This window comes from Oryctolagus cuniculus, chromosome 6 (genome assembly GCF_964237555.1).
Source record: "Oryctolagus cuniculus chromosome 6, mOryCun1.1, whole genome shotgun sequence".
Classification (NCBI taxonomy): domain Eukaryota; kingdom Metazoa; phylum Chordata; class Mammalia; order Lagomorpha; family Leporidae; genus Oryctolagus; species Oryctolagus cuniculus.
The window spans coordinates 105,312,953-105,457,131 of NC_091437.1; the positions used below are offsets into that span (position 1 = coordinate 105,312,953).

Genomic DNA, 144,179 nt, shown 5'->3' on the forward strand with positions numbered 1-144,179 from the left:
AGGTCACCCAGCCCCACCCTCCTGGATCCCACATCCCCAGGGGAAGTCAGACAATGCACAAGTAAAATAGTCACAGATGTGTCCCAGCCTGGGCGCCCCTTTTGATAAGGAAAAACAAGGGGGCAGGGATATTTTATAAGGTGTGGGAAGGCCTTTTCATAGTTTGGGAAGGCACTTGAGATCAAGATGAAGTAGGCGAGGCAGCGCCATTATAACCAGGAAAGAAAGGGAGGAATTAGACCGGGCCCAGCTTCCACCACCTGCTATGCGGAGGGGATGCACCCCTGAAGGCCTTTAAGCCCTGTGTTCCCCAGAATGCACACACACACACACACACACACACACCCCGCAGCCCGAGTGGGGCAGCCCAGCTCTGGCCCTTTGGAAAAGGTGCCTTTTGCCAGCTGCCCGTGAGGAGCTTTGGTTAAAGCTGCTGCTTTTGGTAATTCATCTGTCCTGAGGACGTGCCCATTTTGAGTTCCTTTGCAGGCTCATTTCCTTGCTGGACTGTGCAGCTGGGTGGAGGGGTTTGCATTTCAGCAAGCTGCCTTTCTCTGTGACCTCTTGCAGAAGAGATAGTCCCGATGTAGGAAGTCACTCCCAGGGCAAGCCCGGTGGGGGGCCTCCCCACAGGTGAGCAAGCAGGACTTCCCGGAGGCACAGAGCTCAACCTCAAACCAGGGCTCCAGCGTCTCTCTGTAGAAGAGGTTTTAACAGCGGCCAGTAGGTGGGAAGGGACCCGAATGGTAGCCAGTGGGGGTCCACCTGGGAGGAAGCTGTGCATCTTGAGGTCATCAGAGCTTTGGCCACCATCAGCGCCTTGGTGCCACTGACGATACCTTTCTCTGTCAGTTTGCTGGTGATGCAGGTGAGCGGGCACTGGCAATGGTGCCCAAGAGAGCCGCAGAACGCACCTACAGCTCCAAGAAAGGTTTTCAAAACAACTCTTAGGGGAAGACAACCAGCATTTGAAACCTTCAGAGCTTACTGGTTTACTTATTTACTCAATAAGCTTGTATAAAGCCCCTACTGTGCGTTGGGCACTGAGCGAGGCCTGGAGCGATGAGACTGAAAAGCCACAGTTAATATCAGATGTTCACAAACACTTAACGGCGTGACAGTGGTCAAGGTACTTAACCTCTTCAGGCTTCAGTTCTCTGTATAACGGAGATAGCACTGTTGGGTATCAAGTACTTCACATCGTGCAAGGTCATTAGTGAGCACTCAGTAGTAAGTAGCAACATTCTAATTAGATATTAAAATACCTGCTGTGGGGCCGGCACTGTGGCATAGTGGGTTAAGCCATTGCCTGCAGTGCCAGCATCCTATATGGGCTCCAGTTCTAGTCCCGGCTGCTCCACTTCTGATCCAGCTCTCTGATATTGTCTTGGAGAGCAGTAGAAGATGGCCCAAGTCATTGGGCCCCTGCACCCACATACAAGACCGGGAGGAAGCTCCTGGCTTCGGATCAGCGCAGCTCCGGCCGTTGTGGCCATCTGGGGAGTGAACCAGTGGATGGAAGACCTCTTTTTCTCTCTCTCTCTCTCTGCCTCTCCTTTCTCTGTGTAACTCTGACTTTCAAATAAATAAATAAATAAATACCTGCTGCACCAAGAGTGGATAAACTGTAAGTGCTAGGCTACCCCTCAGTTTTCTTCTGAGGCTGTGTTATGCATCTTAAGAGGTTGACAGGAGGTGTAAGTCTCTAGGCATTGGAAATATCAAATGTCGTGGTCTCTGGGAAGTCTGAGCCTTTTCACTTCATGAGAAGGAATCAGTGCTCCTTGTTAAGAGCACTAATGACTTGGAATCCCAGAAGCATCTGCTCTTCTTTATTAGTGAAAGTTGTACTTTTTGAGTCTCTTATTAAGAAAGATCTCTGTGTGCATGCCTGCTGTTATGCCATGCACTCGCGGAAGTCAGAGATGGCTCCCTTATGAGAACACACCAAATCGGAAATCACCCCACGCTGTCACACTAGAATTCCAACTAAGTGCCCTGTTCCTCACACTCGCTGCTTCTCCAGGTGCCACAGCTTGCTACGCCATGCAAAAGTGCACTTCCCCCACCAACTGTCCTAGTGAGCGCAGGCGTTGGAGCCCTGCGTGGTGTTCACCTTGGAGGCGTGGTCTAACTGGAAAGTCAGCAGGCAGCGGCAGTGTGGTGCAGGAGAGGATTCGAAGTCACCCATCCAACACCACACCTCTCTCCTCTGAGCCTCAGTTGCCTCATTTGCAAAATGAATGATCCGTCCTTGGGCCCCTGCACACACGTGGGAGACCTGGAAGAAGCTCCTGGCTCCTGGCCTCAGATTGGTCCGGTTCCAGCCATTGCAGACATTTGGGGCGTGAACCTGCAGATGGAAGACCTCTCTCTCTCTCTCTCTGCCTCTCTGTAACTCTGCATTTCAAGAATAAATAAATAAATAATAAAATGAATAGCCCTTCAGCATTTTTTAAAAAAAAGGTATTTATTTATTTAATTTATTTGAAAGAGAAAGAGAGACAGAGATAATCTCCATCCACTGGCTCACTCCCCAAATGGCCACAACAGCCAGGGCTGACCAGGCCAAAGCCAGGAGCTCCATCTAGGTCTCCCATGTGGGTGGCAGGGGCCCAAACACTTTGGCCACCTTCTTCTGCCTCCCCAGTGCACCTGGGGACTGTATGCAGCACTTCAATGTGGGATGGCAGTGGCATAAGCAGTGGTTTACCTGCTGTGCCACAGCACTGGCCCCTGCTTTGTTTCATGAAAGGTAAAATGTGACAAAGTATTTTGTAAAGCAGTATACAAATGTTACATGTTGTATCTAAATTACCGGGAGGATGATTTTTTGCTAACTGAAAGGACTTGTGGGAGGTTTTCTTGCTCCTGCCTTCAGGATGGGCTTCTCCTTAAGAATAATTAAATGATCAAAGTGCATTTCACAGACCACTCCTCTTGCAGATGCTCTGTAAGCGTTAAGGAAAAGAGTCTGCTTCCTACATCCATCTGGGAGCCTCCTAGTCTCTTGGCGGTCCCAGGAAGCATTACGCATGGCAGGCTCGGAGTCGGTTTCCTGCGGAAGCCTTATTTATATTCGTCTGACTCAGCACGCCCCAAACTCAGGGAGCACAGTTCTCTGTCTTCACATCACATCTGCTAACGCTCCTTCAAGTGGCGTCCCCAGGAGCACACGTCGGGAAGTAGTGGCGCTGACATACAGGCAGATGCATGTTACCGAGCCACAAAAAAAGCAGAGATGAAAAGGAACTTAACAAAAGTGATCACAAGGTCAAGGGCTGCAAGACAACTTCTATCTTAAACATTCTTAGCTGAGTAATCAGAAAGACCAGTTTCTTGAAAACTAATTTTTTAGTACTTTTTAAACACTTTTTAATAGTGAAGGCTTTTTTTTTAAAGATGTATTTATTTGTTCGAGAGACAGAGTTACAGACAGAGAGAGGGAGAGGCAGGGAGAGAGGTCTTTCCTCTGCTGGTTCACTCCCCAAATGGCTGCAATGGCCAGAGCTGGGCCAATCGGATGCCAGGAGCCAGGAGCTTCTTCCAGGTCTCCCACGTCCGTGCAGGGGGGCAAGCACTTAGGCCATCATCCACTGCTTTCCCAGGCCATTTACAGAGAGCTGGATCAGAAGAGGAGCAGCTGGGACACGAACCAGAGCCCATATGGGATGGTGCGGAGGCTTAACCTACTACACCACAGCACCAGCCCCTAGTGAAAACTTTCATGGTACTTACTGTACACTAGGCACTGTTTTAAGAACTTTACCTACAACTCATTAAACCCTCACAGCAACCCAAGAAAGAGCAGTCGTTCCCCTGGGCTGCAGTATGAATCTTGTGTGTCTGCACCAGAACTTGTGCTGAAGCTCGGTCCCCGGTGTCACCATGGTGCGAGGTGGCGGGGCCTTGCAGAGGGATGAGTGCTTCTCTTGCAGCAGTCACTGCCTCTCTTATGGGACTGGATTGGTTACCATGTGAGTGGCTGCTGGAGAGTGGCCCTGGCACCTTCCTCTCTCCCAATGGGACTTTTCCTTTGTGGGTGCCCACTGGCCCCTCTTGCACACACCCCCACCATCCAGCATGGGACCCTCACTGAAAGCTGAGCAGATGCAGGCTCCATGCTCCTGGCCCACCAGAACTGTCTTTATAGATCACCCAACCTCGGGTATTTTGTTATAGCCACAGAAAACAGATGAAGACATCCGGTTTTAAAAGAGAAAGCTGGGGTGTGTGTGGGTGGGGTATCGTTGTGCATAGTGGGTAAAGCCGCTGCCTGGGATGCTGGCATTCCAAGTGGGTGCCCATTCGTGTCCCAGCTGCTCCATTTCCGATCCAGCTCCCTGATGATGGCCTGGGAAAAGCAGTGGAAGATGGCCCCAGTTCTTGGGCCCCTGCACTCACGTGGGAGACCCAGATAAAGCTCCTGGCTCCTAGTTTTCTCTCTCTCTCTGTAGCTCTTTCAAACAAATAGCAAAAAAGGAAGTTTGGGCAAAGAGATTGACGTGATTTGTCCCAGGTCATATTTGACTTCTTGTCATTGTTCTGATTTCATGACCCTCTGTTTTCCTTGAGGAGTAATTCACAGGGTAGCTTGGATAAAATGGTGCAAATACTGATATACAGCATACTCTTTTCAATCCAAATAATACAAACAGTGATTTTTCAGTGTATCTTCATAACTTAAATGCTTCCACTACTTTTTAGTTTTCCACTTTCAAGAAACTCTGGGTATAAATGGGATAAGCCTTAGGGTGTCACAAAAGCAAGTTTGGAAAGTGTTCTTAGAATGTGGACCCAGTTTGATTCAGCGGCAGTAAAGGCCTATTCTCTTAGGTTGCCTGGAGACACACAATGATACTGCAAGCATTGGCATTTGCAACTTCATTAGACCTGGTTTCCAAATACTTCAGAATTGAGGACTTTTGTGTTCACAGCCATTTACTATAAATAAACCTAAAATTATTTTAAATAGTTCAAGTATAATGGGAGTTTCCAGGTGAGCCCCAGATTGGAATTCACAGAATGTATACGTTTGAAGCTCAAAGTTCTGCTAACCTAAAAAGTCATCTATTTGCCTGAACTGATACTCAGTGAAGCTTTGGTTTTTGGTCTAAAAGGAATTTTTTTAAAAATGTGCAGTGGCAGATGGCCCAAGTGCTTGGGCCCTGCACCCGCATGGGAGACCAGGAGGAAGCACCTGGCTCCTGGCTTCGGATCGGTGCAGCACGCCGACCGCAGCGGCCATTTGGGGGGTGAACTAACAGAAGGAAGACCTCTCTCTCTGTCTGTCTCTCTCTCTCACTAACTCTGCCTGTCAAAAAAAAAAAAAAAAAAAAAAAAAAAAGTTATCTTTTGGTTCAGCAGCCCAGGGCAGAGATGAGGAGAAAAAGAAGTATGAGGAATGAATTTGAGTCTCATTAGAGAAAAGGGCCCGGGGGGGGGGGGGGGGGGGCGCCACTGTGTGTGTGACACTTCCTGCTGGTAAGGCAAGCAGAAAGCAAGGCTGCAGCGGCACTGAGGGCCACTGTGCTGCTGAGAGCTGGGCTGGAATGGCGCACCCCACTCCACACCACGGTGCTCCGAGGGTGTGTGGCCACGGAGCAGGGAAGACTGGGAGGCCTGGCTGCAGAGGCCGCAGCAATGGCCTCCACGAGGCAGGTGTGGGTCACAAATGGCACTGAACTTGGTCCTACCCATCCAGGCACTGCACAGGCAGGGTAGAAAACTTGGAAAGCAGCCCAAGTCCTAGAGTCAGCAGAAAAAAAAGAAGTCAAATGGGTTTGGATATCACTCCTGAATTGTGTTCCCCTAAAATACATATGCTGAAGCCCTGACCCCAGTGTGGTGGTGTTTGGAGGGGTGACCCTTGGGAGAGAATTGGATTTAAATGAGGTCTTGATGGGAAGGCTTCATGATGGCTACAGGAACAGGAAGCAGAGAGCTTGCTCCTGTTCCCCTTCTCTCTCCAACTCCTCCTCCCTCTCCCTCTCTGCCACTCCCACCTCCCTTCTCTCCTCCTCTCCCCCCTCACCACGTGAGACACCTGTCCGAAGGCAGCTGTCTGCAGGCCAGGAAGAATCCTCACCAGAAAGCCACCAGCCTAGGGGCCTCTTCTTGGACTTCTGGCCTCCCGAAGTGGGACAAAATAACTTTCTGTTGTTTTTGACAGTCAGTCTATGATATTTTGTTATGGCAACTGGAGCTAAGACACCTCCTATTTCAAAGCCTTTATAAAATGTTAATGTGTCTTTCTGTAAGAGTTTCTATTATAAATAAGTGTTCTATTTCCCAGCTTTTAAAAATGTATTATATTTTACTTGTCGGTAACTGAAAGAACTGGCAAAAGATACAAATCTTCCCCACTTATTAAACCTTATTTTTAGAGCAAAGAGATTTTTCTATTTCAAATCCCTTAGAGATTATAAGTTAATGAAACAGGACAAGCTTCTTTCTAAATAAATGACAAAGAGCTTAGTATCTCTGGTGAGTGTCATCATTTAACGGGAGCTTGGGCTTTTAGTCTGTAGGTTTCTCTTCTCTGCCTCTGCTTTTGAGCTGCTCATCAAATGACAGCAAGATAAATGGGTGGTTTGTCTCCACTGCGTGTTTCCACAGCTCAGAACTGGCCCTGCTGACCCTCCTGTTGGAACGTGAGACAAATGAAGCCAAAACCTCTCACTTTAGGCTTTCTACCCCATCTACCTGTCATACAAAACCCAGAATTCACTGAAGCTAGGGTTTCCCCTTTGCCAGTGCTGCCACCATGGTGGGGCCTCCACGAACGGTCTCCCCAAGTACATGAGCTGCATCTCACCGTCCCCAAGAGTACACTCTGGAGAATAGCTTGCCTTCTTAGATCTTAATGGAATGTACACCAATGAACCCTTCTTCTACCTTCCAAAAACAGTATTGGGGGGTGGGCATTGGGCCTACCAGCGAAACAGTGGTTAGGACATCGCATCTCCTATTGGACTATGGGTTCAATTGCTAGCTCCCAGCTCTGGCTCTGATTCCAGCTTCCTGCTAATACAGGCCCTGGGAGGCAGCAGTAGTGGCTGCCACACACATGGGCAATCTGGATTGCATTCCTATCTTCTGTCTTTTGGCCTCAGCCCTGGCCCAGCCTCCACCACTACAGGCATTTGGGAAGTGAACCAGCAGATGGGAGCACTATCTCTGTCCGTCTCCCTCTCAAATAAAAAAAAAATTGGAACATCATCAAAATCCTTGGATAACATGGTTGGTTGGGTTTTAATTATATTCAGAAATTATAAAAAACAGTACACAGAATAAAATAAGTGTATCTTTCCACTAGGAATAAAGGTAACACAGAAAGAAAGATGAGCTAGAATAATTTTTTGGTAAGGTGTAAATGTATCTCAAAATTTTTAAAAAGCATAATATATTTGGCTTTGGGACCAGCTCTGTCTGTCATGCTTAAGTGTGCCATCCAACATCACCACCTCAGAGCATACACAATTCCAATAAATATTTCAAGTGCCTTTTAAGATTTTTTTAACAAAAGTACACAATCTCCAAGTGTAGTCTTCTGAGAATCCCTCTGAGTTATTGGCTTCCGTCCTCTATAACATATATGCCTCTTGCTGAATTTTCATACTCAGTTTTAACAGTTCATTTAATATTTTGTTGATGTTAGGGAAAACTGAAAATACTAATAAGTATTCCTTAAATTGGCAGCTTTTGCCAAAATTTCAGTCTGGTATTGGCACATAGTAACTTTTTTTTTTTTTTTTTTTTTTTGACAGGCAGAGTGGACAGTGAGAGAGAGAGACAGAGAGAAAGGTCTTTCTTTTCCATTGGTTCACCCTCCAATGGCCGCCACAGCTGGTGCACCACACTGATCCGAAGGCAGGAGCCAGGTGCTTCTCCTGGTCTCCCATGGGGTGCAGGGCCCAAGCACTTGGGCCATCCTCCACTGCACTCCCGGGCCACAGCAGAGAGCTGGCCTGGAAGAGGGGCAACCAGGACAGAATCCGACTCCCAGACCCGGACTAGAGCCTGGTGTGCTGGCGCTGCAGGTGGAGGATTAGCCTATTGAGCCGGGGCACCAGCCTCATAATAACTTTTTTAATAAAAGATTTATTTGAAAGGCACAGTTACAGAGAGAGAGAGGGAGGGAGAGCAAGAAAGAGAGATTGATCTTTTTTCCTTTGGTTCACTCCCCAGATGGCTGCAACAGCCAGGGCTGGGCCAGGTGGAAGCCAGGAGCTTCATTCAAGTCTCCCATGTGGGTGCAGGGGCTCAAGCACTTGGGCCATCTCTGCTGCTTTTCTTAATCCATTAGCTGGATGGGAAATGGAGCAGCTGGGGACATGAACCGGCACCCATATTGAATGCTGGCATCTCAGGCAGCGGTTTTACCTGCTATACCACAATGCTGGTCCCTCATATTAAATTTTTTAGTACTTACTTAAAATGGCCTTTGTTTCTTCTAAAATTTCTGTTCAAAACCATACAGAATTTTGCCACTGTCATGGTACTACTTACTGCCCATTTGCCACATTTCTTGCACTTTTATCCCCTTGAAACTTAACTAAAAAAATATTTCATAATTTGGCATGCACACACAGACAAGATCTGGCTTTATGATCATTAATGTTTTCTACAGAGGGTGCCATGTTACAGACAATAAATAGCCTTCCTGCTTGAATCAGCCACTGTTAGGTCCACAACACTAAACAGTGCAGTGTAAACATACCAAAAGTTTAAAGATAACCAAAAAAAAACCAAACAAACAAACAAAAAAAGAATACCTCTACTTCGTCAGCATTTTCTGTCTGATTCTCCATACAGCCTCCTGGAAGAAATTTCATGTTGCTACTTCCTCGGGTCTATTGCTGGGATCTGGGGTCCAGGAGTCAAGTATGTTTAGTGGAGACAAGAGAGTAGGAACATGTTGATGGACGGTGAGTGAAGAATGAATTGTGCTGAATTGATGAGATGCTTCAATGCAGGGGCCACCAGTAATTTTCTGCCTCAATTCTCATGACCTTTGTTTGTGGCATTCCTGGAGTTCAGAGAGGAAATGGGAGCGGGTGTGGTGTTCTCTGCCCTGTGGAGAGACAAGGGCCTCAAGTATGAGGAACAGGGTGAGAGTAGATGGCCCAGTGAAAAATGACGACCAGGACCATGAGAATAAACAGTGAAAGGGGATCAAACAAGCTAGATGGGTTTATATTAGGGGGAGATTTCAAGGTTTCATCACACAAAGAACGAAATGAAAGAATACAAGTGTACTTCAAACATCTCACGGGAAAATGGAATTAAAAGAAAAGTTTGTTTTGGTCTAATATTTTTAAATTCATGCTTTTTAAATAATATACATTTTCATGAATTTTTGGAAGACTCCTCATATGCATGGATTTTTAAAAAAAATTTCACATGAAAATGAACATATATGCCTTTTCCATGAATTTTAAAAATTTGCATGCCTTTATTTCCATTTTATTTGAAAGGCAGAGAGACAGAAAGAGATCTTCCATTTGCTTGATTACTCCCTAATTGGCCACAACAGCCAGGGCTGAGCCAGGCTGTAACCAGAAGCCTGGAACTCAATCTAGGTCTCCTGTGTGGGTGGTAGTGACCTAAACTGAGCCATTACCAGCTGCCTCCCAGAGTGTGCATCTGCAGGAAACTGCATTGGAAGTGGAGTAGCTGGAAGTTGAACCAGGTACTTTGATACAAGACGTGAGTGTCCCAATTTTCCATGAACTTTTTGAGTTACCCTAATACACACACAGAAGAAAGAAGTTCCAGAGTTGGGAATCTTCTAGGAATGAACCCGGATGAAGGTTATGGTTTCAAGGATGGAAGGAATAAGGGAAGGGGTTGGCACTGTGGTCTAGTGGGCTAAGTCTCTACCTGGTCACCAGCATCCGATATGGGTGCCGGTTCGTGTCCTGGCTGCTCCTCTTCCAATCCAGCTCCCTTCTAATGGAATGGTGGCCTAAGCACTTGGGCCCCTGAACCCACGTGGGAGACCCAGCAGAGGCTTCTGGCTCCTGGCTTCGCATCAGCCCAGCTCCAGCCATTGCATCCTTTTCGGGAGTGAACCAGCAGATGGAAGACCTTTCTCTCTGTCTCTCCCTCTGTCTGTAACTCTGCCTCTCAAATAAATAAATAAATAAATAAAATTTAAAAAAAAAAAAAAACAGAATAAGGAAGGGAAAATAATTCTGAAAGAATATTGAGCAATACTAGGCATATCAGTGAATGGAGATACTAAGGCTGTGCCACTTACTGGGTCAAAAATCATTCCTAGGGCTGGCATTGTGGCAATGCAGGCATCCAAAATGGGTGCCAGTTCATGTCCTAGCTGCTCCACTTCCTATCAAGCTCCTTACTTGTGGCCTGAAAAAATCAGTGGAAAATGGCCCCAATGTTTGGGCCTCTGCCACCCATGGGGGAGACCTGGAAGAAGCTCCTGGTTCTTGGCTTCAGCCTGGCCCAGAACTGGCTGTTGCAGCCATCTGGTGACTGAAGCAACAGATGAAAGATATCTCTATCTCCCCTCTCTCTCTCTGACCCTCCCTCTCTTTCTGTAACTCTGCATTTCAAATAAATAAAATAAGTCTTTAAAGCAATAATAATATGTATTAATTATATAAACAGAGAAACTGTATTCCTTAAGGACCTGTAGTCCATAGTTTTATAACGAACTGTGATCTATCCAAAGACTATGTATATACACACACACATATATGCAGTTTTAAATTTATTTATTTATTTATTTTTAGTTTATTTGAAAAACAGAGAAAGAAAGAGAGAGAGAAACAGACAGAACTTCTATATGCCAGTTCACTCTGCATATGCCTGCAGCAAACAAAGCTAGGCCAGGCTGAAGGTGGGAGCTAGGAACCCAACCCAAGTCTCCCAGAAGGGTGGTAAGAACTCAAGAGCCATTACCACTGCCTCTCAGGGTACACATTAGCATAAAGCTGGAATGAGGAGTGGAACCAGAGCTCGAATTCAGGCACTCTGATACGGGATGTGGGTGTCCCAACCAGCACCTTAACCACCGGGCCAAATGCCCATCCCTCTATATAGTTTTTATATGTATGTATAGAACTGTACAGGGGCTGAACGCATATTCCCATTTCAGACCTTGGAACTGTGCTGTGTGGACTAGTGAGTCTCGGACTTTAGCAAGCATTAAAATCATGTGGAGGGCTTAGTAGTAAAGCAAGCATTTGCACGCTCTTCCCTCGAAGTGTTGGATTCAGCAGAGCCAGGATGGGCTCAGGAATCCGAGTTTCAAACTGGCTCCCAGATGACGCTGGCACTGTTTGTTTGGTTCCACACTTTAGGAACTGCTGGCTTAGTTCTTTGGTTTGCATCTTGGCCATATAATAGATTCATCTGGGGAGTTTCTATTAAAAAAAAATTTCAAGTTCTCAGGCCACACCTCCAAACAATTAAAATCACAATCCCTGGGGGTGGAACCTAGGCATAGGTATTTTTTTTTTTTGAAGTTCTTGGATGATTCCAATGTTCAGTCATGTGGGAAATTTCCACTAAGATCAATTGTTCTCAAACCTTAGCACACGTCAAGGTCTTCTGGAGAATAAGTTAAAACGTAGATTTCTGGGCAACTGTCTCGGACTTTCTGGGCTGAGCTGGAGACTGCATTTCAGCCAAGCTCCGAGGGGCTGCCATTGGTCCTGGAACCACACCCTGAGAACCGCTCAGATCACCTTCAACAGGGCTGCAGGTTGAAAAATACTGATTATCCCCACCCACGCACCAAACACCACCGCCGCCACAGGAAGTGCAGCTTCATCAGTCTGGGCTGGGAACCAGGGTGTACGCACTTCTAAAGCCCCCCAGGTGATTCAGATGTGCAGCCAAGGCTGGGAATCACTGCTACACCATCAAGATGAGGGGGCAGTGGATGTATCACGAGGTCCCTGCTTCCCAACTGAGCTAAGTAGGAGCCTGTCCAGCCAGAATATATTTTAATCATTACATTCAGTAGATATCTTTGCTGAAGAAAAATACTACATTGAAATAAATGCAAGATTATGATAGTCATTTCTGAATTTGATAAATAACAGGTTAAGCCAGGAGGGGCTTGTCCCCTCCCCTTTCATTGCTATAAATACAACGTGCTGTCTGATTTTTTTGTGTGTGACATGGGATCCCACCCCTTCAGAGATCTGCAGCCAGTCCTGTAAACAGAAACATTATAACTGTTATTATAAAAGCCGTTTCCTTAAATGAGAATTTATGCTTATATCTAAATAAACTTGAAACCTGATCAAACACCCTGGCTCCAGGAAAATAACTTTGGGTTTGGACAACACAACCCAGAGTAACGTTTTGCTGCCACATGATGTGTTTGAATATACAGGCTCATTTTTAATCACATGGTATGGGAATGACGTGTCTGCTATAGACAGTAAATGCTGGGATTTGGCAATGTGGTGGGAATGTAGATGCGGAGCCTAACAGATGGATTCCTCTCTTACCTGGAGTTTTCTTGGCCAGCTTCTCTGTGGTATCAGACAAATGTTTGTAAATAATTGCTTTCTATTCTGAACACACTGATACTATCCTGTTATGGTAGCAGAGTTAGTTGCCATCCGTGACCCTCTGCACTACCCTCTGCGAGGTACAGTTCTTACAGCAGAGAGGCCTCAGCAGTGTAGTACTGGAAAAGCACGCAGTGCTCATCAACTCTCGTAACTGAACACTTGAGGACCCCCTTGACACCCAGCAGAATCTATCAGCAAAAGGAAAATCATTGGCAAATATTGGTGAGGATCTGGAGAAAGTGAAACTCTCGTGTATCACTGGCTGGGAATTTGTAGCCAATTTGGAAGCAGTTTGGCTGTTCCCTTAAAGTCAGACATAGGGGCCAGTGTTGTAACATACTGGGTAAATCTGAGAACAAGTTAGAATATAAATTGCTGGGCAACTATGTGTATGCATCCCATATGGGTGCCGGTTGAGTCCCGGCTGCTCCACTCCCCGTCTAGCTCTTCGCTATGACCTGGGAAAGCAGTAGAAGATGGCCCAAGTCCTTGGGCCCCTGCACCCATGTGAGAGACCTGAAAGAAGCTCCTGGATCCTGGGTTCAGATCAGCCCAGCTCCGGCTGTTGCAGCCATGTGGGGAGTGAACCAGTAGATGGCAGACCCCTCCCCCACCTCTCCTTCTCTGTAACTATGCCTCTCTAATAAATAAATAAATCTTTATAGAAAAAAAAGACACAAATTTGCCACCAACTGAGCAATTCCATCCCTAGGTATCTACCCAAGAGAAATGAAAGCAAGCGTTCACATAGACTTGCGTGGGAATTCCCACAGCAGTATTACTCATAACGGCCAAAAGCTGGAAACAATTCAAATGTCCATCAGCTGATGCGTGAATAAGCAAAATGTGTTCTTATCTATGCAATGGAATACTATTCAGCAACAAAAAGAGAGGAAGTGCTGATTCCTGATACTACTGAGACAAATCTTGAAAACAGACTAAGTCGGGGCCCACACCATGGCGTAGTGAGCTAAGCCTCCTCCTGTGGCGCTAGCATCCCACATGGGCTCCTCTTCCAACCAGCTCTCTGCTGTGACCGGGGAAGGTGGCCCAAGTGCTTGGGCCCCTGCACCCATGTGGGAGACCCAGAAGAAGCTCCTGACTCCCAGCTTCAGATTAGCCAAGTTCCAGCCATTGTGGCCAACAGGGAAGTGAACCAGCAGAAGGAAGACCTCTCTGTCTTTCCCTCTCTCTGTAACGCTCTCAAATAAATAAATAAATAAATAAAATGTCTTGGAATCTACTCGTGGTGATGGCTGCACATAGAGTATGCATGGATTTCAAATCGTTTTCATTATCTATCTTTTTATTCCATTTTCCAAGAACTTTTTTAAGTCCCTCATATCTGTAACGATACTAAAAAGCATGGAATCATACACTTTAAATGAGTGGACTGTGTGGCATGTCATTTTTATCTCAATAAAGCTGTTATTGTTTAAGAATAATGTTGCTGGAATGCCGCCGTGTACTGGGAACTTCAGAGGCAAATTCCCACCAACCTACTCTGATTTAACCTTGGCCAAGGAGACTGCTGGGTGTGTGCACAGGGGGCAGCTTCCTGGTCCTCAAGGTGAGTGAGCCCAGGTTAGAGGCAGCTGGATTAGGGCAGGCTCTGGCCTGCTCATAAATGCTGGACAAGTGTCCTTGGGGGGCCCTGGACCCCACCATGGGCCTGTGTGCGCCTCAGCTATCTGGGCCCCTAGGTTGTGGCAAGGAGGGACTCTGGTGGGCGTCTTTAGTCCCTGCTCTTCCCCCCACAAAGGATAAGCTAGCAAGAGCCGAGGTTCCCAGGGCACGGTGTCGCCCTATTGTGTGCAGACCCGCACAGAAGGCCTCAGCCCGGCTCCCAGGAGAGGCGCGGGACAGGGAGGTGCCCGGCGCGCGCTGAGCGTCGCCGCCCCCCGCGCGGGGCCGGGGAAGGGGGCACTGGGGGAGGGGCGCTGTAATTGCCGCGAAGCCCCGGTTCCCACGCTGCTATTGTTGGCGACTTTGTTTCCAATTCCCATCACGTGTGCTAATTAGTTGGAGCTGCTGGCTGGCTGGGAGGCGTGTGGCCGGCCTAAAAGCAGAAAGATCACTTCCTGTAGGGAGCCAGGCAGGCTGAATTCTGCGGGGGCTTCTTTCTCCTTCTCCTTCGTAGGCGCCACCCAAGAGAGTGGGAAGGCGAAATGCCCCTGAATTGCAATGCAACCGCTAAGCTGGGGGTGGGGAGAGGAAGGGCAGAGGTAGTGGAAGCCCCAGGATTGAAGGAGAAAGTCACCTTAAGTCTCTAACCAGACTCCGACATGCTTTACAAAATTCCTTCCACAATTTTGTTCAGTGACTCTTTCAAGATTAGGATAATGGAGGAAAGGTATTGTAGTCTGCTCATTTAAAAAAAAAAAAAAATCCGTTTCATACCCTGAATTAAATCAGCACTTGCATCACTGAACCATGGAGAAGGACAAAGTGAAATGAGTGAGTCATGACTGTCGCGGCAGTCACTTAGGCTTGGACCCAAGCTTCTGACTTCCACTCGCTTTGGTGCCGAGCCTGTGGAACGGGTGCAGTGAGGTGTTGGAGACCAGCGACAGAACACAGGGCTCAGCATGGGCCCAATTAGGAGAAAACGTGCTGTGTCAATTGGCTTTTCATTGGGTTGCAGGAGTTAGTAATGCTCTGATTCTCCCAGTAGAAGTCACTTCTTTGAAGATACCATATTATCCACACGGTCTTCCCGTAATTAAGAGGAAAGCTGGCCTTTAGAAGGACTTGCTGTAAAATCATGTTGATTCTCTGGGAAGAGCAGAGTGGTAGAGGAATAAAATGGAGGGTAGTCATTCAATATGCAGTTAGTGAGGATGTTTTCAGCATCTACTCTGTTTCAGGCACTGGGCTAGCGTGCAGATGGATAGATGAAGCATCTAGAAGCGGTCCTCAAGTAGCTGACAAATCTCACTGAGGCTAGAGGCAAGGAGGTGAGTTTGGGGACTAACTTAATGGTCCCTCCAATAAGAGATGTAAGAGACTGAAATGAAGGGTGGGTTGAAGGAACTGGGCCAAATTCAAGAGAGAATTACCAGGTGGAGCTGACCTTATGAGCCCAGCCTTTGGCAGTGAGCAACTAGTAGGAATGCAGATAATGAATGATGCGTGAATGACGATGGCATTCGCTCAGAGGACGGTTAGACACTTAAGAGTCTCAAAGCTGAGAGGCTGGGTTTCATTTTGGCCCTGTTGTGTTAAAAGTGAGTGTAGGACATCCAAATAATGACATCTAAGAGGAAGATGGGTCTAAGACTATTGAAGTCGCCTGGGAAAGGATGGGGCTGAGAGAGGAGCCGTAACAGTGAGGGATGGGAAGACAGTGCAGTGTGCCTCTCACTCACCGGGCATCTGTGTGACTGCCCCATTGCAAGTGAACCCTAGATATGCTGCTTCAGAAGCGTCTCAGGATGACTGTATGTTCCCACTCATATGGGGCATCCAGAGTAGTCAAATTCGTGAGATAGAAAGCAGAGTCGTGGTCACCAGGAGTTGGAGGCAGAGAGGAAGGGCGGCTGGTTCAATGAGTACAGTTTCAGATTTGCAAGGTGAAAAATTCTAGAGATTTGTTTCACAGCAGTGTGAATGTACTTAACATTACTGAACTGTACACTTAAGAGTGGTTAAGATGCTAGCTTTTCTATGCTATTTTATATTTAATCACAATAAAGAGGGGGTGGGGAGGGGAGGGAGAGAGCAACCCTACCAGTTTCCTTGGGACAGCGCTAGGATGAAATCTATTTACCTTTTGCTCAGGGCACTGTTGCCCATTCTTGGTGAGGAGCTAAGTTGGAGCAAACACTTTAGGATGGATGATATGAATCAAGAGACTTGAAAACGCTCCCTCCCTTTGACCTACGTATTCTACTGCCTAAAATTGATCTTAAGTAAGAAGCCAAGCTCTGCACAGGGGCAGGGAGCTGGGGGTTGGGGAGAATCACTAAAGAGATTAGATATGATTTTAAAGCTAACTTTTTCAATGATGAAAGATACATAATTAAACATGGTGGAATACAGTATGCCTGAGTACTTTCTGTGTTGCTCTAATAAAATTCCTGAAGCCGGGTAACCAGTGAAGAGGTTTCTTGCTCATGATTCTAGTAGCTGGAGGGTCCAAACAGCACGGCCCCAGCATCCTAGTGCCAGTTCCTGGCTGCACCACAACACGGTGGAGAAATGCAGAGAGGGCAAGGCATACAGAAAAGGCCAAACACGTTGTGTGGCCTCACTTTATAACAACCTGCGCTGGCCAGACAGGCATTAATCCCATTTGAGGCTGATGTTCCCAGGATCTAATGATTTCCCACCAAGCCTCACCTCTTAAAGCTTCCACCACATTCACACTGGTTCACCAGGGACAAGGCTTTGTAGCACATGAACTTGAGAGTGAACCATATGCAAACCACATCACCCTCCAACTATTACAAATGTTTCCAAAGAGTCTATACCAACATGGGAAATACAAAGCATTCAAAATTTTGTTTATACTTTGTCCTAAGTATGTCAAATACAAAATGAAAGAAAAGCCTGAAAGAAAATGTACTAAAATGTTTGTAGCCAGTATTAGGGTCCTACATGATGTTTTCCTGTTTAATTTTCTGTATTTTCCAAATTTCCATATTAAGCATCTATTATCTGATTATATATGCCCTTTAATTTTTTTTACAAAAGAACCATTGTTCTTCTGATTTTAAAGACATGATTTGCATGTAACTCAAAACTACAGCATTGTCCCCCAGTATTATTTATTTGCATTCAATTCAAAGCTACAACATTTCCTGAGTATTATTTGTTACGTAAGTGATTTATAAACATACTAACAGCAAAGAGGAAGGAGAAATTATCTTCCGGTAAAAATTTTAAAAGACTTTGAAAATTCCTCCATTTGAAGATTTATTTCTTTTTGCTTGTGTGAGAAAAAGGAAGTAGGAGATCGTAGCTCCAGGAAATGATGTCAATCACGTTAGCTGATTCTAAGTGCCAAATTAAGAGCGTCTCTTTAATTGGCTACGATGGATTAAACAAGGTGAATAGGCCACCTGTGGCTGCAATGGAGCCCTTGAGACCTGGGCTCTGGCGTTAAGCAGTTCTCAGGGTCAGCACTACCCTCTCTGATGGGCTTTTGATTCCCTATCCAGTTACCTGGACTTTGCTACAAAGAATCTGTCTACTCAAAACCTGAACATATGAGGTGGCCTAGAATGCACTGATGAAAATAAAGGTATTGAATTCTACTTTACGAATTTATTTCTTTAAAAGTACCCAACAGTCAGACAAGTGAAGAGCACTTCCTGTGTGCCAGTGCTTTCTGAAACTTTTCATGTATAATTCATGCAAAGGAGTCTATGAAGCAGATTCTCTTCTCATCATGATCAGCTCCACTTTCCAGATGAGGAAACAGAGGAATGGAGTGATTAAGTAGGTGATTCAAACACACGCATCTGTGGAGCTAGAGCTGGAGTTTGAACACCATTTGACTCCATTTATATTCTCTCTTTTTTAAAAAAGAATTTATTTATTTATTTGAAAAGCAGAGTTACAGAGAGGGAGAGAGAAAAAGAGAGAGAGGTCTTCCATCTGCTGGTTCACACCCCAGTTGGCTGCAACAGCTGGAGCTGAGCTGATCCAAAGCCAGGAGCCAGGAGCTTCATCCAGGTTTCCCACATGGGTGCAGGGGCCCAAGGACTTGGGCCATCTTCTACTGCTTTCCCAGGCCATAGCAGAGAGCTGGATTGGAAGTGGAGCAGCCAAGACTCGAACTGCCGGCACTGCAGACTAGGGCTTTAACCCACCATGCCACAACGCCATCCCCTCCATTTATATTGTTAACCCCTACACTATGCTACTTGTCAAGATTCATCCAAGACCATGTTCATTTTAACTCACTGTAGGTTAAATCTGGTATTTGGAGCAACTGTCTGCAGTGGGCCCCCATCTTCTCATGTTAGCATAATAATTGCAGAAGTAGCATTCAGGAAGTGGGAAAGCCCATTCAAGTTTGAATCAGCAGGGGCCGGCTCAGCAGGATAAGCTGCCATTTGTGATCCCAACTCTGCATCCCTTATTGGAGTCCCCATTCAAGTCCCAGCTGCTGTGCGTCTAATCCAACTTCCTGCTATGTGCCTGGGAAGGAAGCATAAGATGATCCAAGGACTTAGGACACTGCCACCCATGTAGGAGACCAGGATGGAGCTCCTGGCTCCTGGCTTCAGCCTGCCCCAGCCCTGGTAGTTGCGGCCATTTGGGGAGTAAACCAAAAGATACCCATGCCCTCTCTGTCATTCTGCCTTTCAAATAAATAAGTAAATAAATAAATCTTTTTAAAGAAAAATATTGAATCAACAAAGCTAAAATTATTAAGTGACAACAAATGCCACAAGCACTTCACTCATGCATTATTTCAGTGGAGCTTCTAGCATGACACTGAGATGGTTTAGTAAGGCGCAACTGAGCATTCTTTTAGAAGAAGAAAAATGTTCACACATGACTTTGTCACAGAGTATTTGGACCACCATTGCCACAGCTAGGACAGAATTTGAGTTGTCAATGGAATAAGGCCTCTTAAAGGGTGAATAAGCTCTTGGACCTATATTCTCTTAGCTAAGAATGTGTCCTCAGGAATTCTCCAGTGCTTCAAGTAGCCTTTGGATTCTTATGAAAATAAACATCAGCATGCAAATACAAAAATAAGCTCATCACCTTCTCCCCAAATTCTCCCCTACAGAACCCTTGCCCAGTAAGTGGCACTACCATTCCTAGCTGCCGAAGCAGGTGGACAACGTGGTTAGCCCCCCAGCATCTGTTCCCTCGGAAACTCTACCCCCATAGTTGTTAGTCCACCAGGGTGATCTTAGCTCCCTTGCTACTGATTGCTTGGAAGGTGGGCAGGTCTTAGCGAAGCTAACCAATGAAACATGAAAAGAGGATCACTGTAGAATTCTCAGAAAAAAGAAGCCAAATTCTTAGTCTGAGTGAATGAATGACATGTCACTGTGGGTGACCATCAATTGACTTTGTGGAAACCAGCCTTAGAATGAGCTGGTGCTGTGGATGGCAGAGTAGAGCAACAAAAAATATTGAGCTGCTGAACCAATAAACGCTAAAGCTGATCCCAACCCTGATACTTCCATTATTCCTCCAGCAGGTGCAATGGTGTCAAATTGCTTCCAACAGAAAACATCCTCACTGATGTATTTCACAAATCCAAGCATTCCTTAGTCCAGTCTGCTAAAACCTATACACTCTTCTCCGTCTCCACTACCAGGAATCCTGCTCAGGCCACCAAGGAGATAACTCATCTGATTTATGCCAAAGGCTCCTAAATACTTCCCAAATGCCTGGGTATGCTTGAGTATGCCTCAAGACAAAATAAGAACAAGAATGTGGAAGGATGAGGCTATGACAGGTGCGAGAATTTCCTAGTCTTGTCATAGGAAAACTTGGAGGGATGTCATGTTTCAGACCACCCCAAAAGAAAAAAAAAAAAAAAAAAGACACAGTGCTCCCATCTGACTCAGTAATCTACTGAATGGGCTGTGGAAACCAGCCAGCAGCGGTCCTATCTCTTCACGTACACCCTTGCCTATGAGATATGCTTTGTGCTGTTTGTTTGCTGCCTTGGCAGTCATCCCAAACGACAGCAACCTCCGTTGAGTCTCAGTTTGTCTTCTTCGTCAGTCTTTGGACCTGGCCCAACCTTCATGGTCTGGCTTGACTTGGATATACTGGGGCCACCTTGCCAGTGATTCCCATTGGTCCTAATTTCAGTTAGACTCTGCAGACACCTGCTGAGCACCTCCTCTGTCCTGGAAATATGTTACACCTTAAAAAGTACAGACAGTGAGCATGGCTTGTTCTCTGTCCCCCACTGTCTGACCCTTCGTGGTGCTCCCAAAAATATTTGTTGAATGAGTCAAAGAAGGCTGTGGTGGGGAATACGCTTCCGTCAGCACTCCAGCAGCTCAGGATCTTTCCAAGAGATAAACATATTGTAGCCCACAAGACTCGGTGATATATACAATGTAAAAATAAAAACAAAAACAACAGGATGTACTGATGCTAATTAGACTCTAGGCATTGTTTTAAGGGCTTTTGTATATTCATTTGTTTAATCCTTATGACTCTCCTTGACATGCGTACTACTATTTCTTTTTAAAGATTTATTTATTTATGTATTTATTTATTGAAAGGCAGAGTTACAGAGACAGAAGAAGAGACCAAGAGAGATCTTCCATACTCTGGTTCACTCCTCTAGTGGCCTTCGATGGCCAAGGCTGAGCCACGCAGAAGCCAGGAACTTAATCCAGAATCCCATGTGGGTGGCAGGGGCCCAAACACTAGGGCCATCTTCCACTGCTTCTCCCAGGTGTGTTAGCAGGGAGCTGGATTGGAAGTGGAGCAATGGGGACTCAAACCAGAGCCCATTCAGGGGACCAGCATCACAAGCGGCAGCTTTACCCACTACACCACAGTGCCGAAGCCTCAAGCCTCACACCATGAAAAAGGGGACCTAGAGCTAGATCTGCAGGAATGAGAAGGGTTTCAACATACTGCGGAGCAGGCTGGTGTATTCTAGATCACAGAACAGTGAGGGTAAAGTCTTAGAAGCAGATATTCAGAGAACAACAAAGAGTCCCGCGTAAGGAGGTGGGCATGGTGGGAATTGAGGCTGGGCAGATAGTTGGTAGCTCAACAGTGGAGGATCTCCGGTGGCCCACCTGGCTTTCAGTCCTTCCTATGCTCACGTTTATCCTGTTATCACCCATCTTTATTCTAAATACTGCATGCAGGTGATGTTAAGAGTTCTGATTTCCTTGAGCTTCCCACTCCCCTAGCCCCAAGATGGGTCTGTGGGTCGGCCCGCAACCTAAGCCTTTCCAAGCAAGTGATTCTCAGGACTTGCTCAGCGCCCTGGAACAATGCTCTCCCTCTTTCTCTTGTGCTTTGAAAGGGCTCAGAGAAGCGTGCAGTGCTTTAGGCTGCTGGCTCCTTCGTGCAAGCACATAACTAGCAGCCCCAGTAGAGAATGATGCTGGCACCACAGGAGGCACAACAGGGAGACACAGAAACTCAGTCCATGGCCACATAATTGAGCCACTGAACCAAACTCTCCCATCCCCAGATCCTCCCATCCCCAAATCCTCCTGTCCCACGAATCTTCTTTACTTGAGCAATTTGAGTCAAGTTTTCTGTTTTGCATTATGAAGAGAGACAGCTAAAAGTCTTTGGTATTAGATCATGTAGTTCTGAAGTATTATTCTGGGAATTATTTTTTAAAGACCACTCCATGGCCATTGCATGAAAAGGAAATTGGTTAGAGAATCCCAAGGCAGGGGAGAAGGGCTAAAGGCCATTGCAGTAGGGCCAATGAGAGCTAAGGGAAACAAGAATTAAAATATTTATGGGAGATACAGACAGGAAGGCTTGCATAAGAAGTATTTATGTAGAGTTTATTTAAAATGGGCTGCTATATTTACCCAGAATTGCAAGTTTCATTTGCCCTTTATTAATCCCATTGTAATAGAGCATTATTTAAAAAAAAAACAAACAAACTTCTGAGATTGTGTCAGGTACCTGATGTCTATGCCTCTCATCCCCATAGCACTAAGATAAAGTGGAAAAGAATTAATTGGCTATATTTTCTTGTTTTTTTTTTTCCTTTTTTTGCCAGGCAGGGTTAGACAGTGAGAGAGAGAGAGACAGAGAGAGAGTTATAGACAGTGAGAGAGAGACAGAGAGAAAGGTCTTCATTCCATTGGTTCACTCCCCTAATGGCCGCTACAGCCGGTGCTGCACTGATCCAAAGCCAGGAGCTGGGTACTTCCTCCCGATCGCCCATGCGGGTGCAGGAGCCCAAGCACTTGGGCCATCCTCCACTGCTCTCCCAGGCCACAGCAGAGAGCTGGACTGGAAGAGCAGCAACTGGGCAGAATCCGGTGCCCCAACCAGGACTAGAACTCTGGGTGCCAGCGCCGCAGGCAGAGGATTAGCCAAGTGAACCACGGCGCCGGCCAATTGGCTATTTTTTCATTATCCACTTTATGTCTCAATGTCATATTGTTCATTCGTTTCTCACATCCCATATTCCACACTAAATAGTCCCTCTTTCTCAGTATTTCTAACCATCCAGTACTGCTGGCCTGATTCGTAGCCCTCAGGGTCATCAAGTCACCCAGTTTCACCTGTTTTAGCTGCTTTAAGTCTTTCCTCACATATGACTTCCTTTAACTCCTCTGCAAATGAGGGTCCATAACCACTGTTCTCGTGCTCACCTATGAACCCCTCCATCACATTTCACGGCTCCTTGGTGACAGTGGCCCCAAGTGTGCCCATTGTCAGCAACCGTCGGCCCCTTAGACTGTCACTACCCTGTGGGAATGGCATTTAGCCTGTATGGAAGCTCACGTCTACCTTAGAGGCTTCTTTCATCCCCTCCCCTCGGGTCCCTCGGGAGAATGAGGGCTGATATGGATGAGCCAGGGACTTGTCAGTGCGCCAAGTGGTAAGTGGTGAGCTCTCACTCTAAAGAATTGTGATCTCTGAAATGCAAATTGTTCAGGGCAAGTAACTCAGGACAGGTCCTGGGCTTTGCCAGGCTGCTTATTTCACTTTACTGAGGTGAAATAAGCCAAGGGGCTAGCACTGTGACGAAGCAGGTAAAAGCCGCCGCCTGCAGTGCCGGCATCCCATATGGGCCCCGGTTTGAGACCCGGCTGCTCCACTTCCAGTCTAGCTCTCCGCTATGGCCTAGGAGGGCGGTGGAGAATGGCCCAGGTCCTTGGGCCCCTGCACCCGCACGAGAGACCCAGAGGAGGCTCCTGGCCCCTGGCTTCGGATTGGTGCAGCCCCAGCCATGGTGGCTATGTGGGGAGTGAACCAGCAGATGGAGGATCTCTTTCGCTTGCTCTCTCTCTCTCTCTGCCTCTCTGTAATTTTTTCAAATAAAATAAATTAATCTTGAAAGAAAGAAAGAAAGAAAGAAAGAAAGAAAGAAAGAAAGAAAGAAAGAAAGAAAGAAAGAAAGAAGCCAGGCCTCTTCTTTGCTTATCTCACATTCTCATGGGCCAGCCTCTCCTTGGACTCAGTAGGAACTCAGAGGACTGAGAATTAAGCACAGCTTGATGAGGAGCACCAGGAAAGGACCTTGGCCTGCTTCCTGTGCTGTTCCCTGGCCCAGGCATGAGGAGCCCTCTGAGCTCCCAGGCGCTGGTGTTGAGGAACAAGAGTTCTCTGCTTCCAAAGCCTTGGGATTAGCACCTGTGCCTGGGGCTAGAGGCAGGCCTAGAAGCATTAAGCTTCTAGGTTCTCTCTACCTTTTTCTACACAACAGAATTGATACTAATGGCAACATCTTACCGGATCTTAGGCTAATTTAATGAGATGATCTGAGAGGAAACAATCTTAGTCCAGTTTCTGTTGCTATAACAAAATACCTGAGGGTGCATACTTTATACTACTTCATAAAGCAGGAAAATTTATTTTGCTTAGTTTTTTTTTAAGATGTTTATTTGAAAGTCACCATTAGGGGCTGGTGCTGTGGCGCGGTGGGTTAACGCCCTGGCCTGAAGAGCCAGCATTCCCATATGGGCGCCCGTTCTAGTCCCAGCTGCTCTACTTCCAATCCAGCTCTCAGCTATGGCCTGAGAAAACAGTAGAAGATGGCCCACGTCCTTGGGTCCCTGCATCCACATGGGAGACTGGGAAGAAGCTCCTGGCTCCTGGCTTCAGATCGGCACAGCTCCAGTTGTTGCGGCCAATTGGGGAGTGAACCATCGGATGGAAGACCTCTCTCTCTCTCCCTCTCCTCTCTCTGTATAACTCTGACTTTCAAATAAATAAATAAATTTTTTTTAAAGAAAGTCACTGTTATACAGAGAGAGGGAGAGAGACACAGAGAAAGAGACAGAGACAGAGGGAAAGAGATCTTCCATCGGGGCTGGGCCAGGCTGAAGGGCTGGGGCTTCATCCAGGTCTCATGCATGGACAGCAGGAGCCCAAGCACTTGGGCTTTTGTCCTTTGCTTTCTCAGGCTCATTAGCAGGGAGCTGGATCAGAAGTGGAGCAGCTTAGACACAAACCAGTGCATTTATGGGATGCTGGTATTGCAGGCGGAGCTTAACCTGCTACGCCACAATGCTGGCCTCTACTCAGCTCAGCCTTGGAGGCTGACAGTCTGACATCAGACCATCCCATCTGTTCAGTCTCTCCTGAGGGCCTTATCTGACTGCAACAATGTGGCGGATGGCATGGCATCACGGGACAGAAGCGCATGTGAGAGGGAACACGTACAATGGAGAGCAAGAGCACCAGGAGGGGCCAAAACCACTCATTTGTAATAACCCATTCTGGAAGTAACTAATCCACGCCTGAAAAACCAAACCCATTGCATCAGTAGTTCTAACTAGACCAGCATGAAACCATTCTGAGGGAGAGTATGACACACCACCTCCTCTTAGGTCCTACATTTTATTTAATTTTTTTTAAAAATGTATTTATTTATTTATTTGAGGGATTGAGTTGCAGAGAAAGAGAGGCAGAAGCAGAGAGAAAGGTCTTCCATCTGCTGGTTCACTGCCCAAAAGGTGGCAATGGCCGGAGCTGCGCTGATCTGGAGTCAGGAGCCAGGAGCTTCTTCTGGGTCTCCCAGGTGGGTGCAGGGGCTTAGGTGCTTGGACCATCTTTCTCTGCTTTCCCGGGCAATATCAGAGAGCTAGATCAGAAGAGGAGCAGCTGGGACTAGAACCAGCACCCATATGGGATGCCAGCACCACAGGTGGAGGCCTAGCCTACTATGCCACAGCACCAGCCCCAGGTCCTACATTTTAAATGTCCCACCTCCAGGCTGGCATTATTGTATAGTGAGTTACATCACCAGTTCATGTCCTGCTGCTCCACTTCCAATCCAGCTCTCTGCTAAATGGCCTGGGAACAGCAGCAGCAGATGGCCTAGGCGTTTGGGCCCCTGCCACCCACGTGGGACATCTGGTTGGAATTCCAGGCCCTGGTGGTTGTGGTCATCTTTGGAGTGAACCAGTGGATGGAATATTTCTCTCTCTCTCTCTCTGTCTTTCTGTGTGTGAGTGTGTGTTTCTTTCCCCCTCTCTGTAACTCTGACTTTAAAATAAATAAACAAATCTTTAAAAATAAATTAATAAATACAAGTCCCACACCCTTTAAGTGCCATTGTGTTGGTGACCAAGCATTTAGCACATGAACCTTTTAAGTACAAACCACATCTAAACCCTGGCACCCTCCAAAAACATCAAGTTCCAGTATTGAGTTCAAAACTTTCCATTCTAATTTCCTCATTTGTCAGATGTAGTAAAAACAAATCCATAAGCATGTGAATATTCCATTTTAATTTCATTGACAGTTTTAACACTGAAGTTCTCTATAAAAATCATATGCTGCTAAATGCTCTTACAGGCCGTATACCTTGGTCGTGAATTCCTAAATCTACAGAGAACAGGCCCCCTCACTTGCAGCATTCTCCCATTGAGGAGATTTAGTTGTTTTTACCCTAAGATGGCAGAATGATTTCATGTTAGAGTCCTAGTAATTGCTTTATTTCTGGCAGTAAATGAACTTCTGATTGGTGGTGACTTGACCCCATTAGCAGGACGTGTTAGTCTATTCTACCGTTCACATCCCTTTAATTGTGTACAGTTGCTAACCTTGTGTAGTTTACATGCAGTAAGAATGGCCCTGGCCCCTTAGGAACTGAACTCCAGGCAGCTGGCATTGATCTTACAGATACAAACGTGCCAAAACCTCCGCCAATCTCCTACACATGTGCCAGACGTCACGTCTTCCCCAACACAAAGAGCGAGACGTGTTGGAACTTTCAATAAGGTCTAATTTTCTGAAAGCACAGCCAATATTTCAAAGGCGAAGAAACAAAAGCCAAAGCAAAACATCGGCAACAAAAGACTGCAGGACGGGAACTGCAGCAGACTCCAGAAGATTTCGTGTCTTCGTGGCACTAGAGGAAGGCATGCCTGAAGATAATGACAGCGGACCGAAGGGGACGCTCAGTAGACAACATGGAGCTGAGAGCAGGTCTCTTTGAGGTTTCTCCAAAGACCCCTCCTCATAACTCAGGTATTCCTGCACCTGTCTTTCCTTCTCCTAGGGGTGTCCCTGCTGAGCTGACTAGGAAAAGCCCGAGTCTTTCTCCAACCCAAGTTCTACGCCTCTACCTGGAGGACCCCCCGGGGGTTCCATGTCAGTCCACACCAGGGCGTGAGAAGAAAGGGGCGGAGCACACATTCACCCCTCTCTGGCCACCACTCCTGACCAGCACACAGCATGACAAGTGCCCACCCAAAGCTCATTCTGCCGAGGGGAGCCTCCTGGGAGGGTAATTATAGCCCAGGAGGGCAGTGGCTTTCTGGTTCTTATAGCCGCTCTTGTAGCTAAGAAAATCACAGGCCTCCAGGAAGGGGTCTACTCCAACATGTCCAACGTGTCGCTTGTCATTTGTTTGCCCTACACTACTTTTAACTACTTGGTAAGGCACTGATTGTCTATATACTGATAAATAAAAAAAGACCTCACTGTAGTGCAGCTGCTTAAGCTGCCGACTGGTATGCCAGCATCCCATCTGAGTGCCAGTTCTAGACCTAGCTGCTCCACTTCCAATCCAGCTTCCCGCTCATGTGTCTGGGAAGGCAGCAGATGAAGACCCAAGGACTTGGGCCCCATGCAGGAGACCAGGATGGAGTTCCTCGCTCCTGGCTTCAGCCTGGCTCAGCTCCGGCTATTGCAACCATTTGGGGGAGTGAACCAGTGGTGGTGGAAAGATGTTTCTCTCTCTCTCTCTCTCTCTCTCTCTCTGTCTTTCAAATAAATAAGTGAATCTTAAAAAAAAAAAAATCTTCCTCAGTGTGTGTGTGTGTGTGTGACCCAGATCCCAGAGAAAGCTGACAATGAGTCCTTGGCTGGGGTCTAAGCTTCGCACTAGCAAGGGATCCAGACCATCAGCTGCCTCACTAAGGAGCCTTAAGGACACCCCTGATACGACAACACCGACACCAACATCTGACTCTAAACGTTCATTTTCTCAGCATAGCATTGTACATCCCGTACAGGTGGAAGGATGTCTTTCCTGTAAGCAGGACCTGGGCCTGTTCTTCCTGACCTGGGGGCACAATGACTCCTTCCTGCTGCTCTGAGGTCAGGTGCACCTCCCTGACTCAGATCATCCACCAGACAGGCAGAAGGAAGAGCAGCGGTGAGAGCAGAGGACTTTGTTCTCCCAATGCCCTAACCTCACTATTTTACAATTCAGTGGGGGAGATTCTGAAACTCCCTGTATAGGACTCACAATATCATTTGACTAAAGTCACGTTTACGGACACTTCTTTGGGAGGCAGAGAGACAGAGACAGAGAGCTCACGTGTGCTGGTTCGCTCCCCAAAGCCCACAACAGAAGGCCTGCCAGAAGCCAGGACCCAAGCTGGGTCTGGCACACGAGTGGCAGAAGCCCAGTACTTGAACTATCTCCTGCTGCCCCCTGCCCGGGGGGGTGCATTAACAGGAAGCTGGAATCAAGAGAGGAGCTGGGACTTGATCCCAGACACTCCCATGTGGGATGTGGACATCTCAACCAGCAGGCCAAATGCTGTCCCTAAAAGCACATTTCTTAGATAAGCATTCATAACAACCCTTTCTTAAATGATAGCAAATTCCACTCCGTAACGGTCTAAGTCATGAAGTTTTGCTGAACGCCTCCTTTGTAGATGGGAACGTAGAAGGCCTGTTGCAGCTGAGATCCCTGAAGGAGGGGATTCTGCTCACACCACCACTCAACCCCTCACCCAGAATGGCACAGGGTCAGCAGGCTCCCAAGCCCGCCTGGGGCAGTGCAAAGCCAGAACACCCACATTCTCCGCAGGACTCCGGGCCCTGAGGCAGTCCAGACACCCACACTGTAGAGCGCAGTGTCAGCCTTGGTTGGCCCCACAGCTGAAACGTTCTAAAGCCAACTGGGGCAGCATTCTCCAGATGGAGAGACACAGCTCACTGAATTTAACAGGCTCTGCTGATGACTATGAAAAAGAAGAAGAGTACACTGGGATATGCCAGAGTGCACCGCACATAGTGGAGGTGAGTGAGACTTCGTGAAACCAACTTCAGGTAGGCAGGTAAGTTGGTAGGAGAACCATCCTTATCCTTATCGTTGGCTGGGTCATAAAGCAGCGTGCATTTCTACGGAGGCTGTTGGTCAAAACAAACAATGGCCAAGGTGTGCTCCTGCGATTCAATCCCTCCTTCCTGTGCTACCGCCTTTGAAGCTCTGCTTTCCCAGGGATGCCAAGTAAGCAGTGTGCTTCATTCTCATTGCCTGGCGTTCCTATTCCCCAAAGAAATCAAACAGCCTCTTTATACCCAGTCTGGATTTCACTTGTGGGAAAGAAGTGATTTCATGACATACATTGCTGTTTTGGGTATTTATTTGAAAGGTAAAAGACACAGAGAAAGAGACTTGTGGGGAGGTGCAGAGAGAGAAAGAGAGAGAGAGAGAGAGAGAGCACTCCCATCTGCTGCTTCTCTTTCCTAAATACTCACACAGCCAGGGCTTGGCCAGGCTGAAACCAGGAGTCAAGAACTCCATATGAATCTTCATTGGGGGTGGCAGGGATCACCTGCTGCCTCTCAGGGTGTGCAATAGCAGGAAGCTGCAATTGAAAACAGACTCAAACCCAGGCACTCTGACATGGGATATAAGATCCCAAGCACATCGTAACCACTGGGCCCAACAACCACCCCCGTATACTGCTTTTTAATTTGTTAACAGCTGAGTAAAGTAAGTGTCATTCAACATGTTAGAATTCCTAACATGTTTGCAGAGCGTGACAAACTGATCCCCTTTTCTTTTTCTGGTCAAAGTAATCAATGATAGAAGGTTTTCAGGATTTTGCTTGAAATTCGTCCGAGTCCCAGGGATTGTGACCTCCTCCAGGTCTAGGCTCCTCCAGCTCTGTGGCTTTGCAAAGGCCCTCCACCGGCAAGCAGCCAGACCAACCCCGCAGCCCCCAGCATGTGCAGTGGCTGAGATGACCCTATCCCAGCAACCTTGCTGCAGCCCGCGGGTTAATCTTCCCTGAGCCTGAGGCGGGGTCAGCCACAACCTCCCCTTCGCAGCTGTTGTAGCATTTCAGGAGCCTGACACGAAGCCTTTCTGCTTGACCCACTCCTCACCTGCTGTAACGTGACTCACATGATTGGTTCACTCTGTCTCACAGTCACCAGATACTGCGCAAGCCCCGAAGTCAGCTCTCGCCATTGTACACGGCCCTGCAGAGCCTGGGAAGCTGCCACTCAGAAGCCACAGAGGCAACACACTCATAAATCACAATGCCAGGCCACATGCATGGCTAAGGCCACGAGGCTGTAGGTGGATAGGGAGCATACAGAAAGGGCTGAACTTGGAAGGCCTGGCTCACAGGGATGCTGGTTATGGCTTGAAGTTCTAAGAAAAATCAGAGAAGTGTTGGTATCTTCCTCCTAAGAGAACTTTCTCATAAACTTCTCTTCTGATTCTTGATTAAATACTCTCAATTAATTTTTCTTTCTACATCCAACTTTTAGCCCTTTCATCAATTCTTATTTTCTATCTCTCTCTACTATGATCTGAATGTCTGTGTCCCCCCAACATCCGCATGTTGAAATCCTGACCCTCGGGGTGATGGTGGGAGAAGGAGGAGCCACTGGGCAGTGATGAGGTCACTGGGGCAGGGTCCTCAGGCATGGGTTGAGTGCCCTTAGGAAAGAGTCCTCGGAGAGACCGCCACCGCTTCCACCGCGTGAGATCACAGGGAACGACAGCCATCAATGATCCAAGAAGTGGAGCCCCCACCTGAGACCAGATTGCCAGTGTTTTAACCTTGGACTTAACCGGGCTCTGCGATGGAGAGGAAACAAGATTCTATTGTGTTTAAGCAACTCTGCTCTTACTATTTTGTTAGAGCAGCCTGAATGGACCAACACATTCCCTCTAAAATGTAGGCTCTAGGAAAGGAAAGACTGTCCGGTTCCCCGCCCCATCTTCAGCATCTAGTACCTGGCAAAACAAACACAAAAACTTGTTCAGTAAGTGCTCACATAGCCCATTTTCCATGGACTTAGTTGGGCTGGGCTGGACACAGGACTAATGTATAAGTGGGTTCCTATTGCAAACGATGACACACAACTGAAGCTCTCCCTCCTGCCCACTGCTGTGGGACTTCCATCCCTATCTGGTCTCTCTTTATTTCTGAACGTTCCTGGAGATGTCATCAACACACTTAGGAACAAGCTGTTGAAGATGCAGGTACTACACTGGGGACTTCAACACGCTGATGAGATTCTGTGTTCTCTGAGGCCCTTCCTCCATCAACCATAAACAAGGAGGAAAGAACACTTTTCCTCCTCTTATGCAGCTGCTGGCTCAAGACACCAAGAGTAGCATGGCTTTGTGCCTTATATTTGGAGAATTTGTAATGGAAATATGTCTTCCCACAGCTACTCACAGCACCTTATTCCCCCTGAATCCAGACATGAATCCATAAAGAGCCCATCCGGGGGCAAGGACACTCTTCAGTTTCTTCTTTCCACTGATCATTGAGACTTTGGCATTGGGCTGAAATTAATGGCCCAACTCTTCCTTAGGGTGAGGAATTCCCCTGAGGCTATTCTTGCTCCTGCATAAGGACTGCATCTTGGCCACCAGTGATTACCAGGGAGGTCTAGATTCCAGCAGTACCCATGCTCAATCTTGAACTTGAGGGCCACCATGAAATCCCTTCTTTCCAGCAGAGTCTTAGTTAACACAGAAACTTAGCATGTGCCTGACCAGGCCTGTATACACACCACTCAGATTATTTTAGAGCTTGTGCATGGTCAGGAAGTTTGGTGAATTAGAACTTGAATCCAGGCATGGCCAGTAGCTGAATCCTGTGGGAGGACCCTTAGCTTCTGTAGCCCATGGACATTCTGCCCATTGAGCTGTCACAGTGCAACTTGGGGAGAAAGTGCAGGCCTCATAGAAGATGTCATCAACACAACCATGGGGAACAGGACCACATTAGCCCTCATATCTGGAGGGTGACCATCTCAACCTGTCCTGATGGCATGCCAGTCAATTTGCATACAATGCTCACAAGTCAACAAAGTCAGCTTTGATTAGCTAGTGCTGTGTAGGTGGTTTAGAACTCTACTGGCCATGTGGAGGCAAATCTCCTTTTTATTTGCTTATTCAATTATTAACAAATAGGCACTGGCTGCATATTACATGCCAGAGATTCATTTTAGTCACAGCCACAAGTCCCTGAATAGCTAAGCATGAGCATGAGCGTATGAGGACAGTTAAATAAAAAGATAACTGCAAATAATCATAAATTCTATGGGAAAACTGAACAGGGCAATGCATCATGAAAGGTGGCTGGGATTAGCTGCAAGATGAAACACTGATTTCCCCACCTCCCGTACTTACTGCTAGGGGTAGCAGTGTGAAACGAATCCATGCCTCCAGAGAGAGCATCCTGGGGAGGGTTTCCTTGCCTAACAACATGCAGACCAGGTAAGAAAAAAAATATTGAGCCTTTCAGCATTTCCTTCTCCTAGCTGGGAACTCAGACGCCATGCCCAGTGGCCCAGCAGCCATCTTGTAAGCATGAAGTGATGGTCACAAGGAAGAAAGGCAAGCTGTTAAGGATGGCACAGTGGAAAGTGAGAAAGAGCCAGAGTCCCTGATGTCATCACTGCACCTTGCACAGCTTGGATCTAACGTCCTGGATGTCCTCATAGGAGAGATGGGTAAAGCTCTATTAGTTTGGGTTGGGTTTATTTTTCTTCACAGCCAAATACTTTCCTGATATAGAAGGGCTTGGAATTGTGAGTGGGAAACAACTTAAACCAAGGTGTTCATGGAAGTCTTCCCTGAAGAAATGACACTTTAGTTGACACCTGACTGATATGGAGGAGCCATCTGTGTGAAAATATGGAGGAAGAATTCAAGGCAGAGGGCACAGTGAGTGCAAAGGCCCTGAGGCAGACATAAGTCTTCCACGTTCAAGGAAGAGAGTAGAGTCCAGGCTGTCTTAAGCATTATGCATGAGGGGAACTTTGGCCAAACTGGAGGTCCTAATGACAAGCAGAAGCTAAACCGTGGGCAGTCCAGTAAGCCATGTCAAAACCCTGGATTTCATCTTAATTCCAAGGGGAAGGGGAGTTGAGATGCTTGGATTAGAGATATACCTTGGAGATTAAACCTTCAACAGGACTTGTTGGAGATTCAAATGTAGAATGAAAGAAAACAAAGAACAAGGGGAAGCTTTGTGGTACGGTTTGGGATACTTGCATCCCGTGTCAGAGTGCCTGGTTTGATCACAGCTGCTCTGCTTCTTATCCAGCTTCTTGCTACTGCACACTCGGTGAGGTACTTGGGCCCCTGCCATCCATGTAGGAGACCCAGATGGAGCTCCAGGCTCCTGGTTTCAACCTGGCCCAGTCCTGGGTGTTACAGGCATTTGGGGAGTGAACCAGCAGATGGAAGATGCCTCTCTCTCTCTCTCTCTCCCTCCCTCCCTCCCTCTCTTTCTCTCCTTTTCCCTCCTTCCCTCCCTCCCTGTCACGCTGCCTTTCAGATAAATAAATTCACTTTAAAAAAAGTACAGGCAATGCCTAGATTTCTGTCCTGATCAACTGTGGGGAAGTTGGTGCCTTTACCTGAGTGGGGAACAATGGAGAGGGTCTGAGTGGGACTAAAGAAGCAAACACAGAACCACGGGTTGTATTTGATGCTTCGTTTGAGATGTCTGATGCACTACACGCAGGTAGTGATGTCCCACGGAGGTCTGATGTGTGACTCTGGAGCTCTAGGGAGAAATCGGGGCTGGAGACAGCCATCCGGACTGTGCATCTGCACATGACTGCTGAGCTTCCCTGGGCAGAGAATGCAGATCAACCAGCTGAGGCCTGGCACACCGCCACATTTAGACTCAGAATGGAGGTGAGAGAACCAGCCAAGGGGACTGTGGGGAGCAACTGGGAGCAACTCGGACTAGACTAAGTTACTGGAATTAAGACTTATTCTATGCATCTGCTCTCCCACAATATGGCGCTGGGAGAGGAGGAAACAGCTTCTACACAGCTGCCTCCAGTTCAACCAATAAACTGTAGGACCTGCTCCTGATTGGAGGAGAGCAGTGTACTCGGCGTGTGGGTAGCAGAGTTGGGATTGGCGGAAGAGGACTATAAAGGAGGAGAGAGACAACATGCACCAGTAACATCTATCTGAAGGAACACCTGTGCAGCCCCTAAGAGAGCTGGCCGGCGGTGTGCCACTCCCCCGCGGAAGTGGGGAAAGTGGCAGGGGGAACCGCCCTTCCACGGAGGTGGAAGGGACGGTAGCCAACCCGGGAAGAACCAGCAGCAAACCCCGGGAGGGCCGAGCAGACAAAAGAACAGCACAGGGTCCTGTGTCGTTCCTCCACGAAGACGGGGAGCGACAGGGGACACCCAGGGAAGTGAACCCAACATGGAAGGCTTGAGGAGAGAGAAGTGAGAAGGAGGAGAAGGAAGAAGGGGAGCCCTTAGCCCTGCTGGAGGATGCTAGGAGGGGCTGAAGCAGAGGCCAAGCCCAGGCCACTGGATCCAGCCCGCTGGGTGTGTTCGGTTTTGGAAGACTGGAGGGGAGGAGGGGCGCTCATTTCTGTGAGATTTGGGCAAAATGGGAGATGAGGAAATGCAACAGAGGCATCTCTTGAGTACAGGCTGGAAGTGCTCTGAAGAGAAATAGAAAAATGAGGCGAGGCAAGGCCAGAGCTGTGGTTCAGTGGGTAAAGCTGCCACCTGCAACACCGGCATCCCATATGGACACCAGTTCAAGTCCCAGCTGCTCCACTTCCAATCCAGCTCCCTGCTAATGTGCCTGAAGAAAGCAGCCAGGCCGGCGCCGCGGCTCACTAGGCTAATCCTCCGCCTTGCAGAGCTGGCACACTGGGTTCTAGTACCGGTCAGGGCGCCGGATTCTGTCCCGGTTGCCCCTCTTCCAGGTCAGCTCTCTGCTGTGGCCAGGGAATGCAGTGGAGGATGGCCCAAGTGCTTGGGCCCTGCACCCCATGGGAGACCAGGAGAAGCACCTGGCTCCTGCCATCAGATCAGCACAGTGCACCGGCCGCAGCACACTGGCCACGGCGGCCATTGGAGGGTGAACCAACGGCAAAGGAAGACCTTTCTCTCTGTCTCTCTCTCTCTCACTATCCACTCTGCCTGTCAAAAAAAAAAAAAGGCAGCCAAAGATGGCCCAAGTGTTTGGACCCCTGCCTTCCACGTGGGACACCAGATGAAGCTCCTGGCTTCTGGCTTTGGCCCAGCCCCAGCCTTGGCTGTTGTGGTCATTTAGGGAGTGAACCAGTGGATAGAATTTCTCTCTCTGTCTCACCTTCTCTCTCTGTAACTCTTTCAAATAAATACATAAGTCTTTTTTTTTTTTTAATTTCACTAAAGGTTTAAAAGAAAAGAAAACAAAGAAAGAAAAAGGAGGCAGGGGCTCTGCCATTTGTTTTTATTTAACTCCTGGGCCTCAGTTTCCTTATCTGAAACACAAGAACAAAAATAGCACTTCCCACAAATGTTTGATGTGAGCAATGAAATGAAATAATCCATGTCAAACACAGACTACCAGGCCTCACATGTAGTCAGTACTCAATAAACAAGTTCTTTCCAGGGATGAGAAATGAGAGCCTTCGAGGTGAGGGATCTTCATTTATTTTATTTTTTTAAAGACTTACTTTGTTTATTTAAAAGCCAGAGTGACAGAGAGATGCAAGAGCCAGAGCGGGGCCAGGCCAGAGCCAGGGCCCTGGAACTCTGTCCAGGCCTCCCTCGTGGGGAGCAGGGGTCCAGATACTAGGGCCACCTCCTGCTGCTTTCCTAGGCACATCAGCAGGCAGCTGGATCAGAAGCAGATATAGGGCTGTTTCCAGGACTCTGATCAGCGCTCTGCTACGAGATGCCGGCATCGCAGGAGCTATCTTAAGCCACTGCACCCAACGCTGGCCCCTATCTTTATGTATTAACAAAGATGTAGAGGTTTGACTTTCTGCTAACTTCCCTGTGAGGTCAAAGAGCACGGCCATGAGCAAGACAAGAAGCGGCCCTGTCTTCACAGAGCTTAGAGCACACGTGGTCACCACCAGGTTAACCATGAGAAAGCAGTAAAAGCTACCACGCATTTACCATGCACTGGGCCCAGGAAGCTCCATCGCAGGGAGTAACAAAAGAAGAATCTGTCCTGCTCCGCTTTGTCCGTGATGTCACCCTTCCCAGGGGTATCATTTTGCAAGAAGAATGAAACCCAGCTCTAATGAAATAATCCTGTTGTGCGAGGACATGCTATTGAAAGGCGAACATTAGAGCTGGTGACTAACCTTCCTTGCTTTCTCCACTATTTCCCCAAGATCATATCAGACGGGTTTTAAGGCTGTTTTGTTTTTTTTTTTTCTGCTTCCTGCCTTGTTTCCCTTTCCCTAATTCATTGATGACACAGAGGTGCCTGGCACCATGCTAGACCCTGCGCGGTGTCAAAGATGCGTGATTTGAACTGACTCGTGGCTGCCCCCAAATTCACAGGCCCTAACCCCTGGCACCTCAGAACGAGACTGTGCTGGAAGATGGGAGACTTTTAAGAGGCGGTGAAGTTACAGTGAGGTTAGTGGGGTGGGGCCTAATTCAACACAACTGCTGTGTTTTATAGGAGGAGATTAGGACACTCCACATGCACACACAGAGAGACAGAGACAGAGAGAAGGACCATGATGCAAAAGTGCAGGGAGAAGTAAGCCCAGGAGAGAGACCACAAGGATATCAACCCTGCGCACACCTTGATCTTGGGTGTGTATCCCCCGGAACAGTGAGAAAATCAATTCCAGTTGTTTAAGCCACCCAGACTGAAGTACTTTGTCTTGGCCCTAGCAAACTAATCCACTAAATAAAACACACCCTCAGCTTGCATGCGTTCCCAGTGTCATAGAGCAGATTGGACGTGCAGCCAGCTACCCACCAAGCAAGGCAGGGCTGGCCAGAACCACGTGCGCCAAGGACGGAGAAACCATCAGCAGCAGGAAGGGTGGGTGGTCAGGAAAAGATCAGAAGAAGAAATAGACTGTGGACTGGGAGCAGAATGACTCACAGGGACTTACTGGGTGTCACGCGGTAGACAAGGGCACTCTAGGGAAATGGCCCGGCATGAATCATCTCTCTTCTATTAGGTCACTTTCTGTGCCCCTCCCCCCAATGATTATCCTTACAAGACTCTGCAATCAATTGTATTTCCGTTGTTATCACACTCTAATGCTTACCAAGGAGCACAAGCGCAGTTATCCCCATTTTAAAGATGGAAGGGGCTGAGGCCCAGAAAGGGGAAGTAACTTGTGCAAGGCTCTACATCCAGGAGCTGCACAGCTCGCAACATGCACACCAGGAAGCCTCCCCTGTTGGTGCTGGAATGGAGACAGAGCTTGGTTAAGAGGCAGGGGGCTGCAGACTGAGGCCGGGTGGTGGGGATGGGCACAAAGGGAGCATGCATACCCTGGGTAGGAAGGGTCAGGAGGACAGAGCGGAGTGGTGGCTTGAGAAGGGAGTGGAGGTGGGGGTGGGGTGGGGGTGGGGCTAAAGGAGGCGAATGAGACTGCTTTTGTCTCTGAGGAGAGGGAAGATTAGAAACGTCCCTGGCTGAAAAGGGAGGTGGGAGATGTTGCAGCCTGGAAAGGAGAGAGCTGGCAAAGGCGGTTTCTGACATGAGTAGGAGCCTAAGGGAAAGTGTACCGCATGCAGGGCCAGGGAGTTGGGAGGTGAGGGCAGCCTGGGAAAGAAATGGGAGACAGAGTTTCAGACCTGGAAGTGAAAAGCAGGAAGGTAAGAAGCTAGGAGGTGTGGAGGCTGCAGGACTGATGGCTCCCGGCTCTTTTTCTTTGTTTGCTTCTCAGGTTTTAATTTTTTTCTTTTTTTCCTGTCTGTGTGACGCACAAGGTGAGGGGAGGGAACAGGGAGTTGTGAAGTTCAGGTGCAGGCGCTGAAGGGAATTGGAGAAATACTGAGGACAGAAGGAAGTAGAGCAGCCAGCCACCTGCACAGAGCATCCTTCTGTCCCGGGACTTCCCCGGGGTGGACAAAGCAGCTATTGGGAGGACTCAGGGCGGGGTCGGCGTCGGGTGAAGTCAAGGCGATCAGAGAAGCGAGAGTCAGGAGGAGAGCAGTGGAGTGGATGGTGTTGAGCAGGAGGACCAGGCTGGGGAAGTGAGGAGAGTAAGGAAGGAAGTGAAGGCATGAACAAAACAGGAAGGGTTTCTGAGACTAAGCAAACTCCCACTGCAATGTCCACCGTCAATTCCCTACTAGCTGTTTCCTTTGCTTTTTTATACAGATGTAAATGGAGACTTCCAAGCAAAGGATGCATGGAATCTTCTTTAGTGGCCACATTAATGGCTGTGAGAGTACAAGGCGGATGCTGATGGAACAGGTGTGACGTCAGAACTCTGACAGCCAACACGGTCTTCTCAGCGGGCCGCCTGGATCCCAGGGCTACGTTGTTACCCACAGTATTTTTCATCTTTTCTTGAGCCCCTCCTTCCTTTCCTTGGTTGTGCCAGATCATCATCCTTTCCACACTAATTTGATTTTAGTGGATTTGATTTTGGAAAGATTGAACCGTCCTTAAGCATTGTTTGATCAAGAAGGGTGTTGAGCAAACTGAGTCACACACTTTTGGTCAGAAACCAAGTGACAATACAATACTGAGGCCAATTTCTTGAGAGGATCGTCGACTAGTTTGAGAACAAATCCTGGAGTGGTTCTAAAAATAGCTTTGTACAATAGAATGTGCAATAGGAATCTGCTTGCCCAGGGTGAGTTCACAAAGGGGGAACAATTATAGAAATGAAATAATTGAGAGGTTTATATAAAAACTAGCTTCTCTCTGTTAAGAGACACTTAGTATGCTACATCGACAACCTCATGTGTTAGGCAGAGAATCCCTGGCTTTCAGGTAACAAAGATAACAAACAAACACACTCAAAGTATTACACAGGGGCCGGCATTGTGGAGTAACTGGTTAAGCTGCGACTTGCAATGCCAGCATCCCGTATCAGAGTGCCGGTTCAAGTTCCAGCTACTCTGCTTTCAAGACAGCTCACTGCTAACATGCGTGGGAAGGCAGCAAAGATGTCTCAAGTACTTGGGCCCCTGTCATCCGTGTGGAAGGCTCAGATGGAGTTCCTGGCTCCTAGATTCAGCCTGGCCTGAAGAACGGCTGTTAAGGCCATTTGGGGAGTGAATCAGATAATGGAAGATCTGTCTGTCTCTCCCTCCCTCTCTGTCACTCTGCCCTTCAAATAAATAGATAAATCTTTTTAAAAAAAATAAAGTAATACACACATGGAAACATGCACCATGCATCGAAAGTAAATAGAAACATGATCTCAATTCATAAATTTTCTTTACACACACACACACAACAAATATATCTGGCCCAGGGGGAAAAAAGGCCCTAAAAGTCATTTTCAGTATTGGGGTTAGAGGACAAATCAAGTTAAGTTTTCCTTTTTGTGTTCATTCATTTTCACTCAAAATATTGTTCTACTAAGTTGCTGAAGGAGTGAAGATAGAAGGCAATAAATACTGGTAGGTAATAAATGTAAAGTAAATTCACTAGTAATATTTCTCTTCGAAAAAGAAGCTTGGGGCTGGCACTGTGGTGCAGCGGGTAAAGCCGCCGCCTGCAGTGCTGATATCCCATATGGGCACTGGTTCAGGTCCCGGCTGCTCCACTTCCAGTCCAGCTCTCTGCTATCGACTGGGAAAGCAGAAGAAGATGGCCCAAGTCCCTGGGCCCCTGCACCCTCGTGGGAGACCCGGAAGAGCCTCCTAGCTCCTGGCTTCGGATCAACGCAGCTCAGGCCGTTGCGGCCAATTGGGGAGTGAACCAGCGGATGGAAGACCTCTCTCTCTCTCTCTCTCTCTCTCTGCCTCTCCTTCTGTGTAACTCCTACTTTCAAATAAATAAATTAATTTTTAAAAAAGAAAAGAAAAAAGAAAAAGAAGCTGCTCCTCAGTGTAGCATAGAATCCCAGCCAAAGAGTCAGGAATTCTTACAAGTCCAGGATTCTGGTCTTGCCCTGCTGTTAAGTGATCGTGCATTCCCAGACAAATGCCCACAATCAACCCAGTCCCCCAGAGGCCCTTTTTAGCTCTCAACACACACAACATTTGTCTCTCTCTCTCTTGTCTTTGCTGTAAAATCCCTTAAGTTCTTAAGAAGAAATGAGCACCATTGGCCCCTAATGACATGAAAATGCATAATTTCTTTCTATATCAGGACATTTCTTAAAAGTTATGAATTACTTAGTTATTCTCCATGTATTAAATCATGAGAAAAGATAATAAATAATACATTTGGATCATTATCATAAAATAAATGCTCTTCCTAGCTACTTAGTTTATTTGCTCAATTCAAAATTTGGACAATATAATCATGTATATTTTCAGTATTCATATCAAATGAGTACTTTATAAATATGAATCATGCTAATAACTGCATGTATTGTTCAGTTCTGTAACTGCTGTCATTTGCATACTACACAACTCTTAGCTCCAATAGTCACAAGATCTAAGGAAACTTTGGTGAGTATACTGCACATTTCTGTATCCAGGATATAGTGTACTAGAACTGGATCTTTAAACATCTGCAGGAGAGGCTGTCTACTAAGTTAGGTATACATGAAGACATCCCCACCTCAATCTAGCTTACTGAAAGTCCTAAATAAACCAATGGATTAAAAAGATTATGAAACTGCCTTTGCAGGCAAACAAAAACATCTTAAAAGGTCTTCTCATTAATCTGGATTATATTTCTCACTATAAAAATAGGGGGAAGCTATACTGATAACATTTTGTTTAAACATCTAAAAGCCAAAAGATTAGGAATAAGAATTGCAATCTCTGTTTATATAACTCTTGAAAACATTTTTTTAAAATGCCCCAGGAAGTGCATCATTTGGCAATGTACTTTTGGTCAGTGTTTTTTTTTTTTTAAGAATTTATTTCTTTATTGGGTAGAGTTACAGACAGAAAGAGAGGAGACAATGAGAGAGAGAGAGAGAGAGAGAGAGAGAGAGGTCTTCCATCTGCTGGTTCACTCCCCAGATGGCCACGATGGCTGGAGCTGCACCAATCCGAAGCCAGGAGCCAGGAGCTTCTTCCAGGTCTCCAACACGGGTGCAGGGACCCAAGCACTTGAGCCATCTTCCACTGCTTTCCCAGGCCATAAGCAGAGAGCTGGATCATAAGAAGAGCATCAGGGACTCAAACTGGTGGCCATATAGGATGCTGGCACCACAGGTGGAGGCTTAACCTACTAAGCCACAGCACTGGAACCTTGGTCATTGTTTTTAATAGTTGGGTTCTGATGGGTGTTGTGGTTTTTCCATGGTTGCCCCTCAAGGGTGTGGGTGCAGGTACCATATTAGGAGTGGTGGCTCCTCTGCCGGCACCATGATGCAGTAGGTTAATCCTCCACCTGCGTGCGGCACCGGCATCCCATATAGGCGCCGGTTCTAGTCCCTGTTGCTCCTCTTCCAGTCCAGCTCTCTGCTGTGGCCTGGGAAGGCAGAAGAAGATGGCCCAAGTCCTCGGGCCCCTGCACCAGCATGGCAGTCCCGGAAGAAGCTCCTGGCTCCTGGCTTTCGATTGGCGTAGTTTCAGCCGTTGCGGCCATTTGGGGAGTGAATCAACAGAAGGAAGACCTCTCTCACAGTTCCCTCTGTCTCTCTCTCACTGTAACTCTACCTCTCAAATAAAATAAATAAAATCTTTAAATAAAAAAAGGAGTGGTGGCTCCTTTAAGAAGTGGGGTCAGTAGGAGGTAGTTAGGTCATTGAGGGCTCCTCCCGCAGAAGGGATTAATGTGGCTCTGTTGGGATACCAGATTGTTATTTAAAAAAAAAAAAAAAAAAAGCAAGCAGGGCCCCTGTAGCTCTCACACTTCCTTTCTCACCACCTGCTCACTCTATCTGGCAAGTGCCCCCACCTTGAGGCCACTGCCATATTGTGAAACAGCCAGAGGCTCTCTTCAGAGGCTGAGCCAATGGGACCACCTGATCTTGTACTCTCAGACTTAAAGCTCTGTGTCTTTTCCTAACCAAGTACCCAGCTTCCGGTATTTTGTTTTAGCAACAACCAGGGACTAATACAAGGTGGCTGGCTGTGACAGAGGCCATCTGGTGTGTTGCGATCAGTAATGCCAATCCCATAACAGACTACACTTTTTGGTGGATGTAAAGTGAATAAAGAAATATGCTTGTTGCCCAAGGAATGGATGGAAACTTTTTTTTTTTAAAACACAGATTGACTGATTGATCGATTGATTTGAAAGTCAGAGTTACAGAGAGAGAGCGATATCTTCCATCTGCTGGTTCACTCCCCAAATAGCCACAGCTGCTGGAGCTGGGCCAGACCAAAGCCAGGAGTCATGAGCTTCTTCTGGATCTCCTACGTGGGTGCAGGAGCCCAAATACCTAGGCCACCCTCCACTGCTTTCCCAGGCACATTAGCAGGGAGCTGGATCAGAAGTGGAGCAGCCGGGACTTGAACCGGTGCCCATATAAGACATCAGCATTGCAGGTGGTGGTCTCACCCACTATGCCACAGCATCAGCCCTGGAACCTGTCTTTTAAATGATGCCCTTTAACTGCTTTAACCATAGCAGTTTCTCTAAAGTTATATATGTCTATATAATATACAGAGAGACATATATAAAGAAACAAAGAAAAGGGGTTATTTTCTTCTACAATAATTCATTCTAAACCAAGAAGCTATTAGAAACTGAAAACCAAGAAGGTTTGTAGTTCTGTTCAGATGGAGAATCAACAGCAAGGAAAACAAAGAGAGTTAGCACACATCGGTTTTTTTAAAGATTTTATTTATTTGAGAGTTAGAGTTACAGACAATGAGAGGGAGAGACAGAGAGAGAGGCCTTCCCTCCGCTGGTTCACTCCCCAGATGGCCGCAACAGCCGGAGCTGCACCGATCGAAAGCCAGGAGTCAGGAGCTTCTTCCAGATCTCCCATGTGGGTGCAGGGGCCCAAGGACTTGGGCCATCTTCTGCTTTCCCAGGCCATAGCAGAGAGCTGGGTCTGAAGAGGAGCAGCGGGACTCAAACCAGTGTCCACATGAGATGCCGGCCCCACAGGTGGAGGATTGACCTGCACCACAGCACCAGGCCTAGCAGATTGATTTTTAATACTTCTCTGGCGTACTTGCTTGTACAATCAAATTTCCCAGCATTTTCCCTCAGGTAAAAGCGTGCCGACCCGCCCAGGACAGTGGCCCTCAAAATGTGAGTGTGCTGACTAGAACCAGATCTCCAGGGAAAGTTCCCCAAATGCAGCTCATCGCATGGCGCGCCAGACCCACTAAACCCGAAACTCGGGCCGGCCTGGAGATACGCATTTTAACGACTCCCAGCGACTCTGAAATCTGAGCACTGCTGGTCCACAGCACACGGCATGCCTGCGTCTCACGCCGGCCACAGCATGCTGGCCATGGCGGCCATTTAGGGGTTGAACCAATGGAAGGGAGAACCTTTGTCTCTGTCTCTCTCTCACTAACTCTGCCTGTCAAAAAATAAAATTATATATATATATGTATATATACATATACACCGCTAATTTATTTTTTTGTGTGTTTTCTTCCTATTTCTAGTTTATTTTTGCCTGAACAGTTTTTGGTTTATAAGAAAGGGACCTTCCTTCGGCTCTAAACCTCGCGCTAAATCTCACCCCTCCTCCGCTCTGTCCAGCTTACCTCATCCAACTTGACAGCTCTTCTCACGTGAAACCGTATTGCTCCTGACCACCCCAGTCAAACATCCCCGTCTCGGCATTTTGGATTTCAGTGCCGTGTCTTCGGTTACCTTCTCAGTGACTTTTTTATTTAATTTTTTTATTTTTTTTTTATTTTTTGACAGGCAGTGGACAGTGAGAGAGAGAGAGACAGAGAGAAAGGTCTTCCTTTGCAGTTGGTTCACCCCTCAATGGCCGCCGCAGCCAGTGCGCTGCGGCAGGCGCACTGCGCTGATCTGATGGCAGGAGCCAGGTGCTTCTCCTGGTCTCCCATGGGGTGCAGGGCCCAAGCACTTGGGCCATCCTCCACTGCACTCCTGGGCCACAGCAGAGAGCTGGCCTGGAAGAGGGGCAACCGGGACAGAATCCGGCGCCCCGACCGAGACTAGAACCCGGTGTGCCGGCGCCGCAAGGCGGAGGATTAGCCTAGTGAGCCGTGGCGCCGGCCTCAGTGACTTCTTACCTCCATTGGTTGTAACACTTCAGCTGAAATGGAAGCTTCGTGAAGGCAGGAGCTACATCTTACATAGAGTTTGGCGTCCCCCAGCACCGCTCAGTGAAATGCCCACGCTTTTGTTCCGTCTCCTGCTATGCCCTTTCTTCTTCCAACTGACTTCCATGTGTCCAAATTCTACCTGTCTTTCAAGATTCAGCTCAAATGGAACCTTCTCTGCTCTGACTTCTCTCTATATAGGAGTATTTTTCTTATGGGAAACACACACACACACACACACACACACCATACATTTAACAAAAATCGTTTTCTTTTCCTGCTCCATGTTACAGTCACTGTGCATGTATTAGCTCTCTCATCACTGAAAATGCACATAATTGTTCTAAACCACCTTTAAAAAAAAAAAGGAAGAAAATAACTTAGGATCTCTCAGGCTAGGGACGTATAATTAGTTTATTTGCCCCAATATTTATAACTCTGATTTTTGGTAAGCCGACTGTCCACACAGGAAGCGCCTCTCGTGTTTCAGAGACATACAGTCGTTCTCCTCGGCACGTGGGGGTCTGGAAGCGGGGCTGCGTGCTGGAGACGGCTGCTGCAATTTGTGTGGTCTAATGAGCGGTCTCAGAAGATTAGACCTGAAGTCACGGAGATCTGCAGGAAATCAGGCCGTAAGGAAACCAGGGCGACTTCGAGTCACATCAGCAAGGAAGAAAAGCGCCTCACCCCAGGGTAAGGACCAGTAGCAGGAGGCTTAATTGTTACCATGTTGTGGTGTGAACCCACCGCTGCCGCTGTCTGGGCTAATGGGAACCTGATGGAGCGGCTTCCTGAAGCCCACCAGTCCTGACTTCAAACACACAGCCCATCCTCTAGGAGCCAGCGGCTGGAATCCCAGTCCCAGGTCGACTTCCTCTCTGCCACCACCCCCATCAGCTAAAACAGGCTGCAACAGGACCCCGGGACCACCCTTCCAGTTTTCTCCCCTGAACTCTTAATTCCAACCTCCCTCCTCGCTGCATCCTGCAATCTATGAAAATCTTCCAGACGTACCCCAGCAGCCCCCCAAGACCCTCTGGCTCCGACCTTGCAGACCCGGTCATTTCCAACAAATCCCACTTGGCCAACTGGGAGCGCACCCCAGGCCTGCAAGGGAGTGTCGTCAGCTTAGGGCAGGGTTGAGAAGTCATCACGAAGGAGGCCAGGAAAGAGAGAGAGTTCGTGGATGAGCCAACAGCTTCAGGGCTGGCTCACCGACATGCATCTTTAAAGCAAAACAGCAGGCAGAGAATCCCTTGGTTTATGTCACTGGAAATGTGTTTACAGTCCCTGGTGTTTGGGGCCAGACAAGCATGTATTCTCTCCTCTGGGGAATTCGAAGCTTCCTGGGCTCTGGGCTCTTTTTCTTCCTCCAGTCCCCAGAGGCAGCCCCAGTGTTCACTGAGATTTCTGCAGAGCCTCTCCCACCTCTTTTTTTTTTTTTTTTTTTTTTTTTACATCCCTTATCGACATGTAAACTCCACACTCGGGTGAAAAGGTAGGTGTTTAAGATAGACTGCAACAGCTGGGATAAACTGCCTCTTCAAAGGCTGTCTTCATGAAATGCATCTCTGTATATTTGGGGCATTTGGAAGCAGAAAGGGAATGAAACTTGAGAAGATTAAGTGATAACCAGACCATATCCTGTCCAGAGAGGAGCGTTTCTCTAATAGCACAAAGATGAGCTTCTAGATAGCCCACCAGATAACTGTCTTCCGCCCAGCGTCTCCCATCATAAATCTTCCTTCTTACTCAGGTTCTCTGTAGATTTCTGAGGATAAAGCTCATTTCCCTGGAGAGACAGGCCTAAGGAAAGATCTGGAATTCCTCCAGTTAAAAAAAGCCCCCATTCTGCCCAATCAACATGTGCTCCGTCGAATCAGTATCCTGCAGAGAGTGACTTACATTGTTCTAAGGGCTGTTTGCAGGTGGCCCAGCCAAGATACAGTTCCTGATCTGGTGCTTCTGAAAAGGAAAAGAAAATACTCCTCAGAATAGAAAAAGAAAAAAAAAAAGCTGCCTGGACTCTCTTTTTACAAATAAACTTCCTTTCGTGGGATATTCTGCCTGGGTTTGCTCTCTCGAGAAATTTCAGTAACCTGTTGCGTCAAGACCACGTCTCCTCCCAGAGTTACCCAGTGTTTCTCACTGAAACGGCTCAGCCATTTACTAAGGATGTAAAAGTTCCTAGTCCTTTTCGAATCTTAATTTATTTGTTTCTTTTCTTTTTTTTTTTTTCTTTTCTTTTTCTTTTTTTTTTTTTTACAGGCAGAGTGGACAGTGAGAGAGAGAAAGACAGAGAGAAAGGTCTTCCTTTGCCGTTGGTTCACCCTCCAATGGCTGCCGCGGCCGGCGCGCTGCGGCCAGCGCACCGCGCTGATCCGATGGCAGGAGCCAGGTGCTTCTCCTGGTCTCCCATGGGGTGCAGGGCCCAAGCACTTGGGCCATCCTCCACTGCACTCCCGGGCCACAGCAGAGAGCTGGCCTGGAAGAGGGGCAACCGGGACAGAATCCAGTGCCCCGACCAGGACTAGAACCTGGTGTGCCAGCTCCGCAAGGCGGAGGATTAGCCTAGTGAGCCGCGGTGCCGGCCTATTTGTTTCTAATCATAGTTCTTTCTCCACCTTGCAGTCTGTAAACGAGACCATGAGGGTAAAATTCCCTACCCCATGATAGACCTCTATAACCTTTCCGCTGGACAGAAAGTCTGGCTGTAAAAGATGGATAATAAATTTCCTAATTTCTTCAGCTTATCCTTTGAACAGAGAAGAGGAGGATGGGTTTTAGATTCTGAACTGTGTTCAAGTTCTTGCTCCTTGGTACCTTTCTCTGAAGGGAAGAGAGAACTTCCACTTTGACTATGACCTTGTCTAAATAAGATAAGAGTCAGTGAACTCAAAAGGCTTCCATAGCCTTGGAAACTCATGACTGGAGCATGGGGAGATTACTGAGGCCATAAACAGGAGTGTCAATTTGTTAAGTCGACAACAGGAGTCACTGTGCACTTACTCCTCATGTAGGATCTCTGTCCTTAATGTGCTGTACATTGAGATTTAATGCTATAACTAGTACTCAAACAGTATTTTTCACTTTGTGTTTCTATGTGGGTGCAAACTGTTGAAATCTTTACTTAATGTATACTAAACTGATCTCATGTATATAAAGAGAATTGAAAATGAATCTTGATGTGAATGGAAGGGGAGAGAGAGCGGGAAAGGAGAGGGTTGCGGGTGGGAGGGAAGTCATTGGGGGTGGGGGGAAGCCAATGTAACCCATAAGCTGTACTTTGGAAATCTATATTCATTAAATAAAAGTTAAAAAAAAAAGTTCTTGCTCCTTTGTTTTCTTTCCATCACGCGCCTCTAGACAAATCCCTTAGCCTGGTGTCTTCTTTGAGGTCTTCTACCTGCAAGACTAGATAGTGTTAACTCTCCTCATTCCAGAAAGAGAACTTGTAAGAACTCAATGAACAGATATAAGACTTATAACAGACATGCTTGTATCTATAGAGCAGATAAAACATGCTAGTTCTAATGATTAACATTCTTCCTAATGAATACAATGTATCAAATACTCCTGATACCACAAACATACTGCAAAAGAAAAACAAAGAAAAATGTCCACTTCATAGAAAATGCACATAGAAAGTGCATCTTGTTCCGGTTTTGACTGGTTTCCGTAGACTGTTGACTCTTGTGCAGGAAGGGTTTTACAGAGGAGCTTTGCTAACTGAGATAGCTGAGATCCGTGCTCTCGCAGCAGCGAGGAAGAAACCCAGAGAATGAAGGTCTCCCTCTTAAGGTTCAAAATATATGGATGCCCAAATAATTTATGGAACTCTGTGTGAGCAGAAGATTATCTGTGTTCATGGTGCTCATCGGCCTCTCCCTGCTTCCTGAGAGGGATCATGGGCTTTGGGATCCAGCGTAGGTGGAACAGCTGGAGAGCCTCCTGGCCTCCGGATGTCACAGCTTATCAGTGTTGATGGACAGAAGGCACAAGGCCCTCCTGGCCGTGCTGACCAAACAGAAACCACACTTCTCTGTAGCTGCCATGATCTTTGCTTCTCGGACGGGAAAGAGCAATTGTGTTTATGACACTGAAATATATAGGAAGCCATGCATGCATTACTGTCGCTGGGCAAATCCCATCCCTGGACCTAAGGGTGACCTCATTCTCTTACCTACCCAATTCCTGAGAGCACCGAAGCCCAATGCATTCAACTTTGGATCACCAAAGAAGCAATGAGACACTCAGATTTCCACTTTTTGATTTATTTTTATTGGAAGAGTAGGGAACTTGAACCATGTGAGAACTGGAGAAAGCATATACTAATAAAGCAAATACATGTATGGTATATAGAACAAACATGAGCACCATAGTCCATTAGCTGGTAAATATGCAAGAGGCCAATGTTCTGTGAATTTTAGCTTGAGGTTGAATATTTCATAGATTTCCAAACACACGTATTTGGCAAAGTTTTAGAAGAATGCATTGCTTTTAAAATAATTTACATCTCAAAAGGAAAAGCAAGCATAACCTTGAGGAAGTCTGAATCACTTCTTGATAATAAGATTAATAAGTAAACATCAATGGATTACTTTATTGTTTATTTCATAAATATTTAGTGCATACTTACTGTGTACTGGGAGTTATGCTTGGTAATAAATATGCATTGATGAATAAAACCAATATGGTCCCCACCCTCAGCCTTGCCATTTTGATATGAAAACGTTGTGTGCAGCTTCACTCACTTTGGTCTAAGGAAGGAGAGATGGGGCATGAGAAAACCATATCCACGCTCATGGGAACTCTTACTGTATTCTGGTCCCATGGGTAGCAAAGAGTCCACTTTGTCAACTGACAGACAGATGTCAGGCCATCAGCGCATCCTGGGAGAGCCATTAAGAGCTCAGGCTGTGGAGCCCAACTGTCTGGGTTGAATCCTAACTTCTTCACTCTCTAGTTATGTATGCTTGGGCAAGAAACTTGATCGTTTGTGAATCTACAAAATAAGGGTTACATTAATACCCACCTCACAGGATTACTGTAATGAACAACCAAGTCAAAACACATAAAGCTGTTAGAACAGTGGAAAACAGCAGGTGCTCAATAAATGCTTGTGACTGTTCTTCCCAGCTGACCTCATCTCCCAGCATGGTTGCACACACAATGTGGGGCCCAGACAGGATGGCTTCTGCCTCCGCATCTGCCACAGTATCCCTCCCTTGCCCTCTGCCTTCCACGCCCACCCCCACACTTTCACATGTGGTGTGCCATCAGCCTGCAGAGCCTCCTGGGCCCTCCCTCCCCAGCAAACCTGTCCCATCTTCTTCAAGGCTCAGCTTCAGTTCACTTCCTCTGGGATAATCTCATTGTCCCTGACTGCCGTAGAGGGCGGGGTGTCCTTCTGCACGGCTCATCTTCCATCTACATGTAACTCTAACCCTCTAATACACAGTGCCTCCCAGTGCTTACTGCTAGGTTCCATCTCAGCAGATGGGGTGTGCCATGAGGCCATGGGAGAGGCCTTCTCCGCGTTTGTTAAATGAAGGCATGAATGAGGAGGAAAGGCAAGGCACAAGGAAGGAAGAACCCTGGGACAATCTACTTGGGATACTTGCAACATGTGAGACAAGGAGGCAGTGAGATAAGGAGGTAGTGAGGAGCTCTGGGCCTGATGATTATTGCCTCCTGCCGGTTCGACTCTTGAGCGCCCCCCTATTGGCCTGCAGATGTAAGGGCAAGCAGAGAGTTAGCCGAAACAGGGCGTAGCTAATCTTACCATCCGTGAGAGATCTGCAAGCAACCTTAAGACAGCAACTGTACCAACCCTCTGTCTTTAAGCACATGAACACCTGCATTTCTCAAGCGTGGTGTTATGACAGTATTTTAACAAAAGTCCGAACACTCACAGTTTCCCTTTGGCAGCATTGGCTTCAGCATAATTCTCATGAGAAATGACTTTTCTTAAGCTGCAGTTCAAGTCCATGAGTGCTGTCCTCAAAATCAGTTCATTCATTCTTTTGTGTTTTTTTTTTTTTTAGATTTAATTTATGTATTTGAGATGTAGATTCATAGACAGGGAGAGGGAGAGACAGAAAGGTCTTCCATCTGCTGGTTCATTCCCCAAATGGCCGCAATGGCCAAAGTTGGGCTCTTCAGAAGTCAAGAGCCAGGAGCTTCTTCCGGGTCTCCTATGTGGGCGCGGGGATCCAAGCACTTGGGCCATCTTCCACTGCTTTCCCAGGCCATTAGCATGGAGCTGGATGGGAAGAAGAGCAGCTGGGACACGAACCAGCTGGGTTCGTGGAATGCGGAGCCACAGACGGAGGATTAACCTACTGCACCACAGCGCTGGCCCTGGTTCATTCTTTCTAATTTCACCCAAAGCATTACAGTTGGATCAACTATTTGCATTTCCAACCCCTCAAAAATCTAATGCTAACTTCCCAATACTATAGACTCCGGGCAACATCAGCAGTTTGCCAAACACACACAAGCTGAGAGAGAGAAGGAGGAGACGTTATGTTTGACTATCTTCTAGAATGGAGTGCAAAATAAAAACAAGCAAACAAACAAAACTCATGGAAAAGGCAGAGTTGAATCCTAACTTCAATATGCAAGTTTCAACTATCAAGAGTTTCTCACTTCCCCAATTTGCATAGAAACAATTAAACATTAAAAAAACAAAGTATAGTTTTTCAAGTTTCAAAAATGAGATCCTGGAATGGGCACTGCAGCACAGCCAGTTAATCAGTCACTGCGATGTCCACATCCCATACTGGAGCGCGTGGATCAAGTCCTGCCTCCACTTTCTGTCCCCCTTTCTACTAATACACCTGGGAGGCAGCAGATGATGGCTCAAGGGAGATGTGCAGGACCTGGATGGTGTGCCTGGCTCCTGGCTTCAGCCTACCTTAGCTCTGGCTGTTGTAGTCATTTGGGGAATGGACCAATGCTTGGAAGATTCATTCTCTCTTTCTCTCTCTCTCTCCCATTTTCAAATAAATAAGTAAATAATATTTTAAAAGAATAGCCAAGGTTTGTGATTGCAGTCCTCCAAATAGGGTCATTCTGTTACATACTCATTCGGTGATCTGAGGTAGACATTCTACTGGGCAAGGAGAAAAAAAGACTGAGCAACATCACCCCTCTGCCCAGGGACTGCTAGGACTCCTTTGTGACTTCCTGGTGGGAGATGATTTGCATGTGTACTTAACTTTAGTTGAAAATATATTTTGAAAGTATCCCTCAAGAATTAACTTTTTAAAGAAAATCTAATTGTTTTGAAGAAAGTAAACAGCTTTATCACTTATACATAACCAATAACAGGTAAATATGGGGAGAGAGAATAAAGAACAGAAAAGGGTGTATTCCTTGGGAGTGAGATGAACCTGGGAGTACCGAAGGAGGGGGCAGAGCCAACTTCCTAGAGATGCCTATGAGACCTAATTTCAGGATGCGGTACATATATCTCCTGGCATAGCATCTGGATGCAGTAGTCACTCAGCAAACATCCATTCTTTTTTTTCCCTACCTCTGAGCACAAGTCACATTTAAGATAGGCGTGAGTGCTGAGAGTCCTTGCAAAGCATCAATCCTCCTGCACTGAGAAGCCTTCTAGTGGCTGATCTGGCTTTGGTTCTTCCTGACATTCGGTAGAGCAGTAATCTCAATGTTGGCGCTTAAACCCTCGAACCCTTAAATCCCGCATCAGAAAAGTGAGAGAAATGCTACCTATATCTCTGGGTTGCCATAAAGATTACTTGAGATAAAATATGTAAAGTCCTGATTACATGAATCCTGCATCAATAATAGCTACCATTTAATGTAAATAAATATCATCCCCAATTTCTCTGCTTCAGGAGGTCAGCTTACTTATCAAAATTGGATTTTGTTGGAGCAAAACATGCCTGTAATTTGCAACCAGACATCAGCTTCAGAAAGGAGAACGATGGGATTTTGGCATCTTTGTTATTTTTCAAGATGCATTACAACTAGCACCTCTGCCCCAAGAACCCGCCCTATCCTGGCAGAAATGGGTTTGCACCGCTACCAGCTGGTACACACTCTTCCCATGAGATCCAAATATTGGTCCAGATCTGACTTCATTATCCAGTAGGCTTACCGAGCGCTAACCAGACTGCAAGCTCTCCAAGGTTCTCATTTATGATGTTCTCTCTGCGTGCATACGTCCTCTCAGAGCACTATCCTGGGACGACTCACTTTGGGACCAGGGACTCAAGGAACAGACCCCTCAGTGGGCCAGCCATACTGCACCCTCTGCACAACCACGTGGAGCCGTGCCGCTCTGGGCTTTACCCTGCCTGCTTTGGTTTCTCCTCTCCCGGTTGTTGTTTTCCTGGAGTTGCATGAGTCAAACAGCCAGGCTCCACCGTGGCGTAGCAGACAGAAGACAGCGCATTTTCCCTTGCAGAGTCTATGATTGAGGGAAGCCCATGCCACCCCCCCCTTTAAAATTAGCTTTCATTTAAAGCAGTAGTTGTTCAAACTAGGAGAGTTTTAGACTCTGAAAACCCTGCTGGAGAGTTAAGGGCACCCTTCCTGGGGCTGGGAGAAATGCATGATTATTTTTTTACATAATGATCCCATGTCAGATGACTCACAGACTCCCCGCAGGCTCTCCCTGAAGGCTTTTGCACGTCTGTCTCATCTAAGGGAATCCAGTGCAACACCTGAGTTCTTGACAAGATGCTAATTGTCTCTTTTTATGAGTCACCAGAGACATGCAGCCGAGAGGGGCACTCCTAAGAATGTAAACACTGAGTGAGTCAGATGCCGCACAACGAACTCTGCCTTTGCTCTGGGTGTCGCTCACCGCAGAGGGGGTGATCCTGCAGCCCACGGCGGGGGGGGTGGGGGTATCCTGGCAGGTTTCCTTGGGCCCCCGACAAGGCTCAAAACTCCAGAAGTTTCTCGGTCCAAGAGAAGGAGCACTGAGCATGGAGCACACAGTTGTTTTGGGGTCATTTTTTTTCATCATCAGCAGCTGCAGGCTCAAAACTCTTGTGCCAACCGGAAGATCGGGGAGCAAGGCGCAGCCTCGGGGGTTGTTTTCTGCCCGGTTCTGAGGAAGCTGCTGTAGGAATTTTTGCCTCCAGCCTCTTGTTGAGTGACAGGGAAAGAAACAAGGATCACTTGAAGGCTCCCCAATTCAAATGGCCTGTACAGAATGCCGGGCCCTGGCTGCCCTGCAGAAAGCCACTCTGGTGCCAGCTTAGGGAGCGAATGTGTCCTCCCCCACCCCGCCCCCCGCCCCAGTCTCCTGGAAAGGCCTCCTCTCTTCCCCCTGCTGAGGGGCTGGATTTCAAAGCAGCTGACTTCTTGCTCTTTCCAATCCCACTGCAAGTGTTCCCGTTTTAATTCTGAGACTTTTCCCCCCAATTTTCCATTCCTCTGATGCTTGCCCGGGAAAGCTGGCAGCTTGCAGCCCTGCAATGGCATCAGATTATTAAGCAGAGAATGGGAATTCGAGGAAGCTTTCTCAGCAATGGCGGCGGTGGAGGCGGCAGCCGCAGCAGCAGCACAGTTACGGGCTTGAGAGCTCGCGTTGCATGTTAATGAAATGCAATAAAACATCAAACCCTAAAGGTACCGGTGAAAGCCACCCAAATCCCTCCTGGAGTTTGGCTTCTGCAGCTGTGGATCTAACAGTTCCATGTTTGCCCCCTGCTCCCATAGCCACAGGCTTCCTCCTGTACAGACGCACACAGCCTCACTCCCAAACCAGGTGTGTTTGCAGCAGTGACGGCCCCATCTTTCCCTGACACCATGGAGCCTTCCAGTCTAAAACCCCGGAATCTGGAGCCAGGGGGAGAAGTAGACAGTAATTAAGTTAGCTGTGAGCCGCCTGGGGTATTTCATCACAGCTGCCTGCCTCTGTCTCCCCAGCAGCCCTCCCACATCTTCCTACGGAGGACCGGCTGTGTGCGCGCAGGAGGTGCTGTTTCCCACAGCTCTGATCTAATTCCGCTGAAATTCAATCTCCGTGTGACCAACCTCAGCCGGCGCTCTCCCACCCGCCGCCGGCCTCCCTTCTGCAGGCTGTGCGCGCTGCCCATTTACCCCGTCAATCCGGCAGCCTCCGCTCCACCAGCCCCTGGGTATACACTTACGGTGTCAGCGGGCCAGCCTTGGGGGCCTGCCTGCTGCCCGGACGCTCACCCCGTGCTCCGAGGGGAGACACCCTATACCTGCCACTCAGCGGCTTGAATGGGGCTCCTGAGTTACCGCAGGAGAAAAGGCAGCCGAGCCAGCCAAGGCTGAGAAACCGAAACAGATGTAAAAGACATCAGGCTGGGTTTTGCATGGATCTTCAGCGCCCAGAAAGATTTATGGCCCCTTTCAACCCTCTTTTAACATCCGTTGAACCGTGCTCGTTGGATGATGAGGGCACAAGACTGGCAGTCGTACAGACACCAGAGCTGCAGGGCATGCCCTGGGGTCTGTAGACCCTGGCTTCCTCTCCATGTCCATTTGTCCCGCTGTGTTTGGTGGGGGGCATTCCTCAACCCACTCTTCAGAACTCTGCGTCCCCAGAGAGCCCAAAGCTGCCAGTGGCTTTGACCCTAAACAGCCTTCCATTTGCTTATTTTTTTTTTTTTTTTTGACAGGCACAGAGTGGACAGCAAGAGGGAAAGACAGAGAGAAAGGTCTTCCTTTTCCTTTGGTTCACCCAATGGCCGCTTCGGCCAGCGTGTTGTGGCTGGTGCACCGCGCTGATCCGAAGCCAGGAGCCAGGTGCTTCTCCTGGTCTTCCATGCGGGTGCAGGGCCCAAGGACTTGGGCCATCCTCCACTGCACTCCCGGGCCACAGCAGAGAGGAGCCACGGGGACAGAATCCGGCGCCTGGACAGTGACTAGAACCCAGGGTGCCAGCGTCGCAGGTGGAGGATTAGCTTAGTGAGCCATGGTGCCGGCCCTTCGTTTGCTTCTATACCTTCCTACCCAACGAAGAAACAGTAAAGCTCTTATAGAAAGGTAGAGATGCAGGGGGCCAGCACTGGCCAACCATGCAAGGGCCTTGGCATTCTTTTGGTCTAATTGTTACCTAATCATGTTATACAGGATCAGGCGCACTTTCCTCTCCACTGAGAAAGCTTTGAACTTGGCTTAGCATTTCCTGCAAGAGGAGGATTCCTACCTTGGGGCTGGAGGCACAGGAAGGCAAAGGTTTGTGAGAGTCTTTTTACAAGCTCTAGGCAGTGAAAGGCAAGGGGGTTACAAAGGCATCGTAATTAGGAATGATGCGTTGAGGCAGGCCAGCACCTCTGGAACCTGACCCTGCTCGTCTCGGACTGCCGCAGAAACATGGGAAATTCAACCTGACTTCAGCACCTGAGCACCCAGGCTGTTTCCCGAGGGATGAATCCCCGTGGCCTTTCGATCTCTCAGACGCTCTCTGCACCCAGTGGGTAGGTGACAGGCAGAGTCACGCCTTCGGTTTTTATTATGATGATTTTAAAGAGCAATATAATTTGCATGAAAAGATTCCTTGTGTTACCAACCAACCTTGTGTTACCTGGTTCTCTTGACGCACAGATAAGACCAGGCAGGTGAGCTGGAAAGTGTTCCCCTCACCTCCGCCAGCCACCTGGACTCTCAAAGCTCAGTGTCCACGTGGTGGTGGGACCGCTCCGTTTGTTGTTTGCATTCTGTCTGACAGGGCAAGTTTAGAGACTGCCGTATGCCCCCTTCTTTTTTTTTTTTTTTTTCTTTTCTCATTTTGGACAGTGAGTAGTATGACCATCAGTAAGAGAGGAAAGGCCCCAAGATTTAAAAAAAAAAAAAAAAAAGGAAAGTTTTTTTTTAGCTTCTGGTCACGGTTAGGCTGTGTCATGGGGGAGAGGCGCCACAGAACACAGCAACAGGGTTTGGGGGGGAGGAGACCCTCCCCTGCCAGGGGGAAGGGCATATTCCCGCAGCCAAGCTCTGAAGTCGTCCTGAGAAAACTGCCCAAAACGTTAACACATCAGTCTTCAGGAAACAAGCCTGCCTTTTACCGACTTAATTTCATATAATTATTTCAGGGTTTGAGTCTTTACAAGAAAGAGGGAGTGGAGGGAAAAGATCAGAAAATTGAAGGGGATGCACAGAGGAGGAATGCGATTCCCTTTGTTCTGAGGATCCCCGTTTCTCCCCGGGTGCCCAGGGTTCCACTGGCGCTTTCATCTTTCAGAAGCCAAGCAGAGCACACTCTGCAGCCGCGTGCGGAGCGGCTCCCGCTTGCAGACGCTTTAATAAAGCCTCCTCTTGTGTCCCGGATCCCAGAACAGCAAACCTGCAGTGACACGAGGCTGGAAGACCCGCTGTCCGCCCTGACTCCTGACTCCTGAGTCCTGGTGTAGTTGGCACAAATCATTAAGTGTCACGAGCCTCAAATCCGTCTTCAGTGTGGAGTAACGATGGCTCCCCTGCCCAACACAGAGGGTTATGGGTAGGAAAACGCCTGGGAAAGCTGACAAGTGTTATTCTCACTATAATAAAGTTTACTCATTAGGAGGATTCTGCAAGCACAAGGGTACTTTATAAACCCTCTTGGAACATGAAATTCAAAGGTGAGTTTAGGGGAGGAAATGTTTGGTCCAGAGGTTAAGATGCCTGTGTCCCATGGGGCTGGCTCTGTGGCATAGAAGGATAAACATCTGTCTTTGTTGCCGGCATACTATGTAGGTGCCAGTTCGAGTCCCGGCTGCTCCACTTCAACTCCAGTTCCTTGCTGAAGGCCCGGGAAATCAGTAGAAGATGGATCAAGTGCTTGGTCCTCTGCACCAGCGTGGGAGACCCAGAAGAACTCCTGGCTCCTGGCTCCTGGCTTCAGATTGGCCCAGCCTTGGCCACTGCAGCTATTTGGGGAGTAGACCAATGGATGGAAGACTTTCCTCTCTGTCTCTCCCTCTCTCATCTGTAACTATGCCTCTCAAGTAAATAAATAAATATTTTTTTTAAAAAAAGATGCCCCTGTCCCACATCAGATAACCTGGTTCCTATTTCCAGCTCGACTCCAGCTCCCTGCTACTGCAGACCCTGGGAGGCAGGATGGTAGCCAAGTGTTTTGGTGCCTCCCACCCATGTAGGAGACCTGGACTGGGTTCTGGACATCTGACTTTGGCCTTGGCCGTGCCCTGGATGCTGTGGGCATTTGGGAAATGAGTAAGCAGATGGATGGTCTCTCTCTCTCTCTCTCTCTCTCTTTTTTCTCTCTCTCTTTCTCTCTCGCCTTGCAACACAAATAATATTTTTAAAAAATATAAATTCATTTTGGTGCAAAAAAAGCTTTAAATCCGTGCCTACAGGAAGGCTTCACAAAGTTCATGAGGATTGTATATTATGGAGAACTATGTACGGATTTGAAAAAGAAAAAAATTTTTTGCACCAAAATGAACTTATCTGTCACTTCCCTTTTCCATGAACTTTTTGAACTATCCTCATATTTCCTTAAGTTTAACTGTTACTAGTATTCACACAAGAATGAGAGGCATTGAATTTGATAAGTAAACAAAGCATTCGGATGTCACCTGGTCCACTTAAAACTGTGTCCTCCAGAAATGGTGAATGGGTAGACATGGAGTCCAGCCAGGAATCTCGATTTTTAAACATGACCTTAGGTGACTCTGAGGCATACAGTCCTCCAACCTGACTTTGACCAACATTGTTTGCAGAATGAGGACATTCCTGCCCCTCCCCCTCCCTGACCATGCCCACACTCCCAGTGGGGCTGGGATTGAGTATGGAGCACATTACACTCACAGCCCTTCATTAATATTTCAGAACCTACAACACGAAGGCCTGCAAAGAAACAAAGCAGAATGGGGGGTTATATAGATGGGTTTGGTTTCCCTTTAACGACGAGAAAAATGCATGTCTGCCCTGTGTGGATGATAAATTGACCCAGAAAATGTTGCACAAGTGTTCTTTGCTAAGCCACAGGGTCAAAGTCAACAATCTAAGAGAAAATATACCTCCGTCTCGTTGACAAGGACTTACGTTCAAGGCCTTGCACAATGGGACTGGTGTGGGTTACACTCTGTTCATTTATTCAGCTTTCCACAGAACTCTGCCAAAGAGGACAGTGAGGGGGAGAGAGAGAGAGAGAGAGAGAGAGAGAGAGAGAAATTTAGCTCCTATGAGTGAAGTTTGTTTTTGCACCTGTGGGTTCGAAAAAATGATAATAGTTTGAGAGTATTATGATAACATTTTGTAAGACACTGAAATAGTTTGCACGTGAAGTTGGAATGATGAAATAAAGGGCCACTCATAAAAAGAAGCCCCTTTTCATAACCACTGCCTACCCTAGCATGAGGTGACAACACAGAATGAAACTGAGGAAGAACTTTCTAGAAAGATAGATGGCTCCCAGAAATCTGGGAGTAACTTAACAAAATTAAATTCGTTTATCTTTCAACTTTCTGTTTCTCAAATTAGCAAAAAATATAACAAGCAAGATAGAGAACTCATAATATATTCAGTTTACCCATGGAAGGCCCTCGGACCCTTCCTCACAGGTTCTTTACACACAGTTCTAATGGACACGCACATTTGTGCATGTGTGTATATGTGTGTATATATTGGTCTTCTAGGCTCATAGTAAATATTGAAAGTTAGAAAGGGCTGATGCTGTGGCTTAGTAGGATAAGCATCCCATATGGGTGCTAGTTCGAGTCTGGCTTGCTTCACTTCTAATCCAGCTCCCTGAGAATGGCCTGGGAAAGCAGCAGAAGATGAAATCAAGTGTTTCTTTCCCTGTCCCCACGTGGGAGACCTGGAGGAAGCTCCTGGCTCCTGGCTTTGGATGGGCACAGCTCTGGCCATTGCGGCCATGTGGGGAGTGAACCAGTGGGTGGAAGATCTCTATCTCTGTCTCTCCCCTCTCTGTAACTCTGCCTCTCAAATAAATACATCTTTAAAAAAAAAAGAAAGAAAATTAGGGTAGAAGAATTTCTGCAGACAGGTACATGGTAGCCAGAGTAATCAGTAATGGCTTGATAAAAATCAGGAGACACAAAGTCTATTTAAAAGTTTACAAAATAACTTTAGAATTACAGGAATCTAGGACCCTTTATATACCCCCAAAGACCTTCAGGGCCTATTATATCAGAGCAAAGTGACAAAACCTTTGTCAAGGGTAATGATCTCAAGATATCAAGAAAAAGGTAAATACTGTCCTGTTTTCCCTGTTGAAGAAGGCACTAAATGATTTTTGCAAAGATTTCCATCAAAATGGTTAAAATTAAAGAGGTGTCCATGCTGCAAGAAGCAAATCCTTATCTTTCCAAAGCTCTCATTTACTCAGAAATACTTACTCCCCCATGTCCCCCCCTCCCCCACAAAGTTTCTGGATAAGCCAAGTTTGTCTAAGGGGCAAAGGCTGGGGGAGAACAGCTGTTTAGAGTTAAGAAGCCCGTTAATGACAGTACAGGAGTCAGAAGGATGCTTGGGTTAGCCTGCAGGTCCAAGAGGTAATGTATTAAGCTGTTGGATAAAAGCAGTTGACTCAGGCCTGTGGTAATGGACATGAGGACGGAGATCTAGAGGATGGTACTGACAGAGGAGCTCTCTGCAGCATAAAGCCTTCCTCCCCAGCCTCCAGCGCCAGGCTCACATCAGGAGCTAGGGTGCGTGCACTGGGTGGGAACGGCCCCTCGCAACTCACTCACGTGTTGGCTTTGCAGAGAGCCTTTTCTGAGAAGGTGCACACCTGAACGCAGTGGGACCCCAGCAGGGACAAGAGGGGAGAAAAGAGGATGCTTCGATCAGGCATGTTCATTAAAGATGCACACAAAATGGTAAACCCATGATTACTGTGGAAAGTACAGGCACTGCAACACTAAGAACGAAAACCAATAAGCCGTTTTATCTTTACAGTGATTCCTATAAAGAGGTCATCAGGTCATGGCAGAAACTACCTGTTAATTATCTCCGTGAGTCTCCAAGGCAGGGCATGGCTGCAGTGCAAAAAGCTCCAGCCCCTTTGCAAGAAGACCCTGAACTTCCTGATGCCGCCGGGGTGGGGCAGGGACCAAGAACAGTTTCCTAGCCCCCAGCTAACTTCCTGGGCAGAGGGGATAAGCTGCACCAGTCCCTGCCTCCTACCTGCAGGATTTATTAAAAGTCTCCCCAAGCCTCCCCCAGGGAAATGGGCCTGAGACTGCACTGCCTCTATTTTGGAAATGGAGAGGTATACAAGAAACCTGACTGAGAGCTGGCATTTGGTACAGCAGTTAGGACACCACTGGGGACTCCAGCATCCCATACAGGAGTACATGGGTTCAAGTCCTGGCTCCTCCACTTCAGATCCAGTTTCTGATAATGTGCATACTGGGAGGCAGCAGTGATGGCTCAAGTGGTTGGGACCCTGCCATCTTCCTAGGAGACCCCAATTAAGTTCTTTGCTCCCGGAGGTTTCAGCCTGGCCCAGCCCAGGCTGTTACAGACTTCTGGGGAGCGAATCCGTGGATGGTAGATTCTCTGTCTCTGTCTTGCTGCCTTTCAAATACATTTTTATTTTTAAAAAAATCAGAATAAAGCTATGTCTTACCAGAACACTAATCTGTACCTTAATTTCATTAACCCTCTCCCAAGCCACCTGACAAGGAGCTGCCTTGAAAATTTGGATAACATAGAAGGGGCGAGCATAGTGGTACAGCAGGTTAAGCTACTACTTGGGATACCCTCATCCCAAACAGGAGTGCCTGTGTTTAAGTTCTGCTTCTGCTTCCAATCCTGCCTCCTGCTCATCTGCACCCTGGAAGGTTCAAGTACTTGGGTCCCTGCCACCCTTGTGGGAGACTGGGATTGAGTTCTTGGCTTCTGGCTTAGGCCTGGCCCAGCCCTGGCTGTTGTGGGCATTTGAGGAGTAAGCCAAATGCTGGAAGATTCTCACTCACACTCTCTCTTTCAGATAAATAAAACATAAATAAATAAATTTTAAGAAAGAAAGCACATAAATTCTTCAGAATTGTTTTCCAATTCTGGTCGTGTCATCTAATTTTTGCTATAGATATATAATATAAATACACAAATTATTTCATTTTTTAAAAAGATGAGGGTTAAGGGGCTGGCCTTGTGCCATAGCAAATTAAGCCACTACCTGCCAATCTAGCATCTCATATGGGCGCCATTTCAGGTTCCAACTGCACTACGTCCAATCCATCTCCTTGCTAATGCTCCTGGGAAAACAGTGGAAGCTGGCCCAAGTGCTTGGGCCCCTGCATCCACATGGGAGATCTGGAAGAAGCTTCTGACTCCAGACTTCAGCCTGGCCCAGCCCTGGCAATTATGGCTATTTGAGGAATGAAGCAGCAAATGGAGGACATCTTTCTCTCTTACTATCTCTCCCCCCACCTTTAAAACTCAGCCTTTCAAATAAGTAAAATAGACCTTTAAAAAAGAAAGATGGAAAGTGGCAGGATATAAAATCAACATGGATAAATCACTAGCCTTTATATATGTGGACAATGTCATGGCTGAGAAAGAATTTTTAAGATTAGTCCCACTCACAATAGCTCCAAAAATAATTAAATACCTTGGGATAATTTTTTTAAAAGATTTATTTATTTATTTGAAAGTCAGAGTTACAAAGAGAGAGGAGAGGCAGATCTTCCATCTGATGGTTCTCTCCCCAGATGGCCGCAGTGGTCAGAGTTGCGCCGATCCGAAGCCAGGAGCCAGGAGCTTCTTCCAGGTCTCCCACGTGGGTGCAGGGACCCAAGGACTTAGGCCATCCTCCATTGCTACCCTGAGCCATAGCAGAGAGCTAGATTGGAAGTGGAACAGCCAGGTCTCAAACCGGTGCCCACATGGGATGCAGGTGCTTCAGGCCAGGGCGTTACCCCGCTGTGCCACAGCGCCGGTCCCCTTGGGATAAATTTAACCAAGGATATAAAAAACCTCTATGATGAAAATTACAAAACACTAAAGAAAGAAGACATTAAAAAATGGAAAAATTTTCCATGTTTATGGACTGGAAAAATAAACATCATCAAAATATCCAGGGGCTGGTGCTGTGGTAGAGCAGGTAAAGCTGCCTCCTGCAGTGCTGGCATCCCATATGGACACCAGTTCGAGTCCCCACTGCTCCACTTTCAATCCAGCTCTCTACTATGGCCCGGTAAAGCAGTAGAAGATGGCCCAAGTCTTAGGGGCCCCTGCACCCACATGGGAGAACAAGAGAAAGCTCCTGTCTCCTGGATTCGGATTGGTGCAGCTCCGGCCATTGCAGCCAGTTGGGAAGTGAACCAGCAGACGGAAGACCTCTCTCTCTCTCTCTCTCTCTCTCTGCCTCTCCTTCTCTCTGTGTGTAACTCTGCTTTTCAAATAAATAAATGAATCTTTTTTAAAAAAAAGTCCATACTACCAAAAGCAATTTACAGATTCAATGTGATCCCAATCAAAATACCAACGATATTCTTCACAGATCTAGAAAAAAAAATGATGCTAAAATTCATATGAAAACACAAGAGACTCCAAATAGATAAAGCAATCCGATACAATAAAAACAAAGCCAGAGTCTCACAACACCAGATTTCAAGACATACTACAAGGCAGTTATAATCAAAACATCCTGGTACTGGTACAAAAACAGATGGATAAGGGCCAGTGCTGTGGCGCAGCAGGTTAACGCCCTGGCCTGAGGTGCCAGCATCCCATATGGGTGCCAGTTTGAGACCCAGCTGCTCCACTTCCAATGCATCTCTCTGCTATGGTCTGGGAAAGCAGTAGAAGATGGCCCAAGTTCTTGGGCCCTTGCACCCATGTGGGAGACCTAGAAGAAGCTCCTGGCTCCTGGCTTCAGATTGGCGCAGCTCTGATTGTTTTGGCTAGTTGGGGAGTGAATCATAGGATGGAAGACCTCTCTCTCACACGCGTGCTCTCGCTCTCTCTCTCTGCCTCTCCTCTCTCTTTGTAACTCTGACTTTCAAATAAATAAATCTTAAAAAAAAAAAAAAAAAAAAAAAAAAAAAAAAAAAAAAAAAAAAAAAAACCAGGCCGGCGCCATGGCTCACTATGCTAATCCTCCGCCTTGCGGCGCCGGCACACCGGGTTCTAGTCCCGTCGGGGCACCGGATTCTGTCCCAGTTGCCCCTCTTCCAGGACAGCTCTCTGCTGTGGCCAGGGAGTGCAGTGGAGGATGGCCCAAGTACTTGGGCCCTGCACCTGCATGGGAGACCAGGAGAAGTACCTGGCTCCTGCCATCGGATCAGCATGGTGCGCCAGCCGCGGCAGCCATTGGAGGGTGAACCAACAGCAAAGGAAGACCTTTCTTTCTGTCTCTCTCTCTCACTGTCCACTCTACCTGTCAAAACACACACACACACACACACACACACACAGATGGATAGACCAAAGGAACAGAATAGAAACGTCAGAAATCAACCCACGCATCTACAATGAACTTATCTTTGACAAAGGAGCTAAAATTGACCCCCGGAGCAAGAACGGTTTCTTTAACAAATGGTGCTGCAGAAACTGGATCTCCATATGCAGAAGTATGAAACTAGACTCATACCTTACACCTTACACAAAAATCCACTCAAAATACATCAAAGACCTAAATCTATGACCTGATACCATCAAATTACCAGAGAACATTGAGGAAACTCTGCAAGACATTAGTATAGGCAAAGATTTCTTGAAAAAGACCCCAGAAGCACAGATAATCAAAGCTAAAATTAACAAATGGGACAACATCAAGCTAAGAAGCTTTTGTACTGTGAAAGAAACACTCAACAAAGTGAAGAGGCAACCAACAGAATGGGAAAAAATATTTGCAAACTATACAACTGATAAAGGGTTAACACCCAGAATCTATAAAGAGCTAAAGAAATTCAACAACAAAACAACCAAGTTAAAAAATGGGCAAAGGACTTGAACAGGCATTTTTCAAGAGAGGCAATTCAAATGGCCAATAGACAAATGCAAAAATGTTGAGGATCACTAACCATCAGGGAAATGCAAATCAAAACCACAATGAGATGCACCTTTTCTGCTTGGTACATTCTCCTTTTTTAAAGATTTATTTGTTTGAGAGGCAGAGTTACAAAAAGAGAGAGGGAGAGACAGAAAAAGGACAGAGACAGGACTTCCATCCACTAGTTCACTCCCCAGTGGCTGCAATGGCTGGAGCTGAACTGAGCCAGAGCTGAGCCAATCCGAAGCCAAGAGCCAGGAGCTTCTTCTGGCTCTCCCATGTGGAGGCAGGGGCCCAAGCACTTGGGCCATCTTCTGCTGCTTTCCCAGGCCATAGCAGAGAGTTGAATCAGAAGAGGAGCAGCTGGGACAAGAACTGGCACCCCTATGAGATGCTGGTGCTGCAGCCAGAGGCTTAGCCCACTAGACTACAGCACCAGTCCCTTGGTAAATTCTCGAGAGGGGGTAACATGAACAGGCTGGACACTCACAAGCACATCTGTCCCACTTCTCCATAGAGGGATAGACTGACTCTGACTGATTCTTAAGGATATTGAAAGGACATAGAACCAGGGTGGCAATGGAGACCTATTCAGGGATATATGTGCCACAGTGCCACACATCAGTTGAGGTAACAAGACAGCAGGAGCGTAGAACAGATATTAGCAAGGGGTTTATTGCAACTGTGGTCATTTTGGTGTACAGTCCCAGGGTATGCCTTGACAGAAACATAGTTTGGCATTGGGTGCCCCCCTCCTCATCCCTGGCTCTGTGCCCAGAAGCTAAAAGCCTGCTCATTAGATCCCTTTCCCAAAATGCTTTTGGACTCACAGAAATCAGAAGCTGATAGGTGCAATAGGGGTCTTCTGTTTCAGCCCCTTTCTGTATACATGAGGGCACGGGAATCCAAAGAGGGGCTATGCCTGTGGTCATAGAGATCCAGCTGCACAGCTGTAACTAGGAGCAAGGTCATCTACAGTGTTCCCCTTTCCTTTCTGGTTTCTCAGCTGTACTGTGAAGAAGAAAATTAATATCCCAGGGATATTTACATTTAATCAAACTACCCCAATAAGAAGATTGGGAATCAGCTCAAAGCAGAGCAGATGTTTATGTGTTGACTGCCCGCAAGGCTCCCTATTCTAGAATACATCCATTTCACTGAGGTCTGACATTCATACACAACTTCATTGTCTCTGAAGCTCCTTTGAATAGTACTTTCTCAGCTGGAGAGAGAAATACCTGAGGTGACTGCAATGGACTACTTCACAGTCTGCATCCCAAGGTTGGATTCATCACGTATTTTGGGTCTTCCTCTTCTATTTGCAATAATCTGCAGAATCGACCCCAAGAAAACTGAGACTAAAAAGAAATTCTTTTTTTCCTTTTCCAGTTGCTCACGGCATTTTGTTGCCATTTAGTGATTGCTCAGTTACAAACTTGGGCAGAAGGAGGGACTAAACGTTTGGAATGAGATCATGGACATGACCTTAGGCCCCAAAACATGTCTATGTTTACTCATCTCATTGATTGTCAAGCCATCTACCCTTGGTGGCCAAATCTGATGGCGAGAGAGCTAGCCTGCCTCTTCCTATGCCTTGTTTCTACAAGAGGAGCTCACATCCTTCTCACGTGCCCATCCTTGTTTCTTTCAAAACTGAGAATAGCCTTGTGGTTTCCATGTACCCTCCCCTCTATCTTCCCCACCTCCTTCTTGCTTATCTTAGAAAGGTAATGCAAAATAATCTCTATCTGGAAAACATCTCTAACCCATGGGCTAGCATGTCATGGGCAAGCAATAAGCAAACTGAGATCAGCCCCATGATTGGTATCCCTTCTCTGCACCTGTGAAGCCTTGGAGACTACGGCTTGGTATTAAATGAGAAGCATTCATAGAAGTTGCACATGATGACCGAGAACACACAACTGAAGTGAACAATGGTGAGGGTTAGGCTTCTAGGTAGAACTCTTGACATTATTCACTGAGTTTTCCAGGGCTTCCAGTAGGGATGTCGATCTTTTCCGCAGAGAATCCATCTACCTCGAGTTCACGTTCTGTTCCATGTCTTGAAAAATCTTGAGCTGCTTTGCAGTCTACTCCATTGTACACTCATATCTATTGTAATATCTAATATTTAAAAACTATTTCTAAAACTTCTGACAAAATAGATGCTTCAAAAGAAGTACCTCGTCATTCTAGGGCTCCCTATAGGAGTAATACGTCTGCATGCTCCAACCTGAGAAATCAAACTCAGCCACCAAGAGAACCATGGGAACAGCCCTGCTCTTTAAAGGCCAAGCTTGCAATTTTGTTCTAAGGTTTTTCTTCTCTCATCAATTAGAAACGCAGCTGATCCAAGGATATATTTTCCTGAGAATTTAGAATTGGAACCTAGAACTGGTGAAGCCTACTTATGCAATGAACATCCTCAAGCAGACCAAGCCAGGCAAGAGAGAAAAAGGAATTAAGCAAAAAAAAAATTTTAAGAGAAACAAAATAACAAGAAATAAGTTGGCAAAGCATGTTTCTGACTAAAATGAATTAAATTAAAAATCAATAGCAAGAAACTATATAAACACTGAATATTTTGAAACCAAACAACACATTTCTAGACAAGTCACATGTCAAAGAAAAACATCATAGGAGAAATTTAAAAATATTTTGAAGTGAACAAAAAGGAAAGCACAGCATACCAAAACAGTGCTAATAGGAAACGCAAAGCATTAAATACTTACATTAGAAAAAAGAGAAGTCGGCAGCAGAAGCAGGGTACCCTTTCGGGAGCAGGAGGCCAATAAAAGTTCAGAGGTCAAAAAAAAAAAAAAAAGAAAAGAAAAAGGAAAGTCATAGATGATTTAATCTCCTGTGTTAAGAAATTTGAAAATGAACAGTAAGTAAATCCAAATCACACTCAGGACAGAAATAATAAAAATGATAGTAGAACTCAATGAAATAGAAAACACAAAAACAATAGAGAAAAATCAATAAAAATACAAAAGTGGTTCCTTGAAGTGATCAATAAAACTGGAAAAACCTCTGGTGAGATAAACAGAGAAAAAGAAGAAAGACAACAAAAATTAGCTACGTCAGGAATAAAAGTGTGAATAGATCCTATGGTCATTAAAATAGAATATTATGAGCAATGCCATGCCTATAAATTTCCTAACTTGGAGAAAATAGGCAAAGCCCTTGGAAGACAGAACTACCACAATGTACTGAAGAAGCAATACTTCACCTGAAAGCTCTGTAACTATTAAAATAATTGAGTGAATATTTTAAAAATTTTCCCAGGGGACAAGTTTTGGAACAGCAGTTACTACAGCATTTTAGATGCCTGCATCTCAGGTTGGACTGCTTGGGTTCAAGGTCCAGCTGCACTTCTGATCCACGTTCCTGCTAACGTACACTCTGGGCGGCAGTAGATGATGGCTCAAGTCCTTGGCTCCCTACTACTCGTGTGAGAGGCAAAGACGGAGTTCTAGGCTCCTGGCTTGGGCCTGGCCCAGCCCCGGATATTCCTGGCATTTGAGGAGTGAACCAACAGATGCAAAATTGTTCTCTATCTCTCTGTCTTTCAAATTAAATGAAAACAAAAGTAGTTTTTTCAAATTAAAAGGAAAACTTTCCCCCCAAATAAAACTCTAGGTCCAGATGGCTCTTTCTATTGAATTTCACCAAACATCTAAAAGGAGATAGTATTCACTATATATAAATAATGAACCTTTCAGAAAGTAAAAGAGGAGACATTTTACAACTTATTGAGTTCAGAAGTCTCCTGATATCAGGATTAAGCAGACATCACACAAAAAGAGCGACAGACTAATATTCTCATGAACGTAGATACAGAAATCCTTAACATAATCTTAACCACCTGAATCCAGCAATACATAAAAAGGATCATGCATCTTGACCAAGTGTAATTTCTCTTAGAAATGCAAGGTATTTTGATATTTGAAAACCAGTCGAGTGGCTGGCAGAGGAAAAAGTATTGACAGTGAGGATGACGGCTGGGAAGATGGGGTGTCTCCACCAGCCATCTCAGAAACTGAAAGGGACGTTACCCACCCAAAAGAAGAATGAAACATACAAGAAAGCGTTGGGGTCAGTGCTGTGGCACAGCGGTTTAAAGCCCCAGCCTGCAGCATCAGCTTCCTATATGGGCACCAGTTCAAGTCCCAGCTGCTCCACTTCTGATCCAGCTCCCTGCTAATGTGCCTGGGAAAGCAGTGGAAGATGTTCTAAGTCCTTGGGCCCCTGCACCCATGTGGGAGACCTGTAAAAAGCTCCTGGCTCCTGGCTCCTGGCATTGGATCGGCTCAGCTCCAGCCGTTGCAGCCATTTGGGGAGTGAACCAGTGGATGGAAGACTCTCTCTTTCACTTTCACTTTCTCTGTCTGTCTCTACCTCTCTCTGTAACTCTGCCTTTCAAATAAAATAAAAGACAAATCTTAAAAAAAAGAAAGAAAGAAAAGCATTGACCACTGGAGATATTTCTTTTTTTTTTTTTCTTTAAGATTTAGTTTACTTATCTGAAAGGCAGAGTCAGCTGAGAGAGAGAGAGGGAGCTACAGAGAGAGAGTTCTTCCATCCACTGGTTCATCCTCCAAATGGCCAAAACGACCAAGGCTGGGCCAGGCCAAAGCCAGGATCTAGGAGCTTCTTCCAGCTCTCATACACAGAGACAGGGTCCCAAGCATTTGGGTCAACTTCCACTGCTTTCCCAGGCACATTAACAGGAAGCTGGATCAGAAGTGGAGCAGCAGGGATTAGAACCAGCGCCCAAAGGAGACGCCGGCATCAAAGGAGGCAGCTTAACCCACTATGCCAGGGTGCCGTCCCCTGGAGATATTTCTTTGGTGAAGGAGACCTTAGATTCTAGTATTAGTGTAGATTTCAGCATTGCCAAGATAGAGCTGATTGGGCTCCTTTTGAACAGAGGTGTTAATGCAAACTCTGATAAGGATAAAAGAACTGTTTTTGCTGACTGCAAGTTCAGTTTGTGGCTCAGAGGAACATATCTTGGACTGTGTAGAATGATGACTTTCAAGAAATGCTAACCCGATTTTTACTTGAAAGGTAGTTACAGAGTGACAGGGAGAGGCAGAGGGGGTGTGAGAGAAAAAGAACATCTCCATTTTCAATGCTCTTAATAGCTGCACATAAATCTGTATTGTTTTAAATCTGATTCAATGTATGAACTCTATTTTTTAAGATTTATTTTATTTGAACTAGGAGGCAAGATGGCGGAATAGGAAGGGAGCACACTGATAGTCCGGGGAGAGATAGTTTAATAAAAGTGGAGATACTGCAGGTTCAAGGAAGAGTAGGGGAGGAAACAGCAGAAGAAACTCTTCCAGAACGCGTGATTCACAGCGGACCTGTGTGGAGAGCGTGGGAGCCCACAGTTCGGGACACCAGCGGCAGACTCAACACACCAGCGCTGGAACGCAAGGTGAGCCGAACCTCAATAGCCCGAGACACCGGCAGGCAAGCAGAGAGAGGAGACTAGAGGGAACGACCCCCGGGGGGGAAAAGTTCACCAGGCTAACTGGAAGAGAGAGAGAGAGAGAAAAAAAAAAAAAAAAGGTGACTGGTACGGACACGGGTTTCTCTCTCTCTGCTCACCTCTCAAGGGCGAGCAAGACAAAGAGCAGGCGCCATCTTGGACATACGTCATAAGCAGAGCGACCTCAGGTCTGCACCGGCCCTGAGCCTAGCAGAAAACCCTGACTCTGGGCGGGGCGAATTAACAGGAGATTAGGACCTAGTAAATTTGTGGTGCTACTGAACTGAGACTGTGAAAAAAGAGACGGTGGGGGAGAGAACTCACGGAATTCACCTGAGTACTCTCCAGAGACGCTACAATTCCGTAACTTTGGCAACCCAGTGGGAGACTGAAGGAGAATTTGAACCCACTCTGAGGGCCAAACAGATTCCCTGTGTGGTCCTTGGGAAAGAGCTTCCGATCTCTGGCTCCTGTGGGTATATCATTTGCCTGCTAACTACCTCCAACTTCGTTCAGCTGTGCGGAATTACTTCCCTTTTGAATCAAAAAAAGAAAGAGAGAGAAAGAGAGATTTACCACTCCTAACCTGGGAGTGTCACCTTTGGGACACCAAACAGAGCTCTCAGGCCACACCCATCTCAAGCCCTAAGGCTCCATCAAAAACAGATAGTCCACTTAATCTAGAGTCATAGTATAACAAGAAAAAGCACCACAGTGAAGAAACCAAATATCTCCAATATGACAAATAACAAACGCAAAAACCGAGGTAATAAAAACAAGGAAGTCACCATGACGCCCTCAAATGAAAAAGACACCCCAATTCAAGATTATGAAGATGATGACATAGAAGAAATGCAAGAAGCAGATCTCAAAAAATTGTTAAGAACATTAAGAAGTTCTCAAAAACAAATTCTTGAACTACATAAAGCCTTAATGGACAAGATAGAAAATCTCTCTCGTGAAAATGAAATATTAAGGAGGAATCAAAATGAAACGAAACAATTAGTACAACAGGAAACTGTGATAGTGACTGAAGTGAAGAATTCAATAGATCAAATGAAAAACACAATAGAGAGCCTTACAAACAGAATGGGTGAAGCAGAAGAGAGAATATTGGACTTAGAAGAGAGAGAACAGGAAAGGATACAGTCAGATCAAAGAAAAGAAGAGGAAATTAGAAATCTAAAACATATTGTCAGGAATCTTCAGGATACTATTAAAAAAACCAACATTCGGGTTCTAGGAGTTCCTGAAGGCATGGAGAGGGAGAAAGGATTAGAAGGCCTTTTTAGTGAGATATTAGCAGAAAATTTCCCAGGTTTGGAGAAGAACAGAGAAATCCTAGTACAGGAAGCTCACAGAACCCCTAATAAACACGACCAAAAGAGATCCTCACCACGACACGTTGTAATTAAACTCTCCACAGTGAAACATAAAGAAAAAATCCTAAAATGTGCAAGAGAGAAACGTCAGCTTACTTTCAGAGGATCGCCAATCAGACTCACTGCTGACTTCTCATCAGAAACTCTACAAGCTAGAAGGGAATGGCGAGATATAGCCCAGGTACTAAGAGAGAAAAACTGCCAGCCCAGAATATTATATCCTGCAAAGCTATCATTTGTGAATGAAGGTGAAATAAAGACGTTTCATAACAAACAGAAATTGAAAGAATTTGTTGCCACTCGTCCAGCCCTGCAACAGATGCTTAAAGATGTGTTACACACAGAAACACAGAAACACGGTCATCAGTATGAAAGAAGATAAAGGAAGGAAACCTCACAGCAAAAGTTCACAGGGAATTCAAAGCATATATTAGAACTTATCTTTGGCAAATGGCAGGGCAAAGTTACCACTTTTCATTAGTCACATTGAACGTTAATGGCCTGAACTGTCCAGTTAAAAGACACCGATTGGGATTTGCTTTTTAACCTGATGCAATTTTAAATGATGCTTAATTTTGTTTTTAAATTTCAAATCCTAGCTCTCACCCATACATGGAACAACAATTAAATTGTACATGTAATTCGCCACTTTGCTACACTAACATTGTTCCAGGGGTACTTATGATGTACTTTTGAATTTTCTATACATGCAATAATGACATTTGCTAGCAGTTTTATGTCTTCCTTCCCAATATGTATGCATTTTGTATCCTTTCTTTGTGTTACTGCACTGTCTAGTAATTCCACCATAATATTGAAAAGTAGTGGTGAGAAAAAGACACTTCCCCCTTTCCCCAACTTAAGGGAAAACTGTCCAATTTCACTATTAAAGTTGGTTTTGGTAGATATTCTTTATCTAGATGAGGAATTTCTCTTCTGTTTCTTGTTTTGCTCAGTTTTTTTATGCCAAATATCTTTTACAAAAGTTGATGTAACCATTTAACATTTTTGCAGTTTGTGTAGTATGTCCAATTTATTGATTTTTTAAAATGCTGACAGCCTTGCTTACGTGGGATAAATACCACTTGCTTGTACTACATAAAATTGTTGGATTTTACCTATTATTTTAAAAAAAGAGAGATTTCTAAAGGCAACCCAGAGGAATCCTTAATCCAGTTCTTCATTAGAAGAGATGTGCAATTCGGGACATGCTCAAGCTGACTTACCTCAAACGGTAGAGTTAGAAACATACCAGGGGATTCCAATTCAATCCCATCAAGGTGGCATGTACCAATGCCATCTCACTAGTCCCAGTGATCAATTTCTGTGCACAATTGATCATAATGATAGGACTAAGAACCAAAGGGATCACATAAACAAGAATAGTGTCTGCAAATACTAGCTGATAGAATCAAAAAGGGAGAGAATGATCCAACATGGGAAGTGAGATACACAGCAGACCCATAGAATGGCAGATGTCCTAAACAGCACTCTGGCCTCAGAATCAGCCCTTAAGGCATGCGGATCCAGCTGAAAAGCCCATGAGAGTATTTCAGGCATGGAAAGCCAAGACACTCTGGGGAAAAAAAAAAATGAAAGATCTCCACGAGTGAGATCCCAGTGGAAAGAATGGGTCATCAAAGAAGGAGGTACCTTTCTCTGAAGGGAGGAGAGAACTTCCACTTTGACCATGGCCTTGTCTAAATATTATCAGAGTCAGTGAACTCAGGGGGCTTCCATAGCCTTGGAAACTCATGACAAGAGCCTAGGGTGATTACTGATGCCATAAACAAGAGTGTCAATTTGTTAAGTCAACAACAGGAGTCACTGTGTACTTACTCCTCATGTAGGATCTTTGTCCTTAGTGGGCTGTACATTGAGATTTAATGCTATAACTAGTACTCAAATAGTATTTTTCACTTTATGTTTCTGTGTGGGAGCAAACTGTTGAAATCTTTACTTAATGTATGCTAAACTGATCTTCTGTATATAAAGAGAATCGAAAATGAATCTTGATGTGAATGGAAGGGGAAAGGGAGTGGGAAAGGGGAGGGTTGCGGGTGGGAGGGACGTTATGGGGGGCAAGCCATTGTAATCCATAAGCTGTACTTTGGAAATTTATATTCATTAAATAAAAGTTTAAAAAAAAAAAAAAAAAAAAAAAAAAAAAAAAAAAAAGAAATGCTAACCCAAATGTTGCTCACAGGAGACGGATGACTCCGGTCGTGTTTGCTGCATGGATGGTCACCCTCAGGCTTTAACACGGGCAGCACGTCAGGGTCATGTAAAGGTAATTTTGAAGTTCCTTGAACTTGGAGCCAACAAAATGCTACAAACCCAAGATGGAAAGACACCAGGTGAGACTGCACAAAGAAACATCTTGAGATCTTCAGTTTTTGTCTTCGACTTTAAATCCATTGGGGGGAAGTTTCAAAAGCTGACTAGAGAAGAGACTATTTGTAAGCTATTAGCAACATATTCTATTTTTAAAAAAAGGTCATGTATTTAGGCAACACAACATGTTTTAATTCAATGTAATACCTGTAAATCAATGAAAATAGTGTACATTTTTATTACTTGTGGCAAACATGGTAACAGTTAAATTACATGATAGTTTAAACTTTTTAAGTATTTTTAAATGTCACAAATGCCTGGATTTTAAGCACTTTGTTCACCAGAATTCTAGAAAAAAATTTAAATTTATATGTACCAGCACAAATAATGATAACTTTTATTTTAAATGTAGCCTTTAAGTAAAATATCAATAATAAAAATGTATTCTTAAAAACAGAAAATCAATCAATATAATTCACTATATTAGTAAACTAACATTGAAAATAATATGATCTCAAAATATACAGAAAAAGCACTTATTAAAATTCAATGCCTGTTCAATTAGATTTAGAAGAGCAATAGCAACACAAGAAACTATGAATAGAAGAGAATTTTCTCAATCTGAAAAAGGGTATTTACAAAAAAATCTAAAGTTAACATCATGTTTACTGGTGAAAGACTGAATGCTTTAACCCTAAGGATTAGAACTGTGTAAGGATGTTTGCTTTCATTACTTCTACCAGTATTGTCCTGTAGGCTCTATACCAGTGAAAACGTAAGAAAAAAAAAAAAAAAACATTGAAAGATACAGATTGTAAAGGAAGAAGTAAAAATGTCTATTTGCATATGACATAATTGTGTTTGTATGGAATCCTAAGGAATCTGCCCAAAAAAGGTTGGTATTAAGGTAAATAATAAAAGAACTCATAAGGAACGAATCAGCTGGCAGCTTAGTAAGGGACGTTTACTCTCCGGAGCTCTGAGAAAATCGAATTCTGTTTTCACCCAGTCTGTGGAACTTCATTAGGACACTGCGGGATGACTCACACACCAAAACTTCCCTCCCACTGATCCTTTCTCTGGGAGCTACTAGAAAGCATTCTGTAGCAAAACAAGAGAACCAAACCGGAAGGAGGAGAGAGAAAAGAGGGGGTTCCTGGCAAAAGAGATCTCGGGTGAATTGTAGGCACCATCCTGAAGCCACCAGCCCAGATGGTACAGTCAGGCCCAGAGGAAACTTCCTTTTTTGCTTTTAAGATTTATTTTATTTATTTATTTATTTGAATGGCAGAGAGACAGAGAGTGAGAGACAGAAACAGAGAGAGAGAGAGAGAGAGAGAGAGAGAGAGAGAGAGAGAGAATCTATCCACTCCCCAAATTGCCACAAAGACCATGGCTGGGCAGGCTGAAGACAGGAACCAGGAACTCCATCCGGGTTTCCACATGGGTGGCAGGAGCCCAAGTACTTAAGCCATCATCTATTGCCTCCCAAGATGTGCATTAGCAGGAAGATGGATTGGATGGGAAGGTGCCAAGACTGGAACCAGCACTCCAATGTGGGATGTGGGAACCGCGAGTGGAGGCTTAACCCACTATTGCTACCACACCTGCCCCTAAGTGCATTTTCCTTTTAGAAAACTACACGAAAGAGAAAAAACACTTGTTTGTAAGGAAAAACAGTGAGTCGGATAGCAATGTGATCTCAGTGGTCTTAAATGGCTCCACTCTGAACAACACCTGCTCTGATGATATTGCCATATTGCATTTTGAGACATGGGTGAAGAAATATGTCTGGGGGAGTGCGGTGTAAAGAGAGTTAAATTCTCCTATGCCATAGCGAGCAGTTCACGTCTAGTTCCTAAAACAGGAGAAAGAACCAGCGTGCTGCTCTGCCACCATGTTGTTCAGAAGGGGGCCAGCAAGAAAGTCCGCTAGAGGACAGAGGTCGCCCTTGAGGAAGGGGATGGGAGACCAAGATTGTCGTTTCTCTGATATAACTGATAAAAATAAAAGTGTAATATTTGTGCTTTTGAAACCCCAGGGCCCAGCCTTTCAATTCTCCATTGTAAGCGAACGGCTTAGTGCCCTACTTTCTGCAGAGACACAAACCCCTGCCTTGCCCCTGGCCCTCCGGGGTGATTTCATGGCTTGTCACAGTCTTTGTCTCATGCCAGGGTTGCTTCTAGTAAAAGACAGTGCATTGAGAAATCAGGATAAGGACAAGGACACCATAGCGCCAGAATTTTTTTCTTCCTTAGTATATCGAAAAATGCCCTCACTGACTTAAAATAGAAATTATGGAATAAGACAATAGGCATAAATCCAATGGTGTCAGTAATCAGAATAAATCAGGTTACTAATTTCGCAAGTAAAGTCAGAGTTTCTCAGATTGAGTTAAAACCAAACCAAAACAAGCAGTTGTAACAACGCCACAGCCACACACACACACACACATGCACACACACACACACTGAGGTTTCTCTATCAGGGTTGCTATTTTTTTTTTAAGATTTATTTTATTTATTTCAAAGAGTTACAGAGAGAGAGAGAGAGAGGTCTTCCATCTGCTGGTTCACTCCCCAACTGGCTGCAACGGCCAGAGCTGAGGTGATCCGAATCCAGGAGCCAGGAGTTTCCTCTGGGTCTCCCACGCAGGTGCAGGGGCCCAAGGACTTGGACCATCTTCCACTGCTTTCCCAGGCCATAGCAGAGAGCTGGATCAGAAGAGGAGCAGCTGGGACTCGAACCGGAGCCCATATGGGATACCAGCACTGCTGGCAGTGGCCTCACCCGCTGCATCACAGCGCCTGCCCCTTGAGATTTTATTTATTGTTTTGAGAGGTAGAGTTATAGACACAGAGAGGGAAAGACAGAGAGAGGGGTCTTCCATCTGCTGATTCACTCCCCAAATGGCCCCAGTGGCCAGAGCCAGGAGCTTCTTCCAGGTCTCCCACACGAGTGCAGGGGCCCAAGCACTTGGGCCATCCTCCACTGCTTTCCCAGGCCATACTGGTGCCCATAGAGGATGCCGGCACTACTATTGCGCCACGTCCACCTCCACCTCCAGCACTCTGGACCCCATGCAGACAGCCTTCCTCTCATCCCTCAGACCCAGTTACAGCTCATCTGTGCAGCTCTTCCTGAGCTTCCTGGCTGAGTCGGTTGTCCTCCTCTGTGTTCCCATAACCCTCTGTGCTGGTGCCCATAGTCTCCACAATTGCCTTGACCACAGGCCTCCTAATAGGGGCCTGCCCAGGAAGTCCCTGCATGTGAATCGCCCCGTGTGCTCCCCACACAGAACGTGCAGTGCTGAATGCGCACCCCTTGGCTGCAGCAGGCAGGCCCACAGAAGCATTGGATCAAGGAGATTCCATCTATGGGTGGCCTAGAAGTGGGCTGGAACAAAAACTTTGTCCACCACAGAGGAGTTGATTATGTGAGACTAGAGTACCCTCCCTTCTCTGTGGGAGGATCAGATTGGTCACTTGGTATCAGGGGAAGAAGCCAAAAGACCCAAGACAGAGGAGAGCATTCAGATTGCCCGAGGCAGGCAGCAGAAGCCACAAGTAAGCAGGTGCCGTGAAGTCGAGTGAGATCTTGAGGCAGCAGTGGGAGAGGCGGAGCGGACAGTCACCCCAGCAGGTGTGGATGAAGGATGAGCGGTTCCTAAGGCTCCCGTTTTCACGAGGCATCCAACCTCCCAGGGGCCTGCCCATGAAGCTGTTCCTGCAGTCCTTGCAGGAGGTATCTGAGTGGCACTCTCTTTCCTGCTACCCAAGAAAGCCTAACAGACATGGCCTCTCTCATCACTCACTCACAGGATGCATCTCACTCACTCGGGGCTGTCATGCCCCTGCGGACTGGAAGCTCCCTGAGGAGCCCTACTTGCTGTTTTCATTCTGTGTCCCTAGTACCAGGCCCAGCGCCTGCGCCCTAGCGAGGACTGACAATTGCAGTTTGAGCAACGATGGTTGATCAAAAGCTTTGTAAGCAACTGACTTGTGTTAACGCCTGGGACCAAGTGCAAACGGGCGAATGAACCACGCTCATGGGGTGTTGATGAGCCTCCAAAACACCTGCTAAGTACACGGAGGCTTAGGATGGTGGTACCTGCGCTGCCATCTCTCTCTGCCTACTCCCGTCGTGTACCTCTGTGCATAACGAAAGGTTAAAGAAGTGTTGTGTGGGCTTTTATAGAAATCAAAAGTACATGCAATGCTTCTGAGGGCTCGCTGATTACTCTGAGGGCATTGTGTTTCAGTGTTGATCTCTGGAAAATATCAGGAACAAGGAAAGCACTTCCCACCCCCACCCCACCAACCCCCGGCTTCATAGGAAAAACAGTATTGAAATAATACAAATCTCTTGGATCGACCCTCTTTTGAAAGCGAGAAACTCGCCTCACCCTCCCCACAGGCCTGCAGTCTGCACAGTTTGTCCGCCAAGAGAGTGGGATTTGGCAGCCTTCCTTGTAAACTGCAACCACAGGAGGCCTCTGATGGAATTGAATTGTTTCCTCCGGTCTCGGATTCTGTTGGTGGTACAACCCCCCCAGGATGTGAATTCATCAGTGTTTGCTGCGGGGTGAGGTTGGGGCATGTGCGGGTGAACGCGCGTGTGGCGGGGGAGGGGGGGCGGGGTATGTGCTGACACCACCCAGAGAATCCTGGCAGATCTGTCTCTGACTCATCCTCCATGGCTTTTAAGTGGTCAGAACGTCATCAGCAGAAGCCAGGCAGGAACACTGGCAATGGTGGAGTACAAAAGGCAAAACTGGCAGGACATTTTCTGCGAGCCATTTAACCTGGCCTCCTCGGACAGGACACACAGAGTTGGTAACCTTTGAGGAGCCAGCCACTGGCAGGGGGAGGCGGGCCAGGGCCACCAGCTGCTCAGAGGTGAGAGGAGCAGGGAAGGAAAGCAGGTTTGGGCTACAATGCCACCTTGCCTGCGTGGGATCAGTCACGCAGCTTTCTCTCCGAGGGCAGTGCTACCGCCTCAGGCAGGGGTGGGGAATGTCTGGTCTGCAGGCCATAGCAAGCCCCTGAAATCATTTGGTCTGGCCCTCCCATGGCAACTGCAGGTGGGACTCAAAGTTTAATAAATCTAGAGCAGGCTAATTTTTAAGTTGATGATTTTGTATGGCCTGCGGATGATGTTATAAATAGCTAAAATGGCCCTTAGCAAAACAAAACAAAACAAAACAAACAAGCAAGCAAGAACACATAACTTTCTCCAACCCTGAAAGACAGGACAATCTATTTTACATGGGGAGACTGAAGCCCAAATGAAGGGTTGGAGGTAGGAGGGTGAGATTTTGTTCCTGGTCATTAGGTCTAGGACTTGAACTTGTGTATTGAAAACTATTTTGCCTGGGGCCGGCGCTGTGGCGTCCCTTTGTATTCTACAGAGGACCGTGGAGTATGTTTTCTTTTACTTATTTATAGAATTGTGTAAGTGAAGAAAGCTAGAGAACAGCTTTCGTGCTCATCGTCATTTTACTAATGGGGAAACTGAGGCCCCGGAGCCACATTCCCCCGGCGGTGCCTCCAGCCACCAGTCCAAGGACTGAGGCTGCAGCAAGACAATCGCCACGGAAACAGAGGGACCACAAATGTGCTCCTGCTGCAAGTCCCATGTGCTGAGAAAATCAGCTGCTTTTTTCCTCTGCATTTGATTTGCTCTGGCCATCAGCTAGGAAGTTAAGAAAATAGTAACTACATCTGTTCAAACTTTAATCCAGTGCAATACAGTTAAATAACTCATTAAGGTGATACTCAGTCTCTTCGTTTCTGCTTGTCCTCCCGTCTTTTCCAGAACGGTGGCTGGGTGCATCATGTGGCCCGATGACCTCGGGGAAGTAGGGCGACTGGGCCTCCAGACAGACCTGCTGTTCTCCAGACCAGCTGCAGAGCGGCTGTCCTGAGGCCCACTGGGAAATCGTTGGCTTCAGCGGTGCCTGGGCCCCGGGCTGGTGTCTGTTGCTAACATCCGCTGCTGATTCCTCCTCAGCCAGCCAGGCACTGGGACCCTCTCTGTAGCCTCAGCTTCCTCCTGGCTTTCATTGACGCTGACCTCTCTGGGTCTCTGCCTCCCCCTCCCCTCATCTGGTCTCCCAGCCTCATCTAATCTCTTCTATGGGATCACCTCATCCTGCCACAGCGGGCCCTTGGGAACTCACTGACTCCAACATCCATGTCACGTGCAGGTCAAGGGCAGCTCCGGGTGCTGGAGACCCTCCCTGCATCTCACCCCACACTCCACTTTGCCTCAGCAAACTCCAGGTTCTCAGGGACTCATGGAGTGGAGATAAGAATACCCAGCTTAACTCTTCTCCATCCTCTCCCACCCTCTCCCTCTTGCCCCCCCCCCCAAATCTACTGGCTCAAAATAAGCAAAGCTTCTCTGAATTTAACATTTTGGTCTTTTGAGGCAGGAGTTCAAACTATAGGGAAACATTTATAATCTGACAAGTTTGTTCTCGAGGGACCTGGAACAATCCTTTCTTCCTGGTGTTAAAGCCCATGTTGGGGTCTGGCCTTGTGGCACAGCGGGTAAAGCTGCTACCTGTGACACCAGCATCCCGTCTATTTCGTGTCCCGGCTGCTCCACTTCTGATTCAGCTCCCTGCTGATGTGCCTGGGAGAGCAGTGGGAGATGGCCAAAGTACTTGGACCCTTGCATTCAGGTGGGAAACCTAGAGGAAACTCCTTGAGCCTGGCCTAGCCCTGACTCTGTGGCCATGGAGTGAGCCAGCAGATGAAAGATCTCTTTTTTGTCTCTCCCTCTCTCTCTCTCTCTCTAACTCTGTCCTTCAAATAAATAAATGAACATTTTTTTCAAAAATCCTATGACTGATAGTTTGCCCCAATTGGCTCTCCTCTCTTGATTTCTTGATTTTTTAGAAGTTAGAAGCTATCAGATGGTAGGAAGAGCAAAGAGCAACTAAAATGCATCAACATGGGGCCAGCAGTGTGGCACAGTGCATTAAGCCACCATCTGCGACACCAGCATCCCATATGACATTCGAGTGAGTCCTAGTTGCTCCACTTTAGATCCAACTCCCTCCTAAGGTGCCTGGGAAAGCAATGGAAGATGGCCAACTACTCCCGATGGAATTCCAGGCTCCTGGCTTTGGCCTGCTTCAGCCCTGGCTGTTGCAGCCATTTGGAGTGTGAACCAGTGGATGGAGGATCTCTCTCTCTCTTTCTCTCTCTCTCTTTGCATGTGTGTCTGTGACTCTGCCTTTCAAAATAAATAAATAAACATTTTTAAGAAATACATGAACTTAATAAATGCAAAAATATTATCCTTGCTCTTAGGTATGCTTATAGAGTTGAATGACCAAAATGCATATGACCTAGGTAAATATCTAACGTGAAGATTTCTGTTTCCAAGTGCTTCTCAATGATCAAAATTATGGGATGCGGCCTAACTCCTTGCACAACAACACTGACTCCAAGATGTAATTCTATATCTAAAGCGGTATCAGAAGCCCAAGGACCATTAAGAAGTCAGAAATGGGGCCGGCACCGTGGCTTACTAGGCTAATCCTCCGCCTTGCGGCGCCAGCACACTGGGTTCTAGTCCTGGTCAGGGCACCGGATTCTGTCCCTGTTGCCCCTCTTCCAGGCCAGCTCTCTGCTGTGGCCCGGGAGTGCAGTGGAGGATGGCCCAGGTCCTTGGGCCCTGCACCCCATGGGAGACCAGGATAAGTACCTGGCTCCTGCCATCGGATCAGCGCGGTGCGCCGGCCGCGGCGGCCATTGGAGGGTGAACCAACGGCAAAGGAAGACCTTTCTCTCTGTCTCTCTCTCTCACACTGTCCACTCTGCCTGTCAAAAAAAAATAAATAAATAATAAATAAATAAATAAAAAGAGGTCAGAGATGGTTACTTACTACATTCTAGAAAGATCTACACATCCTAGAAGGAGGCCAGGAGTCCTGAGTGGGTGACCTCTACCTTTCCAGGCCATATTTTCATTTCGCTCCACTCTTTCTGTCCTTCTCTCCCCTCTCTCTCTCCCTCCCCCCACCCTCGTTTATCAAACATTTGTGAATATCCTTCTCTGTGCTATATGTCAGTGATGGAAACCGAAGGCAGAGGAGAAAACCTTAGGGTGGGTGGATGCTCTGATAGGTTTGTCAGGACACAGCACACAAGAGCAACCCTCGGCCTGGTCTTACATCTCCATTTTTCAAAATGGGGAGAATGATGTTTTCCCTTCAACAAAATCAGGGAACAAACTTGGTAAATATTCTGAGAACAGAAATGAGATTACTAGATCACATCAAAGAATAGCTAATCGTAACTGATACGAGACTGCTCCAATGCCAGAAATAGGCAGCATGATTTGGTAGCAACTCTTGAAAAGCAAGCATTGACATCGTTTTAAATGTCAGTCACCAGGGATTCAAGATCCCATAGAGGTTAACTCAGGATATTGCACAATGCAACTGTGGTTTCAAACCCTTCATTCTGGGGATTTAGAAGTCTTTGACATTGTCACAGCTGTGGTTTCATAGAAGTCACCTGTTAGCCCTTCCAGTCCCATGTGCCAAATAGCTGAGAGGATTCCTGACTCCCAACTCCCCTCTTTATGCCCCCTACACTCTCCCCAACTCGGCCTTCCTCCGAAGCAAAGTGCAGGGAGCCACTCACCACAAGGGAAAGAAAGAGAAGCTCTCTCGTAGTCACTTTTCTTTAAATACAGGAGGTATGGCCAGGTAGAGCTCAGACTTGTATTTCTTATCCCAATCGTTTCTTTAAAAAAAAAAATATTTAATTATTTATTTGAAAGAGTTACACAGAGAGAGGAGAGGCAGAAAGAGAGAGAGAGAGAGGTCTTCCATCTGCTGGTTCACTCCCCAATTGGCCGCAATAGCCGAAGCTGTGCCAATCTGAAGCCAGGAGCCAGGAGCCTCCTCTGGGTCTCCTACGTGGGTGCAGGGGCCCAAGGACCTGGGCCATCTTCCACTGCTTTCCCAGGCCATAGGAGAAAGCTAGATGGGAAGTGGAGCAGCCAGGTCTCGAACTGGCGCCCATTTGGGATGGCGGCACTTCAGGCCAGGCGTTAACCCGCTGTGCCACAGCGCTGCCTCCCCCAATCATTTCTAAGAGATAGTTCAGACTTCATATCTGAAACTTGCCACTTGCAACATCCACTTTTTTCCTAAATTCCAGACCCATGCTTTGTCCATTTTTATTTAACTTAGAGCTAAGTAATTGTAACCAAAGACTTTTTCTGTTATAAACTAAACTCTCTCCAAGATTCAGAGACATTTTATGGACAAAACAGAGAGAGAGAAAAAAAAAAGAACCCAGTTTGCATGTTAGTTTCCTAAAGGGAAAAAAAAAACAATAACAACAAAAGGGAAATCAATTAATAATTTATTAGGAAAATAATGTCTTAATTCTTTTATAATGTGGCACTAGTTTTTGTATCACTCATTGTATTTTTCTTGTCTTTTTTTAATGCTCTTTGTTTGGAAACTTGAATAGTATGGATCTTTCAAAAACTAAATTTACCTCATATAAACTTTGCTTTTGAATGGTTGGCAATTTTGTTAAAAAAAAAAGAGAGAGATTATTTGCATGAAACATTCACAATTCTATAAAGTGGAATTAAAAAAGATCAAGCAGTTTGCCTGCATTCAAATAATTATTCTTGCTCGAAATTTCAGCTACAGGCAAAAATCATGTTAGATAATTGAAAGCAAAACATCTTTGTGTGCATTTTATTACTGTTGCTAAGCAGAAAACCTCGTGGTTGGGGGTGTCTTGAAATGAACTGCGTACTGCCCAAAGCCCTAAATACCTTGACATTTTGGAAAGGATCCTAAGATCGAGGTGTCACCAGAAGAGGTCCTATCGTGAATTATCTGTGATGATCCCAACGGAACTAAAAGCACCATGCGACAATCTGAACATTTGCACAAGCAACGGTATTTCCGAAGTTTGCTGTTAGATTGTAATGCCACCGTCTCATCTTCACTTTCTTTTCTCCTCTTGGGTGAAGCCCCAGGAGCAAATGAGATCTGGACTTCCTGGTGTGGATACTTATTGGGCAGCAACATTTAGGGCTGAAACAGTAGTTGGCATAGGCACAAGACCTGGAGGGTGCGAGGACAAGCAGAGGTAGGGAAGGCACCCTTGCCAAAAGCTGTCAATAACGTATGGGCTATCAGCGGGTGTCACCGGGCACGGGCCCCTCTCCCCTTCCATAGGCTCCCTTCCCAGTGGACGGTCAGGCCAGCTGTCCAGGCAGCAGGAATAGCCCTGCTTTCCCAAGCCCAGACCTGTGGGAAAATCCTCACTGGCCAGTAATTGATTCCACCCTGCCAGCTCCATTACTCTAGGCTACAGTCAAACTGGCAGCAAGCTGGGGAGGGGAGCCTGCTGGAGGCGGTGAGGGGTGGGAGCAGAGGCCATCAACTAGGGGGCTGCAATTAACGCTAATCTGAAAATTGGCCTCTGACAGCAAAGCCCCGCACCTGACAGCTAATGACTTGTGTCAGACTGATGTGCACTTCGTAAGGAAAGGTTATTTATCACAGACCAGGGTTTCTCCCCTCTATCCGCCCCCCCCCCGCCCTTTTTTTTATTATTCTATTTGTCTTAGTTGAAAACAGTAGGGAATTGTTCCTGGTTGCTTAGCTCTGAGAAACCCTGGAAGTTCTCATACTTCATTGAAGTGCAAGGCTCCTAAAGAACCATAACCCTGATTGGCTGCATAGCTGCTGCTCACCTGTGCTGGAGACCAGAGAAAGATTTGGGATCTCAGAGGGCAGCCCAAGGCATGGAGACAGACTGCATCCAAATCACTAATGTGGAAATAGAAGGGGTTGGACCAGTTCCAGTCATTTTGCTTTCAAAAGGGCAGTGAACTTTGCAGTGGAATTAGAAGTCCAGTTTCTTTAATAATTGTGTCTCATTTTCATATAACTATACAGTTGGCCTATGTTAGGCACATAGGTGTATTGTCTTTGCATTGGTGCTTGGATCGGCCTTGCCAATAATAACAGAGGTTATCCACAGGGGAGAGGGATCTAGATGAGATTTTCCCTTTCTTTTTTCTACTGTCAGTCAACAAAAAATTAAGGGGCACCTAATTTATGCCAGGCACTGTCTGGGTCCTAGGCATATGAGGCACGTCTGTTTCCTGCTCTTGGGAAGCTAAAGGTTTGGAGAGAGACACCGATAAGTAAGGACATTTCAAAGCAGCACAATGTGCTTTATGAATGGTGAGATCCACGTGCACAAGCGCCATGTACACAATCCCCAGCCACTCAGTCTGGACCCATCCTGACTTTGTACGCCACACACAGTGGCCTCTAGGCTGAGAGCTGAAGAATAAACGAGAGTTAGGCAGGCAAAGAACGGAGCACACAGCCATGGAGGACACGGATAAAGGCCATGTGAAGCTACGTGCAGGAAAGCTAGTGTGAAAGAGAATTCAGCAGACTAGAAGAATGCAGAGTAGAATGACTGCAGTGAGCCGAGGTCGATGGCTGGTTTGTCCCAAGGTTTTCCAACTAGAAATGACGTATCATGACTTCTAGTGGCGTGAACTTTTCACCATTCATCCGACCTGACCCCCATGTCAGCTAGCAAAGCTCTGGCTGAGAATGTGCCAGGGAAAGCAGAGCAGGAACCAGAAAACCTGGGCTAGTGGACAGCTACTGTCGCTCCCCCATTCGCGGAGGAACGACACTAGACCCTGTGCTGTTCTTTCTGCCCGGCCCTTCCCGGGTTTGCTGCCGTTCCCTCACTCGCAGAGGAGCGACGCCGTCCCGGGTTAGCTGCCGGCCGGACCCTGTGCTGTTCTCTTTCCCAGCTCTTCCCAGGTTAGCTGCCGACCCCCCCACGGCGGCACCCCCGCCACTTTCCCCGCTTCCGCAGAGGAGTGGCGTACCGCTGGCCAGCTCTCTTAGGGGCTGCTCAGATGTTTCCTCAGATGTTCCTGGTGCATGTTGTCTCTCTTCTCCTTTATAGTCCTCTTCCACCAATCCGTGCTCTGCTGCCCGCATGCCGAGCACGCTGCTCTCCTCCAATCAGGAGCAGGATCAGCTCCTGCAGCTTGTTAGTCAAACTGATGAGGCAGCTGCGTAGAAGTTGTTTGCTCTCTCTCAGCGCCATATTGTGGGAGATCAGATGCATAGAATTAGTCTTAGTTCCAGTAATTTAGTCTAGTCTCAGTTGCTCCCCACAGCTACGATTTTTTTGTCCACCATCTTTCCAGGGGGACTCCCTCTCCTCCAGTGCAGGGAAGTCTAGCTTTTGAAGGACTGATTTATTTCTCCAACAAATGTTTTTGAATATGATCTTTGTGCCAGGTGATAGGAAGCACAAAGAACTCCGAAATGAGCAAGACAGGGTCCCTCAGAGAGCAGGTGTATATGAAGGAGAAGGCAGACAGGAAACAGTGCCACAGAACATAGATTACTGACATTTGTGATAGGTACCAAAAAAAAAAAAATCAGAAGTACATTGTTAGCAATAACCATCTGATTAGATACCAAACCACAGCTGGCTAGAAGGAATAATCTCTAGTGTCCCACAGCGCAGTGGGGTGACGATTGTTCACAATATCCTACTGTACATTTTATGAACAAAATAGGAGAGAGGTGCTCCAGAACGCAAACACAGAGCAATGACTAGGAGAGGGAAACATCAATCACTCTGATTTGATTGGCATATGCTGTACGTGTTCATTGTAATGTCTCACTGTATTCCATAGAGAGAGACAATTATTGTTAATCAAAGATACTTTATAAAAATGTTTAAGGAGAGGTGGGCACTTGGTGTTGCAGTAGGGATGCTGTTTGTAACACCTGCATCCCATATTGGAGTGCTTGGGTTCCTGTTCTACCTTGCTCCCAATTCCAGCTTCCTGCTGATACACACCTTGGAAGGCAGCAGGTGATAACTCAAGTACTTACGTCCCTGCCACACATCTGGTAAACCTGGATTTAGTGCCAGCCTCTTGGTTTCAGCCTGGCTCAGTCACAGCTGTCATGAGCATTTGGGGAACGAACCAGGTGGATAGGAATTCTGTCTGTCTGCCTTGCCCTCTCTCTGGCTCTCTGCCTTTTAAATAAATAAATAAAAATTTTACAATAAATGATAGTCATCAAGATATACTGTCTGTGACTATTTTTAAAAGAGGTTTGGGGCTGGCAATGTGGCACAGTGAGTGAAGCAACCCTCTCAACACCAGCATCCCATACCAGAGTGTCGGTTTGAGTCCCAGCCACTTGGCTTCCAATCCAGCTCCCTGCTAATTGCCTGGGAAGACAGCAGATGATGGCCCAAGTACTTGGGCCCCTGCCACCCTGGAAAACCCAGATGGAGTTCCAGGCTCCTGGCTTTAGCTTGGCCCAGCCTGGATGTTGCAGCCAACTGGGGAGTGAATCAGTGGATGGAATATCTCTTTCTCTGTCTCATCCTCTCTGTAACTCTGCTTCTCAAATAAATAAATCCTTTTAAAAATTTTTAAAGTTTAGGTAGATGGAAATGCTACCTAACCTGATTTACCACCATTGATTACACATATCCAATTGTTGATGTACCCCATAAAAATGTATAGTTAAAATAATTTTTAAAAACATCTGTATGAAACTGTTATAAAACTGTAATAACTAAGAGGAGAGATATTGTCAGTATGATATCTGTAACATAAAATCCTGGGGGAAAAGACAAGAAGGAGAGGCTCACAGATTGAGTTCTTGCTGTGTATCCAGAGCTGATTGGCTCCTCTTAAGAAGCCTACGAGGGTGCTGTGAATCCCCTATTTTGCAAGCCAAGTTCATGAGATGCTAAAGGAGCCAGCATCATGGCGCCATCTGTGACACTGACATCCCTTATGAGCACCAGTTTCACCCTTGCCTGCTCCGCTTTTGATCCGGCTCCCTGCTAATGCACCTGGGAAAGCAGCAGAAAATGGCCCAAGTGCTTGGGCCCCTGCACTCATGTGGGAGATCCAGATGGAGTTCCAGGCTCCAGGATTCATCCTGGCCCAGTTCAGGCTGTTTTGGCCATTCAGGGAGTGAACCAGTGGATGGATGATTCCCTCTCTCTCTCTCCCTTTCTCTCTCTCCTCTTTCTCCTCCCCTCCCCCAGTAACTCTGCTTTTCAAAAAAAAATAAAAAGAGTGAAGGAACTTGCTCAAGGCCACCTGGCTGGGAAAGGAAGGAATGACAGGCTTTGGCCAAGTGTGGCAGCTTCCCTCCATTCCTCCCAACTACAAATGCAACCCCACCAGCACCTCAGTGGGCCTTATTCCCTGGGACTGCAAACATTACTGAATGTTCTGTGACTAGAGAAATTTATCAGCTTGAATCATCTCAGAATGGATATTTATCATTTCTCAGGCATCAAATTTTTTTTTCAAAATTATTTATTTTTATTTGAAAGCCAGAGAGATGGAGAGATCTTCCATCCGCTGATTTGGTTCACTCCCCAAATGCCCACAAAAGCCAAGGCTGGGCAGGCTGAAGCTGGGAACCTGGAACTCCATCCAGATCTCCCATATGTATGATAGGAACTCAAGCACTTGAGTCATCACCTGCCGCCTCCCAGGGTGTGCATTTGCAGAAAGCTAGCATTGGAAGCACAGTCAGGACTTGAACTCAGGCACTCTGATATGGGACGTGGGCTTCCTGAGCGATGTCTTAACTGCTGCACCAAATGCCCGCCACTGCAGGCACCGAATCAACCAATTACAACACAAATGTGATTTCTGTCCCCATCCCAATCTTTCTACTGCATCTACCACCCAGGACGTCAGGCCCTTTAAGTGTGTCATTGAATCTAGGAGAAAATCACCAAGCTTACGGTTTGAAAGGTAGAGGAACTGCTAATGAAGCAGAAAGGTGGGTTATCCATTGCTTTGGAAAACTGGAAACCAGAGGAATAGACCAAAAAGAAAAAAAACGAACTTGCAAACAGATGTTCTATTATAGGAATGCCACAGTCACGCCACACACAGTTTATTTCAGATGGGCCCCAAGTGGCCGAATTGTTACTGTGCTGTACACTCATGGTGCCCGGATATTATTTAGGGAGAATGGCTACTGCCACAGTCATGACCAAGTCTGTGGGCACCAGCACAAAATAACCGCTTTACATCAGGGATGATCGGAGAAGCAGGAGGCCAACTCACACACACACAAAACCCTGCCCTCCCAGCCTGCGCCACGCCAGCGGCCCCCAGTTCTGAAGGTTTCTCAGGGCTCCAGCCCACAGCTCCAACTCAAATGACCCCTGAGCTGAGGCTCTTGTCAAGACGATGTCAGCAGCAGCTCCTGGAAACCGCAGACGCTGTGCTCTAGTCCCTAACAGGTCATTACGTGTGGGGTTCCTAATCACTCACTTTGGAGGACAAAAAGAGAAACCAGAGTGACCAGGCTGAGGCCGGCACTTGGCCTCCGGCTCCGGAGCACACAGGTTTTTTTTAGGCACTCCCATGGAAACAGCCAGCGAGGCTCTTGGCCCCAGGCAAGGTCTCCATTCCACAGCGCCGGCCTCTGCTTAGCACGAACCCCAAGCGTCGGGCACACTCACATCCACTTGTGTTTTCTGAATGCTGTTTCACTCCTTACTAAAAGTGTCCTAATTTTAAAAAAGGTTTGTGAGTCTTTGTCCACTATTCAACATATCTATTTTTTTAGCAAAACAAACATCATGCTGGTGTCAAGAATGAACATGATTTTTTAAAGCTTTGACTCTTACGAAAGTACCTGGTGCTGATTTGCTTTTAAATGCTGAGACGGTATGATTTCTACTTAGATTATGAGTATGGAGTCTATACCATCTGTTTCATAAATAAAGGCTTCCTGCTGGCCTTCTCAGAATGTTTCTTTTTCTTGAGAAGTAGTGCCTAACCCTACTTCCCTCTTGGTGTGGAGTTTACTTGCGCGGCAGCCCAGGGGCTCGCCAAGGGCATGGAATGCCAATATGCCCACCTGGCTCCCACCACCAATTTCCATTCTCCTCCACTTACCATGTATCACAAAACCATATGTGTGCCCAATACCCCAAAATATTTCTGCATGAGGGGTTCCCCATACAGCTCTATGGATTGCTGGAACTCAGCCATCACTCTCAAAGCTTCCGAGGTCCCTGGACAGCAAGAGAGTGCACCCCTGAGCCGAGTGACACCTGCTCTCTGCCTGTCTGGATGGATAGAGCCCTGCTGTGAGATCATTGGCATGGTGGAAGACCCCCGGAGGACTCCCTTAACCAAATGCTAGGCAGGTGGGCACCAAGACCACAGCTCCAGGGGCCCACTTGGAGGACCATATTCAAAATCCTATCATCGAAAAAAATAAATAAAAAAGAGAGAGAGAATTTTAGCAGCCCAAAACATGAACTCTCATCAAGTTTAACAGAATTATTATTATAGCGACAGGCTTTATTTCAACTCTCGTTTGGCCATATTCTGATTTCTTTGGAGCCTTATTTGGCACCCATTAACACCAAGCATATCATGTCACCTGGAATTGCCTTTCTTACACTGGATTAATATAAGAAAATTAGCAACAAGCAGCTAATTTACAGATCAACATTTTCTTAAGCACAAGGATAATTTTGACATAATCATAAAAGTAACCATGGCTTTGGTTTATACCATGTTTATTCCAACAGATAAATGCACATCTTTCATAGTCATAATCTGGCGCTTATCGGATATGCAAATTCTCCCTCTCACCCCTGGAGTGCACAAAGTTGTATGCTGCACAGCTGTGAGGCATCAGACATTAATGTAGACTTAATTTGAACTGGTGCTGGAGGTAGTGGGCACAACTCAAATTAGACATGTGGTGGGCGTTTAACCACAATATTACCAATTCCCATTCTGACATCTGACAGCCCTTAATAATTAACTCCATGTAAATGGTCAAACCTTCCCTCCCTGTTGGACCAGGCTCCAACTATACCAGTCTCCCCGTTGTAATTGCTGGTTGGGGCTGTCAGTTGCACTGGAGACACATCGTAGGCAAAGGATCAGACAGCTTCAGGAGCCCTGAGTTCTCTGATCTATCTGCCTTTTAATTGGACTGGAAGGCCTTCCTAGCAGTTCCCATATGCTGCCTCCTTAGAAAGATAGAATATTCTCTCTGCCTAAGAGGGAAACTGATTGTGCTTTGAGGCTTAATTGGAGGCTTTTGTGAGAGGACTTGAAGTGTTCTTAACACATCAGGCAGGCACATTGCCCCAAGCCCACACCTGACTTCTCTGCTTAATCCTCGGCCTTAGCTGACTTCTCTTCCTTCCCCTTCTAAAATGCCCTATTCGGATTTGAGCCACACACTCACTGGTGGAACATCTTTTGGGTTCCGCACTGAACAATGATGAAGTCTTATAAAAATCAAAGGGAAAATTCACACGGCAGGCAAAGATGATCAAACCCAGAACTACAAACTCATCATCTTGAAAGAACTGATACCATATTCAAACCTAGACGCTCATGAGCAAAAGAGTCTACTTTTTCTGTTCAGACGAGCTAAGGTCCTGGAGCTGTTTCTCTTGCTAGGACAACACAGATTCCAGTTACTATTCAGGAGCCCGTGATTGTCCACAAAGAGATTAGTTCCACCTGTTAGTCAATTAAATCGCAATGGGTCATCGGTGCATCCCACACCCTACAGCCTATATGCCATAGAACTAATGACAAATTTACATCTATAATAAAATTTTATATACTATGGGGAGAAATGGAAATGACTGACTTTTGCATGATGAGTTTTAAAAAAAAACATTAAGCCAATAAATCATATAAAACTGACCATGGAATGTGTAAAATAAGTAAAAATGCTAGTTTTTCCCAGTTGTGAAGTTCTTTGACATGCCATTTAAGTAGAGCTGATATGGTTAATTGCTCTCTTCTGAGCAAAATAGATGAGCTAAGAATTCATCTTAAATAACATTTGGTTATTTAGTTGGCTGCTCATTTGGATTCTGAAGTGCAGGCAGAATGTGCTCAAGTCAGTTTGTAGCAGTGGACTTTATAGTGGCGCTGACAGATCTGTCACTCATTGGCTGGGAAGCATAGCAAGCAAGCTTGAGATTGTGTGTTAAGTACCAAATAAGTAAACAATGAACACAGCGGTCAGGCTCAGTCCTGTATTCACCCACAGACTCTGTAAGCACACTTGAGGTATCAACCCAGTAATACCCCAATGGAATAAAAATGAGCTGAGAGGAACGAGAGTAGGGAACACATGCATTAAAAAGAAAAAAAGAAATGTTTTCTCAACATCAGCTTGTGTATTTGTACACAGAACGCAAGAAGCAAACAGATGTGAGGGCCCTTGAAACTTAAAATATAGCTGTGTCCTGGTCATTTCTCTGTCACAGCAAAAGAATGAGCCCTTTTCAAAGCCCTAGTCTGAAGGAAGAGCTAACATCAAACGGCCCCAGAACAAGCAGGAGATTAAAGCCCGAAGCTATTCAACTTCCTGCCTTGTAACTAACTAATCTCCTTAGAGATGGGAGAAGATGAGGGGCCACTGTCAGAAAAGCTTTCCAGATCAGAAGCAGGGCAGCCCGTGGCCGGGAGCGCAGAGCTAGCGAGGGACGCCCCTGGGACCCGGCGGGGGAACTCGCGGGCCACCTCCCGCACAGCTCGGCACACCTGGCATCAGCCTGGGAGCGCAGGGCTTTCGGGCAGCGGTCAGCGGACGGGACTGGCTCCATTGCAAGGGCTCCTTGTAGCCGGGACCTCTGCACTGTGCTGCTCGCCACCTGCACGGCCAAGGGCACCTCCCCACGCCTGCCCTGCCCCCCGGGCTCCAACTTGAATTGCTGGTTTCTAAGCACTCTCGGGTCCTGCCAGCTCCTGGGTCTGGCGCTCCCTCTGTTCCATTCCCAGCTCAGCCTTGGCAGGCCCAGGCCCTGGCCTCAGCTGCCTGCCATAATTCAGAGTCCTGGCGTGGCAACAGTGTTTAACTAGGAACATAAAAGTATTTTGGAAAATGACTGGGGCAGATATGAGGGTATAAAGCCACTTCCAGAAACCAGCAACACAACCCAGGACCTGGCATGCTGTTACTTGATGAAATTTAGCAGAAACTTAAGAAAAAATTTTAATCTGCTCCTAGCCACCTCTTCCTCCAAAAAAAGTCAGGTGTGTGTATCGGTCAATCTGACATTCATATACACAGCTGACCGGCTTAGGAAACTTGGAATCTTTTTCATACTTAAATTTAAGAAATGAAGTACCTAAAATACTCATGTTGTAGTACCCTCAAATACTCACATCACAAAAATAAATTATCAGAATGAACTCACTTCTACCCAAGAGATACTGAGACAATCTACTTAATAAATATAGTAATGACTTATGCAAGAAAACACAAAGGATCTCAGAGCACACAGAAAGTAGAATGAACAGATAATGCTCATTTCCTGTGAACATTGTGAAACCCTCTCCTGTGTCATCAAAATGTAGCAAATAATACTCCCAGGTAACTTAAAGTTGAAACTGAAGAATAATGTAGTCTCTTTATATATTCTACAGCTAAAAAAATACCGACTCTGTGTCTCTCCTCTGTCCCACAGCTGAATTCCATTCAAAGTCATAATCTTATTTCTGTTTCCCTAAGAATAAGAGGTAAATAACTTTGGGACTACCAAAAAAAAAAAAAAAAAAAACAACACTCACAGGATTTAGCATAAGGCTAAATAAATGCCTCCTGAGGGGCGGGTGTTGTGGCAGAGCTGGTTAAGCTGCTATTTGGAATGCCTGTGCTAATATGCACGGGGCAGGATGCAGGTAATGGCTTTAGTGTTTGGGGGTCCCTGCCACACACATGAGAGGTCCAGGTTGCATTCCTGGCTCCTGGCCTTGGCTTGGCTGCTCATGGGCTGTTGCAAGCATTTCTACCTTTCAAATAAGTAGGTAAGCTAGAAAATAAAAGTGCAGTCTTGATAAATGCCTGTTGAATGATGGATGAATGAAGGATAACTCCTCTGCTGATTGCTGCTGAAAATTCTAAACCCAAATCAGGTTATTTACTTATTTTCACATCTGGTAGCACAGAAGATTTTCCTCAGTCTAAGGTGGTAGTTAAATGTCTGTCCAGTGATATTTTCAAAATGAAAAGACACATAGGATTCAGATTCTTTTCGAAAGTCAAACTAGTCTGATTGGGCTAGTTTCTTCCTCTTGTGCTCTGGCTGCTGGAACTGATTAAGAGGTGTGAACCGCCCTGTGGAGCTGCTGTTTGTAGCCGTGAACCTGAAAGTGGCCAGGCTGTTTCTCTTGGCAACCAAACTTCAAGGGAACTCAAGGAGGCTTCTCTTGAATGTGTCTTTGGGGCTCTGTATATCATTATTACTGTTACAACTTGAGATTCAGTGGCTCCAACTAGAGAGAGAGAAGAGTGGAGATTTCATATCTCCCTCCTCACTAGAGTCTCTATGAAGCCAAGGGAGAGAGACCGACCATGGAGGTAGCTCAGAGCAGTAAATTACTTTATGAGACACACTGGACCACAGGCACAGTGGGAACAGTGCCTGCACCGGGTGGAGTGAAGACACTCACAGGAGCTACCCCAGTGCTCCCGCCGCAGCTGGGCCTGGACAAGGGCAACTATGTCCCACTTTCCATCAATTCCCACTTGCAGCTCTACATAGTTAACAGCTAGTTTTCACATCTAATACGTTTACCCACAAATCCAAAGGTTTATGCCAATATACAATGAAAACAACAGTGAAAGCAACTAGATCAATTAACAGTGAAGATTTTGCCTTAAAAAATACAACTTCTAAATTCTGTAAAAGGAGCACATTTTGGCTAAAGGTACATTGTAATATCTCACTGTGCCCCTAACAGAGGAGAGTGACAAAAGTATTAGAACAAGAGATCAGGTCTGAAATCCAAGCTGTAGGACTGACTTGACTGTGTGGTCTTAGGTAAGATGCTCAACTCTATATCTGAGTTTCTTTACCAATAAAATGAAGATACTGTAAAAGGGCTTCTAAGGATTAAATAGAGAATGTATAGCCAGGGCAGAAAGCAATACTGGCATGCAATAAGCATTTATTTTATTTTTTAAATGATTTTATTGATTGTTTACTTGAAAGGCAGAGTTACAGACAGAGAGGGAGAGACAGGGAGAAAGGTCTTCCATCTGCTGGTGCACTCTCCAAATGGCCACAATCGCTGGAGCTGGGCTGATCTGAAGCCAGGAGCCAGGAGCTTCTCCTGGATCTCCCACGTGGGTGCAGGGTCCCAAGCACTTGGGCCATCTTCTGCTGCTTTCCCAGGCCATAGCAGAGAGCTGGATCAAAAGAGGAGCAGTCAGGACTAGAACTGGTGCCCATATGGAATGCCAGTGCTGCAGGTGGAGGATTAACCTACTGCACCACAGTGCCAGCCACACCATAAGCCTTTCATTACTACTAGCAATACCCTACTGTAAGTAGGATACGGCTGTGGAAAGTGGACACTTGTTTGTCCCAAACAAATGCAGGATACCATTGATGATCATGTGCTTCAGCTGGGGGGCCAGGCAGTGTGGAGAGGTTTTAGTTCTAAATTTAAAAACACACAAGTAATAACATAGGGATAAGCAAACAGAGCCATGAAACAGAACAAGCCACTATATAATATATATGTGGATAAGTAGACTCACATGTATAGTTAATTGATTTCCAGTTCACTTAGTGAGAAGTCAACTCAATGGGGAGAGGAAAATATTTTTAGTAAATGTTGTTGGGACAGTTGAAGAACAACATAGAAAAAATAAGCTTCAATCCCTAGTTTATTCCACATACAAAAATTAATGTAAGATGGATTGTAGGCTTTAAACCTAGAACTGAGAATCATAAAGCATATAGGAGAAAGCAGAATTTTTTTTTTTTTTAAACAGGCAGAGTGGACAGTGAGAGAGAGAGACAGAGAGAAAGGTCTTCCTTTGCCGTTGGTTCACCCTCCAATGGGCGCTGCGGCTGGCACACCGCACTGATCCGATGGCAGGAGCCAGGAGCCAGGTGCTTTTCCTGGTCTCCCATGGGGTGCAGGGCCCAAGCACTTGGGCCATCCTCCACTGCACTCCCTGGCCACAGCAGAGAGCTGGCCTGGAAGAAGGGCAACCGGGACAGAATCCGGCGCCCCAACCGGGACTAGAACCCGGTGTGCCGGCGCCGCTAGGCGGAGGATTAGCCTAGTGAGCCGCGGCACCGGCCCGAAAGCAGAATTTTTTAAAAAGATTTATTTATTTGTTTGAAAGTTAGTTACAGAGAAGGAGAAGCAAGAGGCAGAGAGAAATCCTCTAACCACTGGTTCACACTCCCCAAATGGCCACAATGGCCAGGGCTGGGCCAGGCCAAAGCCAGGAGCTTCATTTGGGTCTCCCATGTGGGTGCAGGGGCCCAAGCACTTGGACCATCTTCCACTGCTTTCCCAGGTGCATTAACAGGGAGCTGAGTCAGAAGTGGAGCAGCCGGGACTTGAACTGTTGCCCATATGGGATGCAGGCACTGCAGGTAGCAGCTTCACCCCCATACACCACAGCACTGGCCTAGAAAGCAGAATATTTTTAAGGCAGAAAAATGTTGGTTAGATTAGATACAAGTAGTATTGACTTCCTCCCCTCAAAATTCATAGGTCAGAATTGAAATGAAAAGTTTTTGTTCATTAAAATGTACCATTAAGGGGAGGCACTTGGCCTAATGGTTAAAACAGCTATTAAAATGCCTACATCCCCCTCCAGAGTACCTGGGTTCGAGTCCCCGCTGCAGTTCTGACTCCAGATTCCTGCTGATGCAGCCCCTGAGAACAGTGATGATAGCGCAAGTGACTGGGCTCCTGTCACTGGCACAGGAGACCTGGGTTGAGATCCTGACTCCAGGCTTCAGCCCCAGCAAGAGGCCAGAGCAGGCAGTGGAGGAGTGAACTAGTAGATAGGAGCTCTTTCTCTCTGAAAAAATAATTTTTTAAAAAAGTTTTAAGTCACTCTTTTTTTTTTTTTTGACTTTTTGACAGGTAGAGTCATAGACAGTGAGAGAGAGAGACAGAGAGAAAGGTCTTCCTTCCGTTGGTTCACTCCCCAAATGGCCACTACCGCTGGCGCTGCGCCGATCTGAAGCCAGGAGCCTCTTCCTGGTCTCCCATACAGGTGCGGGGCCCAAGCACTTGGGCCATCCTCCACTGCACTCCCAGGCCAAGCAGAGAGCTGGACTGGAAGAGGAGCCCATAGGGGATACTGGCGCCGCAGGTGGAGGATCAGCCAAGGTAGCCACGGTGCCGGCTCTTAAGTCACTCTTAAAATGAACAGACAAGTCACAGGACAGGAAAAGTAATTATACACATATAGCTGATAAAGGAATTATATCTAGACTATATATATATATATGTATAAAATAAGCTACAAATTATCAATAAAAAGACAATGATTTTTAAATGGACAAAAAACTGGGAGTTATAAAAAAATAGGGAACAGGGTGGCCAATAGGCTGCGTGACATCAGTAGTCATCATTAAAGACAGAATGAGATACCATTTCATAGCCATTAGAAAGGCTAAACAAAACACTGGTGATGTTACTTGTTGAGGATGTAGAATATTTGAAAGTTTTACCCATTGCAGTGAGAAGGCAAAATGTTACAACCAATTTGGAGAGCAATTTGGAAATTTCTTTTTTTCTTTTTTTTTTTTTTTTTTTTTTTTTGACAGGCAGAGTGGACAGGGAGAGAGAGAGACAGAGAGAAAGGTCTTCCTTTGCCGTTGGTTCACCCTCCAATGGCCGCTGCGGCTGGCGTACCATGCTGATCTGATGGCAGGAGCCAGGTACTTATCCTGGTCTCCCATGGGGTGCAGGGCCCAAGCACCTGGGCCATCCTCCACTGCACTCCCTGGCCACAGCAGAGAGCTGGCCTAGAAGAGGGGCAACCGGGACAGAATCCGGTGCCCTGACCGGGACTAGAATCTGGTGTGCTAGTGCCGCAAGGCAGAGGATTAGCCTAGTGAGCTGCGGCGCCAGCCTGGAAATTTCTTAAGATGCTAAACTTTACATTTACCCTATGAATTAGCAATTTCACGAGACACAAAAACATATGTCCTCCAAAACAGCCTTAGTCATGGAAGGCAAATATCGATGAACCCAAATGTCCATCAACCCAAATGTCTATCATTAGGAGAGTGGATAAAGTGTGATGTATTCAGACAATGGAATACTATAACAACAGAAACAGGTGACACACACAATAATGTGGGTGTGTCTCAAAAACATCATGCTCAGGGCGGGTGTGGCATAGCACATTGAGACTCCACCTGCAGCATTGGCATCCCATATGGGTGCGGGTTCATGTTCCAGCTGCTCCACTTCCAATCCAGTTCTCTGTTAACGTGCCTGGGAAAGCAGAGGAAAGTGGTGCAAGTGCTTTGGCCCCTGCCATCCACGTGGGAGACCTGGATGGAGTTCCAGGTCCGTGGCTTCATTCTGGCCCAGCCGGAGCTATTACAGCCATTTGGAGAGTGAACCTCATGAACGAGCAACTTCATTCTTTTTTTCTCCTTCTTTCTCTGTCACTGTATAAACCTTTGAAGAAAAATCACGCTAAAGGAAAGAAGCAAGATTTATACGAAATCCAAGAACAGGCAGAACTGAGGCTGGCATTGTGACACAACAGGTTAAACCACTGCTTGCAACATTGGCAACCCATATGGGCATGCCAGTTCAAATCCCAGCTGCTGAGCTTCCAATCCAGCTCCCTACGAATATGCCTGGAAAAGCAGTTGATTGAGGTCCCAATACTTGGGCCCCGCCACCCATGTGGGAGACTTGGATGAAGTTCAAGGATCCTGGCTTCAGTTTGGCCCACCCCTGGCTGTTGTGACCATTAGGGGAGCGAACCAGCAGATGGAAGATCTTGCTGGCTTTCCTTCTTTCTCTATCACCTTGAATTTCAAATCAATCAAACATTCAAAAATAAATCTAAAAAAAAAAAAACAGGCAAAACTAATCTATGGTGATAGAATTTCAGAAAGTGGTTTTTTGTTGTTGAGTTTGGAGGCATGGGCAAGGTTGCCATGAGAATTTTCTGGAATAATAGGAATGTTCTATGTCTTATTTTGGCTAGTGGTCACACAAGTGCATACACTCAATAAAACTCATCAGATTGAGCACTGAAGAGCTATGGATGTCAGTCTTTGTTGATTACACCTCATATAGACACACAAGGCCAGGTGGCTCAGTATCTGCCCGCAATAAGCTCGCAACAGAGTTAAGGACAAAAGGTACTACCCCATGTAGATTATTCAAGAAATCAAATGATGTGTCTAATAAAGTATTTGTGCAGTGCAATGCATTCAGACTGTTTCCCGTGAAGCTGGTTGACTGCATGATCTGGGCGTGGCTTGCAGGGCACAAAGAACCTCTTCTGGCCTTGCCTCCCTGAGGCTTCCAGGGGTTGACTGAAAAGGAGCTGGCAGGTGGCTGTGGAGGGAGCCCAGGATTATTCAATTCTTCCTCCTCTGGCCCTGCTGGCCTCCACTGTGATTGTTTTCTCCTGTTTACCTGTGGCTTCCAGCCCAAGGCGGGCCCTTGTCCTCTTAGCACTCCCCACAGGGATTAGGCCTCACTCAACACTCAGCAATGTTTTCATTGCCGACGCTGGAGCTGCACAGGATGACTAATAAAAACAACAACCCTCCCCAGGGCTCTCACTCCTGATTTTGAGACCAGAAAGCAAAAATCCAAATTGTCTTTTCCCTCTCATTTTCTTCTTCTGTTACCTTTCTGGATTTGTACCATGGGGCAACCGTGCTTTTTAATTTGTGATGGTCTAATTGATAGTGACATTGGCTGAAACCTAAAAACCATTCAAGGGAAACCACTGCTGGCTCGCTGGGACAATGAATAGGGGGAAGCGCCCTGACACCGTTCACAAAAATTCAGGGGGTGCAGGGAGGGAGAAGCCAAGAACAAGTTCTTTATTTGGGGTATTGTTTCCGTTTCTAAACCATTCTATCATGTGTCCTCTTTTCCCTCACAAAGAGAATATTGTTCCTTTCTTTCTGCCAACAGACCTAAGCTGATGAGGAGTCGGGCAGAGGGGGGGTGTTTAAGAAATGGAGCAGGGAGAAAGGTGCACAAAATGGTTCATTTTATGAGTTGAACACATGGAAACTAGAGAGGGCAAAGGAGCTGTCGCGTTACGTTGTTCCTCTGTCATTTAGAGCAGATTGAATCACATGGAGCTGACGGAGATAGTTTGCAGGGGAAAAGGCAATGCCTAGAGCTGCCCTCCAACTTGTTGCTTGTGTATACCGCATCCAGGAGAAACACTTAATACATGTGATTAAAGGTAGGAAACAACCCAACTGATAATCCCCTGGACACCCCGCTCAGTGTTTGTACAGGTGCTGTTGTCATTCCACCCTAATTCCAGAAAATCAATGAGCCTTCCCACTTGGAGACGAGATCCCCTTCGTGCGTTCCCTCTTGCAGTCTCTGAGAGATGGATGGGATCCTGCCAGCTTTTTAGCTGTCTGACTTCTAAAGTGTCCATACCCCAACCTTGTTTTCGGGTCCCAGCCGACTACCACCTGGTTCAAGGATCCTCCGAGCACCTCTCTTGTCTGCACTCCCTGCAAGTCCTCCCACCTTCTGCTCGCACTGTACCTGTATGCTACTCCCTGAGAGCACTCGGAATCTTTCTATCTCCTGTAAGCCCTGCAGTTCTCAGCTGAACAACTGACTTCCGAGTGAGGTATCTGGCATCTCCTCCAGGTAGGCTGGCCCATGACTTTATCACACATTGTATGAATTTCCATAAAGCAATTATTCCTTGAGTCGCAGTCGCTTATTAGCCCCTCCGTCTATGGGTTCCAAGAAGGCAGGAATGGTGTCTCCGCCTAACTGTCTATGCAACATGATCTCTATGCATGGTATACAACACACATTCTGTACCTGTGTGTACCAGGAGATCGCTATGGACCTCCTGTGTATTTTGACTGTTGTTATGAAGGTGAAGAAGGCAGATACAATACTGCATGAGACGGTACAAAGAAAGTCACGGTGGTTAAGTGTGGACGATTCTTCTGAGCAATTTGTTTATAAAAAAGGAATAGAGGTGAAATAGTAAGTGGGGGTGGGGGGAGAATCATGATGGAAGAGGGGGAAAAATCATGATGGAAGAGAGTGGGGATTTGGGGGAACTGTGTGCGGGTATGGGCAATGGAGAGGAGCCAGGAGAGAGACACTGGAGACAGAAGGGAGGAGTCACAATAAAGAGATCAGAGTCCTGAGGGAGACGGGAGGGACTGGGATCAAAAGCACAGACAGGGACATTTTGGAAGAGAATAACATGCTGGATAAAGAAACAGGGGAAGGGGTCGGCGCTGTGGCATAGCGGGTAAAGCCGCCGCCTGCAGTGCCAGCATCCCATATGGGCACCAGTTCGAGTCCTGGCTGCTCTATTTCAGATCCAGCTCTCTGCTATGGCCTGGGAAAACAGTAGAGGATGGCCCAAATCCTTGGGCTCCTGCACCTGGGCAGGAAACCCCAAAGAAGCACCTGGCTCCTGGCTTCGGATCAGCGCAGCTGCAACCATTGTGGCCATTTGGGGAGTGAGCCAGAGCATGAAGACCTCTCTCTCTTTCTCTGCCTTTCCTTCTCTCTGTGTGTAACTCTTTCAAATAAATAAATAAATCTTTAAAAAAAAAATAGGGAGAGAGACAAGAGCATTCGTGATAGTACAACCAAGTGGGAATAAGTCCATTAGAGCTTCACCCCGACCTACCTTCTTCATCAAACACTCCCTGCTTGGAATCAAGCAAGTCAGAGGACGTTCCAGAGGGCTGCAGGAGGGAGGAGGTGCAGGAGACTTGCACAGCCGCTAAGTTAACTCGCGTGGTTCTTCCTCATGCCCGCTTTTCAGCTGTCCTCACTGCAAATACTCCTGCAGCCCACATTAACAGGGGCAAGCCACAATAAAGAGTTCACTAAGCAAACCAGACAAGAGTAAGAACTGAACTGAAACCAATAGGTTCCCGTTGAACCTGTCATGGAGGACGGAAAAGTCCACGTGAGGTTTCACTCGCGAAGTTGGAGTGATTACTGCTTTTAGAACCAGGAACCGAAGGACTGAAGATGGGCGAGGGACATTTCTCTGGCCTGTCTGATCCCCCAGTTCTGTACGAGGTCTGGCAGGGAAGGGCCCCTCTGAGCTTGAGAAACAGAGAGACCGGCGCTGGCCCAGTGGGCAATGTCTTCTCATTCATCCAACCATGTCTGCGTGCAGCTTGCCCCGGGAGCCGCAGACAGACACAGAGCATCCTGTATATAGTGTCTCAGAAGACACGCTGTGCAGCAAATGCCAATTATATAGTTATGAACCTCATTAATGCTACAAAGACAACATTTGAATGCTAAGAGCATACAGCAGACGTAGCCAGTCTTTCTGAGAGCTTCATGGGTACAAGGACATTCTCTTTGGCGGGGGGGGGGACCAGCGTTCCAGCAGACGAGAGGATGCCAAAGCCTGATGCAGCGTCAGAGAGAGAGAAGACCCCAGGGTGAGCGGCACACCCCCAACAAGGATACCAGCGCAGCAGGGTGAGCACAGAGAGGTGGGTACAACTGACCTCACAGAGACCTCAGGTTGTCCTGCTGAAGAGTTTGGTTTTCATCTAAGGACAAAAAGCCACTGACAGTTTTTAAAAAATTCAGTTTATCTTGAAAGACAGAGACAGACACAGACACAGGGAGAGCCTTCCCCTGCTGATCTGCTCCCCACATCACAGCCCATAACAGCCCAGGCCAGGCCAAGTCAAAGCCAGCAGTGTGGGACTGGATCTAGGTGTCCCACATGGGTGGCAGGGACCCAACTACATGGGCCATCATCTGCTGCCTCCCAAGGTGTGCGTTAGCAGGAAGCTGGAATAGGGGGTAGAGCTGAGAATCAAACCAATGTCCCCTGTATGGGATGTGGGCATTCCAAGCAGCGTGAAATGCTGGTCGCACCCTGATGGTTTTGTGCAAATGAGATTTATACTTTGAAAACAGCCCTGGTGTGCAGAGTGGAAAATAGATTGGGGTGGGAGCATCAGGCTTGGGTGCTGGGAGACTTGTGGGGAGGTTATTGTCAAGCTTCAGGAAGACAGGTGGATGTGGCTGGGCCCAGGGTGTGGTGCTGGAGACAGGAGCAGCAGATGGACGGGGAGGGAGACGGGCCCAGAAGACTCCCAGGAGCTGGGGGAGGAGGGAGAAAGTCAGTAACGGGCAGGGGAGGACAGGAGGCATGGAAAGGGAGGGAAACACACCAGAGGGCCTCCTCCCCTCCAGCCCTGCACCGGGCAAGGCCAGGGTGGAAGTCTCACGCCCGTAGCCCACTCCCGTCCTGCCGGGCACCGTGAGCCATTGGCTCTCGCAGGCCACTCGCAAGCGGCTTGTTCTGTGGGCGTCAAAAGGCCGCGTGACTTCGGCTCACACGTGTGTACTCGTGTGCTAGCTGACAGCGTCCGAGCCTTTCTTTCCTTCTGGGCTTGCCTGATATCCCACTCTGACAACAGGAACAAACAGAACTCTATGATTTAACTTTTTTTTTTTTTTTTTTTTTTTTAGCTCCCAACAAGTCTTTTTACATAATCTTCAACAATAACGCGCCTTTCAGTGCCTGGGCACAGGCTGTACTCTGTGCCTGGAGACACTTATCTGCCACGCTTAGATGAAAAGATAAGCAGTTCGTCTGTAGATAAAGCAGGAGGCTGCTAACACAGCGCTGGCTCCGGCTGTTCAGCAGGGGAGAGGGCCGGCCTCAGGATTTGCCCCGGGCTGTCTTAATCCCACTTCGCCCACTGTGGCTGTTTACTCTCAGTGATGGGTTTGACACCTTACACAGCACGGCACGGGCACGCTGCCGACTCCGTGCTCTTTTCTTTAAGAAGACAAGGCAGGGATTCAAAATTCAAAAGGAGCAGTAGCTCAGGTTCTAATCCCAAGGAGGAAATCTTCCTGTTGCGTGATGAAATCCGAGCAGCGGCGGACACCTCACCAGCCCCAGCCCCAGGCCCAGCCGAGAAACTGGCACATCCTGGCAGTCGGGCTGGCTCAGTCCTTTGGCTGCCCTGCTCTAACCACTGGCCATAGGATTCCAAGGGCATTAAGGTGAAACAGGAATCTGATGGCCTACGTTCCCGTCCTAGCTCTGGCACTAATTAGCAAAGTCACCTTGAACAGGTTAGCAGCCTCGGTGGCCTCGATTTTCCAAAACGGGGTGGAACGGAGCAGAATATCTCAACATGAAGCTCAGCGCAGCCTTCACTGTCTGGGCACAGGCAAAATTCCATCCGGATCAATATGGCGCTCTGAGGGTCTCGTTTCATGATCATCTCTTCCTTTCTGATGAAACTGCCTCCCTAGAGGAGTCACTGCTCCCTCCGCACTGCAGAGTTCGTGAAGGGTGAGAGGAGAGGGCAGGCTTATTATTTCTCTCTTGACAAGGGCAAGGCGAGGCGGCAGGCTGTCTCGTTCACCCCTGGACAGTGTCTGCCACAAGAATGGGCTCTCAGATGGTGCTTGTGGCGAGGACCAGTGAGTGCTCAGGCACAGACGGCCCTGCAGGGAGAACAGGAGGCTCTCCGCGCATAAAAGGCAAGGTGGGGGCCCTCACGGCAATTTCACCCAAGAGAGAAGAGTCCTTTATGTTCGGAGAGCGTCTAAGCGGCTGGATCTCAAAAGCAACAATTCCGTGTGCAGAACAGGAAGCCGTGTCCTGGAGAGAGCATGCTCGGGCGCTACGTTCTGCAGGTTGGAACATGTGAAACCTTCAAGAGCGCCAGTTTTTCTGGATAGAGTCATAGATAGCACTATGATTTTCATGTTAACACAAAATATGGGGGCTGGTGCTGTGGCACAGTGGATTGAAGCCCTGGCCTGGAGCGCCAGTATCCCATGTGGGCGCCGGTTCTGATTCCGGCTGCTCCTCTTCCAATCCAGCTCTCTGCTGTGGCCTGGGATAGCAGTGGAGGATGGCCCAAGTCCTTGGGCCCCTGCACCCATGTGGGAGACCCAGATGAAGCTCCTGGCCCCTGGCTTCGGATCTGTGCAGCTCCGGCCATTGCGGCCAACTGGGGAGTGAACCAGCAGATGGAAGACCTCTCTTTGTCTCTACCTCTCTGTAACTCTTTCAAATAAATAAAATAAATCTTTAAAAAAAAAAGACAAAATATGTCCATGTTATGAAGTGGAATGCAGAAGCAGCATGACTTGGAGAGATAAGAAGTGAGACGTAGAGGTGGTGTGGAAACAGCAGGAGATGGGGGCCAGGGAGGAGTGCGCTCCGTGCACCTGCCCATCTGACTTTGGGAAACGTACTTCACCAATTCTAAAATGCTCTGACAGTGAGCCACAGGAAAGGGTTGACAAGTCCTCTTATCTCGCTGTATCTTTTGATATGTTTTGTCATTGCTTCGAGCTGCTGTCTGGCCTTAGCCGTGACTTGTACTAGCTACACAGGAAAGTAAGAAATCTCTAAGACCAGACACTCCAACAAGATACTGCTTTTTCCATTTCTACCATCTTCCTCTCCCTCTCTTCTCTTTCTCACTCTCTCTCTCATATGTATGTATATATAAACAATTATATATTACATGAAATATTATTAAAATGTAATTTATATGTAATAGTATTATATGTGTACACACACAAAGGTATTTAAAAAATTAGTGGAAAATGGAGTTAAAAGGTAACCGCGGGGGCCGGCGCTGTGGTGTAGCGAGTGAAGCTGCCACCTGCAGTGCCAGCATCCCATATGGGCGCCGGTTAGTGTCCCAGCGGCTCCACTTCCGATCCAGCTCTCTGCTATGGCCTGGGAAAGCTGTACAAGATGGCTCAGGACTTTGGGCCCCTGCACCTACATGGGAGACCAGAAAGAAGCTCTTGGTTCCTGGCTTCTGATTGGCACAGCTCTGGTCATTGCGGCCATTTGGGGAGTAAACCAGCAGTTGGAAGACCTCTCTCTCTCTCTCTCTCTCTGCCTCTCTATAACTCTGCCTTTCAAACATAATCTTTAAAAAAGGTAACTGCAGGGGCTGGCACTGTGGCATAGTGGGTTAAGCTGGAGCTTGTGACACTGGCATCCCATATGGGTGCCAGTTGGAGTCCTGACTGCTACACTTCAGATCCAGCTCCCTGCTAATGGTCTGGGAAAAGCAGTGAAAGATGGCACAAATGTTTGGGCCCTTGCACCCACGTGGGAGACCTAGAAGAAGCTTCTGTCTCCTGCCTTTAGATTGGTCAAGCTCCGGCCATTGCGGCCACTTGGGGAGTGGACCTGTGGATGGAAGATTTCTCTCTGTTCTCTCTCTCTCTCTCTCTCTCTCTCTCTCTCTGTGTGTGTGTGTGTGTGTAACTCTGCCCTTCAAATAAATAAACCTTTTTTAAAAAGATTTATTTATTTATTTGAAAGTCAGAGTTACAGAAAGAGAGGAGAGGCAGAGAGAGAGAGAGGTCTTCCATCTGCTGGTTCACTCCCCAGTTGGCCGCAATGGCTGGAGCTGTGCCGATCTGAAGCCAGGAACCAGGAGCTTCTATGGGGTCTCCCATGCGGGTGCAGGGCCCAAGGATTTGGGCCATCTTCCACTGCTTTCCCAGGCCACAGCAGGGAGCTGAATCAGAAGTGGAGCAGCCAGGTCTCAAATAGGCGTCCACATGGGATGCAGATGCTTCAGGCCAGGGCGTTAACCTGCTGCACCACAAGCACCGGACCCAATAAACCTTTTTTTAAAATAGATAAATTCAGTCTATTTGGTCACAAAACATTTTTGAAGCCCATGTATAGTTTTATTATGATACACATTTACATGAACTTTTTTTTTTTTTGATAGGCAGAGTGGACAGTGAGAGAGAGACAGAGACAGAGAGAAAGGTCTTCCTTTTGCCGTTGGTTCACCCTCCAATGGCCGCCGCGGCCAGCGCACTGCGGCTGGTGCACTGCGCTGATCCGAAGGCAGGAGCCAGGTGCTTCTCCTGGTCTCCCATGAGGGTGCAGGGCCCAAGCACTTGGGCTATCCTCCACTGCACTACCTGGCCACAGCAGAGAGCTGGCCTGGAAGAGGGCAACCGGGACAGAATCCGGTGCCCCGACCGGGACTAGAACCTGGTGTGCCGGCGCCGCAAGGCGGAGGATTAGCCTATTGAGCGGCGGTGCCGGCTACATGAACTTTTTTAAGTTCATGTGTGTGTGTGTGTCTGTGTGTGTAAATGCGTCCAGTTAATCCTGCTCCCACCTTGCCTTAAGCCTTGTTCTGCCCTCGCCTGCATGTTCTCAGGACATTGTTGGCCTCTTCAAAGCCATTCACTTGCATGATGATTGCTCCCCACCTGTCTTGACCTTCTGCCCAAGTCCTTGGGCCCCTGCATCCATGTGGGAGACCAGGAAAAAGCTCCTGGCTCCTGGCTTTGGATCTGCACAGCTCCGGCTGTTGAGGCCAATCGGGGAGTGAGCCAACGGGTGGAAGACCTCTCTCTCTTTCTCTCCCCCTCTCCCTCTCCCTCTCCTTCCTGCTCTGTGTAACTGACTTTCAAATAAATAAATAAATCGTTAAAAAAAGAGAGAGGCACTGTTTTTTGATTATGGCCCTGTCTAAATAATGTCAGAGTTTGTGGACTCAAGAGGCTTCCATAGCCTTGGCAGCTCATGACAAGAGACTCAGGTGATCACTGATGTCATAAATCAGAGTGTCAATTGTTAAATCAACAACAGGAGTCACTGTGCACTTGCTCCCCATGTAGGACCTCTGTCCTTAATGAATTGTACTATGAGAATTAATTGTAAAACTTGTCTTCAAACAGTACTTTATACTTTGTGTGTCTGTGTGGGTGTAAACTGTTGAAATCTTGACTTAGTATAGAGTTGATCTTCTGTATATAAAGATAATTAAAAATGAATCTTAATTAATGGGATGGGAGAGGGAGTAGGAGGTGGGACGGGAGGGCGGTATTGGCGGGGGGGGGGGGGAGAACTGACATATTCCTAAAGCTGTACCTATGAAATTTATATTTATTAAATAAAAGCTTTCTATAAAAAAGTCGCTAAGTTTTGCAAGGACATCCTAATGGAGTACACATTGAGTAAATGGTTATATGTATGTGTGTGTGGAATTCTAGAAAGGACTCTCAATTTGGGATTAAAACTATGAGACTTGTGTACAGAAGCCTACAGCCTCTGTAATCGGCAGTTCCTCAGCTTCATTTTTCCAGTCAGGCACTACAGAACTGACTACCAAAATTGTCCATGAGGCCATGGGCCCCAGCTTTTTGATCCCACTTTCTCTCTTTTGCTTTTGAGGGCAAAAGTGGAGGAATGGAGAGAGAGCGTTATTTGGTCCCTTCAGTAGCTCCCAGAGTGAAACAGATCTGGAATGCTCAACTGCAAGACGCATATTTGAATGCTGGCAATTAAGACAACTATTCATGTTACTTAGGAAGACACACAGTTAACAGGACCCATGCGTGTACCCTTGGCTGGGTTCTTCACAGAATCCATGGAAACCTTGAGCCCCGAAGCCAGCCAAACCAGAAGTTCTCTTATTTCAAAGGAGGCTCCTTAAGATTTATTTTGTGTGTGTGTTTATGCCTGACTCTTGAGGTTTTAACATCAGAAAAATTTTTAAATATGAAAATTATGTTAAATAAAAGTTTTGAGCTATTGTCTGACTGCCCCCAAGTCCAGCCCCACTGCATACTGGGAAGAGAGGGAGGAAGGAAACACATGGTAGTGCCTTTTATTTTTGAAGTATGAATAGTTAAAATGTTAGCTCATTTGAGCAACACTATTATCTGGAAAGAAATCATGGGGAGTGTAGATTTTCTTTTTTAAAAGGAAGAAATTTGAGACCATGGGTTAAGGGCATCCTAATTTTCTTTTTCACAAACCTAAACTTTATGTCATTACTTTATTGTACCTCTCAGAATTTCTCAATCCTCTAAACAAAAGGGTAGAAAGTACCCGACTACAAAAGACTCTAAATCCTTTCTCTGTGTCAGAATACAATACCAGCCCCTTGTCCAATGGCATAGGACCATGCCTTCTCTGAGTCCCAGCAAGAACACACTCATGTTTCTAAGCTTGCAACATGTTCACCAGGTAGCCTATCCGCACTTTAAGCAATTCAGCAATAGTAAATGAGATTTAGACCTCCGACCCAGTTTCTAGATTGATATAGGTTGATACTTTGCAAAGTATCTTAAATCTTTTTGGAAAAACAGGATTCCAAAGTTCTGACCCTTCACTGGTACTCCGAATCTCGAAACATGTTCCATAAGTTTGTGCATGCCTAAAGATTTCTGAGGATTCAGACCTTGGAAGGAAGACACCAGTTCAAACGAATGGCAGCTTACTCCTCTGGGAAGGCACAGGGGAGGAGTCCAGCTTTAGGAAAACACAGATCTGCTTTTGAAGACTTTTACAACTTATATGTCCAAGGGCAAGTTATCTTATCTTTTTAAGCTTTTAGCTTCCTTGTCTACAAAAAGGAGATAATAAATGCCTTCCTCATTGGATTATTGTGTTATCCAAGATAAGTAAACACCTAGAACAGGGCTGGTGCCCCCACAAAATAGGATACCCCCCAGATAGCAATGCAGAGACATGGACGCAGCCACAGTGACTGGAGAAGAGATATGGTGAGAATGCTTTGAAATAGACATCAGCTAGTAGAAGAAAAGCACTAGATTCTTTTTTCAAATGATTATTTATATGGCTTGTATTATCCTTTTTTCATTCATTAAGTCTCAAGTTTTCAATTCTGTGACTATTTTAACAATATAATTTTACTTCAAAGTTACCCTAAGTGGTATATATTGCTCAATTTAAGTCTTTATGGATATCCTAAGGATAGGACAATGAAACATAATGGATTTGAAACAAAAAACCTTGGCACTACCAAATCTATGAATATAATTCTCTAATTATTACTCCAGGGCAAGATATGATCTTCCATAAAATTTCAAATTAGTTTTCAGAGGACAAATTTTCTAACTTTTTGCCAATTTAAATATTAGAATTGGAGCCAGCGTTGTGACACCATAGGTGAAGCCATGACCCTGGACATTGGCATCCCTTATGAGTACTGTTTCAAGTCCTGGCTCCTCCACTTCCATTCCAGCTCCATGCTAATGTGCCTGGGAAAGCAGCAGAAGATGGTCCAAATGCTTGGGCTCTTGCCACCCACCTGGGAGTTCCAAGCACCTGCCCTTGGCCTGACCCAGCCCTGGCTGTTTGGCCATTTAGGGAGTGTAAGATCTCTTTCTCTCTCTCTTTGTTTCTTTCTGTAACTCTGACTTGCAAATAAATACATCTTTTTTAAAAAATCAGAATTAATCTTGCAAGCATCCATAAGTTATCCTTGCAATTGAGCTATGTCAAATGAAATCTTAATCTTGGAATTTTGCTAATGAAAGTATGTTTCCATTTACAAACATTTCTTTTTCCTCTATGTATGCCTCAGGAACAGTAAAGTTCTTCTGGTCACCTTTCCTTATTTTTGTATCCCCTAGAGAAACCCAACTATTCTTTTGTCACGTTTATTGGCGAATAGCCAGCAGCGGCCTGATGTGCTCCCTGCACCTCTGAAAAAACTTTCCATGCCATCCCTGTGGTCAATTCTTCATTTGCCTTTCTCAGATATTTCTGTCATTTTATCCAGCTGCCTCCCAGCTCTTAATGACATCCACAGATTATTTGGTGGCCCAGAGCTGACATGCCTAGAACTCAGGGGCCTTTGCCAGGCCCTTTTGCATTGGGATCTCACAAACGAAGTAAAACCAGGCCTCGATTCCTCTTGGATGGAAAATCAGAGGGCAAGAGGATGCTGAATTATTTAGAGGATGATACTCTTTCCAGCAATCAGCACTGGACCAGCCACCTCTTGTAGCCCCAGGTTGAACCGGAGGCCACCCACCGGGATATGTAAAAATGAAGTGCTGCTAGCTTCCCCTGTGAAAATGCTTCATCTAGCTGACATTCTGGAGGCCTGAGGAATTCCTGTATTTCAAAACCAACTTAAAGCGCAGTCTCTTTTGTGCTGATTTATTTGATTTTCAGGAAAAGGAAATCATGCCTACGAACCAACAGCTCCTTCAGCCTAGATGTGGACTTTGTCACAAGTGAAGCAGTATCTATTGTTAACAGATTCACCAGGCTGCTTTAGCGTACTTTTTTTTTTTTTTTTTTTTTTTTATGCAACCATGAGCCACACAGACCACTGCTAGGGAGTACACTAGAAGCATTATCAGCCCAGAAGGTTCTCCATCACCTCTGACCACAGTGAGATGGCAACTCTGGGCTGTGGTGGGCGGAAGACACCAGGTTACAGGAGTGGGAGGATGGCTCAAAGCAAGGGAGCTCCTTAAGGGCGACCCCGACTCCCCCCCGGGCCGAGGGACTGAGCAGAGCACTGTCTCACTGTCTGCATGAGAGGGTCTCATTGTACTCAGCCCCACACTCAACTTTCAGCAGGGGACAGAACTAGTTAACTCTTTCTTGTCCACAGGGAATAGTGGTGGCCTCTGGACCGTTAGCCTTCATCCAGTAGGATTTTTTCTCTAGGTAAAGTGTGAAAAGTTTTAAAAGACAGATATTTGGATATGGGCAAGTGTGGAAAAATTGAAAAATAGCTTAAGTTTCTTCCATTTTGCTGCCCTGGTCATGCCTTCTAAAAGTTAACGTAGCACAGAAACACAGCAGGCCAGGCTGAAACCAAGACACGGCTTTAACCTGCTAAGCTATAGGGGCTTCCCAGCCGGGAATCTGCCTGGCCCCCAATCGTAGTTAAGGGGCTGGCTTTTATTCCGGAGCCAGATCCCACCCTCTCGCCCCACCCCCATGCGCGCAGGCGCCCGCACGTACACCTCGGGCCGCAGAGCAATGTCAAGCGTGACAGACAAGGAAGGAAGGGGCGATGACTGGAGGCGCGGAGGGGGTGATTTGGACAAGTGGTATTGACACAGCATTCTGCTTCCAGAACCGCGGAGCGCTCCACGCAGATATTATCTCCCTAATCCCCAGCGGAGCTTTCGCAAAGCGCCTGTGGCTGGGCGAGGGTGAGGCCGGCCGCACGGAGGTGGTGCGGACCGCGGTCCCGGTGGAAACACGACCCCGGGGCCCCTGACGCACGGGCCTTTGTCCCTCTCGCCCGACCTGGCCGCCTTCCCGGCAGGTTAGCTGATCTGCTGGCGACCTGCGTGCCTCCCGCCTACGTGCAGCGGGCGACCGGGGCAAGGCGGCTCTTCCCGGTCAGCACGGGAAGTTCACGTGCACGCCGCCGCCGCCGCCGCGGGCGGCCGGGATGGCGTCTTCCCAGGGAGCACAACACACTGGGCCCCCCCCCCCCCGGTGGGCCTGCAGGCGGGAGCATGTGTCCCCTGAAATGCTACCGGCACAGGCCTCAGAAGGAAGGGGGAGCTGGTCCCGAGGAGGGGCGGCCCTTTGCACTGCCGGCCCCGGCGGAGGCGAGGGGGAGCCCCTGGCGGAGTCGCGGTGGCTTCCACCCAGGAATCCGCTCGCGCCGCCCCGCTGAGACCTGCCGGCTCCCCCGGCCCAGCCGCCGCCGAGCAGACGGCGCGCCGCGGGCCCAGGGCGCAGGGGCCTTGTTCGGAGTCGCTCAGTCGGCAAATGAAGCGCCTGCAGCGTGTGATCCCGCGTGGGGGCGGGGGCGGGGAGGCGCGGGGCTGCCGGCGCCCGCTGCTCTTTCACAGCCCCAAGCCCTGCGCAGCCGCGGGCGGCTGGCGGCCTCCGGCTTCCCCGAGGCGGGCTTTCTGCACGTGCACGCATCCCGCAGGCTCCTGTGGGCGCGGGGCCTGGGGGAACCTGTCTGGAAAGCCCGAGCTAACCAAACCAAATTCGTCCTGCAGGCGGTTGGAGTCTCCCTTTTATTGCCTGGGTACACTAAAGGGGAATTTCCCAAAGGGTCAATTAGATACTCACCCTTTCCCCCAGTGACATCTGAACAGGCCAAGTGGGTGAGCCCAAGTCTACTGGGGCCTAGGGTGCTTCTCCCAGTTCCAGGAATTAGTCGCTTGCCAAGCACATCCCACTTTATCCCCACAGGAGCCACGGAAATATGGCTTCTTTCACTGTCACCTTGATTCCCCCTGAGCTCTTGAAAAAGACAGGAGGTCGTGGCCCCTCTCAGCATCACTCGTTCCTCCTGGCCACCAGGGTCTCGGCTAATTGGCGTGTGATAGCCGGGCTGCCTAACCTGTGTGTTGACCCCAGAAACAGGGCAGCGCCCCGCGGGATCCCGGCACACCCTCCCACCTACCTTCCGTGGCCCCGCCGCCCGCCGGCTTGGCAGTGTGCTTTTCTGGTTACACGAGTTCCTTCTTCCAGCAGTCAATTTTCTGGATGGTCAGGTAAGATTAGAGAGGCTCAGAAACTTGCCCAAAAGGCACGATTCCTAAGTGGCAGGTCTGTGCGATGCCAGGCTTTTAAAGGGTTCTTCAGTCTTGGCCAGAGAAAGTCCCGATCAAAACTGTGTGTAACTAAAAGGACAGAAGGGCAGTGGGAGAGCCGGGAGGTCTTTTTCTTTTGTTAGATATGCGTTCAGAAGCCCCGCTGGCAGAAGCAGCATCCCTGCTTCTCACTGCTCTCACTGGAGGGCCCCTGAGTTAGCTTTTACCGCTGAGAGATTCACTCCCTCCAGGGCTGGAGGTTGCAACAGGCAACAGAGAAAGCCAAGTGCTTTCTGCGGTCACTCTTCACTCCTCAGATGTGGACTCGGACTCAGGGGGAGGTAGTCATCGCGCTCCATTGTTTAGGGAATAATGACAAGGGTGGGGGGAGTCTACATGGTCAGGACATATGTGGTTTCTTTGAACATTTGGGTCCCCGGGTGGTTGTACTGCAGATGCAGAGGCCGAGGATACGGCCAAGACGGTAGTGTGAAGTCAGTCGTTCCTTCTTCAGAATCGGACGCCGGGAGACCATCTCCGAGACAGGATTCTTAGCTCACCGTGAAGCTTCTGAAGCTGCAAAGTTAGGGGTCGTTTATTTACTAGATCCACTTCAGCTTTAGCTACTATGTCTGCAATGCCGTTTGGTAGGGGTTTTCATTTCTTTCAAAAATAAGGCCTAGGGCAGATGCTGGCCTACTGGTTAAGACCCTGCAGTCCTCTGTGGGTTGCTTCTGGGATCTGGCTCCTGACTCCAGCTTCCCGCCAATGCAGACCCTGGGAGGCAGCAGGGATGGCTCAGGTAGCTGGGTGCCTGCCAGCCACGGGAAAGACCTGACTTGAATTCCTCGCTCCCAGCTTTGGCCTGGCTCAGCCCCAGCCATTGCTCAGTGTACCAGCAGTTGGGAACACACACACTCTCTGTGTCTCTCTGCCTGTCAAAATAAGCAAATAAAAATTGTATAGACAAGTCCAGGGAATCCATACTAATCAATGGCTTGACTATATTTCTCTATATATGAAATAAGGATAATCCTATTGAGAAGGCTTATCTTGATCAAGCTTATGGCCAGTGGAAGTAAATTCTAATCACATTTGTGTAGGGTTGGTTATTGTGGTAAAGAGCTAGGATCTGCCAGGTTCTAATAAAATTCCTCTTTGACCTCAGTCTTGCAAAAATAAATAAATAAATAAATAAATAATAAATAAAATGCAGCAAAGACTGGTCAAGTATAACAAAAGAATTGTCTCCTGGAGCTGGTATTGTGGTGCTAGTGGGTTAAGCCACCACCTGCCACATGGGTATCTCATATCAGAGTGAATCCTTGCTGCTCCACTTCTAATCCAGCTCCCTCTAATGCACCTGGGAAGGCAGTGGAAGATGGCCCAAGTCCTTGGGTCCCTGCCACCCATATGGGAGACCAGGATGGAGTTCCTGCCACCTGACCAAAGCCTGGATCAGCCCTGGCTATTGCAGACATTTGAGGATGAACTTGCTAATGGAAGTGCTCACTCTCTCTTTCTCTCTCCCTCTTTGTAACTCTCTCAAGTAAGGTAAATAAATCTTTTGAAAAAAGAGAAATAGGGATTTCTAAATTGCTGTTTTACTGTATAAGTATATGACCAAGACAGCCACTGCTCAGGAATAATTAAGACACTTTAACAATTCAATTTTCTGGGGTTCCTGGTTTCCTGTAGGTTCATACATTTTTGTGTCATTTGATATACTATATTAAATCAATTTACTAGAAAACATGAGTTCTATTTCTTGAACAACTATAGAACAGTTAATTTTAAATGTTTTTATTAGGGGCCTGCATTGTGGCTTAGCTGGTTAAGCTGTGCTGCCTGTGACACCAGCATCTCATATGGACACCAGTTCACGTCCAGGCTGACCCACATCCAACTCAGCTCCCTGCTAATGTGCCTGGGAAGGTAGTGGAAGATGGCCTAAGTGCTTGGGCCCCTGCTCCCCACGTGGGAGACCTAAAAGAAGCTCCTGGCTTTGGCCTGGTTCAGTCCCAGCTGTTGTGACAACTGGGGACTGAACCAGCAGATGGAAAAGCATGCTCGCTCTCTCTCTCTCTCTCTCTCTCTCTGCAACTCTGCCTTTCAAATAAACAGATACATCTCTTAAATATGTTTTTATTGTGCTGAAATATATATCATAACATTTACAATTTTGAGTGTGAGAGGCAGTGGCATTAAGTGCATTCACATTGTTGCACAATCACCACCATCATCCATTTCCAAAATTTTTCATCCTCCCCTGCAGAAACTCCATCCATGACCAATAACTGCTCCACCCTCCCCACAGCCTCTGGCAGCCCCTGTTGAACTCTGTATGTTTGTGTTTGACCATTCCAGCTATCTCATGCAAGTAGAATCATACCATGTTTGTCTGTTTGTATCTGCCTTATTTCACTTGGCATGAGGCCTTCAAGACTCATCCATGTTGTAGCATGTATCAGAATTTATTTCTTTTAAAGGCTGAATCATATTCCAATATGTGTATACCAACCTATGTTCATCCACTCATCCATTGATGGGAGTGATTACTATTTTTTTTTCTTTTTTAAAGATTTAATTTATTTGTTTGAAAGGCAGAGTTACAGAGAGAGGCACAGGCAGAGAGAGAGAAAAGAGAGAGAAGTTTTCCATCCGCTGGTTCACTCCCCAAATGGCCACAATGGCCAAGCCTGGGCCAGGCCAAAGCCAGGAAGCAGGAGCTTCATCTTGGACTCCCACATTATTGCAGGGGCCCGAAGACCTGGGCTATGCTCCGCTGCTTTCCCAGGCACATTAACAGGGAGCTGGACCGGAAGTGGGGCAGCTGGGACTCAAACTGGCACCCATATGGGATTCCGGCACTGCAGAGGTGGCTTGACCCACTGTGCCACAGAGCCAGCCCCATGGAGTGATTACTTTTTAACAAGCACACCAGTACTTACATGTAAATGAAATGCTATGTATCAGAAGACAGTACTGGCCGAATGCTGACTTGTACCATGAACTGAATTGTGTTCCCCAAAACTCAGAGCTTGAATTCCTAGCACTCAGCTCCTCAGAATGTGACTTTATTTGGAGATTGTGCCTTTAAAGAGGTGCTGACGTGAATATGAGGCCATTAGGGTAGACCCTAATGCAAGTGACCAGTGTCCTTATGGGAAGAAGAAATGTGGACACACAAGCAGATGGTCAGGGTGCACACACCCACAGAGAAGGCCATGTGAGGGCACAGGAGGAGGCAGCCACCTGCGAGCCAAGGAGAGGCCGCAGGAGAAGGAAACCTGCCTGCACCCTGACCTTGGACTTTATGCTCCCAAACCATGCAGAAAATACATCTCTGTCGTAATGGCAGCTCTAGCAAACTGATACAACTTACCACAAAAAACATATTTTGGGTACCTTAAAAAAAAAAAAAAAAACTGGGCCCGAGCCGTGGCTCACTTGGCTAATCCTCCGCCTGCAGCTCCAGCACTCCGGGTTCTAGTCCCGGTTGGGGCACCGGATTCTGCCTGGTTGCTCCTCTTCCAGTCTAGCTCTCTGCTGTGGCCCAGGAAGGCAATGGAGGATGGCCCAAGTGCTTGGACCCTGTACCCACATGGGAGACCAGGTAGAAGCACCTGGCTCCTGGCTTCGGATCAGCGCAGTGTGCCAGCCGTAGTGGCCCTTAGGGGGTGAACCAATGGAAGGAAGACCTTTCTCTCTGTCTCTCTCACTGTCTATAACTCTCTCTCTGTTTCTTTCTCTCACTGTCTAACTCTGCCTGTCAAAAAAAAAAAAAAAAAAAAAAGACTGGCCTCAGAATCAGTGTAAGCCCATTTATCAAGATCGACCTCCTGACTTTATCATCACATTGTTCAGCTCCATTACTATCTTTTTCCCCTCCATGATACTTGACTTTAAATGGTGTTTGACTCTTCAACAAAAAATTAAATCATCTCTTAAAGGATAAAGGCTTCTGGGGCTGGCACTGTGGTGTAGCGGGTAAAGCCGCTGCCCCGGCACTGACATCCCAAATGGGTACTGGTTCGAGTCCGAACTGTTCCATTTCCAATCCAGCTCTCTGCTGTGGCCTGGGAAGGCAGTGGAGGATGGCCCAAGTGCTTGGGCCCCTTCACCGGCATGGGAGACCAGGAAGAAGCACCTGGCTCCTGGCTTCGGATCAGCCCAGCTCCAGCCATTGCGGCCATTTGGGGAGTGAACCAGCAGATGGAGGACCTCTCTCTCTCTCTGCCTCTGCCTCTCCGTAACTCTGCCTTTCAAACAAATAAAAAAATCTTAAAAAAAAAAAAAAAGATAAAGCCTTCTATGGAGGATATTAAAAGGAATATTCTGCTAATCTTAAAGGCAATTCCAAAAGGAAAGTGCTTTGAGCAACAGCTCTAAAAAAAGTATTTTGTCTACCATGGTAACTTTCACTGAAGGAGATAACACTTATTAAGATGAATACGCTCTGTTGTATTTGGTAAAGAAGCCGTCTCTATTTTATACTTTTGCCTCTTCTATCTCAATATAAAATAATGTATCCGTGTTTGCAGCTTGCCTCACTCTTTTTCCTCCCCGCCCTCCAAGGGCTCAAGCTGTTCAAAGAGCTCCATGACCTGACTCTTAAACCAAAACTGCGTGGCCTTCTGTTTTCTTAATCCGCAGCTGGATCGCTTTGATACTTTGGTCAAAGGATCGGCACTCAATGGAGCTCAGTTCTCAGACCAGCGCCAGCGCAGCCCTCTCCCCCTGCCCTCAGCTGGAACAAGTAGAGGTCTGGGTCATCATGAAAAGGCGGAGTGACCTGGAGAAGAGAGCAGGTCCCAGGAAAGCAGGCTTTGGTGCCTCGAGGGAAAACACTGAGCTGGAATTGGGGCCATTCAGCCACTGCCTGCGCCGAGCTTGGGGGAGAACTTACATAGGCACTTTCCAAAAAGCTTTCAATTACACTATCTTATAAAGTCCCTTTGGATAGAAAGAAAAGGTTGGAATAGAAATCATGGTCACTGTCTTGATGACATCAATCTCTGGCTTCATCAAGGGTCCTTGTCTGCAAATATGACAAAATTTCAAAAACTGTACCAACTAGGAATCTCATTAATTTTTCTAAAAAAAAATAACAAAGTCCCATTTCTCACTGGGCTGAGCCTGTGCATGCAGCATTTTTTTTTTTTTTTTGACAGGTTGAGTGGACAGTGAGAGAGAGAGACAGAGAGAAAGGTCTTCCTTACATTGGTTCACCCTCCAATGGCCACCGCGGCCGGCGCATTGCGCTGATCCGAAGGCAGGAGCCAGGCTTCCTTCTGGTCTCCCATGCGGGTGCAGGGCCCAAGTACTTGGGCCATCCTCCACTGTACTCCCGGGCCACAGCAGAGAGCTGGACTGGAAGAGGAGCAACCAGGACAGAATCCGGCACCCCAACCGGGACTAGAACACCGGGGTGCCAGCGCCGTAGTTGGAGGATTAGCCTAGTGAGCCGTGGCACCGGCCTGCAGCATTTTTATGATTACAGAGCAGTAGCGGGATGTAGGGAGTAGGACTCCAAATGTGGAGTGAGTGATCCACAGCCCTGCCCTTAATTTTCGGTTGCTGTGATTCCAGTGTCCACTGTCCTCAGTTGTTAGTAATTTTGGTCCCATTCCCACCTAATGTCCTCTCATTCTGTAATCCTCGTATTTAAAACCCATATTTACAATAAAACTTTACTCATGGTCACAATAGCTTTTATCGTCAGCACAGCTCTGAACTTGAACTTGTCAGGTGAGCTGGGGGTTGTAAAAGGTAAATGGATGCTCTATAAGCTTGGGCTTGAGCCACTTGGAAACGGACTGGGATCTGAACTGAAGCTGTCTGCCCTTCTCTGCTCACCACTTCCCAGATAGGTAAAGGATGGTCACAGAGCCAGAGGGAGCCAGTCAGGATCACTCCCTTAATTTTTGAATTCACTTGCCTTCAGGAAGACCTCAAGGTTTCAGATGGCTAATGAAATGGTTTTTGAAAATGAACTAGTATAGTTACGAAGTCTAGCACATGATGACAATTTCCTGCATCAAAAAGAGACAAACGTACCAAAGCATCTACTAAGAAACCTGCCTTTGTCTCCCATTGTCCAGGGACTCTGTGGCTGGTGTGAGACTGAAACAACTTGCTGCACTCTTCTTCAAATGTGCCTTATGCAAAATTATGGGGGACTTCAAAAAGTTCATGTAAAATGAAATTAAGAGATGCTTATTTTGTTGCAAAAAATTTTTGAAACCCATGCATAGTTTTTTCAGAATGCACATTTTCTACGAATATTTTGAAGTATCTGTGGATGTGGGCAGAGACTGAAACGGATACCTCTTGCACAAAGTTTGACTTTCTGATCCTTAGGAAACTACTCATCCAATGAATCCTTGCCATCCCAGCAGATCACAGGCTAGAAGGCAGGGCTCAGACTTTGTGGACCCGGAAGCCCTCAGAACTTCTTAGCTATGCCTGAACTTGGCAATCATGTCTTCTGACAGCAAGCTTTCTTTTCTTGAGAACTGAGGAATGCAAAAGGCACACTTTCCTTTGTTTCCCCTCAGGAGCTACTTCATTCTTCATTAATGCCAAGAGAATGAGTTTATAAGGGTCCTTGACATGTAAATGACTAATTAGGCAATGTTCAAAGCTGACACTATGTATAATGCTCACATTGCATTTAAAGGAGAAGAAAAAGAAACGAAGAATTTATCATGATACTGTTAAAGAAGTCTTCTGATGAACTGAGCTTCTCGTTTGTATATTCCACTTAAGCTAGGCTAAGCCAGATGTTCTCATCCAGGAAGTGAAATGCTCGTGTTCACACTTGGAACTGTCCTTCCCGCAGGCAGCAGGCACGAGGTCTTTAGTCACACTCTGATGGTCTTAGCTTGGGTGTCCCTGAAGCCAAAGGCTGACACCCGCTTGCTTGTGCGCATGCAGATGATGTGGGAAGTGATCTTAGGAAGGAGGAAAGGGAGAACAGGAAACCAAGAGAGCAAAGGGAGAGACACAGTACTGTGGCCAACTGGGGCTTCCAAGGCCCACCTAGTGCCTTTCAGATTTGTCCTCGTGAAAGACGGAAGCAGGGCCATGTATCGTTCTGCTTCCTTCCCAACAATCCAAGGGCATTCTCAGCAGTGGTAACTTCCTGATCTGCACAATTTCCTGTGCCCTGGTGCCGGTGGTGCCCCCCGGGTACAAAACAAAAACATGTGATGTGTTAAGTATCAAGTGCTGCAGAACAAATCACCCTCAGCGCTGGTGCCTTAAAAACCTACCGACAAGCAGGTTTTCATAGTTCCTGTGAGTCAGAAATGCAGGAACAGCTGGGGAGCTCCGGCTCACGGCTGACGTGAAGTGGCAGTCAAGATGTTGACCCAGGATTCCAGCATCTGAAGGTTTAACGGGCTGGAGGATCTGATTCCAAGATAGCTCACACACAGAGCTGATGGTAGACAACCCTGGTGGCTCATGGGCTGTCGGAAGTAGGTCTTATTTACTGTCACATGGGCCTCTCCACAGGACTGCTTGAGTGTCCTTAATGCACTCCCAGAGGCTAGCTTCTCCTGGCACAGATGATCCAAAAGCAAGGCAGAAGCCCCAGTGTCCTTGGTACCCTACCCAATAGTATTTACGCTGTTATTCACAGAGACCAAACCAGATGAAGTGTGACACATGATGGAATCCCAGAAAGTGGTGATAACTGGGAGTTCTCATACAGGCTGCCTACTGCACTGGATATGTGCTTCAGGGGAACTGTCAGCAAAAGTTATACCAAGATCCACATGGAACCATCTACCCCGACATGGCTGAAATAATACAGGTGGCCATGAGGATGTGAGTGTGGTATTTCAGATGCCTGTCTGAGGTAGGCTTCGGTCATGCCTTCTACCACTTATGCCAAGTTCTGGTTCCTCAAGTGGAACCCAAGAGGATGTTTAAAGCAACAGAGATCTCAGAAAATACCAAGGTGCAAAGCGGATCTAGAATTTCACAATTACAATATGTGATCTGAAACTGACATACATCTTGGATTGGTTCTATCATTTAGAAAGTTTATGTCCTGGTTGCCGTCACCTCCAAGCCATAACAGACAGGCTACTGAAGCCAACACTTGACTGTTTGGCTTTTCACAGAGGGTCAGAGTGAATCAGATACTCCAGTTTTAGGGAAAAGGACAAGACACAGTCCCGAAGGAAACACATCTTAAACATAGATGTAATCGAATGCAAGGACACAGGCCAGTGCTGTGGCGGGCGCAGCAGGTTAAAGCCCTCGACTGCATAGCTAGCACCCCATAGGGCGCTGGTTCAAATCCCAGCTGCTCCACTTCCAATCCAGCTCCCTGCTAGTGCACCTGGGAAAACAGTAGAGGATGGCCCAAGTCCTTTGGCCTCTGCACCCATGTGGGAGACCTGGAAGAAGCTCCTGGCTCTTGGCTTCAGATCCGCTCAGCTCTGGCCATTGTGGTCTTTTGGGGAGTGAACCAGCAGATGGAAGACCTTCCTCCCCCACCCCTTTCAAATAAATAAATCTTTAAAAAATATATCACAAGGATTTCAATTTAAGTCCAGTTAACATTGTGACAGACTTGTTCAGACTACTGAGGTCACAGAGTATGATGAACACATGTCCCAAAGTCATGACTTTTTGAATCACATGTAATAAAATGATTTGAGTGGGTTTAGAAAAAATATTTTCATCCATGCACTAGGCTAAAAAACCTTGGATCACAGATAAAGCTAACTGCCACTCCCCCTTGTCCCGCCCCAATTTTAATGCCTAGTTTAAAAGAATCGCCCCACCTTCTCCGGCAACTGGAAAGGCTGCGTGACACTGTTCTGATGAGTAAGATGCATGTGAAGTCTGCTGGTGAGTTGCGGGGGGTTGTTTTCCTGACACACATACTACACTTCCCCTCCCCTTCCTGCCCCTACCTGCCACGTCAGGCTAGTGACTGGCACTGGAACTGGAGCCTAAGCAGTTCCGAGAGGGAAAGGCCAAGAGAATGAAAGAGATCTTTTTTTTTTTTTTAATTTTATTTAATGAATATAAATTTCCAATGTACAGCTTATGGATTACAATGGCTTCCCCCCCATAACATCCCTCCCACTCGCAATCCTCCCCTTTCCCGCTCCCTCTCCCCTTCCATTCACATCAAGATTCATTTTCGATTCTCTTTATATACAGAAGATCAGTTTAGCATACATTAAGTAAAGATTTCAACAGTTTGCTCCCACACAGAAACATAAAGTGAAAAAATACTGTTTGAGTACTAGCTATAGCATTAAATCTCAATGTATAGCACATTAAGGACAGAGATCCTACATGAAGAGTAAGTGCACAGTGACTCCTGTTGTTGACTTAACAAATTGACACTCCTGTTTATGGCATCAGTAATCACCCTAGGCTCTTGTCATGAGTTGCCAAGGCTATGGAAGCCTTTTGAGTTCACCGACTCTGATCATATTTAGACAAGGTCGTAGTCAGAGTAGAAGTTCTTTCTTCCCTTCAGAGAAAGGTACCTCCTTCTTTGATGACCTGTTCAATGAAAGAGATCTTGAGCCCCACATATGCAGCCAGTGGTTAACTCTGCAGCTGAGTGAGGAAAAGAAATGCCTCTTCCTGCTATTGAACTCAATCCCTAAGCGATACAAATGCATGAAAGTATTTTTATGCCATACCTAATCAAATGGCAATTGTGCTGCATTGAGTGCTGTAGTTCCTAACATTTTCATTATCTTCAAAGAAGTGATTTCAATGTTTTGAAATTCGTAAAAATCACTATTGTTGATCTTACTCTAAAAAGCTAATCATTCCATGATGATCCTGATACCTCTGGGCTTTGAGGGCATTCTTGGTGCTTGTGCCTGGCCCAGCTCTCTTTTTCTCAGTTTTTTTTTTTTTTTAAATATTATTTATTTGAAAGGCAGAGTTACAGAGAGGCAGAGGCAGAGAGAGAGCAAGAGCGAGAGTGAGAGAGAAAGAGAGAGAGAGAGAGAGAGAGAGGAAGAAAGAGAGAGAGTCTTCCATCCGATGGTTCATTCCTTAAGTGGCCAAAATGTCCAGAGCTATGCCAATCCGAAGCCAGGAGCCAGGAGCCTCTTCCAGGTCTCCCAAGCGGGTGCAGAGGCCCAAGGACTTGGGTCATCTTCTACTGCTTTCCCAGGTTATAGCAGAGAGCTGGATCATAAGTGAAGCAGCCAGGACTCAAATCCGCGCCCATAAGGGATGCCAGCACTGCAGGTGGTGGCTTTACCCGCTATGCCACAGTGCCAGCCTCTGGCCCAGCTCTTATACAACACTGGGACTTCAGAGATGGCCAGTCCTCCGACTGCTACTACCCTCTCCTTCTACTCCCTCCTCAATTTACCTGACATCCTGCAGACACTCTCCCTGGATCCTCTAACCTAAACCAAGTCACCCAGTTACATTCTCAAGAGAATCAAACATTTTATTTCTGGAACGTACCAAATTTATACCTACACATTTATTTTTGAAATTCTATACAGGGGCCAGAGCCATGGCATAGCAGGTAAAGCTGCCACCTGCAGTATGGCATCCCATATGGGAGCTGGTTTGAGTCCCGGCTGCTCCACTTCCAATCCAGCTCTCTGCTATGGCCTGGGAAAGTGGTAGAAGATGGCCCAAGTCCTTGGGCCCCTGCGTCCCTGTGGGAGCACCAGAAGAGACTCCTGGTTCCTGGCTTCAGATCGGCACAGCTCTGGACATCGTGGCCTATTGGGGAGTGAACCAACGGATGAAGACCTCTCTCTCTTTCTCTCTCTCTCTCTCCCCTCTCCTTCTCTGTGTAACTCTTTTAAATAAATACATAAAATTTTTTTTTTAAGTGGAAAAGGGCTACATAAATGCTAGCACTTAAAAAAAGTCTATACGTACTATTTGTTTCCCCACTGAGCTTTCAGGCGCCATGAGGTCAGGGCTGTATTGGATGTGCCACGCCAGTCCTCTTGGTGTCCATGCCGAATGGAATGTTAGGTTCATGCTGTTACTCAGGGGGCCCCTGAAAAGATCCCATGGAGCGCTCTTGTTCCAGGGATTTACAGAACTTAAGACACTTTCTGAGATAGTACCCCTATCAGATTCTGTTAATTGAAATGACTGATTTTCTATGTGTTGTTTATTATTATTATTGTCTCATTTCAAGTTTTTGGGGAGCAGAGATGGTAACCTCCACCAAGCAAACTGGGCAAACTTTGGATAATCAATAGTGCCTAGTGATGAGGGGCAGGTTCTAGCCCTTTTTACTCACTTAAAACAGTGAAAGGTGAGGACCTCTTGATGCTTTCTCATAGAACTTTTTTAAGGCCTGTATTTTGTTTTGTTTTTGTTTTTGTTTTTTTTTATGTTAACTTATTTTTTTTAACTTTTATTTAATGAATATAAATTTCCAATGTACAGCTATGGATTACAATGGCTTCCCCCCCATTACATCCCTCCCACCCGCAACCCTCCCCTTTCCCACTCCCTCTCCCCTTCCATTCACATCAAGCTTCATTTTCGATTCTCTTTATATACAGAAGATCAGTTTAGCATACATTAAGTAAAGATTTCAACAGTTTGCTCCCACACAGAAACATAAAGTGAAAAATAATAGATGATTTTTTAAATGATGATGAAATCAGATCAGACCTATTGTCATGTTTAACCCCAGTGAGAGTCAAGTTGGGAATTGATAATTTCTTTCTTTCTTTTTTTTTTTTTTTTACAGAAGATCAGTTTAGTATACATTAAGTAAAGATTTCAACAGTTTGCACCCCCATAGAAACACAAAGTTGAAATATACTGTTTGAGTACTCATTATAGCATTAAATCTCAATGTACAGCACATTAAGGACAGAGATCCTACATGAGGAGTAAGTGCACAGTGACTCCTGTTGTTGACTTAACAAATTGACACTCTTGTTTATGGCATCAGTAATCTCCCTATGCTCCAGTCATGAGTTTCCAAGGCTATGGAAGCCTTTTGAGTTCTCCAACTCTTATCTTGTTTAGACAAGGTCATAGTCAAAGTGGAGGTTCTCTCCTCCCTTCAGAGAAAGGTACCTTCTTCTTTGAAGACCTCTTCTTTCCACTGGGATCTCACTCACAGAGATCTTTCATTTAGTTTTGTTTTTTGTTTTTTTTTTTTTTTTTTTTTTGGCCAGAGTGTCTTGGCTTTCCATGCCTGAAATACTCTTATGGGCTTTTCAGCCCGATCCGAATGCCTTTAGGGCTGATTCTGAGGCCAGAGCGCTGTTTAAAGGCCTGTATTTTGAAGAAGTCAATACAGACTGGACAATGTTGGTTTACACTGGGGGCGGGACAGGCATCTGGAGAGCATTTAACCAAGGTGATACTTTGCTCCCAAACAGATACTTTTCTGCTGTTACAATCCAACACAAAGTCACTTGGCTTTTCAGAGGGGCACCATTTCCCTTCTGTGTTCTATACAAAACTGCAGGCAAGATTTCAGGAGAAGCTATTTTGAGAATATTAAAACATATACAAACCCCAGTGAAAAGGCCATGGGAAAACTGGAAAGGAATCCAACAAGTCTTAAGAAATTTTAAAATACGTCTACTTAGAAAACATGCTACTATTTGCCACTTGGCCTACTTCTTTCCTTTACAAAGGAAATGTCCATAAATGACTTCTGCCCATCCGGAAGTCTCATTAATCCACATTGTCTGGGACTTGAAAGACATGGAGGCAGGAAGTGGGATAAGAGATGGCGAAGTCAGCTGGAAGCAGCATTTCCAGACGTGGCTGCACACTGTGGGGCTAAGCGGTCTCAGGAATAATGGGTGAGCTAGAGACGAGAGCTCTGGAATATTCGAGTGCTCATATAGCCAGATTACTTGGGTCGCAAAGGAGCCAGGCAGAAAGACTTACAGTTCATTTATAAATCTCTGACTCAGCAGTGATTTAATTCAAGGTAGTAATTTTATAAGCTACTTCTTTTTCCACTGGAATTAGGATATACACTTTTTTTTTTTTTTTTGACAGGCAGAGTGGACAGTGAGAGAAAGAGAGAGACAGAGAGAAAGGTCTTCCTTTTGCCATTGGTTCACCCTCCAATGGCCGCCGCGGAGGGTGCATCCCGCTGATCCGAAGCCAGGAGCCAGGTGCTTCTCCTAGTCTCCCATGTGGGTGCAGGGCCCAAGGACTTGGGCCATCCTCCACTGCCTTCCCGGGCCACAGCAGAGAGCTGGACAGGAAAAAGGGCAACCGGGACAGAATCTGGCGCCCCGACTGAGACTAGAACCCGGTGTGCCAGCGCCGCAGGCGGAGGTTTAGCCAAGTGAGCCATGGCGCCGGCCAAGAGACGTCCTCTTTAAGAAGGAAAATATCATTTCATATATATAAGGATACTTCAAATGTTTGTAGAAAAATGGAATTATATACATATACATGTGTGTGTATCTTCCTAGGTGTTTTTTTTTAAGACTTTATTTATTTATTTGAGAGGTAGAGTTACAGACAGTGAAAGGTAGAGACAGAGAGAAAGGTCTTCCTTCCATTGGTTCACTCCCCAAATGGCCGCAACGGCTGGAGCTGTGCCGATCCGAAGCCAGAAGCCAGGAGCTTCTTCCTGGTCTCCCACATGGGTGCAGGGGCCCAAGGACTTGGGTCATCTTCTGCTGCTTTCCCGGACCACAGCACAGAGCTGGATTAGAAGAGGAGCAGCTGGGACTAGAATCGGCGCCCATATGGGATGCTGGCGCTGCAGGTGGAAGATTAACGTATTGTGCCACGGCACTAGCCCTCTTCCTAGGTGTTTTTAAAAATGTATTTGAGAAAGAGAGAGAGAGAGAGTGCGAGTTGGGAGCTGGCAAGTCAATCCAGGTCTTCTGCTGGGTGCAGGAACCCCATCACTTGAGACATCACCTGTTGCCTTCCAGGTTTACATTGGCAGGAAGCTGGAGTCAGTGGCAAGATCTGGTATCCAACCCAGGCACTTGGATATAGGGCCTGGGTGTTTTAACAGGTGTCACAACTACTGGGTTAAATGCCTGGCCCTTGTATTTCTAGTTTGTAATGTAACCTCAGTACATTACTGTGAGAAAATAATGTTTTTTAAAAATAATAATTTTCAGTGCCTTTTAGACAGGAATTTTTGAAAGGTTACTGATCAATTATCCATTACAGAGGTAAACCATCATAAATAATTGATCAGGAAATATCAGAGTCATAGAATAAATAAGCCTTAGGTAGAAAAATCATATACTCTCGTGCTTTCTGTATCACTGTATGAGGGTAATAGGTTCAGATCAGAGAGGAGATGCTGCCTTTGCCAGGGCTAGGAATGGCTTTTTTTGTTTAAGATTTTATTTAGTTATTTGAGAGGTAGAGTTACAGAGAGGGAGAGACAGAGAGAAAGGTCTTCAAACCACTGGTTCACTCCTCAAATGGCCATAAGCCAGGAGCATCTTCTGGGTCTCCCATGCAGGTGCAGGGGCTCAAGGACCTGGGCCATCTGTTACTGCTTTCCCAGGCCATAAGCAGAGAGCTGGATCGGAAGAGGAGCAGCCGGGACACGAAACAAAGCCCACATGGGATGCCGGCACTGCAGGCGGAGTAAGTCTCATACGCCACAGCGCTGGCCGCAGGAATGGCTTTAAACACTAGTCCTTTGGAAAAACAGACATTTGAAGACCTGATGAGGTCAGAGTACCCATCAAGAAGTTATAACCTTGGGGTTAAAGTCACTTCCAAGTCCACACAAGCAAAGTGTGCTGTGGCCCACTCTATCAACTTGCTGAGGATTCAGACTTGGGAAGTTAAGCCCACGTCAGAAAAATGAGTAGGATGCAGCATACAGCTCCTATCAATGCCAATAAATCACACGACTGTTTCGAAATGTTTTTCGTCGTTACTACTGTAACTCCAACTTGGACTTGACATAGCACATAGCAGGGATTCTGCTTGTCTGTTCCCAATCCTAGCCGGTAAACACATGAACAAATCCCTTCAACTGTCCAGCGGAAAGCATCCATAAGAAGGCTTCCCCAGGTCAGCAATCTGAGCCTAGGTGGACTTCTTCGCTCGCTTGCGTTCTGCTTGGGTTTTCATCTTTAGGAAATGGTAGGACTATTTCACCTGTTACATCACACTTTGATTTGTGCGTTAGGCTCGAGGAAGCACAGATGGAGCTAATAGGAGTTTTACTGGGAGGACACTGTGCTATTCCCTCTGCTTGGATTGGATAGCGGGCTGTGGAGAAAAGGTTAACAAGGGATCATTTACTATGATACAATGGGAACGGAGGAGTGGCACTCAAACCAAGGAGCACAGATTATCCCTTTGTGAAGGCAAAGTTGATTAAGAGGCACTCCTTGTTCGCTTTTGTGGGATTGAACAGGGAGCCCATCGCTTAGCTTCAATGTAACTATCTTTCCAGTCCCCTTGAGAGAAAAGCTGCCTGTCAGTGCTTGGGTAAACAATATCTGTGAGTGATGGAAGGAAAAGTACTCAGAGGCAGGAAAGCAGTGGGCATTGACGACTGGACCAGACCTGCACGCAATTCACAAAAGATCTGAAGACTCGGAAAGAGCATGGAATTGCGTGCCCTCCCCGTTCAGGCTCCTCCCATTTCCCACCACATTTGGGCTCCAGGAATTCGCTGCCAGTTCCGATGAATACCGTGAATTGCACGAACGTTTGTGCCGGTGGAGAAAGGAAAGAGCACAGCTGACATAAAATAACGAGACATCCTTTAGAGTCACACGCACAGTCACTTCCTCTGCCCCGGCCCTGCAGGCCAGCAACACGCTAGACACCCAGACACGGGCCCACACACCCAGCTTTCCGCTAGAAAGTTACGGGGAGAGAGAAACCAGATTCAGATGAATACGTGAAATCCGGATCCACAAAATCCATTCATGGAGCCTGATCTTTTAATTTCTGGTCAACACTTCTAAAACACAATATGGCAAAACATTATTTACGCAGAAAGCATGGGGAGGGGCTGTGTGTGGCTCAGATGAGGAGCTGGAGAGGAGGGAACCCCGGAAACCAAGAGGAAGAAAATGCAAGCTAATCCAGGGGATTATCTGGGCCCATCTCACTGCTAGAAATGGCAGCCTCCCACCCTGGGTATCACACTTTGCAGATCATTTGGTTGATAGAGATTCTTACAGAAATAATAGCCACTGAATCAGCTAAATTACATTCAAGAAATATTGATCATTCTCTACGTTTTTCACATTATGCTGGCAAAAAAAGAGGACACCACACCTAGAAAAAGCCAATCCTCATCTTTGAGACTAAACTGACAACTTTTAATATCTGAAATGCAAGTGATTGTTCTGGAAATGAGGCCTTGAAACGGAAAACAGACCTCTCCAAATTCATGCCCTGTTCTACAGTTCTACAGAGTTACACTGGGACCCACGTGCAGACTACTGACAAACCCGTCTATAAATTACAGTCAGGAAAGCTCACTCACACCAAGAGAAGTGACAGCTGACACCTGAGGAAAGGGATGGGAAAATGTTTCAAGCAACCACAAGAAATGAAGAAGGATGGTTATTGAGAGAGAGAGGACACAGGCAAGGAGCTCCCAGAGTGCAATGGCGAGCGCCCAGTCAGACAAACATGGGATTACAAGCAGCAGCTACAGCTGGTGGCAAGGCGGGGTTGGAGGTCACAAGTTAAAAACTTCAAAGAGCACAATGGCCTGGGCCACTGGGAACGAGCTAGCAGCTGCCCCCTCCCCCCAATAATCCCTGGGAAATCACATCATTATGAAATTGTTTTCCCTAATGGTGGTCCTGAGTCATCAAGGAAAGCCTTAAATCCTGTTCAGTGTTCTCTATTTTAAAAAGCAGGAAATGTTCCAGGCCAGGAGACTGCATAGTGCGTTTTAGTTTCACAGGCAAGCCTTAGTTGGGTAGGTATTTTACATATTTGCCGTGAACTGAAATCTCTCTAATTAATCAGGGGCTTACAGTGTTCTTGATCAATGCTTTCCTAAATTTTTTCTCTGATGACTAGTGACCACGTTACCATGTTGTTAGAAAAAAATCGGTATCTCCCACGAGTCACCACAATATTTTATCTTTTTTATTTCCATGTATTTAATGAGAGGCAGAGTTAACAGACAGAGAGATGGAGAGACAGAGAGAAACGTCCTCCATCTACTGGTTCACTCCCCAAATGCCTATAACAGCCAAGACTAAGTCAGGCCCAAGCCAGGAGCCAGGTAATCTATTTGGGTTTTCCACATGGGTGGCAGAAATCCAAGTACTTGGACCACCATCCACCAGGAAGCTTATTCTGAATCTCAGAGTAGCCAGAACTCTAACCAGGCACTCTGGATGTGGAATGCCAGCACCGCCCCTGCACCCCTAAAATGCAATTAAGACATCAGGTCTGGGGCTGGCTAGCTGGCACTGCGGCACAGAGTTCAGCCGCTGCTTGGGACACTGGTATCCCATAGGGGAGTGTTGGTTTGAGTCCTGGCTGCTCCACTTTCAATCCAGCTTCCTGCTAATGTGCGTGGAAAGGCAGCCCAAGTTTTGGGGCCCCTGCCAACCACATGGGACACCTGGAAGGAATTCTTGGCTCCTGGCTTTGACTTGGCCTTGCCCTGGCTATTGTGGGCATTTAGGGAGATGGATGGAATCTCTCTCTCTCTCTCTCTCTCTCTCTCACTCTGCCTTTAAAATAGATAAATCCTCTCCCTCAAAAAAACCACTAAGCCTGGGATGAGCATTTAGCCTAATAGTTAAGCCACCTGTATCCCTCATTAGAGTGCCTGGGTTTGAAGCACAGATCTGGCTCCTGACTCCAGCTAACTCCTGGGAGGCAGCAGTGATGGCTCAGGTAACTGGGTTCCCACTACCATGTGGGAGACCTGTACTGGGTTCCCAGGTCCTGGCCTTGTCCCAGCCTCACCTCAGTGGGGGCATTTGGGGAATGACTTAGTAGGGATGAGGGCGCCCTCTTTCTGCCTCTGCGTGTGTATGTCTCCCGCTGCCTGCCTCTCAAACAGAAACAAAGAAAGAAATCCTGGCTTATATTGGAGAAGGCCTTTTGTGTCGAATTTATATAGATGGAAAAATGATGATTGGGAGGAAGTTGAGAGCAGCAGAAACAGAAAGAAGGACATGTGGTGACCTGGCACATTTGCATGCTAAGTCTGAACTGACTGAACAGTTTTGTGGTGGGGGATGGGTAGAGGAAGGACACATATGGAAATAACTTCTCGGCCTCTACACAGAGGTAAGGGTTACACAGTGTTTTGTCCCAGGAGGCATATCCTATTTGGGCCTGTGGACAGACTTCTGTGACAATCTCTTTGTCCTCCATGCAGACAAAGTTGGCACTAGAAGAGGAAATACACTTGACAAACAGGTTATTCGACAGGTGGGTCAGAGAATGCCTAACTACTTCTGGGTCTCACTCTGCCTGAGCCTTGACTTAGAGCTGTAGCTAGGCAGGCTTGGGGATGTTATTGAGGAAGCTGGTCTCTGTCCTTGACAGGAGGGAAGAAACAAAGCCAAACACCTGAGAGTCCTAGAGGAATGAGTACGTTCTCCAATTAGCTAGAGTGCTTAGCTACAGGTGCTTCCCTTGAACAACCACGGGACTTGCATGCAGCACAGCTACTTCCCAAGTGGTCACCCAGTCTCAGTGGCAAATGTCCATGACCAATGGCTTCCTACCTCCCCAGGGGAGACTTGGAGAATTGTTCAGAAGACAACCATGGGAAAACTAATTCGTCTTACATGTGTAAGACTTTAATTTATGGTTTACCATAGGATCTAACTTTATAATCACCCTCTTTTTTGGTCTTTGTGAAATAAAATATCTTTCCTGGTTTTTTGAGTTCTTGTTCCACACCTATCAAGTAACACTTAAGTTAGATTATGTGGAAGCTGATGATAATATCCAGTTGGTAGATTTTCCAGGACTGTTTCTGGTCCATTAGTCATTTCAAATTTGGACAACACCTGCCCCAGGGAAAAGGAGAGATGTTAACAAAGATTGAAATGACTAATGGACCAGAAGTGGTGCTTTTTTTTTTTTTAAAGCCAAATTATAGGCAGGGGATTACCTTAAATTATCATCCATTTTGTGGTTGTACTTTGGAAATTTACTAGTATATTGGGCATCACTAAATATATCTAAAAGGTAGTCATGCAGGAATATAACTCAGATGTACCATTATTTCTAACCAATGGAGCTTGCAGCATTTACCCACAATCCTTGTCTCAGCTGCCTGTCTGAGTGGAATTCCCACTCCTTTTGGTATGGTTTTGGGAGCTGGGACATCATCTTTATCTACTGGCTTCTGTGGTATTTACTTCATCTAAAATGAAAGATTCTGCATTTAAATGCTGCCTGGAGAAAACACAGTATCTTGCTTTCTTTTATTCATTCATTTGGAGTAATTATTGCTATCACAGACTCATGTGCATTTTTCCCAAACCATAATGATTTGAGACTTATAGAGTATGGTAAAACAGTTGGATTGTTTTTTCAGGCAGGCAATTTTGTGAAGCAAATGGCAGTAATCTGAACCACTTTTTGGTTTCTAAAGATTTCATCTGTTCACAGGACAATTTCAGGGTGCACACAATTTCTTACCTGGAAGCTAACAGCTTACGTTCAAAATCCCCCTTTCCATATCCCACATTCAGGCACAGAAACTTAAACCAAGACACATTCTTTTGACAGAGTTTTCCAATTCTACTTCTTTTGGCTCAGAACATCTGAGTTCTTTGTAATTAGTCTAAAAGAAACATGGAAAACAAGTTATAGTTTTTTCAAATAAACTACATCTTTCCCTTAGGAATTTATACTAAATGTGTATTTAGTTTTAAAAACCAAATGATATGAATGCAAGAAATGCAATACTGGGTCAGCCCAATGGTCTAACCACGCTGTGGTTTGAAGGTTTCATAGTACTCCATTAATGTTGGCCTCAGAAGTTTTGGGATGTATTTCAAACCCCTGGTTTCCTCTAATACTCAGATCTGGATTTACCATTCACAAAGTCATTTAAATGTTTTCTGAGCTTATTTATATATTTAGTTTATATCAACTATAGAAATAAGAAGTCCTACAATGACAAGAGTACTATACCATATCTACAAGAGACTATAGCAAGGGACTACCACAGGGAATAAACAATCGGGATGGATAATTCAACTTATCGTGGTTTTCCTCTTAGGCAAAACTACTCATGTCCATCCCACATGCAAAGCTCACTCATCCTTATCCTGTGCCTCTTCCCCAAAGCCTCTTCTGAGCACAGCACCCTTTGATCCAGAGACCTGTGAGCTGAACAGAAAGGGACCTGCCTCCTATATACTGTGGTAGATCACTTCTGAAATGGTCCCTGCCTCTTGTGTTCTGTGTCTTTATGTTATCCTCTTCTCTTGAGTAACCTAATCCTAGCCAAAGAATATGGCAACCTTGCCAGAAGATGTTATTTCTGCAATTCTGTTACATGAGATAGTGATTTCCATCTTTATAGCCGTCTCTCCTCACTTGCTGGATGTAAAGCCATGTGCCAGATCAATGAGGTTTACATGGCGAGGAACTGAAGGTGACTTCTGACCAGTAGCAGAGCAGGAGTTGAAGCCCTCAGTCTAACAGCCCTCAAGAACTGAATCCTGCCAACTACGCAGGTAGAGCTTGGGAGATCTTTCCCCCAGGTAAATGTTCAGAGAAGACCCCAGTCCTGTCTGATCAGGACCCAGTTAAGCTATGTCTGGAACCCCGACCCACAGGAACCACTAGACAATAAATATGTGTTGTTTTAAACTGCTAAATTTGGGGCTAATTTGTTGATGGCAATAGATAATCAATATATCTACTGTACAGTAGAGGACCAGGGACAGGATAATTGCAATAAACACTCCCATTTGCAAGGGTGAAGAGTAGGAGGCACATAGCAATCCCTGGCCCACAGCAATTCTGAAATTCTACTAGGTGAGCACTGTGGGAATCCCTATCACTAAGTAGTTGGCTTCGTCTACTCTGAGGTGGGTGTTCCTTGAGATCTCCATTCTGCTTCACAGGGGTAGCTATCAAGTTCATTTCCCTCTGCTGTTCTTGGCTGTGTCTTCCCAGATGCCCTTTGTGTTCCATTATACTGCTTACTCTCTTGTACAGCGAACACTGGAGAACAGGGCCTTCTCACCAGCTGAGCTACTTTTTTCAGAGCTTTTTGCCCTGTAGAAATTAGAGGTCTGTAAGGTCTTTTTACATCTGGAATAGTCTCAATCTCTTCCAGTCCATACTAGAAGGAATTTTTTTGATACACATTTTTCAAGAACATAGGCTACCAATTTGCTTCCAATCATTCATATGCCAAAAGGCCCATTCACAATTCTTTTGAGATAAGGCTCTATCTCATTTGGTTCACGTTGGGCACATTCAGGCTTCTGTGGAACTCTGCCCATAAGATTTCTGGGAATTATTTTGTCAATCTGAAATAATCTACTAGACCTATCTTTGTCCTTTTAGAAGTCTTTTTTTTTTTTTTTTTAAAGATTTATTTATTTATTTGAGAGGCAGAGTTACAGAGGCAGTGGGAAGAGACAGGGAAAGAGGTCTTCCATCTGCTGGTTTATTCCCTAAATGGCTCCAACAGTTGGAGCTGGGCTGAGCCAAAGCACTTGGATTGTCCTCCACTGATTTCCCAGGCCATTAGCAGAGTTGGATGGGAAGTGGAGCAGCTGGGATTTGAATCAGCACTCACATGGGATGCTGGCACCACCAACGGAAGCCTGACCTACTAAATCACAGCACCAGCCCCTCTTTAAAAAGCCTTAACCGCAGATGTTTGGCTACATTGTAGATTTGATCTTTACTGTGAGGTCGGGTTTCATCAACAGATTAACAGTTCATGGATTCCACTTTTCTTTGAGATGTTTGTTTTAGAGATTTATTTATTTATTTGAAAAGCAGGTCAAGAAAGAGAGAGACAGAGGATGAGTCTTTCATTCACTTGTTCATTTCCCAAATGCCTGCAACAGCCAGGGGTGGGCTGGGTAGAAGCTAGGAGCCTGGAACTCCTACATTGGTAGCGGGGGTCCAATTATTGGGCCATTATCTGCTGCCCCTCAGGATACATTAGCAGGAAGCTGGATCAGAAGTGGAGCATCTGGGGCTTGAATCCGCTCTCCAATATGGAATGTAGGCATCCCAAGCAGTGGCTTAACCTGCTGTTCCACACTGTCTGCCTGTGAGCCACGCTTTAATGTTCATACCTTGGTTTGATACAATCCTCCTTGAAGTCATCTATTTATTACAGTACCTTATTTAATGTGGCTTATTCTTTCAATATTCTGCCTTAAAACGTCTTGCTGAAATCTCTCTGGTGACTAGGTATATTTTTTGTCTTCCAAGTTACATTGGGTGACACTTGTACCAAATATTTTGCTACTACATAACAAAGGTCACTATTTTCCCAGAGTAATTTCCTATAGTAATTTCTAGTAATTTCCTACAGTAATTTATTTGCTACCCATCACCCAACCCAAGAACCAATGCCACTTTTACATATTAATTTTTTGTATTAGTTAGCTATTGCTGCTTAACAAACATCCATGTAAATACCAGTAATTTACTACAATAGTATTTGTTGCACTGTTAGGTATACAAATATGGGTTGGTTGGCTCCATGTCAGGCTCTGGGTCCACTAGGCTTGGCTGCAGTCTGATTGTGAAAGAGAGCATGGCCAACCTCAAAAGCTATTTTAGTTTCTTCTCACATCACAGTCATTCAACCTGACCAAGGCAAGTCACAGGTCCAGGTCAAAACCCAAGGGCGGGATGGTACATTTCACCATTACGAGACCATGCTGAGTACAGATATACAATATCATTCCATGGAGGGAAGAAATAGGATTAGTAACCAACCTATCACATGAAGTAAAATCGTATTTGAATATGAATTTCTGAACCTAAAAATGTTTTCACTTCTTTGTTAAGCACTGAGGGTACTTATCTCACCAAGCACTGGGAAGCAGTGTAGGAAATGTGGGATGTGGCTGCTGCACAATAACCAGAACTCACCTATTACCTATTATGGGATACCATTTTTTCTTTACATGCCCTAGGTTTCTCAGGTCAGACAGACTAATTCAATTGTAAAGTTCAAAATTATACTCTAGTACATCAGTGTTCATAGGAGCATTATACACGGAGTCAAAAGGTGGAAACAACCCAGTGTGTACTGACAGATGAATAAATAAAATATTACATTTATATATATATACACATACATATCTATATTTCTCTATACACAGTTGATGGGATATTAGTCAGTCTTAAAAAGTAATGAAATTGGGGGCTGGCGCTGTGGCATAGTAGTTTAAGCCTCCACCTGAGGTGCTGGCTTCCTATATGGGTGCTGGTTCGAGTCCTGGCTGCTCCACTTCTGATCCGGCTCTCTACTAACGGCCTGGAAAAGCAGAGGAAGACGGACCAGGTGCTTGGGCTCCTACACCCATATAGGAGACCAGAAGCTCCTGGCTCCTGGCTTCAGATCGGCCTCGCTATGGCTGTGGAGGCCATTTGAGGAGTGAACCAACAGATGGAAAACTTCTCTCTCTGTTTCTCCCTCTCTCTGTAACTCCGTCTTTCAAATAAATAAATAAATAAATCTTAAAAAAAAAAGGCAATGAAATTTTGATACATGGTACAACATGGATGGACCTTGAAAAGCTTGCCAAATGGAATAAATGACACAAAAAATCAAATATTCTATAATTCCACTTATATGAAATACCTGAAGTAGTCAAAACCAGAGAGACAGAAAGCTGAATCGTGGTTAAAGGGAGGGTAAAATAGGGAGTTTTTGCTTAATGCTCAGAGTTTTAGTTTGGGATGATGAAAAAGTTCTGGAAGTAGATAGTGATGATGATGGCACAATGTGAATGTACTTAAAGTCACTAAATTGAGCTCTGAAAAATGGTTAAAACAGTACCTTTTGTTATACATATTTCACCATAACTTTCAAAACCGATTTGCTTCATACAAAATACATACATAATCTAAAGTTAAATAGAAATAATTAGGACAATCCACACCACTAGATCTCTCTACCATAATGTATAATTAAAGTGTTGATCATATTTAATAAATAAATCTTAGGCCAAATAAAAATTAAACTGGGAAGGGCTGAGAAATCCTTATGACACACATGCACTTCATATAAAATTAGGCTCCTACAAAGACATGATGAACCTGTTGTGCATGCAACTTCACTTATTTCAAGTTTATGTTCTTGTTCCGAAAATCAAGAGACAAATCAGCACCACAGCAGCCCTTGTGTCAGCACTTTCAGGTTTGGAAACTGCAGTAGCCCCAGGGAAGCACTGTTCTGATCTCCTTTTAAGAAAGCCTGACTCAGGAACTGTCATTTGAGGCAGCCCCCAGCTGCTGTACCTTTAGAATCCGCCACAGCGTTCACACCGCTGGCACGCCCTGGGCATCTCCAGGACCGAGCTTGGTGGAACAGTAGAGACGGACCATTCTGCCTAACATGGGACCCTTTGAGTGGGCAAGCTTTGCTGTGGAGCTCCGTTAACCAAGAGCTTCCCAGAGCTGCACTGCAGCCTGACTTGCTTCCTAACCCCTTCTTCTCTCCGAGGGCCAGACTGACAGCTCAGTTTGAGGCTCTCCCTGTCTACTCCTGCTCCTTCTTTTATCCTTCACAGGAATTTCCCCCAAGAACTGCATGCAAAGTTCTGTCTTAGTGTCTGCTTCCTGGAGGGCCTGTGCCGCTGACATAGAACCCTTGTGAGATAGGTTTTGTGTGTTGGGCTTGATGGGTGGAATTCAGAGTATTGAATCAAATATTTGTTTGTAACATTAAAGGAATGAAAGTTTTTCCTTCAAAACTGATTTGCTAGGCTGACTTACACTAGGTGATTGGGGTTTAATGAACTGATGTCTACCTGAACACAGGGCACAGCTGGAGCCCCCCGTGGATGTTTCCATCAAGGCTGCAAATGGAGGATGTGACCCCAGACAATGAAGAGAACAAGAAAGAAGGGGGCACAGGAACCTGGAGATACGGCCTAGGCTACAAGAGAGTGACAGGATCAAAGCACTGGGAGAGAGCATGGACGTTCCCTGAGTTGGGGTGGGATTATAATCCTTGATTAGGCATCACACCTACCTTTTTTTAAAAAAAATTGAAAAGCAGACACACACACACACACACACACACACATACACACACACACACACTTCCCACCCCCTGGTTTACTCCCCAGATACCTGCAATAGCCAAGTTCGGACCAGACCAAGTCCAGGAATCCAGGGCTCACTCCTAGTCTTCCACGAGGTGGCAGGGACACAAGTACTTCTGCTGCCTCCCAAGGTGCACATTAGCAGGAAACTGGAACTGGGACTGGAGCTGGGACTTGCATTTAGGCACTCTGATACAGGATGCAGTGGTGTCTTAACTGCTAGACCAAGTGCCTGCCCCCATTATACTTCTCATAAATTCACGGTGTCATAGTTTTCCAGGGCTACCCTATCAGTACCACAGATTGGGTGGCTTAAAGCAACAGAAGTTCTCGGTCTTTCATGATTCAAGAGACAAGAAGGCTGAAGTCAAGGTGTTAGCTTGGTGGTTCCTTCTTGGGTACAAAGAGGAAAAATCTGTTCCTTGCCTCTCTCCTTGCTTCTGATAGCTACTGGCACTCCTTAGCTTGCAAAAGCTTAATTACAATCTCTGTTTTGATCACCCCATGCCACCCTTCCTGTGTGTCAAGTGTCTATGTGCAAATTTGCCTCAACTGTATAAGGACACGAGTCATACTGCATTTAGGACTCACCTCAATCCAGCATGATCTCATTTTTTTTTTATTTAAAATTTATTTATTTGAAAGGCAGAGTTAGAGAGAGACAGAGGTAGAAGCAGAGATGTCTTCCACCTACTGTTTTACTCCCCAAATGGCTGTAATGGCTGGAGCTGGGCTGATCTGAAGCCAGGAATAAGGAGCTTCCTCCAGGTCTCCTATGTGGGTGCAGGGGCCCACGGACTTGGGCCATCTTCTACTGCTTTCCCAAGCCACAGAAGAGTGGGATTGGAAGTAGAGCAGCCAGGACTCAAACCAGCACCCATATGGGATGCTGACCCTGCAGGTGGTGGTTTTACCCATTATGCCACAGCACCAGCCCCCATGATCTCATCTTATACTGTATCTACAAAGTCACTATTCCAAATAAGGCCATATTCACAGGTCCTGGGTGGACATGAATTTGGTTTGGGGAATGCTATTTAACACAGTACACCTTTGATTTTGAATTTAGAATAAAAACTAGCCTTTAGGTTGATGTCTTAGAGATGGAAAGGAATTTATTGGTGGTGAGCAACACAGGGTCTTGTTGCAGGATCTGAATCAGCACAGGGTACAGATTCGGTCTTCTTTCCTGACCACCACTCTTCCACAATTAAGATGACTACTTAGAGAATGTGAATTAGTGCAGCCACTGTGGAAAACATTGTGGAGATTTCCCAAAAAACTACAAATAGACTTGTTATATGATCCAGCAATCTCACAACTGGGTATATACCAAAGAAGACTTGAACACATGTATCAGACACCTGCGGGGCCGGCGTTGTGGAGCAGGTTAATCCTCTGCAGTGCTGGCATCCCAAATGGGCGCTGGTTCTAGTCCCAGCTGCTCCACTTCTGATCCAGCTCTCTAATATGGCCTGGGAAAGCAGTGGAAGATGGCTCAAGCACTTGGGCCCCTGCACTGGCGTGGGAGACCCTGAAGAAGCTCCTGGCTCCTGACTTTGGATTGGCCCAGCTCCAGCCATAATGGCCATTTGGGGAGTGAACCAGCAGATGGAAAACCTTTCTCTCTGTCTCTCCCTCTCACTGTCTGTAACTCTACCTCTCAAATAACTAAAATTAAAAAAAAAAAAAGAAAAGAAAGAGATACCTGCACCACATCTTCTTAGCAACATTCTTCACAACAGCCAAAACTTGGAATCAACCAAGGTGACCATCAGCACATGAATGGATAAAGAAGATGTGGTGTATATACATAATGCAATATTACCCAGTTATAAAAATTCTACCATTTGCAGCAAAATGGATGCCTGGAGGGCATCATGTTGAGTGAAATAAGCCAGACCCAGAAAGATAAATACTGCATGTTCTCCCTTATCTGTGGGAGCTAAAATTTAACAAAGAAAAAATAAAGGTCTATATCAGTATTGCTGCAAATATACTTTTGTAAAACTTCTATGAAACCAATGGTTAAAAATGTTATACTACTATAGCTTCAATGAACCATAATTACTTTAAGGTTTACTGTATATGGATGAAATGATCATTTTTTCCATTTAATTATTGTTTATAATCATTGTCTGTATTCCCAGTAAATTAGGGTCTTTTTGCTTCTTACTTGTTAATTTTTTTAAGATTTATTTATTTATTTGAGAGGCAGAGTTACAAACAGAGAGGGAAAGACAGAGAGGTCTTCCACCTATTGGTTCATTCCCCAGATGGCCACTAACAGCTGGTGCTGGGCTCATCTGAAGCCAGGAGCCAGGAGCTTCTTCTGGGTCTCCCATGTAGGTACAGGGATCCAAGCACTTTGGCCATCTTCCACGGCTTTCCCAGGCCATTAGCAGAGAGTTGGATTGGAAGTGGAGGAGCCAGGATTCGAACTGGTACCCATGTGGGATGCCAGTGCCATAGGTGGAGGCTTAAGCTACAATGCCACAGTGCCAGTTGTTAAACTTCTTATTTGGTGAAGTACTAAGCCTTTTTACTCTAATGTAAATTTAAAATATACTATCTCAAAAACAAAAAAAGAAAAAAAAAAGGAGAGAGGAGGACAATGGGGGGGGAGGGAGGAGGAAAGGAGTATCATTACATTCTTAGAATTGTTATCTACAAAACATGTTAAATCTGTTAAAAACTAACAAAAATAAAAATAAAATAAAAAAGATGATTACTTAATTGACATTCTTCTTGGCTTCCAGTCTTCAGGGAGCACTGAAATATCTGGTTCAGAACATTTGCTCTATTGCTTTACCATATTTCCCCATTCTTTCCATCGAGCAAGACAGAGAAAGAGTCCAAGCCCTGAACTACCTGACTTAAGCTGGGGCAGCACACAGAGCCAATTTGGGTGGGTGGGTGGGGACATCCACACGATTGGAGTGGAGTGGGGAAAAGAATCTAAGGATCTCATTTCTCAGCTTTTACCCAATTTTATTTTGAAGTCCCAGCCCCATTTCACTCCCGGATCCGGAAGTTCTCAGTTCTGCCAGATCCTGAAGTTTTTGCAGTACATCAGGTTGGTTCACAGGTTTCACCACCCACAGCTCAGATTTGTCAGTTTTGTGTCCTAAGTCAATTCTAGTCATTCACCTGAGTTGGGGTTGCTGTGTGAAGATTTCATCTGCTGGTTGGGCCTAAGTTCTTGTCTCTGATGCAAGAAAGAATTTGAGGACAAGTTCTAAGTAAAGGTTAGCAGGGCAAAAAGATTTCATTTGTGTGCAAAAACGTAGACATGCTACAGGGTGATCTGCACTCACTGAGGCCCATCGTCATACTTTACAGGACCTGGAGGGCCAGTGGGTGGTGTCTAGAGTGGGTTTTGTTTTATACTAATAGGGGGTGGAGTTTTGGGCAGGGCTTGAGTACTTCCCATTTCCTTGTCCTTTTCTGGAAATCTTGGAGGCATCAGTCATGGTAATTTTATTATAATTCATTAAAAGGCATGGAAGGGATGCGGTCAGCAGCTATGTTGGCACATTTTGGCCAGCGCTAGTTCCAAGCAGTGCTTTAGGGGAAGCTGAAGTTTTCTGCTGCAGGGAAAGGGGGATGGGTTGGGGCAGGGCAGGTGGGGCTTCAGGGAGGGGCAAGTGACCCCAGCTCTCCCTGGCTAGCTGCCTCCTTGCCTAGATCACATCCACTTCATCTGCTTTCCAGGTTGTAAAACTTGGTTGCTATTGTCTCTTTTCCTGTTTTCCCTCCCACAAGTACTTGACATTTGTTTTGTGGTGCTGAAAATTCATCTATTCATCCATCCATCCATCCACCCACCCACCCACCCATATTCCATCTCTCCATTTATCTCCCTTTATTGTAGCTTTAGTGAGATTTTAGAGGGAATGAAGTTTTTTTTCCACATTTAATTGAATGGCAGAGTTACACACACACACACACACACAGAGAGAGATGGAAAGAGAGAGCAAATGAACCATCTGCTGGTTCATTAGCCAAATGCCTGCAACAGTCAGGGTTGGACCAGGTGGAAGCCGGGATCCTGGAAATCCATCCGAGTCTCCTACGTGGACAACAGTGACATGGACTTGATCAGCACTCCAATATGGGCATCACAATCAGTGGCTAACCCTGTGAGCCACAATGCTCACTCCAAATGTGTATGTTAATCTAACATATTAACCTGGCATTCCAAATTTAATGTGATACCAATGAATATAATTATAAGGTTTTCTCCTATAATGTTGAGTGTCTCAGGTGCAAGAATTAAGTGGGCAGGCAGTTTATACACACACACACACACACACACACACATTTGAAAGGCAGGGGGGTGGAGGGTGAGATAGATATTGAGAGAGAGAGAGACAGAAAGATGTCTCATCACTAGTTTACTTCCCAAATGCCTGTAACAACCAGGGCTGGGCCAGGCTGAAGCCAGGAACTCAATCCATGTCTCCCACATGAGTGGCAGGGACCCAGCTACTTGAGCTGTCACCTGTGTCTCCCATGGTGTGTCTTAGCAGGAAGCTAGAATGGAGAGGAAAGCCAGGACTAGAATCCTCATACTCCAATATGAGATGCAGGCATCCCAAGACAAGTCAAACACTCGCTTCTTCAAAGTAAGGTTTAATCAGCATTGCAATTTTGCTAGATAAGTGGAAGGAGTGTAGCAACAGGCTTTAAGAGCTCTGAATTTGCAAGGAAGTAACTGCAATGAAGTTAGGTAAGGACAGCATTGAAAACATGAAGTGGATGATGAAGGAAAACTGGGGAGCCAAGGGGATGATTTCTCAAGGATTTTTAAGTGTTCAATTGGATGCACACAATTAAAGGGGCAGGAAGGGTACTGAATGTAAGGCTTGAAGTAAGTTTTAAGATTCTAGAAAGGGGCTATTGGGTATGACCTTGGGAGGATGCAGTATGGTAGAGTACTTTCCAATGATGGCCATAATCTCTTTCAATCTACTTGGTCTTCTACAATGTGGCAATGCCACACCTCAGTTAAGAAGTAGAGTCTTAGGGCCAGTGCTGTGGTACAGCGGGTTAAAGCCACAACCTGCAGTGCCTGCATCCCATATGGGCGCGCTAGTTCAAACCCGGCTGCTCCACCTCCGATCCAGCTCTCTGCTATGGCCTGAGAAAGCAGTAGGAAATTGCCCCAGTTCTTGGGCCTCTGCACCCACGTGGGAGACCTTGAAGAAGCTCCTGGCTCTGGATCAGCTCAGCTCTGGCCGTTGTGGTCATTTGCGAAGTGATCCAGCGGATAGAAGACCTCTTTCTCTGGCTCCAGCGGTCTCCATAACTCTGTCTTTCAAATAAATAAAATAAATCTTAAAAAAAAAAAAAAAAAGGTAGAGTCTTATTCCCCTCCCTTGAATCTGGGTTGGCTTTATTAATTGTTTGCAACCAACTGGGTAGAAATGAAGTTGCATGATCCTAGGCTATGCTAGAAAAGGCCATGTAGTATTGTCCTGGTTATCTTGGAATACTTACTCTGGGAGAAGCCAGCTGCCATGTCAGCAGTCTAACTACCCTGAGACCATCATGCTGGTTAGGGCATGTGTAGGTGCTGTGGCCAACACTTCTAGCTGAACATAACCTTCCCAACATTCCTGCCAAAGCAATAGATACGTGAGTGAAACTACATACCTTTGAGTAACTTCAGTCAGTATCACAGGAAAAAACTGCCCAGTTGAACCCCATCTGAATTCCAGACCTCCATAATTTCTGAAGTATGATTAAAATGCTGGTGATTTGCCAAGTTCTATCTTTCATCCATATCTTTCCCATGAACTTGATTTGCTTTCACATCATCTCTACTTAAATGGCCAGTCAGCATCTCAAATTTAACATGTTCAAAATGGAGTTCTGCATTCATCCTCTCAAATACTCTTCCTCATCTCAGTTGAGGGCAATTCAATGCTAGTGGTGCATGACAAAAACCTCCATGTCATCTCTTACTCCTTCCTTTCTCATGCATTCCATACCCAATATATTTGGAAATCCCATTAGCTCTATCTTCCAAATACATCCATATTTTGATGATTTCTCACCACACCCACTGCTATCCCAGTCTAAACTCCTGGCACCTCCTGCCTAGATTATTGCAAGTCTCCTTACAGGTTTTGCTGCAGCTGCTCTTGTTCATCTGAAGTTCATTGAGCCAATCTGCTCAAAGGGATCCTGTGAAAATATGTCAGATTATATCCTTCCTCTGAATCTGCCAATGACCCTCCATCTCAATCAGAGTAAATAAATGCCAAGAGCACTCTGTGGCCTCACCTCTCTGCACCACATTCTTCACTTAAACTCAACTACAATGGCTTCTTCCCTATATTTTCAACTGGATAGGCACAGTCCTGACAAAGGGCTTTTGCACAAACCATTCTCTGCCAGGCTACTCTTCCCTAGAGGCCCACGTGGCTTGCTCCTTCA

The 144,179-nt window shown here is 46.4% G+C and overlaps 1 long non-coding RNA gene across 1 annotated transcript; it reads right to left on the reverse strand.

Moving 5' to 3' along the window:
• Nucleotides 1–43,687: 43,687 nt before the first annotated feature.
• LOC138849931 (uncharacterized) lies at nt 43,688–112,843 on the reverse strand. Its single transcript, XR_011389171.1, has 3 exons — nt 112,386–112,843; nt 45,003–45,920; nt 43,688–44,570 (listed from the first exon to the last, which is right to left on the reverse strand). It is a non-coding gene; the product is annotated as an uncharacterized lncRNA (long non-coding RNA).
• Nucleotides 112,844–144,179: the final 31,336 nt, after the last annotated feature.